The sequence below is a fragment of the Cynocephalus volans genome, chromosome 5, assembly GCF_027409185.1.
Source record: "Cynocephalus volans isolate mCynVol1 chromosome 5, mCynVol1.pri, whole genome shotgun sequence".
NCBI lineage: Eukaryota > Metazoa > Chordata > Mammalia > Dermoptera > Cynocephalidae > Cynocephalus > Cynocephalus volans.
Genome location: NC_084464.1, coordinates 48,040,358 through 48,159,019, shown reverse-complemented (window position 1 = coordinate 48,159,019; position 118,662 = coordinate 48,040,358). Strand labels below are relative to the sequence as shown.

The 118,662-nt window shown below is 44.8% G+C and overlaps 3 protein-coding genes and 1 non-coding gene across 12 annotated transcripts; 2 read left to right on the top strand and 2 right to left on the bottom strand.

Moving 5' to 3' along the window:
• Window positions 1-10,846: 10,846 nt before the first annotated feature.
• MTCH1 (mitochondrial carrier 1) lies at window positions 10,847-28,708 on the top strand. 2 transcript variants are annotated; one of them, XM_063096888.1, is made up of 12 exons: window positions 10,847-11,185; window positions 15,244-15,328; window positions 18,357-18,463; window positions 18,885-18,962; window positions 19,323-19,380; window positions 19,756-19,807; window positions 21,816-21,875; window positions 24,091-24,184; window positions 26,273-26,320; window positions 26,463-26,530; window positions 26,812-26,887; window positions 27,880-28,708. In XM_063096888.1, exons 1-12 carry the CDS (start codon window positions 10,865-10,867, stop codon window positions 27,949-27,951), a joined length of 1,119 nt encoding a protein of 372 aa, XP_062952958.1. In that variant the 5' UTR covers window positions 10,847-10,864; the 3' UTR covers window positions 27,952-28,708. The 2 variants fall into 2 exon arrangements, with proteins under 2 accessions (XP_062952958.1, XP_062952957.1); XM_063096887.1 differs by having other exon boundaries at window positions 24,091-24,235.
• A 4,953-nt stretch (window positions 28,709-33,661) lies between these two features.
• PI16 (peptidase inhibitor 16) lies at window positions 33,662-41,649 on the bottom strand. The gene is made up of 6 exons (XM_063097371.1): window positions 41,463-41,649; window positions 38,532-38,759; window positions 36,508-36,617; window positions 36,110-36,198; window positions 34,891-35,574; window positions 33,662-34,671 (listed from the first exon to the last, which is right to left on the bottom strand). Exons 1-6 carry the CDS (start codon window positions 41,637-41,639, stop codon window positions 34,550-34,552), a joined length of 1,410 nt encoding a protein of 469 aa, XP_062953441.1. The 5' UTR covers window positions 41,640-41,649; the 3' UTR covers window positions 33,662-34,549.
• Window positions 41,650-63,744: 22,095 nt separating this feature from the next.
• Window positions 63,745-113,755, bottom strand: C5H6orf89 (chromosome 5 C6orf89 homolog). Of its 8 annotated transcripts, none has more exons than XR_010023656.1 (9): window positions 113,674-113,754; window positions 97,151-97,358; window positions 96,461-96,674; window positions 77,514-77,668; window positions 77,246-77,385; window positions 75,764-75,893; window positions 72,107-72,230; window positions 67,878-69,031; window positions 63,745-67,625 (listed from the first exon to the last, which is right to left on the bottom strand). XR_010023656.1 is itself a non-coding variant. In XM_063097748.1 (9 exons), the coding sequence occupies exons 3-9, from the start codon at window positions 97,337-97,339 to the stop codon at window positions 68,937-68,939; spliced, it is 1,047 nt and encodes a 348-aa protein (XP_062953818.1). In that variant the 5' UTR covers window positions 97,340-97,358; window positions 101,413-101,503; window positions 113,674-113,755; the 3' UTR covers window positions 63,745-68,936. The 8 variants fall into 8 exon arrangements, 7 of the variants coding, with proteins under 7 accessions (XP_062953818.1, XP_062953816.1, XP_062953817.1 ...); XM_063097748.1 differs by adding an exon at window positions 101,413-101,503 and having other exon boundaries at window positions 63,745-69,031; window positions 113,674-113,755; XM_063097746.1 differs by having other exon boundaries at window positions 63,745-68,745; window positions 68,892-69,031.
• On the top strand, window positions 76,518-76,589 carry TRNAV-GAC (transfer RNA valine (anticodon GAC)). The gene has a single exon. It is a non-coding gene; the product is annotated as a tRNA-Val (tRNA).
• Window positions 113,756-118,662: the final 4,907 nt, after the last annotated feature.

Here is a 118,662-nt window from a genome sequence, read left to right as displayed (position 1 = left end):
CAAAGAAACAAATAAATATACACATATATAAATGTACATACATTCACATTTATCATAGTAATATTGTTTTATATATACATACATATACTTTATATATGTTTATATGCATGTGTATGTATATATGAAATAATCTTACCATTATCATACCCCAAGAGATATTTAACAATAATTTATCAATATAATTAAATATACAGAAAGCATTCGAAGTGCCAATACCTCATAAACGTCATCATTTAAAAAAAAAAAAGTCCTCCATCAATCTCCTTTTTAGCTTGTCCTAGTCATGAGCCATGTGTGTGTTTAGCTCCAGGACAAAAGATGCCAGCTTCTCCTATGTCATTGAAGGTGGTGGCTTGGAGGTGGCTGCCTGTCCATGTCCCAGAGTCCCAGCTCTTTCTCACTGGTTGAGCTCATTCTTGCTCCCTCCCACTTCACACTTAACTTCCCTTCCCCACTGCCTGCCCTGCTTCCTTTAGACTCGAGTGTTAACTCTTCAAGCAGCTGCCCCATTGTACAAGGTCAGATCCTGAATTCTGTATCACTCCTGCTTGTTCTGCTTCTCTATAATACCTTGGGCCAGTTACTAGACCTCACTTTCCTCTTCTGTGAAATGGGGATGATTATAGTGCCGACCAATGATTATAGTGGTTGTTATGAAGGTTAAATGGGATAATAATATGTATAAGGGCTTAGAGTAAGGCCTGGGACAGAGTAGCCACTGGGTGAATATTGTATTCTTAGTCCTGAGGGAAGCCCTCTGCTACGGCTCCTCCCTGCGCTGACCAATCTGTTCCCTTTGCCTAGAGTACCCTGTGAGTAGCCTGTCCACTTGCTCCAGGAAGCCTTTCTTGATATCCACTGCTGGAAATTCCTTTTCCTCCTCATAGACCTGCTGTTCCTCTCTGTGTAATTTTATCTATTCTTCCTCATTCATTAAGTCATGCATTCAGTTGACAAGTACCTCTTGAGCATCTACTATACGTTAACAATATGGTAGAGACTGTGGATTAAACACAGTCCCCTTGCTCCTTAGCTCAAAGCCTAATGAGGAAGAGGGGCCTGTTAACCACTAAAACATGAGATGACAAGTATTTTGAGCAAGGGAGTTACGAACACCCAAAGAGTCATCAGAAGGCTTCCTAAGAGAGGTGGCCTCGAAGGATAAAAGACGAGTTAACTCTCCAGGTGGACATGATGGGAAAGGCCTGCAAAGCAGAAGGAACAGCATGTGTGAAGGGCTGTGGTCCTGAGAGACCATGGCTAGCCTGGGAAGAGCAGGGGGTCTCCCACGGCAGGGTGTCCCGGGCCTAGGGAATGACGGAACATGCGGCTGAAGGGGCCCAGGAGCCTGGCCTTGGTGGGCTCTGCCAAGCTGAGGTGCTTGTGAGCTAAGCGGAGTGGGTACAGAGTTTTAAGCAAAGGAGCCCCTGATCCAATGGGCATGAACAGATCTCTCTCTGAGTGGGGGCAATGTCTCCATTTCGGGACTCTTGGGGTCCTTGGTATGGATAAGCCTCTTGCTTTTCTCTCCTCTTCTCTGCTTTCAAGCCCTAGGGAGGAAGGAAGAGCTTAGTTTTCTGCAGCCCAGACAGGGGGAAAGTGGGTAGTGGGGGCGGGGTGTGGATACCCCAGCAAGAATTGCAGGGCTGGGCAGAAAGCTCTACCCTGGGATGCAGAGGGGGCTTTGTGTGTAGATTGGGGACACCCAAATGTTAGCTTTGGGGTAATAAGGGGGCACATAGGAGCTGCTAAGGAGGAAGTGTCAGAATTTAGGACCTGGACGCTGCAAGTGTAGTGTGTGTGTGTGTGTGTGTGTGTGTGTGTGTGTGTGTGTGTGTGTGTGTGTGTGTGTGTGTGTGTGTGTGGTGTGTTGTGTGTGTAGGTGTGTAGGAAATCTCCAGGGGGGTGTGAGGGTATAGATTTTTCAGGGGAGAATGAGGACTCCTCAGAGGGGCACTTATTCCTAGGGATCCACAGCCTGGGAGGGGAGAGATTGGCACATTCCCAGGCATCCCCTTATTCCCAACCCCATTCCCAGCTTCAGCCAAATACATGGCACCTGCCAAGTGCTTAATGGCCTGTGACAGACAGGCCTGTCAGTGAGGGGTGACACAGCTCCAGGGAGGATGCAGGCAGCTGGCTGAAACCTGTTCCTGTGGCTGCTGCAGCCCTTGCCACCCCTCCCATCCCTGCCTGGCCCATCTCCTCCTGCCTGTCTCCCACCAGTCTTCGGGAGGCCCTGGTGGGGGCGCTGTCTGGGTAGCTCCGTAGTGGGCAGAGGTCACACCACCAGTGCCAGTGGGAGGGGTGGGTGAGCCTCCCTCAGAGACCATTCTCTCCTGTCCCCTTCCCCAAGCAGCCAGAGAGTTTTTCTGCTCTGTCCCTCTGCTGGAAATTCCACCATTTGCTGAGTTTTTTTTCTGGGAGGGCTTCATGCTGCTGGCCACCCCCTGCTGCAGGCGTGGTGTCCGGCAGCCCATCTGCCCTCCTGCCTTTTACCCTTTCCAGACACTTCCCTGTAATTTGGCTGCCCTACACCCCTGGCCCTTTGTGGCCTGGGTGTGCCTAAATTTTATTGTCAGTTTCAGGGATGTCATTACTCAGAGCTGGTTTAACCCTGTGAGGGATACAGGAAGACAAAATCAGCCTATCTCAATCCATGCTAGCCACGGCTAACCACCCAATGGAGGGTCTGCTCTGAGGGCCGCAAAGAAGGCTGCAAGCCCAGACAGCACATGTGTGTCATCTCTGACGTGGGTGGCTGGGGGACGTCAGTAAGGAACATAAGCAGCTCTTTCTTCTTGGGTGTGTGAACTATCTAGTTTCAGATTGGCATTCTCAGGGACTGGGCAAGGCTTGTGCCAGGCCCTGGCACTCACCCCACTATTCAGGAAGAATTCAAGGTCACCAGAGACAGATAGCAGGTGGGGCCCAGGGAGGCATCCTGGGAAGCAGGGAATGAAATAGCAGTAGAACTAAGCTGGCAGTGAATGTGCAGGCCGGCATGAACTAAGCCCCTGGGAGGCTGGGAGATGCGCAGAAGGAGAGATTGTGTTTCTAGAGGAGGAGGGGGGCCTGGCAGAGCCAGGGCCGGGGTCTGGGCAGGGAGGCACCAGAAGAGAGCCAGCAAGGTGAGGCCAGAGCCCAGCAGTGGTGCCAGGCCACACCTTTGGTGTCCCAAAACCCACTGAACACCCAGAGTGAGTGTGGGTACCCCAAGATGCCAAGTCTGGTTTCTCCGACTGGGGGAACTGTGGACATGCACGCACATTCTTCATCTCACCCCGAAGTTAACTGCTGGCACACACACACCCCCAAACTTGTTTTCAGAGATTAAACCAGGATTTGTGAACTCAGTGCCAACTAGAACCACACAGGTAACATAACTGGTTGCAGCAGGTGCGTTGTTAAGACCTGGATTACGGGGGGACAATCTGTGCCCTTCTCGTGGGGGCAGCTTTTATCCTGTTATGACCTGTCGTTGCCAAGAAAGGATGCACGCCTCTGGTGCCACATTTTCTTCTTTCTTTTCCTTAACAGAAATTAGAATTCAGGAGTTTTAAATGAAATACCCATATTTTAACTTAAAAATCTTGATGCTGCCAATGGGTTGCTAAATCCGCTTATACGATTGCCAAACTCCCATATCCCGCAAGGCCAACCCCGCTCACAGGGGCCAGTGTTTCATATTATCACTTTACAGCAGCATCAGTTCCTTCCCATCGTAATAGGAAATGAAGCTAATAGGAAATGGCTGTTGGCTCCAGAGTCCTACACTGTTTAATATCTGCTTCCTCAGCTCTGCCGAGAATCCCTCAAGCTGTGAAATAAGGCTTGTCACAGTGTTGTGCTGGGATCGATCATACCACCTTGTGAAAGTCAATTGTGCCCATCTCTTCCCAACTGCATGATCAGTGACATCATGTTAGCAGCTTGGAGTCAGCCACGGTGAGAGCATTTACACCACATGAATTGGTAAAAGCTATAAACCAGAACTTTTTCTCCTAGAGAGCCAGTTGTTAAATGCTTATGTATCAGTCAATTTCTGTTGCTTATAACAGAATACCAGAAACTGGGTAATTCGTAAAGAACAGAAGTTTGTTTGGTTTATGATTCTGGGACAGCTGCAACTGGTGTGGGCCTCAGGCTGCTTCTACTCATTGGGGAAAATGGCAGGCAGCCGGCAGGTGCAGGATCACATGGTGAGAGGAAGCAAGAGAGAGATAGGGAGGGGGGAGGTGCCAGGGTCTTTTAAACACCAGCTCTCATGGGAACTAACAGAGTGAGATCTCACTCACTACCCTCCCCGCTGCTGCCCAGGGCATTAATCATGAGGGATCTGCCCCCATGACCCAAGCCACTCCCAACATTGCTACATTGGGGATCAGATTTTGACATGAGCTTTGGGGGGAGAACACATCCAAACTCTATCAGCTTATCAGGACACCACAGCTTACAAGGATTCAGACTCTGCCGAGGAGTGGTGGGGAAGCAGTGGCAAAGGGAGCAGCTTCATATTTTTCGTTACATCAGAATCACATGAATGTGTGCAGTAGACCTTTTGACAGCTCCATCCCTTTAATATCCCTAAATGCCCACTAAGAGGACACAAGAATCTTAGTGTTCAAATATTTTTTCCTGAATTAAAGAATAACGTCCATATTGTAAAATGCCCAGATTTTAAGAGTACCATTTGATGAGCTTTTTACTGTTACATACACCAATGTGACCATCACCCCGATCAAGACGAAGACCTTTTTCTTCCCTCCAGAATGTTTCTCATTCCCTTTTCCAGTCAGTCGTCCACCACAGGCAGCCACTATTCTGACTTCTATCCTGACAGATTAATTTTGCCTGTTTTAGGACTTTATATAAATGGAACCACTCAGCACGTGCTCTTTTGCATCTGGATTATTTTACTGATAATGTTTTTGAGACTCACCACATCATTGCCCATATTAATATTTCATTCCTTTAAACAGTCTCCCATTGAATGAATATTCTTGATATGATTTTAATCCCGAAACACACCCCAATTCTAGGCAAGGGCCTATTAAAGTTTGATTTTTACTGATAGTTACAGGAAAAGAAAACTTCTTTCCACCTCTTTAGGACTTTGAATCACAAGAGATTTAGGTGGACTTGCCTTTTTCCACCAAGAGGAGAATAGGGCAGAACACAAATGAGGCATTTCTTCCTTTCTGACATGGGGGCACTGCTGGACTCACTGTGACATGCCTTGTCTCCCCAGAGTTTGAAAGCCCCCACTTCCTCTCTTTGTTCTTTTGGGAGGGGGTGTGGCTGGCTGGTACCAAAACCAAACCCTTGATCTTGGTGTTACAAGGCTGTGCTCTTACTAGCTGAGCTAACCGGCCAGCCCCACATCTTTGTTCCTGTAAGTTTCATCCTAAGGTCTTGGGGCCTATCAGTTCCAGAGTTGTCTTCCATGTCTCTCCCAGAAGGCTCAGCAGCTCCTTGTGCCAATACACTTCTGGTGACCTGCATGACATGCCAGATTCCTGAGATGATCACAGTTATAAAGTACCTTCTTTTAGCATAATAAGGATAAGAGGTGTTTTCTGAATTGAGTGGCTCTATCTCAGCATAGTTCTCTGCTCCTTAATTCAGAGTGTCCCCTTGGGCAGGAATTCCTGAGACTGTCACCACCTAGTGAGAAGCTCCTATTACTTTTTGTGTAGAAGTGGTCCCATTCCAGCAAGTTAGCCAACCTGCTTTGTGCAGAAATGGGTTGGATTGTGCAAATAAAGAAACCTACAAAGAAGAGAGCGATGGAAGGCTGGGAAAATATTTGAAGCAATCCATGGAGGGAATTCTCAGATCCCAAGATGAGGCTTTCCCCCTGGATGTTTTGGCAACACTTTAGCATTTTAGCCAGCATCTAGTGAGTGGTGGTTCTGCCACCCTGTCACATTCCTTATCCCAATTTTTATCACACATCTGAGGAAAAAGAGGCTCAGAGCAGCTCTCTGGGTCACACAGCTGTGAGCAGCAATGCCAGGATTCAGGGCCAGACACACCTTTAACTCCAATCCCCATGTTTCCTTCACCAGGTAAACTGTTTCTAGAGAAGTAGGCTACTGGGGAGCTCCCAAGGCCAGACATGGCTGCAGAGAGTGTAATCTCAAAGGGAGCGTGATAACCTTTTAAGAAAGGGGTATACCCACGGGAGGTATAAAGACATGGATGAGGAAGACTGGAGTGAAGCTGGTGGCATCAGGCTCTGGATCACATGTACATGGAACCCACTTGGGTGTCATTAATACATGTCGGCCACCAGATGTGCGTCACAGCTGCTGAAATATTGTTTTCCTCACAGATGTGCGTCCAGAAGGCCTTTGTGCCAGCAACACCCTTGAAGTGACTGACCTGGCCGGCAGCAGCAACAGCAGGAGGTCCAGGGTCATCGCTTTCCATGCCTGCTCATTTTCTGTCTTTGACCTCCATTCAAGAGTGTGGGGCATCAGACGCAGGAAGATCTGGTCTTGAATCCTGGCTCTGCCTCTTATTAGCTGTGTGACCCTGGGGAAGTTTCTTAACCTCTCTGGGTCTGTTTCCTCACCCATGGAAAGAGGATAATCATCATAGTCCTGGCCTCATATTGTAATTATAAAATGAGTTAATAATTATAAAGCCAGTAATAACAGTGTCTGGCACAGAACTGGACAACTGTGCAGGCATACCTCGCTCTTATCAGAGTGAATATAGGACAGCTGGTTGAATTTAGCTATTAAAACCTCTCAGTAGAATCCTATGGTGTTTTTTTTAGAGGGTGGGGAATTAGAGCAAGGACCTAAAGTTGGCTCCTTTTTGCAGCATGGCCTCTGGGTGGGGTTGATGTCTGGGTGTAGGACCCAAGGGATCCAGGACAGAAGGAAGGTCAGTGCTCCCCACCCCGGACAAGCAGGTGAGCAGACGCAGCAACCAGAATGTTCTCACCTAGAGCTAGTAAACAAGAAGCCTACATCCAAACAAGCCCATCTTCTCTGCACTGTGGTCATTTCTCCTCAAACCTAGTGCACCTCCCCAGGTGAGGCCTGAACTCTCATGGTGACCTTGACACCACCTCAGATTCCCTCCTGACTTGGTTAGTGCAATGTCAATCAACTTAGTTGCAAAGATGGGCACTTAGTGTTTCATATTCTCTTTTCGTTGCTACATAGTTTCCCACAGGATCCCAGGGACCTGGGATGGTCTATGCACTTGGCAATTCTCAGGGTCTACAAGAGTCTTATTTCTTTTTAATTTTCTACTGTTTGAGCCTACTGTTGGGCATAAGGTTTAAATTCTGTATGTGGGGCTACTACAAATAACTGTACAATTTTCAAAGTATTTTTTCTTATTCATTCACATTCTAGTAAATATTGGTTGGGTTCCTACCATGTGCCAGGAACTGTGCCAGGCTTGGTGTCCAGCTGTGAAGAGGACAATCCCTGCTGTCAAGGAGCTTACAGCCTACCATGGGAGACTGACAAGAAGACAGGCAGTGATGTGGTAAGTGCTGTAAGGGCAGTAGGCTGAGATAGGAGGTGCTCAGTTTCCCTGGGTTCAGGTTTCAGGACACACTTCTGGGTTTCAACCCACTCCCAAGGTCTCAGGCCCCTCTCCTAGGCCCACCCCTAGAGGAGAGTTACTGTTGCTTGTTGGACCTATTATTGGCACCAACTTGAGGAGATTGAGACCACACGGACAGACTTAAGCAAATCCAGTAGCTGAGCATGCTCAGTAAAAAGAATTTTATACCAGCTTATATGACCCCGGTGACCTAACATTAGAAGTGAGTTTATCCTTTGAATGACTTTCCACTAGGGGTGCTAAAGAGTTCAGGATATTCTTGAATATGTATGTGATAAGATTTGACCAATGAACATGCTTCAAAAAGAGACCAACTGAGCATGTGCAAGGCTATTACATAACAGGGAACTATCCCTTTAATTGAATATTCATTAGATATCATGAATATGTATTAGATAGCAAAACTATAAAAGCTGAATCTGGGCAGAATGTGGGGCAATTGTTCACTCTTTCAGGGGCCAGTCCTCACTCTGCCTGTTTAGTGTGTATTTATTTCTTTTTGTATCAAACTTACTTTCCCCAAGCGGCTGCTCACTCTCTTGAGCCACCCTGCACTCTGTACTGAACTTTATGTATTTCTTACTTTTGTATTAAACTTGGTGTGTGCCCTGCTCAGTCTCTGGAGCTATGCTGCACTTTCTCTCTGAGGTCTGTGTCTTTTATTTGTTACATTAAACCTGTTCTCCCTTTCTACTGTGACTCTGATCTTGAATTCTTTCCTGTGGTGGAGTCAAGAACCTGGTAAGAGGATGAGGTGGATTGGGGCTGACTGTTGGGCCTTCCAGACCTTCTCCTCCGGCATCAAGACTGCAGTGGGAGCACTAACCCAGCCCAGAGCTAACTGCTTCATAGCCCTAAAGATATACTGCCAGGCTGCTTAGTGGTGTGAATGCTGAGCAAGATTGTCTTTCATTCAATCATTTCAGAGAGTATACTTTTTATTTCTCGATGTTGTTTGATTCCTTTTCAAGTATACCTGCTCTTTTTTCACAATGTCCTATTCTTTTTTCTATTATTCCCTATTCTTTATCTTTGCCTTCATTTGAAAACTATTTTTTCACCTTAAAGTTTTTTTTTTTTTTAGATTGCTCTATTTTTCAAGTGCCTGAGAGTATTACTTTTCCTGTTTTGGACATTCACTCTCATGACGGAATGTGTCTTTGAGTGGTTTGTAATTTTTTAACTGTGAGAATTTTTTTGTTACTCTTTGTGTCCCTGTGAGCCCGGGGTTATAGAAATATAGCTACAGTGCAGTTTTACATTTGTTTCTGCTTGGTACTCTAGGAGTCTGGTTTAAGTGATCTATTTTTACTTTAATTTCTTTTCTTGGGGAAATATCACTTAGAAACAATTTACAGAACATTTACTACATGTATATCCCCATACGTGATGCTGTGGAAGAAACAAAATAATGCAGTATATAAAACAATGTAGCTGCTTTATGTGGAAACACAGTTTGAAAGGGCCAAATACACACAAAAAGTTAGGTGACCATGTAAGGCAGAGTAATAGGCCTAACGGTGGACAGTAAGTTCAGAAGGAAAAACAGACAGCTGGAGAAAAATGGGGAAGAAAAGCCCAAAGTAAAAAGGTTTGTATGAGGAAGTTTCAGAAGGAAGGTGAGGTAAACCAGTCCCCCTTCCCCACACCACTCCCAGCAAGTTGGAAACCTAGAACCTCTTCTGAGTGGAGAGTTAGTGTGGTGCCATGACCTTGACTTTAAGGTTCCTACTGTACTGAGAAGGCTAATTCAGAATCCAGGCTAACGGAAGTCATTGAAAGCGCTCCTGGGAGAGGGTAGGAGGTTTGATGAAAGTTGTGTTTGAAGGAGAAAATACAGTAGGTTTAAAGTGCTAGGAAAGCTTTGCAATGATTGACCTGGGCAAGCCTGGGTTAAGAAGGCCAAGGCAGGGGAGGGAGGACGGAGCCCTCAGAGCCCTGGAAGGAGTGAGGGAGATTGGCATGTTCTGAATGTGGAACGTGTATAGAGTGTTTGTTGTCAAGAGTGGCAAGGAGGGAGGTAGTTTTTAGGCGGTGAGCACCACGCTCAGCCAGTGAGCACCACGCTCAGCCAGTGAGCGAACCAGCCATCCATATATGGGATCCGAACCGGGGGCCTTGGTGTTATCAGCACCGCACTCTCCCGAGTGAGCCACGGGCCAGCCCTAGTTTTTAGGCAGTAAGGCAGGTAGGAAGTCAGAAAGAAAAGCGATCAGAAGGCAAATGTCTATTCTAAAGAACTTCCTCAAAATGAGTACAGGCAAAGGGACCAGGTTTCCCCACTGCCTGTCCCTGCGGACTATGATCCATTTAAACAGAAACTTTTTAGTGAGCACCCCCACAACTAGCAGAGCACCGTTTTAGGTGTGGTTGCAGCGGGTAGGACACGTTCCCAAACAGAAATAGGGAACTTGCTGTATTATCTTCCTCGCAGGGTTGTTGTGAGCATTATACCTGAGTTAACACGTGGAAAGCACTTTTAAAGTGCCCGGCACGTACTAAATGCGATTTAAGGGCTAATTATTTTTATTTGCTTTTAGTACCTAAGGATTAACTGTGGGCGCGTGCTCACATTGAAAAACTAAAACTCTCACGATGTAGTAAGGGAGATACTCAAATACTTTAGGAGCAAAACAAATTTTATAACCATGGGCTACATGGGAGGTGCGCGAAGGTCCACCAGCTGGGGCGAGTGACCATAGCTGCCGAGGGGGCGTCTGGACTTGGTCTGGTGAGGAGGGCATTCCTGGCAGAGGGGGCAGCAAAGGGCAAAGACGAGGCGGCTGGCGGCCGCGGCGGGGCTCGCCTGCAGCAGGAGGCCGGCTCGAGCACAGTCTCCCGCAGGCCGCGATGCCTGCGATCAGGGCCGCAAAGGGGCGGGCCCAGAACTGCGGAGGAAACTCCCGAAGTCGGGGAGGGGGCTTGGAAGCGCCTCAGACCATATTGGGGGCCCCTGGCTGCCAGATCCCCCGCGCCCCGCCCTTGCCGCTCTCCGGGGCTCCAGGGGAAGCGCCCAGGCCTGAGGCAACCTCCACAACTCCCGAGCCCGCAGCTCGGGTTGCCCGCGACCACTAACCCCTGGGCGACAGCCCAGCGTTCGTCCAGAGCCCAACCCGGCCGGGGGCACACTTCCGGCGCCTAACGTCCTCAGCGGCGCGCTCCCGCGATCCCCTGCGGCCTCCGATGGTGCGCCCCGGCCCCGCCCCCTGATGCGCACGAGGGGCGTGGCTCCTCGCGTCACGTGAGGGGAGTGATCTGGGCAGCCTACGCCATGGGGGCTTCAGACCCGGAAGTGGCGCCCTGGGCTCGCGGCGGTGCCGCGGGGATGGCGGGTGCGGGAGTGGGGGCGGGAGCTCGCGGCGGAGCGGCAGCGGGGGTCGAGGCTCGGGCTCGCGATCCGCCGCCCGCACACCGCGCACATCCACGCCACCCTCGGCCCGCTGCGCAGCCATCGGCTCGCAGGATGGACGGCGCGTCCGGGGGCCTGGGCTCCGGGGACAACACCCCGACCACCGAGGCACTTTTCGTGGCACTGGGCGCGGGCGTGACGGCACTCAGCCACCCGCTGCTCTACGTGAAGCTGCTCATCCAGGTGGGGGGCTCGGGGCCCCTGGGGAAATCGGGGGCTGATTTGAAGGGGACAGGCCGAGATCTGGAGGATTGGAGTAGGGGAATCAATGGCGACGGATTTGGGGAGAGGGGCGGGAACAGCAGGTTTGGAGGGGGCCGCAGGGGCAGGAGACGAGGAATGCGGCGAGGGATTTGGGAATTCAAGGGTACGGGTTTAGGGGTACAGAAGGGCCAAGGGGTCGGAGCAGCAGATTCGGGAGAGGGTGGGAGGAACTAGGGATTTGGGGGATGCAGCGGAGGGGGGCGATGGTATGCAGAGACGGGTTTGGGAGATGAAGGAATGGAGCAGTGGACTTGGGACAGAGAAGCAGCAGATTTGGGCTGAGAGAAGCAGCAGCAGAATTGGGAGAGGGGCGAGAAGTTTTGGTGAATGGGTGGGGAGGAGAGTTGCGGTGATCAAGGCAAAGTATTTAGAAGGTGAGAAACATATTTGGAGTTGAGTGCAACAGGGGCGCTGAATTTATAACGATGGATTTAAAAGTGGCTTTGGGGGACAAAGGAGTGGGCGTCAGGGCCAACAATTTAGGAAGGGAAGGAAGGGTGCCCGACTTGGGGGAGCGGGGAGGAGGGGACGGAGTTATTGTATTTACTGGTGACTGGATTTGGTGGGAGCGTGTGAAGGCAAAGCATTTAGCTGGGGAGAGCTATCGGTTTACAGGATATGGGGGCTTTGGATTTGATGGCGACGACAAATTTGGTGGGAGGAGAGGACGGAGTGACGCGTATTGGGGGAGGGGAACAGATTGGGCTACGCATTGGGGGAGGGGAGTGGCGGCAATATGTCTGGAGAGGGGATCGCGGAGGCTTTTAGGGGAAAGGGGATGATGCATTTGGCGGAGAAAATGTAAAGTTTAGCTTGTGTCTGAGGGGATGAGCTGAGGGGTATGGGAGTATTGGGATCGGGCAGAAGGGGCCGTTAGACTTAAGGTGGCAGGGATAGGTAGCGACTGGCAGAAATTGAGACCAAGGTAGGGATGTCTCTGGAATGGAGGGACGCATGGGCACTAGGCATACTTAGAGGGACCATCAATGAATGCAGGTGAAGTGGGCTGCTAGGGAGAGACTGAGCTGGAAGGGGTGGGGTGGAGGTGTGCTTCGGCAGAATCAGGTGGTCAGGTGGGCATAGCTGAGATGGTCGCAAATTTTATGGGTGTCACTCAGGCCTGGACTGATAGCTGAAGGTTGTAGGCTAGAATTGTCCAGGACAGTGGAGGGTGGGAGGTAACAATTGATGTGGAGACCCAACAGAGATTTGAGGTTTGATTTGAGGCAAGTAAGTGAGTGTCAGATTTTACCATCATTTTAATTGAACTGAGAGAATGTGAAATGGAATTGGAATGAGAGGTCAATGAGAATGGGAGTAATTGAAATCTGGGGGGTAATAGATTTTGGAGTGTGACCAGGAATATGTCAAGTAATGAGAAGAGTCAGTCAGAGGCATCAAGGTGCCTGAATAGAATCTAGCTGTGACTGAGATTTGGAAGTGGCTGATGGGGGAAGGTTGATACCAAAACCGGCATTTGGTTTTGATTTGGGAGTGAGGGTTGCTTTCTTTACAGGATTAGGATTGGGTTTACAGCAATAAAGATTGCGGGTTTGGAAGAGAAATTGGCTCTTTGGAACTGGTGTAACTGAGACAAGAAGTGAGGGTGCTGGGGGCTGATGGGGTGAGATTGGGTGAGACTGGGGTTTTAAGGTGGCAGGTGGGAGGGTCTGGAGCAGAGGATGCTGGAGCACAAGGAATGGGTGGGTTCAATGTGAGGGAAATGGGGATATGGCTTCATCATTTAGAGGATGGTGGATTTGGTTTACAGGTTTGAAAAGAAAATTGAAATAAGGGTGGTTTGGAAAGGGAATTGGAGAATGAGAGAGACCAAAAGGGGGGAAGAACAAGATGGTGGGTGGGTAAGGATGGGTGAGCTCAATTGGGGTGATAGAGGTAGCTTCTCCGATTTGAACCCATCTGGTGCTGAGTATAACATATTTTGGATGAGATCTTAATGGGTATAGCTTGGGAATCAGAATAATGTTTTGCAAAAAGGCAGATCACCATTTGGTGGAGGCAGGAGTAAAGTGACAGATTTGGGGGTTGTACAGATTAAGTAAATAAGAAGAATGCAGTGCTTTAGATTGGGGCATGTGGATGTTAGGTTTAGGAGTTAGAGAATGAAGATGATGGACTGGCCTTGCCAGTATCTGATATAGGGCCATGGTGTTGGCTGTGGTTAGGATTGGGCTAACAAATTTGGGGATGAAATTGGGTGAGCATGACTTGGAAACAAATAATTAAAACTTGGAGATGAGGGGAATGGGGGTGAGATTTAGCCAGGGTGCCTTTGATAATTTCAGTAGAAGTTAAGAAAATAGACTCGACAAATTTGGAAGCCATGGGGATCTGGGGTGAAGGGACACAGATTTAAGGGTGGAATTGATGGGACTCCTAAGTTGTAGTGACTAGGCTGGGTAAGACAGCAGAAGAGTAGTAGCTGGGACTTGGAGTTGAAGAGTATAAACGGAATAGTGCCTGTATTTAGGAGAACAAGATCAAAACAAACCTCAACTCAGAATTTTCAAGTTTCAACCTAGAAGGAAAAAGGTCTGGAAGGGGGTGTGGCTAACTGCCTGGATCAGCTGATTCCTCTCTTTTCTCCCTCAGCTCCCCTGAGCTAGTTTTTTTTTTTTTTTTTAAAGACAGTCCCCATCATAGAAGGATTTTTAAGTTTATAATTAGTAATCTGTCATGCATCTCAGAATCAAATCCACAAGGGACAGCCTGAACTTTCAACAACGCTTGCCTGACTAAGGCAAGGAAGAAAGGGAATTGAGCCAGAAAAGCACTAGAAGCATACCTGATCCACTTTACAAGGAAGAGCTTCCTAACCGGCTGTTTCTACCATGGCCGCAGTCTTCATGCTCTTCCACAGCCAAGAGCGGCTGCTCTGGTCCATCGGCCCAGCAGGCCTGCTTGGAGGGACAAGGCTGAGAGGGTCCTTCTCATTCCCCACCTAGGCACTGGTCTCCTGGACGCCTTGCTCCGGCCTGTAGCATAGCAAACGGCCTCACTCCTCAGCAGAGACCCCACCTCTTCCTGTGGATATGGACGGTGTGGTCCTTCACCCACCCATTGGTTTAACAGATACTTCAGTTATAATCAGCATCTGTACAGCAAGAATTATAGTAGCCCTGCAGAAATGAGGGGGGTCATTTTGTCACAGGGAAATGGGATGGTCGAGGTTAGAACACAGTTGAGGATATGTTTGAGGAGTAGCTGGGATTTGAGGTAACAGTTTGGTAAGCCTGGGAATGGGAGGCAGATTTGGAGGTGTCTGCAGTAGATTTGGTGAGAAATTTTGAGAGTGGGTTGAGCTTTGAAATGGGTGACTTAGAGCTGCACTGGCTGAAGTTTGGGACTGAGATTTGGGTATGACATGTTTGGGCGTTGCTGCGTTCAGAATTGATGTTGGAGTGAAGGTTTTCACCTGGACATGCGAATTAACTGAGATTTATTCTGAGATGAGGGTTGGGTTTGTGTACTTAAAAATGGGGGATTCTAGGGCCCGCCTGTGGCTCACTCGGGAGAGCGTGGTGCGGAGAACACCAAGGCCGCAGGTTCGGATCTCTATATAGGGATGGCCGGTTGGCTCACTTGGGAGAGCGTGGTGCTGACAACACCAAGTAAGGGGTTAAGATCCCCTTACCGGTCATCTTTAAAAAAAAAAAAATGGGGGGTTCTACACTGCAAATATCTGAGGTTTGAAGGTAAGAATGTTGGGGAATGAGTGTGACTTGGATTGTGGTCGGAGTTGTATCTGAGACTAGACATTTCTGTTCATTGGGAGATTATGTGATGCTGTTTATAGACACTGATGAGATTTCTGGTATGTTTTGATGGGAAAAACATTAACAGGAACAGCATTAGAATTTGTGGGAGAAGAGTTAGAGGCTTGGGAAAGAGGAGAAGCAGTGTGACTGTTTCACCAGTAGAATCTGACCTTCCTTTTGTTATTGTTAATTCTGAAGGTGGGTCATGAGCCGATGCCCCCCACCCTTGGGACCAATGTGCTGGGGAGGAAGGTCCTCTATCTGCCGAGCTTCTTCACCTACGGTGAGTGTGCTTCCCAGGCAGGAAAGCCCATACCGACAGAAAAGAGGCCCCAAGCGGGGAGCAGGCCCAGCTGGCACCCCCCCCCCGGAAACCACTTTGCAGTATGGCCCCCAGAGTCCAAGCTGGCATGGAGGAGGGGATCTAAGAGTGTGGCCAGAGGTGGCAGGGTGTCGGGGTGGGAACAGTGAACAATACAGCTTTGGTCCAGCTCTTTTGTCTGCAGCTGCCAGCTGCCACCCCAGCAGCAGGGGACAGATGGGTGCCCAAGAGAGAGTCCAGACTAGGACACTGGTCCTTGTCATCTGTGCCACCCCAGGTTGTGCCTGGAAGTGGGGGTGTGGTGATATTTCCTTTTGCTTTCTGAACAGTCCTGTCCTGTTACCAGCTTTTCTGCTTTCCTGCTACTCCAGCAGGAGACCTGTCAGGGCCCTCCTGGGTTCTTTTCTTTCATCCCCCTCGGTTGTCCCATTTCTCCTGTATTCCCAGGCAGTGGTGCTTGCTCACTCTGGCATCTCCATCCACTGTTAGAGACGACATGCAGTGAGCCGCAGCTTCACCTCCGACCAGCTGCGTGAGTGTGAGCAGGCCGCTCACCTGCTCTGGTCCTGCTGCACCCCTTGTCTGCAAAGTTAAGGTCAGCTGCTTCGTGCACAGGCCCTTCACACGAGTCCCCTGTCCTAGCAGCTCCTGTGCTGCTTATCCCCTGGCCCACAGATGCCAGCTGGCCAAGGCTTTTTCAAGCCCACCACTGCTGTCCCTCTCCCAGTCCCTACCCCAGATGCCCGTGATGGGGGCTTTCATAAATGTGTACTTTCTCTGCATGTTCTCAGCAGAGTCCATTCCAGGCTGATCCCCTCAGCTTAGCTGCACCTCTGCTCTTCTTACCTGTTTGGTCAGTCCAGAATGTTCTTTGAAAATCCTTCTCCCTGCTGAATATCTTGGGGTTTGCCTATATGTCACATTTTTTACTTCACACACTAACTGTTGACAGAATCATATATTTCTCTCCCAGTTTTGCCTCCATGTTGTTTGGCGCAGAGTCTAGGTCCAGGTAGAATGTGTCATTTTGTGGAGAAATACATTTGTGTTTGTTTTTGTTTAGAAATTGTCAGCGTGGGGGAGGGGGAAATCACAGAAGCAGGAAGGCATCCTCATCATGGACAGTGAAGCCCATATGCAAAGAAAATGCTGGATTCACACGCAGCCAGAGCGGAGGGCCGCCAGCCCCTGCATTGTGGGTTCTGTGTGTCCGGCTCCACGTACTGTGTTACGAGGGACTCGTGGTTAGAACCCAGTTCATCTCTATTCACGTCACACAGCCATTCCCAGGAGGACTCAGAGTAGAGGGGTCTTGACCCCCATCTTATTGCCTCTTGGAAAGATGAGCAGAGTTCTGAGGTGCCCCCCACACCTGGCCCTGTTTCTATAGATGTTGTAGTCAAGATGTTGTGAGCAGATGTCCACAGGGCACTTCTGGACACCATACCTGCTGTCAAGTTGTGGGGGAGGGGGTGGCTGTCTGGCTGTGTAGTAAGTACTATCTGGACAGTATCTACTCCTCCCCTTGTCATGGTGGAAGGCACCCCAGCTGTTGTGACATTCTCTTGTGTAAAGGAACGAACGCCCCGGAAGGTTTCCAGGTACTGCAGAAAGACCCTGGAGTGACAGAGCCCCTTGCCAGCCCAGGGGCCCTTTGGGCCTACACAGGCCTGTGTAGCCTTTTCTGCATACCTTTCTCTGCTCTCACTTGTTCATGCCTCATCTCTGAAATGGGGAGAAATAGAGGTCTTTACTCCCTTCCTTACTGGTAGGCAGATCGTTAGAAAGAGGTTTAGTGAGGCTTTGTCCTGACGAGCTCCCTTTTGCTGACTGTGATCTCCCTGCCCCCAAAACACACCTTCCTTCTCTGCCTGTTCACTCTGTGAAGTAGGGCACCTTGCCACTGGCCCAGCATCCCCCCGACCTCTACTCCTCTCCAGCCCACCCCACTCTCAGGAAACCACATATACAGGTAATGGGCTCTCAGCCCAGTGAAGGCTCATGCTAGCTGTGACATTGAATTGCTGGGCCAGAAGACGTGTTGCAGAGGAGAAAAGGGCATATTTGCTTGTTTCTGCCTCTGTGCGGTGCTAGAGAGCTAGAGTCCTGGGTCTGAAAGGGGAGCACACTGTCTGACAGAATGTTCTGCTAGCTTCCAGGTGTGAACATGGCTAAAAATGATGTAAGGGCTGACTGGTTAGCTCAGTTGGTTAGAGTGTGGTGTTAAAACACCAAGGTCAAGGGTTCAGAGTCCCATACCAATCTCCATACTGGCTAGCCACCTGAAAAAAAAGAAAAAGTATCCTTAAAAGGATAGACGCTAATGAAAAACACTGACTCACGCAGGTAGGGTCTAGCTTCCCTGATCGCTCAAGTTTTTTCTAGAGAACAGTTCATCAGTGCTTGTGTTTTAGTTACTTCTCCACAGGCTTGCTTTTTCTTTGATAAATGCCAGCAGGGGCCAGGTGGTGTCCTGGGTGCACAGTAACAGGGTGGGGACCGCCCTGGCCGTTGCGTGTTCGTGTTCGGGGACGTCCTTGAGCCTGTCTTCTGGGAGCCCTTCCCTTTCCTTTTTTCCTCTTTTAGGTTGCAAACTTCATCATTGCCTGGGGATACTCTCTCTTCCTTTTTTCCTTGTTGCTGAGAAAAACATATTTTGTAAGCAGCAGAATTGGTTTCTGGGTTGCAGCACTTAAGTTGCTGAGTTGAGAAACCATAGCTGAGTTTGCCAAGTAGAGTTTTCAAAGCTACAAAGAAGAAAATGTATGAACTTGTTTGTCAGAAACGTTTGAAGGTTTTACAAAACGAAACAGGCTAGAAGACATGGGAGTTGGGGCCTGCCTGCTTCTGGGTCCTGGACAGAGCTCCCTCCTGTCCCTGCAGTCAGCAGTTACTGGAGGGATGAGCTGCATCTGGTCTGGGCATGTGTGTGATCCAGGAGTGGATGCCACTGGGTGGGGTGTGACCCTGCACCTCTGCTTTCTTATAGCCAAGTACATTGTACAAGTGGATGGGAAGATAGGGCTGTTCCGAGGTCTGAGCCCCCGACTGATGTCCAACGCCCTCTCCACTGTGACCAGGGGCAGCATGAAGAAGGTGAGCCCGGTGCAAAGCCAAGAGTTGTTGCCCAAGGTGCCCCATGCTCCTGGCCACCCCCAGAGGCAGCGCATGGGCCCTGGTCCTTCTTTCCCCTTCCTGGACTAGTGAAGGCTCCCCCTAGCACTGTGGCCGGGCTCCAGATCCTGGTGGTCAAACCCTGAGTCTTGTGCTTGCAGGTGCTCCCACCCCACAGCTGTCTTGCTTTCCCACAGCTGGGACACTAGATGGTGGCTTTCTCCCCCACCCGCCCTGTCCCCTGCTAAGCTCCAGGCCTGAGGGTTACCTGAGGCAGGCCCAATTGGTGGACACTGCAGAGAAAATATTAGGAGCTGGTTCCTGCTATCTTTGCCCCTTAAGAGTTAGATTTAAGAGGCATCACTGTACTTTGCGCTTGGCCCTCCTTTGTTTTTTGTGTCAGGTTTTCCCTCCGGATGAGATTGAGCAGGTTTCCAACAAGGATGATATGAAGACTTCTCTGAAGAAAGTCGTGAAGGAGGTGGGTGTCTAGAGTTGGAGAAGGGAGGCCTATGGAGGGGAGCCTGCCTATGTCTCATCCCCATGTCGGGCAGGTCGTTGAGGAGCAACAGAGCTGGGTCCTTGTACATGCACAGGTGGGATGGTATGTGGAAGGGGCCCCAGCTTGGACACTGCAGGGAATCCCAGAAAACCTGGGACCCAGCCCCACTCCTAGGTGGAGGGGACTGGGGGGTGGCAACAAGTGGGACCATCCTTGGTAGCCTGACCCCACGTGAGTGCTATGGGGTCCTGGTTTTCCCTTGTAAGAATTTGTAGCTCCCTAAGAGTGCTGATTCCAGAGACGGGCGTGAGCAAGTTTCTGCTGTCTGTTCTCTTCCAGACCTCCTACGAGATGATGATGCAGTGTGTGTCCCGCATGCTGGCCCACCCCCTGCATGGTAAGCTGCCTGTGGAGATTGGGTCTAAGCCATGAGTCCAATGGGAAGGGTGGGCGGTGGGCCGACCCCTCATGGACTGTAGATAGGCAGTGGCTGAACGACTGGGAAGGGGTCACGGGATGGGGGTATTCCGCTGGAAGCCCACTGAGGAGAGATTGGCCAGGGGTCCTTTGCAAAGAGAGCTGGGACTCTTTCCAGGCAGGAGAATGGGGACACTGTGGTCATGGGGTGTGGCAGAGAATCCCAGAGGCCTTCTCCTCCCATGCGTTCTGACATAGGCCATGTACAGTGGCCACTCTGCACCAGGCACCTCACGGCTGGGGTGTTGTGGGCTTGGCCTGCCACATCACCTGTGTGTGTTTTCTTTTTCCTCAGTCATCTCAATGCGCTGCATGGTCCAGTTTGTGGGACGGGAGGCCAAGTACAGGTGGGTAATTTTTCTTAGGACTGGCAGGAGTGCACCTGTTACCCTTCAGATGTGTCAGGACAGGCCATGCTGGGTCAGTTGCTGCACCTTTTCTGACCTACTTCTGTGTGATAGCTTGACCTGCTGCCTGGCTTCAGAGGGGTGTGGCAGTGACTTCCAGTCTATGTCCAGGGCGTTCTCTCCTCTCCATTACTTATCGGGGGCTGCCTTACATGAGTCTAGGTGCCTTGCAGAGAGCCAGTGGGTTTAGAGTCTGCTTGGATTAGGAGTTCTGGCACCAGAGCCGATTCTGCCACTTAGGACTGAGCTGGGGTCCCCTCCTGGACCCCCCATGTTATGCCAGCTCTCGTAGAACCCAGCGTATAGCTCTTTTCATCCTCTACTAAGAAGCTATCCACTCTCGGGTCTTGGGGCTCATCCCTTTCATTTTATACCAGACACTACCTAGATCTGCGTGTGGCGCTGAGCTGAGTGCTGGGTGCATATGTGTTAATACAGTGTCTCGTGGCACTTGTGCCCTCCCTGCCCCTCTGAGGCTGAATGCAGGATGTTAGGCGAGTCCTGGGGGCATTTGGCAGGAGGACACGCCTGGGTTACCTTCCTCTCTGAGATTCTCATTTCCTGGGGTCAGTAGTTCCTACAGCTGTCCTGTGGGGCCACCACCCCAAGAAGCTCTGCTGCCGTGCTGTCTCATTTTGGGTTCGCTAGTGGGAAGGTGGCCCATTCCCCCAGACTGTATTGTGAGGTTGGTAGATGGGACCAGGAGGGAATAATCTGGCTCAGAACACCAGTGGGCTGAGCCAATGTTGTGAGAAGAGTCATGGGGCCTGTCAGGGCTGGGGCGCCCCAGGACAAGCACTGCCCAGGGCTTTGGCTCTCGCCATCTCCTCTCTACTAGGTTGCCCTTTCTACCTGGCCTTCGCATAGCTTCCATTCAGGACAGGCTGGTTGACATTTCTAGCCACAGGTCACGGATGTTATTGAGCCTCCATTGCATTTCACACCTAAGACACCACAGCCTGTCCTCTGATCTCTAACAGGCTGCAGTGGCCAGGCTACTAGTCCCCAGTTCCCTTCTGTGGAGGCCCAGATGCCTTTTCCGTGGCTGATTTCAGAGCCTCCTGCTGCAGGGCCCTGTGTTCATTCTCTGCCCTCTGGGAAAGTGATTTTCTCTGCTCCCCACCCCCTCGTGCTCTCACTCTGTCGACACAACCTTCTTCTGCCTGAAGGTTGTTTAGCCAGAGGAAAACACTAGGGCCAGGCAGGGGAAGGGCCCACCACTTCTACAGCAGTGGCTGAAACTGGGAGGTTCATTCCTAAGTTCCAGATCCCACAGAAAATGGTAGTAGAGAACTACTAGGTCTTCTCCTCCTGTGGGTTGTTGGGTGTCTTAGTCCATTTTGTATTGCTATAACAATACCTGAGACTGGATAATCTATAAAGAACAGAGATTTATTTGGCTCATGATTCTGGAGCCAGGGAAGTCCAAGTATGGTGGCAGCATCTGCTTGGCTTCTGGGGGACTTCTCATGCTGCATCATAACATAGTGGGAGGACAAAGGGGAAGCAGACATATGTGAAAGGGCCAAACACGAAGGGGGTCCTCACTTTACAACAACCTGCTCTCCCGGGCACTAATCCATTCCCATGGGAACTAACCTAGTCTCAGGGGAGCTACCATGAGAAGAGCACCAAACCACCCATGAGGGCAAAGCCCCCATGACCCAAACGCTTCCTATTAGACCCTTCCTCCCAGCATTGCCGCACTGGAGATCAAGTTCCAGCATGAATTGTGGCAGACACACACCACAGCATTGGGTTTCCCCATTCTCCACGAACTGTGTAAACTCCCCTCCACCCCAAACGAGAGCTTTTTTTCTTCTTCCCTTGGGGCCCCTCCTCTCCCCATCTAGGCTCGGATTGGCTGGATCTGAGCATGGCTGGTGGTCCTTGCTCCATAACGGGGTGGGCTTCTGCTAGGTGACTGGGTGTTTTGCCTTCTTCACAGCGGCGTGCTGAGCTCCATTGGGAAGATTTTCAAAGAGGAGGGGCTGCTGGGATTCTTCGTGTACGTGAGTTTATACATCCCATAACTGGCCATGGGGCATGGCTCTACTAACAGGAGTGTTCTCAACTTCAGGCCACAGCTGCTGGCCACAGACTAGCCACAGGGCTCTGCCCCAGCCTCAGTAGCTGCAGCCCAGCTCTGTAGAGCTCCATAGCTCCGAGCTACGAATCATCGGGACCAAAGCTGCTCGGCCCTTTTCAGGTCACGCCTCACATAAAAATGGTACTGTTTGTCCAGGACACTGGGGAGATGAACTGACCAGCCCTCACCGGGCCCCATCAATGCATACAGGGCATGGGGCTGGTCTTCATGAGGTGAGGCACTGTAAAGTCATCGGCTTCACTGCCAAAAAATGACTGCACCTCTGTCACTTGGACTAAGGTCTGAGTAACGGCAGCTCACGGACTGATGCCAGCCGATGGATTCTGTTTGACACAACATTTCTGACAAATTAGTTGTTAAACATTTGACATATTTCACACAAAAATTCATATTTCTGGCATCTCTTAAGAAGTCAGAAAATCTGGCCCATATGGGCCTGTGTTTCTGCAGAGCAGCTGTTGGGCTGGGGCCCCGGGGGCTGCTCCTTTGGTGGAGCACACAGTCTCCCGATGGCCATGGAGTCCCGCACTCTCTGTTGTTTCTCATCCAGCTGACTTTATCTGTGAAGAAAGCCCATGCTGAAAAGACTGTGTTCAGAAAGCATAAAGCACAGACAGAACCCAGAAGCCAGGCTTGACAAGTGTATTTTCTGTTTTGTCTTTTAAGGTCTAGACAATGACATACATGCTGTTATGTATATAGCATGCTAGATATTGGGCTCCATATTAACAAGTCTATATTGTGGTTTTCCAGTTTGCCAAGTGTTTTTATTTATAATCCTTTGTTTAACCAAGAAACTACTATGTTTAGGGGGTGTGTGTATGTGTACATACGTGTGTGTGTGTGTGTGTGTGTGTGTGGTTCTCAACAGGAGATGGTTTTACTACTCAGGGAACACTGGCAATGGCTGGAGACATCTTGTGGTTGTCAACTGGCATCTAGTGGGTAGAGGCCAGGGGTGCTGCTAAATATCTGGCAACAGAGAAGACAGCCCCACAGCAAAGAATTATCCAGCCCAAAATGTCAATAGTGCCAAGGCTGAGAAACCCTGACTTAGGTACACACATATACATATTCACATACATACATGTATGTGTTAAGTGCTCATGTGAATAAATATCTGTGCTTATACCTGGTATACATCTAGCACATCACCCCCTCTAGCATTCACACTGCAATCTGTGCTGTTGTGTGAATAGGATTCTCACACAGCAGATGCTTGCCCTTTGGGTTCTTTTTCTCCACATGATTTTGGGACAAGCGATACACACACGTTATAATACTCAGAAAGCACCAAAGGGTATGTGTGCATAGTCAGTCTGAACACAGACAGGCAACAGGATTAGAAATTACATTCACAAATGTTAATTGTATTAATATCCCCCATAACATAGGAGAGTCACATATATTATTTTGAACTTTTCAAATATTTTATAGTACCATTTTTAAAAATTCAAAAATAATAATTCTGCTTCCCCATCCAAGAGACTGCCATTCTTCTCCTGGAGAGCCTCCCAAGGCACTCCACTCCTAAACAAGAAGATAAACATTTAAAAAAAACACAAGTAGCACACAGGACCCACTGATCTCGGACTGGCTTTATGCCCTCAACTCTGTCTTAGGGAACTTTCCATCCAGCATATACAGCTGTTTATCCTAAAGGCCGTCAACTTAAGAGTCACACCTCCTTGCAAATGCTAGTAGCATGGAATGTCTTTGATGGAACATTCCAGGGGTGAAGAGGAGAGTGTTTTGTAAGAGTTGGTTAGGTAAAGAGGTCAGGAGAAAATGACCAACATTTAGGTGCTCTTTCATAATCTGCATTTGAAAATCCTAGATTTGGCAACATTTGTGTCTTGATCCCTGGCTTCTGTGGTTTGAAGACTGCTTGTGAGACCCTTGACTAATTTGTGGCATGTAACACCTCCCCGTGGGAAAAGGAATACTACCTTCTCCATGTGGATAGTGCTGGCCTGTGTGGCCCATCCAGGCTCCCTTCCTGAAGCTGTGCTGAAGTTATGAGCTTGGAACATCCCTGCCTGCTTCCTGAGTGTGGAGTCCCCAGGAACTGTTTGCTCCCTCCTCTACTCATCTTTGCTCACTTGTTTTTTAGTGGCTTAATCCCTCACCTCCTGGGCGATGTGGTTTTCTTATGGGGCTGTAACCTGCTGGCCCACTTCATCAATGCCTACCTGGTGGATGACAGCGTGAGTGACACCCCAGGGGGGCTGGGAAACGACCAGAATCCAGGTTCCCAGGTTGGTTGGAACAAGGACTTGTCCTTTTTTCCGTGTACTGCTGATGCCCAGGGTCTGGGGCAGACTTGAGGACTCTGGGATTCTGGGTACCAGGCCCTGAGGGCAAGAGGAGGGTCTCTGGTTGTCCCTGGAGTCAGCTTTGCCTTGGGGGAGAATGGCCTCAAGAGCTGAGATTCCAGATTGGTACCCAGACCTGGGAGGAATGTGTGGAATTCTTGTCCCTGGACAGCTTAGAAACAGATCCCAGCTTATCTGGGGCTGCTGTGAGGCAGTGACCCAACTAGTGCTCAGGAAACAGGAGATAAACCAGCTGATAATGATCGTCCTTTAACCTCTGCTTCATGTTTGAAGCTTTTCAGAACTCTTTTGTAAACATTATGACCTCTGATCCCAATGGCACCCTAGTTGTGAAGGTAACAGGGTAGGCAGGTATAATGCCCCATTTACAGATATGGAAATTGAGACCCAGAGATTAAATGGGCTCTCCGGAGTCACTGGGCTGGAACCAACAGGGCTGGGACTAGGTCTTCCCTGTACCAGGCTGAGTGTGCCTCCCTTCTTGAGTTTTTTTAGATGAGCTAGGAAGTGTCCAATCCAGACTCACCCCCTGTTTTAGCAGTGGTCTACACAGTCTGGTATACACAGACCTCTCAGCAGGACGGGTCAAGCACAAGAGGGCTTGGTCCTTCTACAAGGCACTTGAAGAAAAGTGTCTGAGCACCCGGTGCACTGATTGGTTCTGCCTGAACCAAGGTAAAAGTTAGGAAGCAGCAATGGTTGGGGATTTCTGATAGCAAGACATCCTCACAGCAGTGACTGCCAAGTCCAGGAGTGGAGGGGAGGTCCTTGGGGATCTGTTTGCTAGAATTACTTGGGTGGGGAGGGGGGCCATAGTCTACATGTTTGTGTGTCTGGGCCCCAGACTGCCAACTCTGGGGTTGGGGTGTGTCTGGTCACATGTCTGTGGTGAGGAATGCCCTGCCTCAAATGAGTCTTTGCTCACAGGGAGACTAACTGGCTGTTTGACTTGGGTAGATGAGTCTTAACTGGCCTTTCAAGCAAGTTAAAATGACTCTGTGGAGCCCCGCCCCCAAATGCAGTTACAAGAGCATGTGCTCGTGGCTCTGCCCTTTCTCTGGAGCTTCGTGGGTGGGTGGATAAGCTGCTGCTGTCACATACACAGCAAGGCTGGGGCAGCTGGGGTGTCTTGGTTAGGGGGGACACAGCTGACTGGTTTCTTTGGTCTAGGTGGGCAGCTGTTTGGCCAGGGGCTGCTGCACTTTAAGTCAGCGGCAACAGCAATCAACAGCTTCACTGAACATACTTTTAAGTGCTTTTCTGTGTGTGTCTTAAAGGCTAAGATGAGGCTACCAGGCCTGCCAAGGCAGCTCCAGCAGAGGGGTGAGCAGATCTCTGCCCAGAGCTCCAGGGCATCCACCTGGTGGGATGGCCATGCTACAGCAAGCTGAGGGATGGGAAGCCCCACCTTTCCTAGTCAGGGCCTGTTTCCTGGGCAAAGTAGAATTTCAGGAGTTGGGGTCTGAAGGGGGCAAAGCTTGGTGTGGTGGGGGTGGCAATAAACCCAGAGTTTCCCTTTGCCTTATGCCACAGGGCCAGGATTCTGTCTTGGGGTGTCAGGGCAGGTATCTGAATGTCCATTAAGAAGGCACTCATCGAGCACCAACTATGTGCCGAGCCCCAGATGTCAATCAGACAGGTGCAGGCTCAGCCCTGGGTGTTCACAGTCTTGTGGGGCTACAATAGGCCAGCAGTAAATGACCCCCCTTTCTGGTCTCTGTCACTTCTGTTCCTTCACGGGACTTCCTTCAGTCCAGTTACCCCACTTCTGCCTCCCAGGTTTTCTCTTGGCTCTGACTACGAGGCCACAGAAGCAGCTGGCAGGCTGTGAAAAGGAAGGCAGTGTGTAAGGCGTGCGTGTGAGGAGCTAAGCACAGGGGTGTGGAGGGCAAGGTGAAGGGGGCCACAGGTCTGAAGTCCGCATCCTGAAGGGACTGCTCTTCCTTTCTGTATCCTCAGTTCAGCCAGGCCCTGGCCATCCGGAGCTACACCAAGTTTGTGATGGGGGTAAGTCGAGCCAGCTGCCCTTTCCACTGCCCTGTGGACCTGGGTATGACTTAGGAGGCCAGCCCTGGTGGTAACTGGAGGTCTAGGCTGGGGGGTTGGGGGCAGGCTGGGTCACTGGCACTCAGGTCTGTCTGGGTTTCAGATTGCAGTGAGCATGCTGACCTACCCCTTCCTGCTGGTCGGTGATCTCATGGCTGTCAACAACTGCGGGTAGGTGTGCACCCTCCACCTGGCACTCTACCAAGGTGCAGGGGGACCCAGCTGAGCCCTGCCTGCTCTCTACCCACCTCCTGCCTTGTTTGTGTGTAGGTTCAGCCCACCAGGCACCCTGGCCTTCTCTGGGAGTCACCAAGCCCCTTTGGGGTGAACTTGTGGTTTCAGGATGTGGGCTGGTGGCATCTCCAATCCATTCCTTCCTGAGGGCTCCTTTACCTTGGCTGACCTGTCTCTCACTGTTCCCTGGGGCTAACACCCACTCTCCTTCTGGGCAGGCTGCAGGCTGGGCTCCCCCCTTACTCCCCAGTGTTCAAATCCTGGATTCACTGCTGGAAGTACCTGAGTGTGCAGGTAAGCGAGCACGCAGGGAGGAGGCTTTCCCATTCTTTGTCACATCCATCAGGTGACGGTTTTGTGGACTCTTCATTGCATGCAAAGAGTTTCATGGAATCTGCCGTTGTGAGGACGGTGGATAAAGAGAATATAGACACTTGGTTTAAGGCATTTTAATTAAATTTTCACCTTACGTTGTTCAAAATAGGTTTGAGATGGTTGTCTGATTTATTTAAAAATTATGTATCAGCAGAAGTCTCCTTTCCTTTAGGACAAGGATAAGGGAGCTCTAACTTTATCCTTCAAATAACATGAGCCAGAAATGGGAGGCCTAAGATTAGATCAGCTGAATTCCTGGATTTCTGGGGCGCCCAGTCCCAGCAGAGCCTGAGGTTGGAGCTGGGCCACGTGGGAAGCCTGGTGGGGGTGCCAGCCTTGAGTTCTCCTGTTCTGTGCCTAAGCCACCTCCTGATGGCTGGAGCTCTTGGGCCCAGCAGTCAAGGATCTAGGCTCCTGGCCAAGGGCAGATCCTTGCCTTTTCTTGGCCTCAGCTTGCCTTGTAGTAAAATGGGGTAGTGGCCTGGGGAGGAGCAAGAGCACTGCCTGGCCTCAAGGTAGAGAAGAGGATGGATGAGAGGGGATTGGGGAGGAAGAGACAGCCTCAGTTCTTCCCAGCAGCCCCATCTGTCTAGAGCATCACATCCTCCCCATGGGTGTTAGAAGAGTCCCAGACCACTTGGGCTAGAGGAGCAATAAGTCTCCTCTTTGGGAGTTCCCTGCTGAGTGTCCCTTAGGCATTGGACACCCCCAGGGCATGAAGTGAACCCCATTCTTCTACTTCAGCACAGGCAGGTTCTGACCTTACCCTCCAGGAATGTGAGCCTAGGCCCTACACCCCGACCCCAGGCCTCTGAGCTCCTGGACCCTTCTTAGCCTTGCACTGGGCTTCCTCTGGGGGTGAAGAAGCATGGCCTCCCCTGTCACTGGCCCTGCGCTTCCTTTCATTCCAGGGCCAGCTCTTCCGTGGCTCCAGCCTGCTTTTCCGCCGGGTGTCATCAGGATCGTGTTTTGCCCTGGAGTAATCTGAATCACCTATAAAAACGCTGTCTCAGCCTGGCCACCATGGGTGAGGCCTGATCATCTCTGGACAACTGCAAGATGACTCCAACCCAGCAACACCTAGATGTGCTCCAGCCCAGCTGGGCTTCAGTTTCCATATTTGCCATTGTCTGTCCAGATGTGGGGTCAGACAGGGGTGGAGCTCCACCCAGTGGATTGGGTCACCTGTTAGACCTGGGAAAGATAGGGTGGGGTTAGGAAATTGGGGAAGAATCCCCTTATTTCCCATATTTGCTGAGTCTGCCTTGTGCAGGGTGCCAGAGAACAGCTTGTGGAAGCCCAGGTTTGATGGGGAAAGGCCTGTGGGGTCAGATCTCACCCCCTCACACCTGTCCCTTCAGCCCACCTCTCATCCTGCAGCTCAGTTGGGAGCATCACTCTCCTGCTTTGTAAGTAGGGCGCTCCTTTCACCAGGCCACCGTCATTTCTAGGCCTGTGCTAGGAGGCTAATGCTGGATTCTGCCTTCATTTTTCTCAACACTACTTTTCTGATAGGAAGGCAGCACCTTCTTCTGAATGGGAAATCACGTGACTACTTAGAATACGTCCCCCCCATCTAATGATCATCTGTTTAATGGTGACACCTCAAGTGCAGGATCTGGTTACCTGTGCAGTTGTGAAAACCCAGAAGTTAGGCAGATCAGTGTCTCTAGTCCTACCCAGTTCATGGTAAGATTTGACCCTGTCTCCCTCAAATAAATGTATTGGTGGTGATTTGGAGTTTTGTGAGGAGTGTCTCATTTTTGTAAGTTAAAAAACTATCAGCAGAGACCCTCTCAGCCCTTCATGTTGGTGTGAGAAGGGGCTGCTCTGCCTGCAGGTGATCAGTGCCAAGGCCCATGGAGATCCGTCTCGGGGGAGACAGTGGATGAAGTGGAGATGCCAGTTCACAGAGCAATGACCAATGCATAGACCTCCTGCCAGGGGACAGTCCTTTCACAAAGCTTCCATCCAAACCGTAACTGTCATCTCAGCACCATTTGAAGATGACATATCTTCAGGCTTTACTCAGAGTCATCTGGTACAGTGGTCACATGGTTATAGCAGAAGGGGCAGATCTCCCTTCCAGTGTTTCTGCCCAACACTAGGGTCTGTAAAGGGACAAAACTTACAGATGTTTTGAGGTCTAGCTAGATTCCCAGAAGTGTTCTCTGCCCATGCTGTAGGGGACCTGGCCTGTGAGAGTTGGGGTCTGGTGACTTCGGTCATACTTCCTTCATAGTTACGAGCTAGGTCACCCCCCAGGGAAGGCCCCTAGGGTGCTTTTGCACAACTGGTTTTTCCCAATAGCCTAGCAGCAATTGACTCAAAGGTCGTTTTACTTTGCGTGTTCTGTTTCCCAAGAACGTGGAAGACTGACTGTGGGTGTTGAGCATAAATGACCATTGGTTGAGGCCACCAACGGTTTGTAGTCCACATTCCCTTCCCTTAGGAAACACCTCAGACAGCTAAAGTGGTGGGAAGGGGAGCACATGGTGGGTGGGCAGGCCAGGCCTTGGCAGCACCACTGCTGTACAGAAGGCAGGCCTTGGGTTCCTAGGCCCCTTGGTGGGGAATCCGCCTCATGGCCCATTACCTCTCTCCAGCCCAGCGTGGTTTCCTACAGTAGTGACCACTGTTCTTGGGTAACTTTTCTTCCTGTTGCTCCATCCTCAGATTCTACTTTTGCACTGATTACTTCCTATGGTTCCCCAGATTTGGGGCACTTGCCTCTCTGGAGCCTGAGCTAAGCTGGCCCTGAACAGCCCCTCTGACAGGCACATACTCCCAGATGTTTGGAGAGGCCACCTGGGGTAAAGAGCAAGGCCGTTGGTGGGCTTGGCCATCATTTGGGGAGGGCCAGTGCTGTCCTCAAGTAATATCCCGGGATTTCTGAGTTTGGGGAATCTCAACTTCATTTCCCAGGCTATCTTCCATACCGGAAGTGTCAAGAAAGTCCCTTTTGATCCTCTGTTCCGATTTTTAGTTGTTCAGAGTGCAGGTTTTCATCTAATAAAAAAGCAAGCTTTTAGATCAGTTAAATATTCCCTGTTTCCTGGAGCCTTAATATTTCAGGGTTGAGGCTCTGCCCATCTGCCCTTCTAGCACTTGGCATGTTCACTGTCAGTCCTGGAAACTAGAATGATGGGTCCTTATCTGAGAAAGGAGATTGGGTGGGATTGGGACAGGAGGGGAGCTGAGCTGCCAGCAAAAGGAGCTTACAGGAGTAAGCATGTCTTGGTGGGAAGCCAATCACCTTCTTCCCCTCCTGGGAACCTTATTCTGATAGGCAAAGCCGGGCCTCTGACATGCCTTTTGGACCCCCTTGTGATGAAGTTTGAGGTGGCAGCGGTGGCCTGTGCTAGGTCCCTCCTGCAGCCCTTGTCGCTGTACCAGTCCACAGTTGCCTGAGAGCTATGCAGCACAGTGCTGGAGGAGACCCCTTCCTACTCTGGTCCTTAAAGCCTCTGGAAGAGCCAGCCCCCTGCCCTCTGTTTGAACATGCCTCACGGTTTTGTGCCAATATGTCCCCTCCCTGCCCATCTCATCATCAACTGCTCGTTTGTCACAGCCTGGCCTGACTGTATGGATACCATGTCCTGTGTTGTTGTTTTCCAAAAAATAAACTTCCACAGAGGTCCCTACTCCTGGTCTTGGACAGGATTTCTCATGTGACAGGTTTTCTGAGGGCTGACCCAGTGCTCTTGCTTTGCAGGAGCAGGCAGAGCCCACCCCAAAACTAGGAAAGATGGGTTTGGATCTCCACAGCCCCCTCTGCCCAGAGGCTACCACCTCACATAGCTTAGGAAAACAGGCCCAAGAGAGGAGGGACCTCCCCAGGAAGGTTCAACATCTGAAGATCAATTAACATAATACACCCTCATCCTTAGATTAAAGAACAAAACTACATGATTATCTCAAGAGACACAGAAAAAGTATTTAACAAAATTCAGCACCCCTTCATGATAAAAACATTCAACAAACTAGGAAAAGAGAATTTCCTCAACCTGACAAATGGCATCTATGCAAAACCCACAATTAAGGTTTACTGAATGGTGAAAGTATTTTCCCCCTAAGATGAGGAACAAGACAAGAGGTACTCTCTCGCTACTTCTGCTCAACATTGTACTGGAGGGTCTAGCTAACAAAATTAGGTGAGAAAACGAAATAAAAGTTTTCCAGATTATAAAGGAAGAGGTAAAATATTTCTTTGCAGATCTTGAATTTAGGAAATCCTAAGGAATCCACTAAAAAAAAAAAACCCTCATAAATGAGTTCAGCGAGGTTGCAGAATAGATCAATATACAAAAATCAATTCTATTTCTATACATTGAACAAATAAAATTAATAAAACAATTTCATTTACAATAGCATCAAAAATAAAATATTTAGGGACAAATTTAACAGAATTACAAAACTTATACTCTAAAAACAGTAAAACGTTCAAATAAACAAGACTAAGTAAATGGAAAGACATCCCATGTTTATGGATCAGAAGACTTAACATTGTTAAGATGGCATATTACATAATTCCTATCAAAATCTCAGGTGACTTCTTGCAGAAATTTGACAAGCTGATCCTAAAATTCATATGGAAATTCAAGGGACCCAGAGTAGCCAAAATAATCTTGAAAAGGAAGAACAAAGCTGGAAGACTCACATCCTGACTTTAAAACTTACTGCACAGCTACGGTAATGAAGACAGTGTGGTACTGGCATAAGGACAGACATATGGATCATTGGAATAGAACTGAGAGTCCAGAAATAAACACTCACATTTATGGTCAAATGATTTTTGACAAGGGTACTGAGACAATTTGATGGGGAAAGAATAATCTTTTCAACAAAAGGTCTTGGAACAGTTGGATACTCCCATGTAAAAGAATGCAGTTGGACTCCTACTTCACATCATGTACAAAAATTAACTAAAAATGGATGAAAGATTTAAATATAAAAATTAAAACCATAAAACTTGGAAACATAGGTATAAATCTTTGTGACCTTGGATTAGGCAATGGTTTCTTGTATATGACATCAAAAGCACAAGGAGAAAAAATAGATTAATTGGATATCAAAATTTAAAACTTTAGTGTTTAAAAGAAAAATAGATAAATAAAGCTTTAGTGTTCAAAGGATGTCATTAAGAAAAACTTTAAAAACCCACAGAATAGGTGAAAATATTTGCAAATCAAATATCTGACAAGAAACTATCTAGAATATGGAAAGAACTACAACTCAATTATAAAAAGACAAATACAAAAGACTTGAAGTCATTTCTCAAAGAAGATACACAAATAGCCAATAAACACGTGGAAGAAGTGTGATGTCATTAGTCATCAGGGAAATGCAAATCAAAAGCCAAAAGATACTAGTTCACATCCACTAGGATGGCTATGATCAGACAGACAATAACAAGCATTGGCGAGGCTGTGAAGAATCTGAAACCCTCTTACATTGTTGTTGCAAATATAAAACGGTGCAGCCACTCTGGAAAATAGTCTGGTTGTTCCTCAAAAAGTTAAAAATAAAGTTACCACATGACCCAGCAGTCCACCCCAGGTATACACCCAAGAGAACTGAAAACTTATGTTTGCACAAAAACTAGTACATGAATGCTTACAGTAGCTAAAAATGGAAACAACCTGATGAATGGATAAAGAAAACGTATTTCATAGGATGGAATATTATTTGGCAATAAAAAGAATGAACTTCTGATCCATGCTACAACATAGATGAACCTTGAAAATATGCTAAGTGAAAGAAGCAATAATAAGAGGCCACATGTTATTTGTCAAGAATTTATATGGAACGTTAAGAATAGACAAATGCATGTAGATAGTGGTTGCTTAGAGGTGAGGGGTTGAAGGGAAATGGGTATGTAATTTCTTTGGGGAGTGATAAAAATGTTCTAAAATTAATTGTGGTGATGGTTACACAACACTGTGAATATACTAAAACCCGGAGTTTATATATTTGAAATGGGTGAATTTTACATATGTGAGTTATATCTTAATAGAAATGAAAAAAAAAAACAAAAAACATATAAAGAAAGAAAGAGGGAACCTCCTTGGTTCTATGTCAGCACCCAGCCCTGGCCCGACTTGGCCAGTGTCCTGTAACTGCTCACCCTCCTGCTCAGGCCTGGAGACAGTTGCCATGCCCATACACTCGTGCTTTTCCTGGCCCATGGCATTTTTGGACAATACTGCTCTGCTCTGCTCCGCTCCCCTGGGGGAGTGTCTGGCCTCTAGAACCCTTTCTCAGGTCTCCTCCAAGCACCAGGGGAGTTGGCAAAGTCCTGCCTGAAGTACATTTCCCACCTTGTGTCCCAGATGGGCCTGGGCAGCAGTACCCCTGTGCCCAGGGGTCGTATGCCACACCTTGATGCTGGGCCCTGAACTCACCTAGTCCCCACTGGTGACTCTTGGAGCTGGGAGAATCAGCTCAGTCCCCTTGGCCTTCCCTTGGCTCTTTCCCCTTCCTGTCAGCTACCTGTGATCTGGGTGGGGTAGAAGTTATAGGAAGAAAAGAAGCGTTCCCCGAAGAGGAGATACTAAATGGGACATTTGGGGGAGAGAGGTGTGAAAGAGAAGGAAGTGTTGCCACAGGCTGGCGAGGAGACAGGGGCTTCTGCAGGGCCTCCCTGATAGCCCTCCCTCGCCTCCTGCCCCTCACAGGCACTGAGACTCTAGGTTCTCTCAGACAGGCTTTTATTCAGGCGTCAGGGGTTGCTTCCCTTCCCAGGTCCCTGCCTCCCCACGCTTAGAACCCACTTGGATGGGGCTTGCCCTTCATCTGTCCTTACAATCCCCTCCCCAGCTACACAGGCACTCAGGAAGAGCCCGTAGGCAGACAGCACCAGGCCACGCAGGCAGGGAGCTCCCCAGAATCCCCAGCCCCACCCTCAGGACTCAGGTGGAAGAGACGGGAAGGGTCTGGGCCCAGTGCGCAGTCATCGGGCGGCCCCCTGGGCTTGCAGCCAGCCAGGCCTTGTGCCTCTGAGGTGCTGTGGATGAGGCACATGCCCTGCCACCTTTCCCTTCCAGTGGGCCTTCAGCCAGAAAGTGTCTTGTTTGGGGACTGGGGACAGTGTGGGGGAGATGGCAGGAGGACAGCTGACCTCTTCACCCTGGGAAGGCAGGAGGTACTTCTGGGGAAAGCCCTGGACTCAGATGACTTAAGGAAGAGGCCAGGGGACTGGGAGGGGCCAAAGGGTTCCTATGGAGCCCGAGATCCTTGGCCCCTGAGACAGCAGACCCATGGCCACAGGACAACTTGAGAATGGGCACATGTGGCCACAGGAATGCTGCTCAGAACAGTCTGCAGCTGGCTGAGGGGTGGGCCTCCCTAGATGCAGAGGCACTCCTGGGGTAGTACCAGGGGTTAGCCCTGTAGAAGCCTCCTGAGAGGACAAGAATGCTGGCCTGGAATCTGGCCAGAAGCTGGAGTGAAGGGGGACTGCTGGGCCACAGAGCAGGACCTGCCCTGGAAGCTGTGGCTTCTCAGTTGGAGGAAGACACTCCAGAAAGGGCATAAGGCCAGGGTTCCCTCACCAGGCCTTGCCTTTGAGGGGCGTCTCCTTCAGAAGATTCCAGCCAACACCAGGGCAGGCAGTAGTAGTAGTCCCAGGAGAGGACCCCACACCTGACCAGTGCCCGAGATCAGCTCCGGCTTGATGCCAGGCTTCTCAGGGCCCTCTGCACCTGTGAGAAGGGAGAGGCTTTGCCTCAGCCTGGAGACAGCTATGCCTGACTTCCCACCTACCCCACCATGCAAAGGGGGGGAGGGGGTGGGCAGCAGCCAGGGAGAAAGCTTCTACTCAGAGCGTGCATGCCCCACCGTGCCCATACCACCTATGCTGCGGGCAGGTGCTGACATTCTGGAACCAGGAAGGAAGGTAGGACAGATGCTACAGGCCTTACCTGGCAAGGAGGACTGCAGGGCCAGGGTACGCCCACCCATGGCATTAGCGGTGGCAGAGGTATTGGGGAAATTGGGCAGGGACTTGGAGGAGGTGTGCCCCATGTGGTCCAGTGTGGCCTGCAGCTCACCTGGCTTGTCCTGGGCTGGAAAAACTGAGGCCAGGACCTCACCGGAAGGAGGCAACTCGGCTTCAGCCTCAGCCTCAGCCTCCTCCTGAGCATGAAGTAGGGGCTCCCCGGCCCTTGTCAGGGACATCTCGGGGTGCAGAGATCTCTCTGGGCTCATGGAGGGCGCTCTTGTTTTGCTGGCCACTTTGTCAGTCGATTTTGGGATAGGAATATGGGTCGATTTGGGGAAGGTGACTGGCTCCTCATCCGAGGAGAGCAGGCTGTGAGTTGCCAAAATGGAAGGGACCTCAGCTGTTAAGGAAGGTGGAGCCTCTGTTGCCATGGAGGGGAGGTCTTTCCTCTCTAAAGAAGGGGGGGCCTCAGTTTCTACAGCTGGCGGAGCCTTGTTTGCCAGGGAGCCTGAGAGCTCTGTTATCAAGAGAGATGGCATCTCCGTTGCTAGGGAAGAGGGCGTACCCGTTTTCCTGGCGCCGGACGCTTCAGTTGCCAGGGAGGACGGGGCCTCAGTTACCGGGTCAGGCAAATCCTGAGGCTCTTCCGGGCCTCCGACGGGTTCTGATAAGACGGACAAGAACCGGCATTAGTGCTGCCGGCGGGACCCCACATCCCGCACCCCACCACAGCCGAGGCGAGACGACCAAACGTCCGCCCAGGGCACACACACACGTGCACACACCTCTCCAGCGGACGTGCCCCTCACCGTTAATAAACGTCACTTCTTGTAACTGACACAACTGCTCCTCCATCCACCTCCTTGTCCGAGTTTCTCCGCACTCGCACTTCTGCTTCTCAGGGGACGTCGCCACCCGGACTCCCGCTGGTCACACGCCCCCCGCACGCAGGCCCGCCCGCTCGGGTCCTCAGACCGCGTCCCCGCTCTGGCTCCGCCCGCCTAGCGCGGGCCTTGGGAGCCGCCGGACTCTCCTCCACCAACGTGGCTGAGCAGGGAGGCAAAGCGAGCCGCCGAGGGCCCCTAGTGGTCGCGCCCGCCCGGCCCCTCCCCTGGCCACCCACAGGGAACCCGGGAAGGCTCTAGACCACCGTGTCGGCACAGCACGCCCTCCCGCGCCACGCCCCATCCCAGACTCACCACAGAGCGAGTTCTCGCAGAGGTAGTCGGAGGGACATTGGGAGCACGGAGTCCCCTCCTGGTAGGGCCTCTGCCCCTTCACGTTCCCCCTACAGGGGTGGGAAGAGTGCTGGGAGGAAGGGATGGGTCCCTTCCAACACCTGTCCCCACCCCCATACACACGCCTCGTCTGGAGAGTGCCCCTAGGTCTGCTGCCTGCCCGCCGCTAACTTGCTGGGTGGACCTCTCTGGCCAGTGATAGCAGACCCCCACTGGTGCCCTCACAGATCCCTGCAGGGTATAGACCCCCAGATCGACACCTCCCCACACACTTCCGTAGGCTGTGCCCAACTCAGTCCTCCCCTTGGCTCTGCCCACTCCCACTCTTACCCCATTCTCAGGGCTCCCCCAGCACTTACGGGGGCTCGTAGTTGCACACCAGTAACTGGATGTTGGTCTCCTCAACGCCGTGGAGCTTCTCACAGAAGTGGGAACCACAGCCAATCCTCTCTGTCTTGGCCCAGACCACCTGAAGGAGGGCAAACCCAGCAGGTTAGCCCCATACTGAGTAGCATGGCCCCTCCCTGGTGTCCCTCTACATCAGCCTTCTATGGGTGAGGAGAGGAGACACGCTATAGCCTGTAAGATCCAAGTCCCTGAAGACATGCAACTTCAGGACAAAACTCTGAAGGTGGGGGGGTGCAGGGTGGGGGGTAGTTTGTCCGGAACAGTCTATTCTCCCCTGCCAAAACTCACACCACTTCATCAAGCCTCTTTTCCTCTCAATATCTTCCCTCAGTTCCAGGGCTCTCATATACCCTCCTGAATTTTTCCAGTGGGCTTTTCCTAGAGGCCCTTGAATGTTAAACAATTGACGTATCCAAAGGAATGAACCCCAAACGGTAGAATCTTAAACATCAGCAACCAGGGAAGTCCAAGGAACAAAAGGAGCCATTCTGGAAGCAGAACTTCCCCCAGATCACAAGTAAACAGGGACCTGCTCTGCCTGTTTCTAGGTGTGGGTCTACCTAGCTGCTAGAACAAGTTCTGACCTAAGTCTAAAACTTAATCAAACAACCGGAAAGGGGAAGGGGGAGGGAGGGGAAGGCGGAATTGGTAAAGGGCCATGAAAAACGATTGCATTGTATAATACCGAATATACTAATTATCCTGATTTGAGCATCACATATTGCACACAGACACTGATATTCAACTCGTACCCACAGATATGTACAATCAAACTATGTTACAAAAAAAAAAAATCAAACAACCTTTGTGCCCTGCTATGGGGTGAGAATAGCAGCCTCCTCTTGCTATTTCTAGGTACCATCTACCCAGGAGTCTCTGCTTAAATCAGCTGAAGCCCCTCACATATTATTGCTGGGCATCTCCCAGGCAGAAATGACCCCAGAGTGCATGTGCCCTCAGCCCCAGAGAAAGCTGGGGTGGAGCTGGGCAGACACACTTCTGCTGGGCACCGACAACAATCGCTGCAGGAGCATGTGTGTGTATGGGGCAGATGATGGTGGCAGGGTCCAGAGGGAAGTGGGAAAGGAGGGTGCTGGGCCCTCACAACTTCCTGACCTGGGTGGGTGCTGTTAGGATTTCCTTCCCTAAAGATTAAGACTAAAAATACCAAGCAAAAGAGGCACTGAAAAATGGAATTGGTGGACGTGGGTGGGAAGATGGTTGGCTTTTTAAAAATTGTCACGTTACTGTTTGTAACACAAATAAGCATTGAGAGGAGAAAAAAGAATTCAGTAACACGGATGCTGATTCCCCTACACACACATCTTATCTGCAAGCCCAAACTTTCAAAGTGCAGTAAGAACGCAAACGTAAGTAAAATGTGACTGTGAAAAGCAGGAAATGTTGTCAGAAGGCTCCCTGAAATCTTCCTTCAGTAACAACTTGCTCTTATTTTACACATAGTTTTCAAAAGCAACAGAAAAATCAAACAAAAGCGTCTATTTGCTTTATCGGTCCCTGGCAGATTAGAGGCAGCAAATTAGACACCATGATAAATGACAAAAGAGCGTCAGAGAAGAGACAGAGGTTAGGGGGCATTTGTTCCTGGGGCAAAGAGCCAGGGGCAGGACTGCTTAGAGCCCGGTACACTATTGCCTAGGACAGTAACCACAGTCCATGAAAATGGCTCTGTGACACCTAACTTATGTGTCTTCAGTATCAGGTGGCCGAGGGGGCGACCTAGGTTTTCAAGATTTTACAGACGCAGACTTCGTCAGAGACCTAGACAACACATTGACTGCTGCGGAAAGACGAGTTTTATAAAGGATCTAAGGTCCTTTATAAAAGAGGAGAGAGAGCACCCCAGGGACGCCCCAGCGGTGAAGGGAGATCCGGTGAAGGACTCCCCCGCCCCGGCCCCGCCCCCTGCACACGTGACGGCACCCAACACCTTCAGGCCCGCCCGACCTCGCACCTGCGTGTAGTGGCCGCACATCTGGCCTGGGTCGCAGGTGCCGGCGCTGAGGTTGTAGTGCTCCCGCTCGCGGTGCCACTGCTCCATGGCCAGCGGCACGTCCACGGCCTCGGCCTCGTCCTGGTTAGCGAACAGGTTCTCGCCGCGCCGCCCGCGATGCTTGTTGTGGCCCCACACGCACTGCTGCGCGTAGGCCTTGGCGAAGGCTGCCAGCTCCTCGTCCCATCTCTGCAGGGCAGGTGGTGGAGGGAGGAGAGGATGCCTTGGGCCCAGTGCAGGCGAGATCAGAGCAGAAAGTTGAGGGTGTCCTGATGGCCCCTGGATGCCGGAGACTCTCCTCCCTCCGTCCCCCCTCTTTAGCGGGGTGACTCTTGGCCATGACCTGGAACATGTCTCTGCTGCAGGTGGGCTTGTGTGGGGAGGTGGGAGGGTGCTACCCCAGTCCTTGCAGTTAGCCAAACTTGAGCCCGTTCACCAGCTGTGTGATTTGGGAGAGTTTCCCTAGCCTTTCTGAACTCTCATAGGACGTTGGGAAGATTGAATGCCACGTTTTGTGACAGTGTTGTTATTATCCTTCTATGTAAAATGTGGGTAGCAATGCCTCTGCCTACCTCCCAGGGCTGCTTGAACTGCGCTGAAGACCACAAGATGTCCAGGGAGATGTTGAAAGGCCAGGTTGTTTATTCAAACCATTTCCTATAAATCTGACTTGGAGGGATAGCACTGTCCTCTTCCCTTGGGACAGCCCAGCCTCCACGCCTTTACCCTCTCCAGGCTTCCCTCCCAAGTGCTACTCCTAAGTGCTCTCAATTCTTGTCAACTGACAGCCATTTTCCCCAAGAAAAGTGTCTCTGTGTAACATTTAATGTGATAACTCAATAGCTGTCAGATCCCAATGGCAATCAATGTTCTTCAGTGGGGACCTCAGGTGAGTTGGTGGGAAGGAGCATTTTAGGTTAGGGGGCCTCTGAGATTCTGTGTCCCTGGCTGGGAGGAAAGGCTGAGTGTGGATGGAAAGAGGAATTAACAAAGCTTCTGACCCAAAAGACTGAGGAAGGAGGCCTGGATCCCATTAAGCTTTGTCCTTGGCCTCTCCTGGAAATGGATGGCCTGGCAGCAACTCTTGCTCCACCCTCTGGGGGCCCAGCCAGCTGTGGGAGCCAGACGGTCCACAAAGAGCTAAGAGCTTGGGTGACCCTGAGGGGAGGGGGCTGGGTGGCCACACCCACTCCCTCCCCACTCCATGCTTTCAGGAGCAGCTGCCTGGAGTGGGGATGGGAGCACTGGGCTGGGATAGCCCCACTGCTGTGACCTCCAGCAAGTCCCTTTCCCTCTCTGGGCATTTTTTGTCCCAAATCACTGGCCCCTGAGGGTCTCTCAACTCTGGCAATAATGGGAGATTAGGAATGGGAAAGGGGCAGGGTGTTGGGGACCAGGATCAGTGTCTGGGATGACCTGCAAGACTCCAGGCTAGATTGTAAACTCCTTCGGGGTAGGGCAGTGATGTATCTCCAGTGTCTGGCACAGTGCTGGCACATAGTAGGTGCTCAACAGATGCTTGTTAACTATTGATGACTGAAACAGGGACCTGCTGAAAGCAGTCCCCCCTGCAGAGCACAGCTGTAGTTTCCATTCTGATCTACAAATAGGGAGACTGAGGCCCACCAATGAGTCCCAGGCCTCCATCAGGGAGCTGTTGGCAGAGCTGCGTCCAGGCTCCTGATTTGTTGTCTATGTTCCTGGTTGCCAATGGAGGTTCTGTGTGTATGTACAGAGCCCTTCCTAAATCTTTCTAACATGTCATCCTGTCTGACCCTCAAGGCAGGGATTTGCCAGGCTCCATATTTCCAGCAGGAAACAGAGGCCTTTGAAAGGAACGGGTGACTTAGCCAGATTGGACAGGGCCAAAGTTAGAGCTGAGGTCTCAGGGACCCAGGCTTGCTGCCGTGTTTCCTGGTTGCAACTATGGGGGTCACTGGACACTGACCGCCAACCTTCCAGGCCACCTGAGGGTGGCTGGTGGGGATAAGCTAGCCCAGCCCTCAGGGAGGGCAGGAGGGGAGTGAATTTCTCACTTTATCTCCTTTAATCCTGAGCATAGACATCTTGCCCCTAACCTTGCCATCAAATAGCTCTTTCTGCCTGATAGAGGACCCACCACCCTGAACCTGGCTCTGTTGTCTGTACGCACATACATGTATGTTTACTACATCTGCATCTTTCTTTCACCAGTATATAAATAGTGTTTTTTACATGTTTTCAAACTCCACATAAATATACCCTACTGTGTACATTTTTTTGAGATTTCATTTTCTTCCCATTCAATGTATCTGTGAGATTCAATCCATGTCGATATATATGAAAGTCTAATTATGACTCCATTTTACAGATGAGAAAGAGAGGCCCAGAAGGGTTACACGACTTGCCCCAAATCACAGGTCTTGTAGGTGATGGAGACAGAACTGAGCTATGAGATCCACAGCCCTCTCTGCTTCTGGTTCATGCTCTCAACCCCTCCTCAGTGCCTCCCTCCCGCCCCAGGAGCCGGACCCACCCCGCTGCCCTGCCTCCTCTCCTCTTCTCCTCGGAGGGCATCTGAAAGACTGTTTTCACAAAAGTATAAAGAGCTTCCTGTGCTCCCCCTCCCAGGGCTACGTGCCTTTTAGGAAGTGCTAGCAAGGGGTCATTGGAGTGAGAAGCCAGGGCTTCCAGGCTTGGCTGTAATGACCCTGAGCAAGTCCCTCTGAACCTTGGTTTCCTTATCTGTATAATGGGGCTGCTTATGGGGACCTGTGAGTTATTAATGTCGGGGACTCTGTCATTGATCAGAGAGTCTCTGAGATAGCTTCAAGGAATGGGGAGGAGGGACCAGTGGGGGCCCTGCCCAGCACCCCTTCCATCCCATCAGGTGAGTGCCCCAGCCACACTCACCATTTGCAGCATGTTCGAGGCTGGTGGGGACACCTGGGCGCGGTAGAGGTTGTGCAGCTCCACCATCTCACGTTTCTCATGATCCTTCAGGGCTCCAGCGGGGCTTGTGGTGGCCACCAGCAGTAGCAGCGGCAGCGGCAGCGGCAGCAGAGCCAGGAGACTGCAGGAGCTGTGCATGGTGGTCAGCCCTCCCTGCCTCTCCCATCCTGGGGTCTGGCAGCTGGATTTAAAGTCCTTCCCACACAAGCACCACCCTGGCTGGGGTGGGGCAGTAGGGGTTGTGTCTGGAAGTCCAGCCTGGCTCACACAATGTCTCAGGGAGGGCCGGGTGCCTTGGGTCCCGACCAGAGTTAAGTGCACTCCCCTTGGAGTCCTTGGCAAAAGCCTTCTTTCTCTCTGTAACGGGGGCTCAGGCCAAGAGCCATGTGAGTTCCACAGTCCCTCTGAGTTGTGAACAGATCCTCAAGGGGCGAAATCACCGTAACCTCTTCAGAGTGACGGCTAGTTGCAACCAGGCCACACCTGCTGGGTGCTGCGGACAGATAAGAGGAAGGAAACCACACATAGAGAGGATGGGGAAGATGAAGAAGATGGTGGCGTGAAAATGAGGAAGATATATTTGGTAAAAGCTTGAGCCAACCTAAGTCTGAATCCTGTTCTGCCCCTTGCTGTAGTTTTGTCAGCAGCTTTCTCAACTGAATCAGTGATGATGAGGGAGGAATAAATGAGAAATAGAGCTCCCAGACGGTATCTGGCTCATAGTAGGCCCTCAGTAACAGTAGATGAGCACCCACATGACATGGCCTTGGCTAGCTCCTAGGCAGGACCCTTGCTTATGGGAGGAGGGGCCAAGGTGTTTCCCACTCTAGCTGTATTCTGAAATAGGGCTTTTCACTATGGACAAAATTTGGCTTGAGTGTTCCTCTGGAAGTGGGATGCAGGGACCCCTCCTGCTCTGAATATGTAGAAATATGTTTCTGGTTTTGAAATCAAAAAGCAGAAAAGCAGAAGGGTGAGTGAGCTGCTGCAGCAGGAGCTCTAGGGAGGGTGTTAGGAGGGAAATAAGTTCAGCTACACGTTTGCATTGCAGTGACCATGCAGGGGCAGGACCGAGGCCTTGGCCTTCCTGAAGCAGGAAAATAGAACCAGTACTCTTGAGTTCAGCTGGGATCCTTGAAGACCGCACCCTCAGCAAGTAGGGACCTAGAAAAAGCCTACTCACTGGCTTTGGAAGATGGCAAGAAAACTTGTCCCTGCCCCGTGTCCAGGTAAAGATAAAAGTAAAAGCAAAAGTTGGATTCCAGGAAACAAACAAACAAACAAAATGCATTAGAACTAATAAATACAGCAAACTTGCAGGATACAAATCAGTTGTTTTAGTTGTTTCAGAAATCAGATGTTTCTGTTGTTTCTATACACTAACAATAAATAATCCAAAAAGGAAATTAAGGAAACAATTTCATTTACAATAGCAACAAAAAAGGATAAAATTCTTAGGAATAAACTTAACCAATGTCTGAGTGTCAGTTAACAGTATAATGTCCACCAAACTGAGATGGTATCCTAAGACCAAAGAACAAAGCAGGCAACTCTACATGGTTTACAGGGAGTTGTTTATTACTATTACTATTGACAGGTGGTGACTTACAGGGCATGACTGAGCAGAGTATTGATCCGAGTGCTGTACACTTGCTTCTCCGCTACCCCGGGAAGGAGGAGTTGAAGCTTGTAAGGGACTTAGGGACAAAAGCGGAGCTATGCCAAAGAGAGAAAGTCCGTGGAAGTAGATTTCCAGGTGCCCCATAGCCTCTTGTTGCTTATCTTCGGGGTTTTGGTGTCATTCCCCTTATCTTACACAAGCATAGCATTCTGTTATTTTCCCTTCCTCAGTAGCTAAGCAATCTGTGCATGGGAAAGATTTGTAACTATTGAAGCCAGAGTTTCAAAGGCCAGAAGGATGGAGTGAGCTCTGACCAGCATTCCTACAACCAGAGAGAGGCAGAAGACGTGTGTACTGAAAACTACAAAATGTTGCTTAAAGAAATTAAAGATACAAATAAATAAAAAGACAGCCCATGTTCATGGATTAGAGGATATTGTTAAGATGTCTATATTTCCCAAGGCAATCTACAGATTCAATTCAATCCCTAACAAAATCCCAATGATAACTTTTTTTGCAGAAATCGAAGAATCTATTCTTTCTTTCAGTCTCTGGCAGGTACAGGGATTGAACCCTGGATGTTGGTGTTATCAACACCACACTCTAACGAAAGAAAAATCCATCCTAGAATTCATATGGAACCTAAAGGGACCCCAAATAGTAAAAACAATCCTGAAAAAGAACAGAGTTGGAAACCTCACACTTTCTGATTTCAAAACTTACCTACAAATCTACAGTAATCAAATAGTATGGCACTGACAAAGACAGGCAGTTTTAGACCAATGGAATAGAAGAGAGAGCCCAGAAATAACCCCTCATGTATATGGTCAAATGATTTTTGACAAGAGTGCCAAGACAATTTAATGGGGGAAAGAATAGTCTTTTCAACAAGACTGGGGAAAACTGGATAACCACTTGCAAAAGAATGAAGTTGAACCCTGACTTTATACCATATACAAAAATTAACTCAAAATGAAACAAAGACTTGAACATAAAAACTAAAACTACAAAACTGTTAGATGAAAATACAGGAGCTTCATGGCATTGGATGTGGGAAAGACTTCTTAGGTATGACACCAAAAGCATGGGCAACAACAACAACAAAAAAAATAGGACCTCATTAAAATTAAAAACTTTCAGGAAGGGGAGGGGGAATAGTGAGAGATTGGCTAATGGACACAAAATTACAGCTAGGAAAAATAAGTTTTAGTGATGTACAGTAGTAGTGCTAGGCATCTATAATTAACTATAATTTATTGTATGTTCTCAAATGTCTGGAAGAGAGGAATTGAAGTGTTCTCATCAAAAAGAAATGATAAACGTTTGCAATGATGAATTTGCTAACTACCCTGAGTTGATCAATTGCATACATGTATTGAAATATAACTCTGTACCCTCTAAATATGTACAATCAATATGTTTCAATTAAAATTTTTTTAATTTAAAAAAACCTTTTACATCTCAAAGGACAAAATCAAAAAAATGAAAAGGCAAATCCACAGGATGGGAGAAAATATTTGGAAATCATGTATCCGATAAGGGATTAATATCTGGATATAAAGAACTCCTACAACTTAACAAAAGCAAACAACCTGATTAAAAAATGGACAAAGGACTTGAATAGACACTTCTCCAATGAAGATATATGCACGTGGCCAGTAAGCACATGAAAAAATGCTCAACACCACTAATCATTAGGGAAAGGAAAATCAAAACCACAATAAGGTACCTACCACTTCATACCCTTTAGGATTGCTATTATGGAAGGAAGGAAGGAAGGAAGGAAGGAAGGAGGGAAGGAAGGTAAAAGCAAAACGAAACAGAAAATAGCAAGTGTTGGCAAGGATGTGGAGAAATTGGAACCTTGTTTATTGCTGCTGGGAATGTAAAATGGTGTAGCCACTGTCTTAAGATAGTATGACAGTTCCTCAAAAGATTAAACACAGAATTACTATATGATCTTGAAATTCCACTTCTGGGTATATACCCAAAAGAATTGAAAGCAGGGACTCAAACGGATACTTATTTTTGCACTAATATTCATAGCAACATTATTTACAATAACCAAAAGGTGGAAATAACCCAAATGCCCATCAGCAAATAATAGATAAACAAATTGAGATATTACATACCATGGAATGTTATTTCATCTTAAGAAGGAAGGAAATTCTGACACACTGCACAATATGGATGAAACTTGAAGACATCATGCTAAGTGAAATAAGCCAGACACAACAGAGCAAATCTTGCATGATTCCACTTATATGCAGTACCTAGAGCAGGCAAATTAATAGAGACAGAGTAGAATGGTGCTTGCCTGAGACAGGCTGGTAGAGGGAATGAGGAGTTAGTGTTCAATGGGTGCGGAGTTGTGGACTGGGAAGATGAAAAGTTTTGGAGATGGATGGTGGTGACGGTTGGCAACAATGAAATGTACTTAATGCCACTGAACTGTGCACTTATAAGTGGTTAAGTTCATAAGTTTTATGATGTGTTTGTAGCGTGTGTCAGAATCTACCACATAGTATAGTTGTGAGCATTAAATGAGTCAGTACATGGATGGGGCTTGGGATAGTGCTTGGCACATAGTAAGTGCTCATATGAGCCAATATGAATGCACTCGTTGTTATTATTATTACAGGTAGAAGAGTTTAAATAGTCTTAAGTTGTAGTAGAGGAAAAAATACAGCAGCCTGGCCTGACTTTTCTCCTGGGGAGGAGACCCCTTGGCCTGGGGGAGCTCAGAGCTGGAAGGGGAGGACATACCCCCTCCGAGGGACAGGAGTGCTGGTGTGAGCAGTGCTGGGATGTGGATGGGGAGGCCTCCTGGCTGAGATGCAAGGTGCATTTGGCAGTAGGCAGAGAGCAAGGAGCCTGGTTTGCCTGAGAGGGGAGGGTGAGATGGGAACGAAGACTGGGAGACCAACTACCAGCGGAGTGGGGACCAAGGGCATGCAGCCAGAGTTCGCTCTGCATGTGCACATTCCTACATGGCTCATGGAGCTTTTCCCACTTGGATGCTCACACTTAAAGTAGGTCTGATAATCACCCCACACAAGAAAATTGATGCTCAGAGAGGTTTCCCCAATGTTGCCTAGGGAACATCTGAAACAGTGACAAAAAGCCAGGGACCTGCCACTAGGGAAAAAGGGAGGTATCACTCAAAATGTGGTCCACTGCCCAGGGTTGGTCCAGACACTAGTTACTGTTCCTCTGCTCGACAGGAGCAGAAAATGAGAGTGAGCGTATAGAAACTCTTACAGCAATTGGACAGTCATTTTCTGTCTGTTGAATCTCCGTTTTAAAAATTGGGGCTTGTATTTTGTATATCTGCTTTTCATTTCATTTTTCTAGCAATTTTTAAAAACTTTTTGTTTTGAAATAATTATAGACTCAAAGGAAGTCACAAAAATAGTACTTAGAGCCCCATGAACCCTTTACCCAGCTTCCTCCAGTGGTGACATCTTAAAAAACTATAGTACAATATCAAATCCAGGAAACTGACAACAGAAGTTAACGCTAACTGAATTACGGACCTCATTCACATTTCACGTGTGTGTGTAGTTCCATGCAATCTCATGTATGGATTCATGTAATCACTACCACAGTCAAGATACAGAACTGTTCCAACACCATAAAGCAACATCCCCACCACCACATCCCCTGGCAACCACTACTTCGTTCTCCATTGATACGGTTTTATCATTTCAAGACTGTTATGTAAATGGAATCATAGCATGTGACCTTTTGAAACTGGCTTTTTCACTAAGTACAAATGTCCTTGAGATCCATCCAGGTTGTTGTGTGTATCAATAGCTCAGTCCTTTATATTGCCAAATAGTATTCCATGGTATAGATGTACCACATTTTGTTTAAACACTCACTGGATTAAAGACATTTGGGTGGTTTCTAGTTTAGGGTTATTATGAATAAAGCTGGTATGAACATTTGTGCACTGATTTTTTGTGTGAACGTAAGTTTTCATTTCTCCGAGATACGTGCCCAAGAAGGCAATCACAGAGTCATGTGGCGAGTGCATATTTACTCACATAAAAACTGCCAAACTCTTTTTCAGTCGCAATGTATGGGAGATCTAGTTCCTTCATATCCTAGCCAGTATTTGTTGTCTCTATTTTCTATTTTTAGTCATTGTTATGGTTTGAAGTAACAATTTTGGGATAATCATTTACCCCAAAAGGATACATTCAAGTCTTAACTCCCAGTACTTGTGAATGTGACCTCATTTGGAAATAGGGTCTTTGCAGATATAATCAAGTTCAGATGACATCATACTAGATTAGGGTGGGCTCTAAATCCAGTGACTGGTGTCTTTATAAGAAGGTCGTGTGAAGACACAGAGACACACAGGGAAGGAGGCCATGTGAGGATGAGGCAGAGATTGGAGTGATATAGCCACAGGCCAAAAAACACCAAGGATTGCCAGCAGCCTCAAGAAGCTGGAAGAGCTTTCAGAGGGAGCATGTCACAGACAACACCTTGATTTCAGACTTCTGGCCTCCAGAACTATGAAAGAATAAATTTCTGTTTTTTTAAGCCACCCAGTTTGTGGTAATTTGTTATGGCAGCCCTAGGAAGCTGATACAGCATTCTAACAGATGTGCGGCTTTAATTTGCATTTCCTAATGAATAATGATATTAAATATCTTTTCATGTGCTTATTTGCCATCCATATATCCTCTTTGGTGGAGTGACTGTTCAAGCCTTTTGTCCATTTCTAATTGAATTTTTTTCTATTGAGTTTTGAGAGTTTTTTACATATTTTATTTTATTATCTTATTTTTTTCTTTACATATTTTAGATACAAGTCCTTGATGGATATGTGTTTAATCATTTTTTTCTTTGTTTTTTAAAAAATTTATTTATTATTATTATTATTATTTTTTTTTTTTTACATTCTAAGATGTTGTCGTGGAGCAGTTGGGGTGGAGGGGGAGTGAAGAAGGGGGAGGGGAACAAGGTGGAAGGATGAGGAAGGGGGGAGGGGGCATGGTGGAGACCCATGGTGCCCCCCTCATTCCAACAGAGGAGCCCAAGGGGCTTCCGGCAGTAGTTCAGTCATGGCTGGGCTGAATGTGGACCTCAGGGGGATGTCCTGAGGTCCTCGGCCCCTCACCCACCCCGGCTCAGGAGCCCGGGGCGCTTCCAATGGTCATCAGTGGACTGGATGCAGATGTTGGGTGTGTGGCCAAGGCCCTTGGCCCCCAACCCCCAGCCCAGTTCAGGAGCCTGGGGGCTTCTGGCAGGGGCTCGGGTATCACTGGGCTGGATGCAGACATGGGGGGGCATGGCTGAGACCTCCAGCCCTCTCTCCACTCCAGCCTGGGAGTCCAGGGATCTTCCCGTCCTTCACCTAGGTTTTATAGGTGTCCTTTGATGGTGTTAGACCTTTTCTGGTTAATATAAAAATTTTGTCTCTGATCTGTGGGTGTTTATTTTTTTCCTTCAGTTCTGTGTTGGATTATAAGCTACATCCACCACTTAAACTCTGCACTGGAACTAATTTATTGTCCTTTGCTTACTTCTAAAATGGGGGAACTTCCTGTGGGGACCAGCACTTGAGCTCTGTGGTTGAGCTAAATTGCTGCTTTGCTGCTGATTCCCTGGGAGGGCTTTTTGTGCAGCTGAGGTTTTAATTGTTGACCTTGTAAGCACTTCTGGGTCTTGTGAGATCTGGTACAGCTGGGTTGTGTGGAAACTCTGCTCTGGGCCTGAGTCTTTTCAGCAAACTGCACCCCCTGCAGTTCTATATTCCTGACCAGTCTCCACTGAGCGATCCTGTGCTGACTGGAGGGCAGATCAGCTGTCCATTGTGTGCCCCAATGATTCCCTGGTGGGCCCGTCTCCCCCTCCCTCCCATCCCCCTGCACTCTAAACACTTCCCATAAGACAGGCCATGTGCCAGTACCTTGCAATAACTCACCAGCCTCTGAGTGGCTCCTTTTTTAAGTTGTTATGGCTCCTCATTCCTACGTGGGTCCACGGGAACCCTGTTAGTGGTCTTGCTGGCCTGGGGGCCACCAAAGCTCTCTTCTCCCCTGCCACCTCCAAGCAATTTCATACAAAGAGCACAGCAGCAGCTTTTGCCAGCTCATGCTCCATGCACTCAGCAGCTCCTGCTTTGAAACGGCAGGGGCTTGAAATGGTTGTAGTCATCCTTTGTTTCTCTCATAGTGGCTTCTCCTGCCTTCATGAACTCTGAAGGTCTCTCCTCCTCTTCCCCTGAGCTCTAGAGGTCCCAGCTTGACAGTCATTGCTTTTTAATAGTTGTAAATTTGTTGATTGTGGGAGAGGGTGGCACTGGGAACTATCTATTCCACCATCTTGACTGAAAGTCCCTTAATCATTTATTTTATAAAACTGTTTGTGATAGACTGGAAATTTTACAAAAATAGACTGGTTTGTCATCACTGATGGTTTGAGAAGTCTAGTTCTGGCATCTTTTCTTCTTTCCTTAATGAAACGATAGCAATGTTGGGTCCTTTTCTTTTTCCAGATAATTTATCCTAAATAATTTCTTCAACTCACTTTGTATCTTTATAAGCACCACTTTCAATCTGCAGACCTTCCATAGAGTAGCTGTCCTGTAATTTACTCAGCCAGTTCCCAAGGTTAGGCATTAGGTTGTCAATCATTTCAGGGTCTTATAGACAACTCTGAATCACTCCCATTTGGACATAGGGCTTTTTCATACATTTTGATATTATTTTCTTACTTCCCGTTCTCACCAGTGTAGCTCAGTATGTTCTTTTTTTGAATTTAGGAGTCAAGGTCAAGCCAGATGGCTGGTTGGCCACATACTGTGTTTTCATAGAAACAAAAGGTCACGGGCACTGAATCCAAACCACCCAAGCAACCTGGCTTTCCTAGTCCCAGACTCTTGATGATACGACAAGGGTGGAGTTGATAAGAAATTCTACTCTAGGTCCATCACAGTGAACTTAAAACTGGTGGTAGCATCAGTGGGGAAAACGCAAAGATCATTTTAAAGGACACAAGGGCTTCAGACAACAATGCCCAAGATATATGGATGGAAGCTGTCTGTACAAAATGCTGAAAAATAGATGGTTCTGAACCAGGAGATCACAGAGAAGAAAATGCCAGCCCTCCGGTCCTCACCTCCATTCGGTTTGTGCCTCTTGCCCTGCACCCCAGGCAGCCCCCTCACCTGGAAACTGCCCTCCTGGCTTTTCAGACCTGTGCTTCTCAGGCAGCTGCACCCACCCGTCTCCTTCGCTTTCCCCTGTCTCCTGAGCTGGAGTATGGCCCCCGTCTGGTTTCTCTGCTCTTGCTTCCCCGCCCTTCTCCTCCTCCCTTGCTTTGTTGGAGGCCTGCAGCTTGCTGGGACCACCCAGGCTCCTTCTGCCCAGCCTTGTTGAGAAGGAATAATGAGGGGACAACTTAGGAATGACCCCACGCAAAGGCTAATCATTGCTGTCATTTTGGAGCTTGTGTCTGGGGGCCTGAAGGAGACTGGAAAGTTCTCCTGTTCCCCCAACAGTGACTTACACGTTCCCATTTGTGGAGTTGTCCCTGCCTTTGTCCTTCTGTGTTCTGAGCTACGACCTTGCCTCTCCTTACCTCCCCCACGCCAACCACCCCCAACACCTCCTTCCTAGCAGCCCTGCCTCACCTCCTTCCTCAAACTAAATGTGACACCTGTTCACGGAAACTCCATAAGCCCCTTCCAAGTTCCTTCTCCCTGAAGCAGTTTCAAGGATCCCTCTCCACACAGTCCTCCCCCTAAGGCAGTGGTGGCGTGTGTGTGCGTGGGTGAGAGAGGAATGTCCCCAGGGAAGTGAGCCATCTTAGAGAGGCCACCTGGCTCCTGTGGGCCATGAGGGCACATGCCTCTCTCGGCTGGAACCCATAGCATCTGTACTCTGGGGAAGCCCACCGTCGCTGCACAGTGACTTATCTTTGTGTTTCTGAGTCCTGTCCTCCCAGCAAGAAGGCAAGCTCCCCAGGACAGGGCCCAGGTCTTTTTCCTCTTGGGACTCGCAAAGGGGAGTCTCAAAGCCAGGGTGAGGTGGGCAGCATGGAAAGCTGGGGTGAGAAGCCCATGGGCGAGTAGAGCAATTCAACCTAGTTTAGGTATTTTTTAAAAATTAAAATAAAATAAATTCAAATGGTTTACTTCATTTAAAAATAAGAGTGATGGGTTAAAACTTGACTCAATAGGTAAGACTAATACATTAAAAGTATGCTTCCCTTCCCCCTGTGGTCAGGGAAGGAGAGGAAGAGGAGGAGACAGGGAGACTTGAGGGACAGACAGAGGGAGGTGAGGCTGAGAGGCTAGTGAGGAAGAGACAGATGGATGGACCGACAGGGAGGCAGGATGTGCCAGAGGAAGGGAGAGAGACAGCAGGTCAAGGGAGTTCAGAGGTGGAATCAAGTCAGACCCATCCAGGCTCTACCCCTGCCTGTCACTCCCTAGCTGGGCAAACCGTTTACCTCCTCAGACCTCACTTTGTTCATATGTAAAATCAAAGAGTTGCTGGGGTGACTCAATAAAATGAATGTCAAACAGCACCTGATAAATGGTAGCTGCTTTGAATAGGAGGAAAGAGGCAGGAGGTTCCCAGATGCCTCAGCACTTGGTCTGGGGCTCATGGCTTCTGCTATTGATGTGTCTCATGGGCTCTGGGGACAGGGCATCATCCTGCAGCTGGGGCCACAGGGGATCACCCCAAAGATGAGGGCAATCATAAGGAGGGCCAGGCTCTTTGCAGCTCGGTGGAGGCAGAGACTCACTCTCCCCCGTGAAATGCCAACTCAGCCAATGACCCAGGCCTTCAGCCAGGAGCCCCTTGGCCTCAGCAGGGCTGGGCACCTGGCTCAGACTTCCAGAGACTCGTGCGCCCCTGGACCATTGGCTTCTTGCCTGGTGCAGACAAATTCTGATCAAGTACAGCTGTCCCAGGCCTCGCTGGGACTCTAATGGGACACCCTCTTCCAAGGAGTGTGCAGCTGGGCTTGCTTCTACACTGGGATGGGAATACCTGTGGGAAGAGGCATGTGGTCAGAATGGCGGGGGGCTGTGGCTGGGCAAGCAGGAGAGACATCAAAGAGGTGTGTGCAAACAGCAGAAAGCCAGCCTGTGCCTGGCCTGGGGTTTGTGCCTGACCCTGTATCACAGCTGTCTGGAGGCCAGGTAACCATGGCAACAGGGACCAGAGAAGAGTGTCTGTCAGGACACACAGTGGTGACTGAGACAAGGGAACAGCTGAATGGTACATGTGGGACTGTGCTTACCAGGATGGAAGAGGGTCAGATGTTCCCACAGAGCCCCCTTCTGCCAGGCTCCCATGCAACAAACTCAAGCCATTTTGGTCTCCTGCCTCTCCTATACCCATCTCCATCACAGTGTCCTCATATCCAGCCCACCTTTAAAAATGTTTTTATTATGAAATACTCCAAGTACATAAAGGCATAGATAATATAATGAGCACACATTGTACTCATAGCCCTCAGCATCCCTTCTCTGATCCCGGACACACTCACCTTTCCAGATGTAACCACTGTCTGAATTTGGTGTTTGACATTTGCATGATTTCCGTTGTACTTTTACTAGACACTCCATATCCATACACAATATGTAATATTATTTTGGATGGCTTAAAGCATCAGCGCTGTTCATAGAATTCTCTGTGATGGCAGAAATGCTCTATATCTGCACCGTCCAATACGATAGCCACTAACTGCATGTGACTTTTGAGCACTTGAAATGTGGCTAGTGTGACTGAGGAGCTGTATTTTTCTTTTTTTAAGAGATGACCAGTAAGGGGATCTTAACCCTTGACTTGGTGTTGTCAGCACCATGCTGTCCCAAGTGAGCTAACCAGCCATCCCTATATAGGGATCCGAACCCGTGGCCTTGGTGTTATCAGCACCACACTCTCCCAAGTGAGCCACGGGCCGGCCCCTAGGAACTGCATTTTTAATTTTAGTTAATTTAAGTTTAAATACACACACATGGCTAATAGCTACCACATTGAATAGCACAGGTTAGATCCTTCTAAAACTTGTTTTGTCTTTTCTTTTCTTTTTACCACCCATTTGCTGATAGTGAGGCATGTAGATCCACACTGCTCATATTCCCTAATGTACAATATTCCATGCATAAAAATATGGCCATCTATTCATCCATTTTCCTACTGATGAACATTCGGGCTGTTTCAACTTCTTTTGCTAACAAAATGATGCTGCAGCACTTCTTGTGCATATCTCTGTCTGCGTTTCCTACCTTCTTCATTTCCATAGTGCACTGTGGTGGACAGTCCCATGCCCCACACCTGGGTTACTTGGTAGCCTCCGAGGTGCCCACCCAGCCCCAGTCTCTTCCCTCCACATACCCACGCCTCTCCTGGCACCCATCAGCCCAACCAGACAGCTGAAGATTCTCAAACACCACTTTCATCCCATGTCTGTCCTCTCTGTAACCCAGAATGGCTCCCGTTGCCTGTTGCATCTGATCTCAGCTTCTTGCTGCGCTCCAGGCCCCCACAATCTGGCCCTATCCTGTGACTCCCTGTGTTTTCTAACATCCTCTTTCTGCCTATGCTAGGTCCACCTCCTTCTGGTCCTCTGCACACATCATGCTGTTTCTATCTCTGTGTCTTCATTTTCATTGTGAAACACCCATCCCCTCATTCTGGAATGTCTTAGCTTCCTGCCCCTCCTTCACCTACTTAAATCCATTAGGATCTTTCAGGGACCAGCTCACGCCTGGCCTCCTCTGAGGTAACTTTTCATTCTACAGCATTCATTCAGTAAACACTCACGCAGAGCCTAGTGTGTGCGGGCCCAGGCTTGGTGCTGGGCTTACAGCAGAAGCCTGTCTTTATGGGGCTCAAGCCTGGCCCTCCCTGGCGACCCCAGTCTGCCCTACTTCCCAGCTCTCTGAGATTCCCTTGCAACTTAGCATGGATGAAGCTTTGGAATCCAGAGAGGTGTGTGGTTAGGTAGGAGTGACGGGGCAGGGGTGGCTGGCTTCCAGGAGTCCGGAAAAAGGGACCTGGCCCTCGCCTTACAGGATCACTGCCCAAGGCCCGGAGGTACAACTCACAAGAGATGGCTACATAAACAGGAATGTCCACGTAGAAACTTTCACTTCTCTCCTGGAGGCAGATCACATGGGAAGCCAGCTTCCATGGTCTGAATGTTTGTGCTCCCACAAATTCATATGTTGAAACCAAATCCCCAAGATGATGGCATTAGGAGGTGGGGATTTTGGAAGGTGATTAGGTCATGAGGGCAGAGTCCTTATGAATGGGATTAGTGCCCTTATAAGAGGGGCCTGAGGGAGCCTGTTTTCCCTTTCCATCATGTGAGGACAGAGCGAGAAGGCACCATCTATGAACCAGGAAACAGGCCCTCACCAGACACTGAATCTGCCAGCACCTTGATCTTGACTTCCCAGCCCCCAGAACTGTGAAAAATAAATTTCTGTTGTTTATATGAGGGTATTTCAAAAAGTTCATGAAAAAATAGAATTAAAAGATCATATGAATCTTTCCATGAACTTTTTGAAGTACCCTCAGTACCATAGTTTCCCAGTCTGTTATTTTGTTATAGCAGCCCAAACAGACAAGACACCAGCTTACTAGAAGGTTGCTTGGTGAGCAGGAAGGCAGAGAACAGTTATGCTTGCTCTAGAATCTGGGCTTGTTGGCGGCAATAAGGCACAATGGCCTGAGGCACCATCAAAACAACAGGAGCAGAACTGGCAAGGCCCAGTTGGCTTATGCCAACTACTTGAGGCACTATCTACCTATCAGCTAGGCACTGCCAGCCTCTGCCTATAAGGCCTACCCTTTTCTGGGCTTCTACTGGTGGCCACCCTCCCCTCTTCTGATGGGCACAGTCTTTAATGTTTCTCTGTGTGATATATTCATTCTGATTACAGTCAAGTCTGGGAAGCATTTCTTAACGTGACTTTGTATATCTCAGTCCTGATTCATTTTGTATTGTTTTATGGTTTAATTCTCGGAGAGCATCTTACTTCCCAATGTCTAGTTTTTAAAATGCACCTTATACTTGCCTCCATGTCTCCTCAACAAGATCATAAACCCTTAAGGGGGTCAGGACCATATTCCCTTTTGTAACCCCAGACCCAAAGCTGTACATCTAGACAAAAGCCCAACACATGCAGCCCTCAGTGCTTTGCCCAGCTCTAAACTTGAGATGCCTGGAGACTGACAGGGGTCAGGTGACAGGTGGGGGGGAATCCTGGGGGCCACAAGGTATCCTCGGGGCTAGGGCAGTTCTTTCTGAGGCTTCCTGAACATGCAGTTGGGGCTGCACATCCTTGAGAGTTTTGTCCTCAGCCAGGAAGGGATGTGTGTTGGTGGCAGGGTAATGTAGCTGCCTTCACCTGTGTAAGCTGCCTGGGGCCTCCATAGAACACTGAAGGCCCAGTGCCTAGGGAGAACTAGATATGGGTTCAACTCGAAAGAATGAGCTTTGTCCTCGTCTCTCAAGCCCAGGCTGGACAGAGGGTGAAGGAAAGCATTAAATGCTGGGAGTTAGCAAAGAGGATGAGGGCTGAGCTTGGTATAGGGCTGTGAGGAAATGGTGGCTACCCTTTGGGTGATTTTTACTGAGGATGGAACTGGGCTTAGGGGAGCCAAGGAGAGAACTATGCAGGGGGAAAGCAGCAGAAATAGACAGGACTCCCATAAACTTAAGAGCACTGGGTGGGGTCTTCTACTCCTGATTCAGCCACCAGTCATGGGCCTCAGCTTCCTCACCTTCTCATACAAAAGGAAGGGGTGGCCCAAGAATCTTTGGGGTCTGGTCCAGCCATTGGTGATTTCGAGGATGGCTCTTGAGGCTAGAGGAGGCCTGTTTGCAGAGGAGAGCAGAAGCTAACCCTGAGAGGGGAAACAGGCTGATGACAAGGGGACAGCACTCATGCATAGAGTGCCTTCTCTGTGCTGGGACAGAGCTGGCTGCCTCACACACAATTTAGGGATGAGAAAACCAAGGACCAGAGAGTCTGGCAGAACTCGCCAAAGTCACTCTCTTGATAAGCCAGTACTGGGATTTGTACCAAGGCCTCTGGCTCCCAAGTCTCCAGCCCTTTGGTGGGTGGGCTCCTGAGGGGCTAGGTGGCCCATGAGTGAATATGTGCCTGAGCAGCTGAAAAGAAAGCAGCTGGGATTATTGAGTTGGCTTTTAGATTAATGCTGTACTTTCTACACTTACTAGATTTTAACTAACTTGGTTTTTAGTACTTTTTCTTAGTGGAGGTGAAAAATAAGAATTTTTTTTTTTAAACATGAGACTATAAAAAACTGTAGGCAGTTAAGAAAATATTAGGTCCCAATTAGGATGGAGTAAAGAAAGGGAAAGTTGGCTCAAGGTCAGGAAAGGAAGGAGAGAGAGTATCAGTTGTTTAACTGGTGAGGAGACTCCTCAGTAGCAAAAGAGCAAAGATGGAGGTCTTGTGGTAAGTACTAAATAGGTTGTGTAAATCAATACTTTTTAATATGGTAAAATGCTAACATTAGTTAAATCTGAGTAGTGACTACAGATGCTGTTGGGAAAATAGAATAGTTTGGTCAGGGCCTTTGCCTCAGGTCCAGTTGGTTGTGATTCAGCATCCTTTGTAAGCAAATTGTGTGTGTGTGTGTGTGTGTGTGTGTGTGTGTGTGTGTGTGTGTGTGTGTGTGTGTGTGTGTGTGTGTGTGTGTGTGGAGTTAGTGTGCATGTGCGCCATTGTATCTTTTTAGTTTTGTTGCTATTCTTGTGTTCTTCAGAGAGAGAGAGAGAGAGAGAGAAGTTTTAGTGAAGCAGGCAGGTGGGTGTCTGCCTCAGGCGTCCACCCAGCGCAGCCATGTTTTCCAACCTATGGCTCCAAGGACCTTTTGGCCAGTTATCTAGCTCATAGACCTGCGTGTGAGGTGTCTGGTGACCCAGCCTGGCATGTGAAGGGTTTGTGACCCAGTCTGTGAATGGGCTTGAGGGGTCTGTGAGCTCTAGACTCAGCCCTAGCTTGGTAATAGGCGCAGTCGGTACAAGATTACCAGCAGGTAAAAGAGCCCCTGGCTCCACAGATACTGTTAGAACTGAGAATATATCCAGCTTATACAGAAGCAAACAAAAGGTCTGGTCAGAGTTGCCACAATAAACACAAGACATTTAAAAGAAATGGAATGAGGGGGGAGGGGGCAGTGTAAAAAAATTAAAAAGAAATGGAATTGTAGTTACGCAAACAGATGAAAGAAAAAAATGAAAGAAAGGAGCATGAGTGTGATTGAGGAAAATCAAATCTAGAAGAAAATGTAATCCAAGGAACAGAAAAAATTTCCTACAGCATTCTCGGCTATAGAAAAATTTAATTACAACATGAATTTAGGAAAGTAAGCACTCAAGGATAAAACAACGAAATGAGATTTAAAAAGAAAAAAAAGAAACAACAAGGGCCGGCTCACTCAGGAGAGTGCGGTGCTGATAACACCAAGGCCATGGGTTCGGATCCTATATAGGGATGGCCGGTTAGCTCACTGGCTGAGTGTAGTGCTGGCAACACCAAGTCAAGGGTTAAGATCCCCTTACCAGTCATCTTTAAAAAAATAAAAATAAAAAATATAAATAAATAAATAAATAAATAAATAAGAAAAGAAACAAACTGAGGCCAACTTTATGAAACTAACACATGAGAAATAGCAAGAAACAACAAATATGGCTGAAAAACAAACTGATATAGAGGGAAGGCTTGAGATAATCATGGTAAATGAGGAGGAAAAAAGAGAAGTATTAAAAAGAGAGACGACAATAGTTATAAAAGATTGAGATAATGAAACAAGAGAATATAGAATCTAAAACAGAGAACCCAACACACGGAAAAGAAAAAGTATTCATGAAGAAAATACAAGACATCTTTCCTAGAGTGAAGAATGGAATTGTAACTCAAAAGGGCACATTTTGTTCCAGGAAAAACCGTCAAAGAATAAGATAGTTAGCTCAGTTGGTTAGAGCATGGTGTTGTAACTCCAAGGTTAAGGGGTTTGGATCTTTGTACCAGCCAGCCACTGCTCCCCACCCCCCAAAAATAAGAAAGAATTTTTTAAAAGGAAGAAAAGAAAAAGCAAAGGGGATACCTCTAAAGGGGAACCTTGAGCTGACCTCAGTCTTTTCTCTAGCAGCAGTCAACGCTGGATGACCATGGAGAAATGTCTCTAAATTCTGAGCAGAAGAAAGTGTGATGCAAGAACATGTTACTCAGCCAAGGTATGTTCAAGTATAAAGACCACAGAAACATTCTCCAACACAGAAGATACAACATCCACGAGCCATCCTTGGATCATTCTTACTGATGAAATTCAGCCACTTAAGAGTTTAAAAACAACTCAGGAATGAAGAAGTGACAGCAAAGGTACTGGGGGTGAGCCACAATGAGTCCAAGTATACAGTGAAGGCTAACTGTGAGAATTAGGGCTTCAGAGCAGAAGGAAATGCATAGACTCTGGCAATGTCAATATAGGGATAATTAATACAAATTGAGAAATAGAGAAACAGATGAAGTGGGAGAAAGAGCAAGCTATTTCCTCATCCTCAGAGCCTTGAATCATGCCATATAAAAAGGAAACCTAAAGATAAAAATAAGGATAAAAAGAAACAAATGAAAAAAAAGACAAAAATAAATAAAAAGGAAACCTAAGTAAGAACAATTCGAGCTTATTAATGTTTCTCATAGTCATAACTTCAGTGAGACCTTTTAGGAACTAATATTTTTGCAGGGAAGAAATGCCTCCTTTAGTTTTATTTTCTTCTGTTAGATTCACATCAAATTAGATTTAGAACTTTTATTTTTTAAATAACATGATTAGTCCTGTTTTGATAAAAGCACTTCTATCTAGCCTTCTAGCTAGAAATATCCTAGAGGTGCCCTAGAATGCTGTTCACCTAATGTTAGCAGTTATCTCTGGGTGGAGGTTTTCATAAGATCACCCAAACTGTCTTTAATTGTTTACAGTAAGAATGTATGAGGGGTCTCCAAAAAGTTCATGGAAGGATTCATATTATCTTTTTATTCATTTTTTCCACAAATTTTTTGCAGTACCCTTGAATCATTTTTATAAAAATAATAGTCATTATTCTGAAAAAATACAATTGGTGAAATATCTGTGTTCAGCATGGTGTCTAGAGGCTTGTCAGTTTGATTTATTAAGGAAGACTAAAGGACATGTGTCATGTCAAAGGAATGTGCAGTAATAAAATGGAATTCAAACTAAGCAAAAAAGAACACATTGAAGTTCAAAAATAGTATCATGGGATAGGAATTGCAACTTCTAATTAAAAGAGCCTGGCTGCAACTTGATCTATAGATTCAATGCAATCCCAATCAAAATCTCAGCAAATTATTTTGTGGATGTCAACAAACTTGTTCTAAAGTTTCTATGGAAAGGCAGAAGACCCAGAATATCCAACTCAATATTGAAGAAGAATAAAGTTGGAGGATTGATGCAGGGGCTCAGGGGCGGCGGGCCCTGAAACTCCCAGTAACCCCTTTTATCCCCCCGCCACGGGATGAGCAAGAGAGGGAACCGGTAAGATTACTCCTGCCACCTTAGTGGCCAGGAGAGCCCGGGAGGAAGGTGAGTATGCTGCCCGCCTATTCAGCCCACAGAGAGACACTCAGACATGGCAGGGGTTCCGTCAAGCCGTTCCGTTTATTTTCACACAAGCACCTGCTTTTATAAGCATAAGGGGATTTCCTGACTTCAACCTATCATCTTAAAGGTCATGTGAACAAGCATCTTGCTCTAATGCTTTGCTATTGCAATCACGCAGTGAGCACGAGCGTGGAAATATCTTTCATCCAATAATTTTAAACTATGTCTTTCCTTGGTCACGCCCCGGTGGCTTCCGTTGGGCGCCATCCTTATCTCCCCTGTCCAGGCGAATGTTTTCTACAGATTACATATGCGTATGAGGGTGGGGTCATGGCTAGTTCTCTGCCCTGGGAGGAGGTGTGTGGCCTCAATGCCCCAACAGATTGACACTTCCTGACTTCAAGACTTACTATAAAGCTACATTAATAGAGACAGTGTGATATTGGCAAAAGAATAGATCAATGGAACACAATGGAGAGCCCAGAAATAGACCAACACAAATACCATTAACTGATGTTTGACACAGGAGCAAAGGTCACACAATGGGGCAAAGATAGCCTTTTCAATAATGGTGCTGAAACAAGTGAACATCAATATGCAAAAAAATGAATCTAGACATAGACCTTACACCCTTCACAAAAATTAACTCAGAATGGAAAATGCAAATGTGAAATGCAGAACTATAAAACTCATAGAAGATAACAGGAGAAAACCTCTAGACAACCTTGGGTATGGAGCTGACTTTTTAGATAAAACAACAAATGCATGATCCATGAAAAAAACAATTGATAAGATGGACTTCAATAAAATCAAAAACTTCTTTTCTGTGAAAGAATGTGTCGAGAAAATAAGAAGACAAGCCACAGACTGGGAGAAAATATTTGCAAAAGACCCATCTGATAAACGACTATTATGCGAAATACACAAAGAACTCTTAAATCTCAACAACAAGAAAACAAAATGGGCAAAAGACCTGAACAGACACCTCACCAAAGAAAATACACAGATGGCAAATAAGGATGTTCAACATCATATGTCATAAGAGAATTGTAAATTGCAACAATAAGATATCACTATACACTTGTTAGAATGGCCAAAATCCAAAATACCAACACCACCAAATGTTAGTGAGGATGTAGAGCAATACAAACTCTCATTCACTGCCTGTGGGATTGAAAAGTGGTACAGCCACTTGGAAAACAATTTGATGGTTTCATACAAAACTAAACATACTTTTACCATGTGATCCAGCAGTCACGCTCTTTGGTATTTACCCAAATGAACTGAAAACTTAGGTCCACACAAAAACCTGCATATGGATGTTTTTAGCAGCTTTATTCATAATTGCAAAAACCTGAAAGCATCCAACGTGTCCTTCAGTGGATGAATGGATGAATAAGTTCTGGTACATCCAGACAATGGAGGATTATTCAGCTCTTAAAAGAAATGAGCTACTGAGCCATTACATGTCTATTAATTTACATGTCTATTACTAGGTGAAAGAAGACAATTTGAAAAGGCTACATACTGTGTGATTCTAACTACATGACATCCTGGAAAAGGCAAACCTATGGAGACAGTAAAAAGATCAGTGGTTTCCAGGGATTAGAGGAGAGGGAGGGATGAATAGGTGGAGCAAAAGAAGATTTTTAAGGCAGTGAAAACTACTCTGTATGATACCGTAATGGTGGACAAGTTATTATACATGAGTCTATTAGAATGCACACTACCAAGAGTGAAGTGAACCTAACGTAAGCTATGGACTTTGGGTGATAACAATCTGTCATTGGAGGTTCATCAATTGTAACACATGTACCACTCTGGTGCAAGATAGTGGGCAGGCTGTGCCTGTGTGTGGGCACAGGGGGCGTTTGAGAACTCACTGTACTTTCCACTCAATTTTGCTGTAAGCCTAAAATTGCTCTAAAAAATAAAATTTATTAAAACAAACAAAACCCACCCAAAACAAAAACTCGCCTTGATGTTTCTAGGAATTACGATCCTCCAGTAGATGTGGGCATGGTAGGTGAGGAGGGAATGCAAAGGTGAGTGGAATGAGGCTGGAGGGACGGCTGGTACTGCTTCTCCTGTGAGCTGTGGGGAGCCACTGAGGAGCACGCAAGTGAGGTGACCAGACTTGTGCTTTAGAAAGATCATCATGGCAGCTGCATGGATGGCAAATTGGGATGGCGGGACATGCATAAACAAATTAGGCAATTACTGGCAGAATCTGAGTAAAAACTGCAAGGTTCTAAACTGAGACAGTGGCAGTGGGGCGGGATATACAGTAAGGGGTCACAACTCTCCAGAGCTCAGTCCTGCTCGGACCTCCTAGGCCACCACCAGTCATTTTGGACATGGTGAGTTAGAGGTGCTTTAGAGAGCTGGTGGAGGTGGCCTCCCAACACTGGGAATACAGGGCGGGCACTCAGGTGAGAGTTGCAGGCACACCGACTGGAGGTGATCTGTCCATGGTGGAGGGTGAAGCACAGAGTGGAGAACTCCCAGGGAGAGTGTGTGGAGAGAGAACAGAGGAGCCAAGGGCAGAACTGTAGGGGAAACCAGTGTTTCAGAGACAGGCAGAAGAAGATCCTACAGAGACTGAGTGGAAAGAAGAGGATCAGGAAGGGAAGCCATTGGAGGAAGGGATTTTTCCACAAGTCAGGGTCAAATGCTATAAAGGTCAAGAAAGAAGAGGCCTGAAGAAAGACTACTTTGTCACCTTTTAGCATGGAATCAAGCCCTGACCCTTTTTTTGGTTTGTTTTGGTTGAAGCACAATTTTCAGGCAGTTAAATGAAGAGAACTATGAAGTGGAATGATTTTTCAAGAACATATATTAGGAATGGAACAAACAAGAATGTACATTTTATAAAAAATATTTTAAAAATTAACTCTAGACTTCTCAACTTATAATCCAAATAACCCTTTAATAGGGTGTGACTTCCCATCAATAAGAGAACAGTTGAATAAATGATGGCATATCCACACCATGGAATATTAACCATTAAAAAGAATGGATTAGAGCTGTGCCAGCTGACCTGAATTCTGTGAGGTATTAAGAAAAGCAAGAGAAAAGTGCCTGTCACATGATCCCATTTTTGGTAAAGCAATGACAAAAACCTTATTCATGATTATAATTAGAGAGCATGGAGGAAATTATGGAAAGATACATGGCAGAGTATGGCTTAGTATATATACATTTACCTGATCAGGGAAAGTGGAGGGGTCACGAGGGGAAGAGGAGAAGGGTGCAGCAAGTAATAAAGGAAAATAAATCAGGACACTAAACAGTACATAAGAAATTGTCCTATCTATGCATTTATATACAACTGTGTGTAAATAAAAAATTACAAAAATATAAATATGAACACACAAAAGTGACTTAACTCAAATCCACATTAAGTTTATTGAGTGTTGAGTGGCTAATTACCTGGTGTCAGCTGGGGTGAGCCAGCAAAGGGGCCTGGGTTCCCCTACATGTGCCTGGCTGTCCTCCTGTGAGCACTAAGGAGGCCTGTGGGTGAGGCGCCATGTGAGGGCATCTGGGTCATGTGTAGCTGGCTGGTGAGAAGGAAAAAGGCATCCAGCATTTCATTTGAATTCTGGGCAAAGAGCATGGACAGGGGAGGATTTTAACATGAGGTTTGAGAATTCAGATCAGAAGGCATTGTGGGCAAAGAGTTGGAATGAGGATAAAGAGGCTGTGTATGCACGCACATACAATGCTGGGTGAGAATGTTAGAGAAGGCCACAGTCAGGCAGGGACAGGTGACCCTGGTGAGGCCCACAGAAGAGCCCCACAGGCCTGCTCACAAGCAGACTGTGGCTAGAAATCTCCTGGAGAGAAGACAAAACAAGAGAAAACTGGAAATTAAAGAATGACACCAGAATAGGAAAGTTCTTATCAACCAATATACACACTTTTAATTGCAAAAAGTAGAAACTTTCATTACACAAAACTTTAATTTACATACATTTTTTACATGGTGGGAGTCTTTACAATTTGCAGTATATTAAGTCACTGTCAACATTCTGCACTTGAACACGTTAATGGCTCAGACCATTTGGAGCACCTGCAGCTAGGACAAGTGTCTGCCTCCCTCTGCTCACTGGGACCAGCACACCCTCATTCCCTGAAGATGGACTGAGGCTGTCCCTGGCTCCTATCCCTGATGATGGCAGGGGAGAGGGTGCACACTGAATCTCTGGCTTGCCTGTGCCTCTCCAGTCTTCTCCTCCTCCATCCTGGGCATCTCTTACTGACCTTTCCATAGGAGGGAGGGAGAAAGGCAGGAGGAAAAGACCACAGCCAGCATTTTTCTGAGGGTGAAACTGGAAAAAAATGTGGAGGGAAAGTTGATTTTCTGGGAACGCCATGTGTCTGTCGGTTCCTGTCATCAATTCTCCTGGGTAAGTGAGAGTTTGGTTAGTGAAAGGGTCTAAAGTGCTCTGAGGGGCTGCAGTTGGAAGGACGGGACGCTGCCAAGCTGTGAGTACAGGTGGCTGCACAGGATGATTCCCCTGCCCCACCCAGCTGCTGTAATGAGGTAAATGAAGCCTGGCACAGAGCAGGCGTCCCAACTCCCATTTTCTGTTTGAAACTCAAAATTCAGCTGGGTTTCCTTTTCTGCACAGGTGCTTGCAGCCGTGGCTCATTCTTGGATTGATGGCTGTGGTCTGACTGACAGACACGCTAGGAGGTGGAACGGTCTCTGGTCCAGCCCTACCATGTCTCCACAGTTGCAGGCCTCCACTTACAGTTGTGTAACATTCCTTCTCTCCACTAGCCTGGAAACATCTGGACATCACGCAGTCTCCAGAGAGAGGACAATGACAGATGTATTTAACTCTAATGCTTAAATTATGCAGGGCAGGGAAACTAGACACTGAGGGACCTGGACCACAGACAAGCTGGCTGGAGGGCTTCTGAGCAAGGCCAGCACTTGAAGTCACACTGCGCCCAGGGCGGGCAGCCCTGGAAGCAAAGCACAAGAGGGAGAGCACCTGCCTGTCTCCCTGACATGCTTTTGTGGAAGCAGCTGTTGGGTGTCTGGAGGCTGGGGGTGAGGAGCCCAGGGACACACATGCTGATGCTGACATGGCACATTCTGAGCTTCCTATTTTTCATTTGTTATAGGGCTGTCTCCATAACTTCACTTTCCTAGCTCCAGGCCCTGACATGCATCAGCTCTGCACACATCCACAGATCTGAACATGGAGAGAATTTCAACCTAAAATACTGCTTACAGCATATCTGACACTCCCTTCCTTCAACAAATTTTAGTGGGTGACGGGTCACCAATGAAAGGTAATGAATGTGGAACCTATGTACTCAGGAGAGCTTTTCCTCCATTGCTAGGAGAGCTCAAAAGCCTAAAAGACCCCTCTGCTTAATAATTCTCAAACGGTAGACAAAATCGTCTCTCCATGCAACCAGACATGCAGCTTTCCCTCCTTCCCCATACCCTGGCCTTCTCCTGCTGGACAAGGAGAAAATGAGAAGCGACTGGGTAATGAGCAAACTCATTTCAGAACAAATTAAAATGATTGAGGCCATCACCTGCAGCTAAGAAAGTTGAGATTTTATTTTAAAAATACTGTTCCCATACTGAGACCTATGCTGAACTTTGGAAGGGAACAAAAAACGGAGAACTGAAAAACAAGTGATGTAAACTCCAAGGGGACCCACAACTGGAATTGGGCAGAGTCCCTCCTCTAGTCACACATCTGGAAACGTGGTGATAGGAAAATGGCTAGACACAGCTGTCTTCCAGCTACACTCACCCTTACAAAGAGTTTTCAAATGGAGAGGGGAAAAGTGAAAGGATTTTTATAAAAGTCATATGGTTAGAGTGTTTCTGCCTCCATTTTTGTCCAAAAGTTTTGAAAACAAACCCTGCAGAGTTCCTGGCTTGCTGAGCCTTGTCCCTAGGTTCTCCCATCCCGGTGGGGGCATTCCTGAGCAGATGAAATGCACAGCACTCCTCTTGGGCACCATACTGTTATGTAGCAGAAAAATAATGTGCTATGGAACCAACTACCTATCTACCTACCTACCAGCAGTTCCCTGTTCTAAGCCTTAGTTTCTTTACTTGTAAAATGAGGAATCTAACTCCTACTTTACAGGATTGGGTGAAGATTAAAGGAGATCATGTATATTGAAGCACTTTGTAAGTTGGAATGGACTGGACAGATGTTATTATTCCTTTCTCTCAGAAAATGGGCCCAAATCTGCCATTTTGTAGACTGTTTTGTATTTTACCAAATAAGAGGATACTTGTTTTTATGAACCACTATTATTTTACTCCCTCCATTCTCTAAAACAATCGTGAGTTGGGTGATGATAAGCTCTATCTCTGTTCATAACCCAGAAAATGTATGATATCTACTCGATACCTGACTGCTGGAGAGCTCAGGACATTTGGACATAACTGCTTCAAACTGGCACCAAAGAAGCCTGTCTCTCCTGGGAGCTGACTTCTGGGGATAATGCATCTCTATGGCATGAATCTACAAGAAAGTGAACCTAACCCACATATGGAAGTCATTGCCACGTCACCTCTTAGTAAATACTCAATAAACTTGTGAACAAGTCCTTCTTTATAGAGCCGTGTGGTTTTGTTCTTATTGTGGTGGTAGGGTTGGGAAGCTGGTTAGGTGGTCCTACCATGCCCCCCCAACCCTGTCTCCTTGTCTTGATGACCCTCTTCCCCACACCGGGTCATGCAGATGGACTTCTGCTACTTTCATCTAGAGGTTGAGAGCTAGATGGGTAGGGGAAATCTTGTGGTACCCTATACAAAGCCTCAGATAACTAGAAAGGGACTGGCTGGCAATTCCCAGTCATTCCTATAGGACTGGTCAGTAGTAGATTCTGTTGACCAGGATTACCTTGAGAAGAAGGTGAATTACTACTATGCATCCAGTAATTAAGAGCTGAAAACCCTCTTTGAAAAACTTCTCCCTTAACACAAGTCTAAATTCAAGTCTGAATTGAATAGATGTTAAGTAAAGTAAGGAGTATGTGCACAAGTCTCTACTTAGCCTCTGCTAAACCATTCTTTGTAGAACTACAGAACAACTCAGGGGCTTAGAAGACTTCCCAGGGGATATCTCAGAACACCAACATAAGCAAGGGCTTCTTAGTTTTCAAAGGTTTGAGCTGAAGTGGGTATTTTAGGACATTTAAGGTGTGAAGGGCAGAAGTGACATGGGGAAGGAACACAAGATAACACACAGAAATAAAACAAAGATCTCAATCATCAAAACAGTTTTTTTGTAACCAAGGAACCCTCTCTTCTGTTAACTCAAAGGATCTAATTTAAGAAAACTCTGAGGCCTCTAAAGAACTTGTTTAAATACAATCCTTCCCCATATGCGGCAGGGTAAGGACACTGCAGAAGGTTCTAAAAGTTTGCACAAAGCTGGCCCTTAGATGATCCCTCTGATTTAAAATCTCTTAAACCATAATTCCTTAGCAGCATGACTTTTATATGTACAAAAAGCTTTGTTTTTCTTGTATTAATCCACACAAGGGGTTGATTCTTTTAAGGAAAAATTCCCTCAAGGACCATTCATCCTAGTTTTTCATTGAAGTCCATGGTGGAGGCTCCGAGAATTTCCACCCTGAGTTCTGTGAACTCCGCTTGTCCTTTAGAAGCCCACAAACAAGCCATTCAAGCACTTGATGATCCCCGCTGCTGTTCATGAGATGCATAGAGAAACAGGGCCTAGGAGATGGGGTGCAGGGCTCCTCCAGGGATGAGGAGGACCCCAGTAAGAGTCACAGCCATCTTCCCTCACCATTGTCTGCCTCTGGTCCATAACTTTGACACAGACACCTACTGTATCCATTTGATTTCTGCAATTCAGAACCAGAAGCCACAGTGTGGTTAGTTTTCTCTTCAACTTGGCGATGGCATGGCCACTGGCCAGGTGTCTAAGAAGTGTCAATAAAGGAATAATAAAGGGAAAAATGGACAAGAAAAGAGTGTCCTTATTTACACCATTTGACTAATATATACCAAAAGCACTTAGGGGAAAACAATGAGCATAGTGAATCACCCAATCAGAAGAACATGGCTTTATATTACAAAACATAAAAATACCTCACCTTGTTTCCCAGTACAAAGAGAGAAATCATTTTAAGACAGAGGATCACATAGTCAGTTGCACGCCCAGCTGGCAAACACTTTGGGTCTGGAGTTCCTTTCCCAACCACAGTACAACACCACTTTGACACATCTGTAAAACATCTTTTCCGGAGAAAGTCAGGCCCTTAAGATCAAACCCAGGGAGGCACCCTCTCCCCAGGCCAGCAACTCAAATTCATTCCCCTCTGAGGACACTTGGTAAAGGCAATACAGACAACAGGAACAGTGCTGCTTCAGCAGTAAAGAGCTTCGGCCCAGCCAAAGGAGGTTCTGAGAGATCATCCAGACAGGCAAGGGAGAAGGCGAGGGTGTGGGTGGGGTGCATGAGAACCTGATACAATGGAGAAAAGTATCGCCTCAGGAGTTACCATTTCAAATTATAACCAGACTCCAGCCTGGCATATCTGAGACTCCAAGAGCCATGAACACTGGCAAAGAAGTATACTTCTTGAGTAAAATTCAAGGTTATTTGATCTTATTTCACTGGTTCTAGATTCCAATCTGCTTGGGAAACTACAATGATTTCTTTAATCAGCATATCTTTCCAAAAAAGTATAGGGTGACATGGCTAGGAAGACAGGGGATGAGCAGACCCATTGGATAAAAGATGGCTCTGACATCAGGACATGCTGGCCACCCTCTCTGCTGCCAGGAGTCAGCAGAGGGGACCATGCCCATGCAAGTGAAAGAAGGCACCACCCCTATTTCCTGCCTGAAGGACAGCCTCAAGGCCACAGTGTCCAAAGGCCTGGAAAAGCCCAGTCTCTCACAAATGGGTGCTGGCGAAGTCCTGACCAAGTAGCTGGGATAGAATTCTTCCTGAGCCATCTGCGAAAAGAACCAGGAGGGTGAGACCCTGGCCACTGCCTCCAGCACATAGCTAGCTAACATACACATGCAAAAGTCAGGTAACCAAGTAAGCAACCCCTGGAAAGCAGTTTCATCGTTTTTGTTTTTATTTCCCCCCTTTCAACCTGGTTTTCAGCTCTCAAAGCTTCTCCTGTATATAGTTCTGTTTCCTATAGTTCTGAGAGAGTGGTTCCATCGCAGATGACTAAAGGCTGAACGCCTCTGGCTATAATGTAGACCTTCCAGTGGGTTGCACCAGCATAGCCTTGAAGGGAAACAGCAACAGGAAAGCACATGAATGTTAGGGACTGGGCACACCTGTGGGCAAGTTCAAGGCAGGTCTGCCAGCGCTGGCCCTCAGGGTGTACCACAAAGACCAATCTTGATCTAAAGGTCTTTTAGTTCTTCCTAGCAGAACTGCCCTCTTTGTAACCTGACATCCAACAGGGGCCACTTTGAAACAAAACGTTTTATCACCACACCTCACCTGGGCAACTATGAATCACAATTCAGCAGGTTTACAAGGGCAGGACTTAGATGAGGCTGGTGTTGGGCATCAATTCTGACTGGTCTCAGCTTTTTCAGCAAAAAGATAGAAGACAGATCATCGTTTCTCCTGAGGGAGAGCAGGATCTACTATCCAATTTTCCTGAGGTTATCTATAATATAGTTTCACTACAGAATGTCCAGATTAACCTAAACTAGCATTTCCTAAATTGAGTTCTGCAAATAATAGTGCTCTATAAGATATTCCAAGGAAAATAAGTTCCACTGCCAAGTAAGTTTAAGAGACACTAGATTCCTCCAAAGCTTTTCAGAGTCTTTGGTACACTAATGCGTACTATGGAGGGACAAGACAGGTATTTCCCAAAGTCGACTGATTCAAGAGCCCTATTTGCCAAGGGCCTTTCCAAGGGGCTCCTGTTCCCACCCCTGGGGTCGTGAGTGACTTGAAGAATCATTAGGAAACCCTGAACTATATCATTTGAGTAGTCTAGGAAGGTAAACTTTAACACTTCAATAATCTCCTGATGATGCAGAATGTCATTGTGCCTATAGTTAACAATACTGTTTTGTAAACTTCAAAATTTGTTAACAGGGTAGATCTCATGTTAAGTATTTTTACCACAATAAAATAAAATTTAAAAACAAACAAAAAGTCTGTTGATGAAAAATCTCGATATGATGGACCCTACCATCTTTAAACTGAGAGCACTGAACAGAATTTAACCTCTACTTGGTGACTCAGAGAAGGTCACAATGAGCAGTGACTGTCCTGTACAGTGGCTGCAGATAGTATGCCTGACCTCTATATCATTCCTGAGAACGCCTCTAATCAAAAGTTTTCTGGTGATCTGTAAACGCTTTCCCCTCCATCTCCACAGGACAAGGCATATTTTGTCAAAAATCACAGAACTTGCTTGTGTCATCCTTCTTCTGCCTTTTTTTTTTTTTTTTGGCAGCAGCCAGCCAGTACGGGAATCCGAACTCTTGACCTTGGTGTTTACAACACCATGCTCTAACCAGCCAGCCCACTTGTGCCATTCTTAAGGGTCCCTAAGGTACTGGAATCTGTCCTACTAACACTGAATTATTCTCCACTGTCAGGGTCTGTCTTCCTGTCCTCATTTTTAACTGAGGCAGCTGCAGCCATCGTTTCTATTTCTGCCACTGCTTCTCCCACCCTCCCTACCCCCACTTTTCTCCCAGACCTGCTCTCCTCTTCCTCTTCTCTTCATTCTCCCACCCCTTCTCTGTGTTCCTGTCATGTGGCTGGCCTTTTATAGACATTGCCCACCACCAGGCTCCTTTCCTTCTGGTCAGCAAACCTGCCAGTCACAGCACTCCAGGTATCATGCTCTGGATTTTAGGCTATTCTGGACTACCTGCACCAGCATTTGATGCTCAGAGATTCCTTGACTGACACTTTCAGACACCTATTTTATTCTTTTTCCCTAAAATCTATCATTGGCATTCTAGATGCTGGCAGGAGCCAGAAATCCAGGATTTGAATAAATAAGGTGTTTCTGTACTTGACTAAACTGTTAGGCGTTTGTAGAACAGAAGACAGGAACTTGCACAAGCACAATACTTCACACCCGAACATACCATACAGATTTTGCAATAATCATTCTTCAAGGGACACTCCACTACAGGAAAATAGGTTCAGAACAATTTCTAAACAAGAATCCTCTTTTTTTGTAGGGGCTTCCTAAGGGCCAGGCCAGATGTGCTCCATTAATAGTTAATACTTAATTTGTCATTATTTTTATTCTTCATTTCTAAATTGAAATAAAAGTTATGTAACTTGGATTAAAGCTTGGCATAGTTTGCAATCCACTCCTTATCCCAAGTGAGGTGAGAGGTTTCTGGGGACTCAGGACTCTTCCAAACATGTAAAATAAAAGAAATCCATTGGAAAACCAGTCTGAGCACTGCCAGGCACTCCAGGCTTCACCCAGGTCTTGGTAGCAGGAAAAACAAGGAGGTCAATGGTGACACTTGCTGATTTACTTGCTTCTGCCAAGAAAACTCTGCTGTCAAACTGATTGCTAGTGACAGCATTTGATTCAAACCTGTTTCTTTGGAACAGATTTTGAGGCTATAAGGCACAGGACAAGTCATAGTTGGGAAAACATGCTGATAGAGTCAAGGGTAAGTCAGCAATGTAAGGCTGTGACTTGGCTGTAGGACCCACACACAGAAGGAAACATTTTCTTGTATGACCATTACAAACTGCTTTGTATTGTTTTATTTGCAAAATGGGTATATAAGGGGTTTCCTCTAATCTTGAATTGTCCCTCCCCTGGCTTGACTGTGTGCAAGCAGACACTCAAAATTTGACGCTTTGCCTGACTGACAATGGGGCTTTAGGATAGTCGCCTCTCCTCTTTGGGTCTCAACCTCCCCATCTGTAAAATGAGGGATTGGTCTAAATCTTTTCCAGAATATTTTCAAACTTGAAGTTGCTATGACCAACAGACACATGCATTCTAAATGGTGTATATACAAGACATTTCTCTCTGCTACAGTTTCTCATTGTTGTTCCATTTCCAAGCATAAATATTGACCCTCTTGATAAAAGAACACTATTTTTGACATTATTTAATAGAAACTTTGTGAAAGCAGTATTTGATTCTTAGACTATTTTTTGAGTTAAAAACTAAAAAATGGGCTGGCTGGTTAGTTGGTTAGAACACAGTGTTGTTAACACCAAGGTCAAGGGTTCAGATCCCCACATGGGCCAGCTGCCAAAAAAAATCAAACCAAACCAACCAACAACAAAAAAAACCCTAAAAAATTTCCGCAACTGAACCTGCCCTCTAGGGGCCCTACGTACCAATATCCCCTGGCTCTACTGGCATGGCCACAGACTGACAGTGTCTTCGGCACTGGAAGGGAGGGATGAGATGCAGCATGGCCTCACCACTGCCAATGGTAAACAGGTCATGCACCTTATGCATCTGGAGGAAAGAATAAAGGCAGGACAAAGAAGGAAAAGAAAACACAATCAAACCTGGAGGAATTAGGACACAAAAATCCTTAAACATATGCCTCTGAGTTTCCTAACAGCTTAAGCAAAGAGGAAATAACAAAATTCACAATTACAAGGGCCAGCCCGTGGCTCACTTGGGAGAGTGTGGTGCTGATAACACCAAGGCCACGGGTTTGGATCCCTATATAGGGATGGCTGGTTAGCTCACTTGGGAGAGCATGGTGCTGACAACACCAAGTCAAGGATTAAGATCCCCTTACTAGGGCCGACCCTGTGGCTCACTCGGGAGAGTGCAGCGCTGGGAGCGCAGTGGTGCTCCCGTCGCGGGTTTGGATCCTATATAGGGATGGCCGGTGCGCTCACTGGCTGAGCGTGGTGCAGGCGACACCAAGCCAAGGGTTACGATCCCCTTACCGGTCACAAAAAAAAAAAAAAAAAAAAAAGATCCCCTTATTGGTCATCTTTAAAAAAAAAAAAAAAAAATTCACAATTACATCCAAAAGACAAAAACAAACGAGTTTCTCCTGAGCATGGCATCTCCTGATACTGAGCCCAGGGTAGAATCTCTTCTAAGGTTTCTTCTGAAGAGACACTGTGTCATTTAGTGGGCAACATCCTCAACAATAGCCCTAAAGCAGATCCTGCCTGAGCTTCATAATTTGCAACTATTTCTAGCCACAGCTTCAAAGTAGGCCAAAGGTAAAATACCCAATCACAATTTAACAAAAGTGGTTCTAGCGGAAGCCAACACATGGTAGTCAAAGTACACAGTCTTCTAAGGATCTGGTTTGACCCAGACTTTTTAGATAAATAGATGGTCTGCATATCCTTTGAGCACTCTTCCATGGAATATTGTTTCTTACTACCAGGTTTCTTTTTTTTTTAAAAAAGATGACCGGTAAGGGGATCTTAACCCTTGACTTGGTGTTGTCAGCACCACGCTCTCCCAAGTGAGCCACGGGCGGGCCCAATTTTTTTTTTTTTTTGTGACCACTAAGGGGATCATAACCCTTGGCTTGGTGTCGCCCGCACCATGCTTAGCCAGTGAGCGCACTGGCCATCCCTATATAGGATCTGAACCTGTGGCTTCGGCGCTCAGCGCCGCTGCAGCTCCCAGCACCACACTCTCCCAAGTGAGCCACGGGGTCGGCCCAGGTTTCTGGTAAGAACTGCACAGCAGCAAGTTCAAGTTTACACTATCTTGTAGGACCCTGGTGAGTACATATGCCATGCTACTCATTATGAACTAATTACAGTAAGACTGGCCTCTGATTTTGGAAACTAAAGAGACAACCAACATATGCACCTGCACGGGTAACTACTGCACTTCTGAGGGCATAATACTGCCAGTAATAGGCATTAAATGGAACCTGCTGCTGAGTGCCAGGCAAGGAACTATGAACCCTGGGGATGGGGCTGGGACAGGGCAGGAATAAGGATAAAGGGACAGGTGCATCTTGCTTGGGCTTTTCTCCCTAGCTAGGGCCTTGCCTCCCCTTCCCTCCCCTACTCCTAGCTTCTGCCCTTCAGAGAAACCCCTTCTATGCTCATATAAAGCAGGGGTCAGAAGTCTGACTCCCTGGGCCATATCCTGGTTTTCTCTGCACCCCTTGGGGCCTCCAGGGCCTTGTCTTTTGGCCCTGTCTTCTCCTGTTTCCAACCCTGTTCCCTCTGCTGCTCCCATAGGCCCTGGGCATGATTCTGTTTCCATGGCAACACTACAGCCATTTCACCAGCTACTGTGGTGACAGAAAGGAGGCCTGGTGTCAAGCTGGCTTCAGTTGGCTGGTACTAACACCCACAGCACCTCTGACAACTGTAGTCTTGAAAACAATCCCAGAAGACCAAAAGCAAATAGATGAACCTCTCTTTCACAAAGGTGTGAGAGGGGGCGGGATCATGTTCCTCTACACCCAGGATGGAAAGAAACGGACAACAGAAGGGTGTGGGCCAGCCCGAGGCAACACTGTGGAGCAGGTAAAGTGGGCTTTGGAGCCACTCTCCTCTTCCCTGTGCCAATTAACAACCAGGTCTCTGCTTCTTATCTTCTCTCCCAAGGCTGCCTGTGGATACTGGATCCATAGGCACATGACTTTACCAGGGCCCAGGGCCCAGGGCCCAGGGATTAGGGATGTGGACAACAGGGTGGGGTAACAAGGCTGTAGAGAAAGGAGAGCTTGGGCCAGGGTAGGGAAACAGATGCTCTAAGAAACCAGACTCCAGGATTTTTGCCTATTTGAGCCACTCCCCTTCCAAAACATCCTCAAGAACCACAAGATGATTTTGATAAGTGTTTGAGTAACTTAGTATTTATTCCTTTGGCTAGGATCCTTGTGTTAAGCAGGCTGGTGAAATTAACTTCAGTATTTGAGTGGGAAAACCAAGATAAAAATAAAGGCCCCCGCCCAGAGTTATATCATAATTATGAAGATGAAATCATATGAGAGCCCTGAGTTCCAGCTGGGGACAGCAGGATAACTTTCTTGAAAATTGGAGGCAAGAGCCCAGCACCTCCACCCTGCTGCTGGCAGACAGAAGTTCTTACTTCTAGACAAAACGATTGTTTTCATAGGCCTTTAAATTCCATTAACACAATTCAGCAAATTTGGAGCCAAACAATATTATCAAGAGGTTGAAGCCACAACCCAGAGTTGGTGGGGGTGGGGTGGGGGTGGGTGGGTCACAGCTTGGAAAATTTAATTTTTTACAAAGGAAAATTCATCCTTTTAATTCTTCCAAACCAATCCAGGCTCAAAAAGCCTCCTCAGGAATGAGACTCAACAAAGGAGCAATTTAGAGAAAAGTAAACAGACACAAACACAGAACACCTTCTTCTGGTCCACTGGCCCCCAGAGAGATCAATTTAGGTTCTGAACACTAGGCCCAGGACCAAGGTAGGAAACAAATGGGGCAGAGTGGGCCTTTCCAACCCAACTGGGCTGCCTGCCTTCAGCATGTGACTATCAAATCCTCCCCAGACTCCCAAGCTTTTTGCCTTTCTAGTTCTTTACCTTAAGTCTCTTATTTGTTTATTTCTGGGGAAAAACAACCTGGGGGTGGGGGATGGGGGAGTCCTCCTATTAACTTGCTGTGTTCTTGGGCAAATCACTTAATCTCTTTGGGGCTCACTTTCCTTATCCACAAAATGAAGAAGCTGGACTATTCATTTACATACTATCCATTTATAGCTTGCCTTTATAATTTGAGGTGGGGAAGTAAGACTAACTGCACACTCAAGTCCCTTCAAATTGTAGGATTCTTCGTCCTTTAATATAGAAAAATAGCTTGCCCCAGGTGTTAAGGACAGGAAACTGATTTGGAAGGCAACTAGACTTTCTGGAAATATGCCTTCATAACAGGATAGGCCACTGCAGGTCTCCTGGCTAGCAACAGGTGGATGTTCCCTCAATTCACCCCCTAGGTCAATATGCGGGGATCTGACATCAGTTCAGGTCCCAGAAAAGGAAAATTCTAGATCCAAGTTCTCTTAAAATTTCCTACCTTACTCCCCACAACAGGTTCTGGGTGAAAAAGGAAGCACTTTTTTAAGGAGGCATCTTTTGGAAATGGCAGGTGGGTAAAAACAGGAAAAAGCTCACGTAAAATTTGTGATCTGTTCAGAGGTCTTCTCCTGTAAAAGTTTGAAACAAAAGTCATTATACTGGGCAAGCCAGCCTATCTCCATGACTAACAGAGAGCTGAGCAAGGGTGGGGAAACTGTGGGTGGTGGGTAAAGAAGGAAAAATATCAGCATAATATCTTAAGTACCAGGTCCATGAACAGCAGTCAAGCCAAATCAATGAATTATAACATGTACATGCACACGCATAAACTCTACAGCCATGATTTTTTCATGTGGGTGGAGTGTTTATAAAGTCCAGCTAAAACAACATATAGAGGAAGGAAAGAAACAATCTATTCATTCTATCTTGGAAAAGAGACTGAAGTAACAGCAGGCCAGGTGGGGGAAGGGAAGAAGAGAGAAAGAGGGAGGAGGAGGGGAAAAAGTGCATGACCCTTCTTCTGAGGCACAGTGGAAGGCAGTGGGAAGCTTGATCAGCTTGTTAAATTGGGCATTCTATCATGCAAATAAATGGCAAATTTTTTAAAAAGGTGGAAGCATTAAGAAATAATCCAACAAAAAGCCTGAAAAGGCAATTTTTAAATTCTCTTTTGAGGGTCGGCTAGTGGCTCACTCGGAAGAGTGTGGTGCTGATAACACCAAGGCCATGGGTTCAGATCCCTATATAGGGATGGCCGGTTAGCTCAATGGTTGAGCGTGGTGCTGACAACACCAAGCCAAGGGTTAAGATCCCCTTACCGGTCATCTTTTAATAAATAAATAAATTCTCTTTTGGAATGGTTCTAAGATGGAAAGTGGCTTTCCTTTTCTTGCTGGAGAGTAACATTAACCCCAAGGAATGGACCATGTCTTCTGTAGGATGCACAAAAAAAAAGCAAAGACAAACCTGGGTTTAAATCCTGGCTGGGTGACTTTGGGCAAGTTAATTAACCTCTCTGATATCCACTTTTCTGATCTAAAAAATGGCAATGATAATTCCTACTTCCCAGAGCTATTATGAGCATCACCAAAGAGCAAAAGACACTAAGGACCAAGGCACGCTGCCTGGCACAAACAAGTGCTAGGAAATACAGTTCTCTTCTCTTCTGCCCTCAGTGCTCAGGACCCATCTCACATGAATGTAAATGCTAAATACATATTTAGAAATAAATTAGGATTATGTTAGGTAATCTCGGTGTCCCTCCATAGTGGAGCCCCTCCTTTTGACACCCCTTTTCCATTCATCTCCTTTACCTCTCATCACTGGTTTACCAGTGAGCTCCTATCATTCGACATGAATATATTATGAAGTGTTTACCAGTGCTAGGCATGTGGTGGGGTCTCAGTGGTAGCTATTACTCTTTGGACATCTGGTCTGCCCCTTTCCTACACACAAGCTAAATGCTCCTTTCCACACTCACCATGGATAGGGGAATGGGAACCACCGTTCAGGAAAGCAGCGCCACCACTTGGTGAAAAACCCTTCAGTAAAGCCTTCTGTCACCTCAGGATACTGGCACAAAAAATGCTGAATCTCCTCAGACAACAGGGGCTGTCCCGTCTTGGCAAGGCAGAAAACAAAGAAAAACAAAACAACACAACACAGAGTTACTTATCAGAAAATTTGTAGAACTTGATCTAGCCTTTAATGGGTAATCAACCAATGAGAGAATTGGGCTTCTTGCTTACCTTAATCACTAGAGGATGGACTCTATCAAATTTCTTTGGGGCATCTTCCAGGAGAACTACCTTGAGGGGTAACTTCTGGGCACAGCCAGTGCAGTTGGCAGGGATGGCCTCTGACTCATTTTGCTCACAGTCGTTTGTCCACCAGGGGTCAAAGTCTGGGAGAGGAAAGGATATGGGAAAAGCAGTCAGAGGAAGAGCACAGCTGGTTAAATTCAGTAGCTCCAGCAATGAAAGTAGAAAAGAAAGATAATTTTTATTTTTTATTTATTTATTGTTTTAAAAGATGACCAGTAAGGAGATCTTAACCCTTGACTTGGTGTTGTCAGCACCACACTCTCCCAAGTGAGCCACGGGCCGGGCCTAAGAAAGATAATTTTTAAAAGCTAATAACGATAAGCACTGGTGACCTCTGAAAAGGTCCATATAAAATGAGTAGGCTCTGAGGAGGAAGTAGATGGCCCAGGGGACAAGGGTGGGAGGAATATGCCCTAAGGCATGCCTTCTTGCACACTCTGGGCATGTGCCTAGATTCTTGGTTCACAAGTATAAATGGGGGCCAGGAGCCTCTGGGAAGGAAGTGAAAAGAGTGCAGAAGAGAGAAAGGATAGAGTGGAGAGACAGGACTTTTCAGGGGCCATCTCTGGAGTAAAGTGAATTGCATCTGCCCAGCTCCGAAGGGGGTGGGACTAGTAACCACAGGTTGGTCAGAAATGGAAGAACCCCACTCAGACCCTGATGTGAGTGCTAGCCAGCTGGCTCCCCGACACCTTTGCCTGAGTTGGCTCCTTCTTTGAAGGGATCCTCTGTCTCTACACAGCCTTTCTCAGTTTCTCTCTTTACCTTCTCTCTGACACTATCCCATTTGTAATGTTATTGCATGATTCCTTTTTTACTTTCTGTTCCATTCCAGGTTTCATCTGTGTTCTCCGAGAGATGTTTGTTTTAAACTCTAATGTGAATCCAAAATGTTTCACAAGATGGTTCTGATTAAAACCCAGTAGAAACCAAATCAGGAGAGAATATAGAACAGAAGATGACAACCAAATGTGGCTGAAATGAAGTCAATTCTTTAATCAATAAACTCACTTGGAAACTAATTCTTTCTCAACCACAAAACATTTTCTGTAGTCACAGTAAGCACTTTATCTTGTTTTCTTTAAGGCAGTAGTGGTGGGGCCTAGGAAATCCTCATCAGGGAAAGACTGCGTTCACTCCCCGCCCATCTCTGGAGCATCCTCCAACTCTTCAGATGGCACCTGTGTTTCCTGGAGGCAGCTGCCACCTTCTCAGCCAGTCTCTGCCTGCAGGCAGATTATTAACCAGAAGATTACTGCTGCACCCCTCTCCTGGGAGGGGGTCTCTCCTCTCAAAGGGCTCATCATGAGTCTCCCGGGGCAGCTGAAAACCTTTTAGTGCCACCTGTTTCAATAGCACACTGGGGCTGCAAAGTTGCACATTTTATTTCTTCTGGAATATTTTCAAATGTTCCTTATTAGGATCAAATAGGACGAATTCTTGCCCAAACATAAGAACTCCAGGTAATGGACATACAATGAGGCATAATCATAACAACATGATGCAATTACACAGCATTTCAGTTTCTAAAGCACTTGGGAGGGATAGAGAAGAGGAAAGGAGGCGGATGTACTAAGTGCCAGGCCCTGTGCTAGTCATTTTCGCACACTGTGTCATTTAATTTTCACAATACAGCTACTGAGGAGGCATCACTACTCTCATTTTACAGATGAACAAACTGAAAGTTAGAAGTGATAGGAAGTTCCCAAGGTGCCAGAGGAATGGGAAAAGTACAGGGGATGCTGGGGGGGGGGGGGCATGAAAGATGGGAGAGAATAGTTGCTGCAGAGGAAGACTGTGATGAGGGCTTCCAGGGCTTGAAGCACATCTGACTCTACTGAGAGCAAAACCAGCAACCATCAGAGGCTTTTGAGCAGGAATTTCCTGATGTTCTAGGAAGATTATTTGGGGTTGTGATTAGGATGTCCTAGAAGAGAGAGGCTGGGAAGAGAAAGACGTGGTTATATTTTGGTTTTGCCCTTTTGCAGAGAGAGGGGGGTTGCACTGTGATAAGAAGTGATATATAATGAGAGTCTAAACTGAGGCAGTGGGCTTGGAAAGAAAGGGGTGGATTTCAGAAGCAGTGATGATGAAATCCATAGATCCAAGCAGCATTACTATCAGTGTTTGCATGTGGTAGCACTGCCCAAGAGCACCTCAACTTAGGGAGCACAAACACGGAAGACATCGGATATCCACAGACTTACTATGACATTTTTCTGAAGCAATGTGTTGTATTCCAACAGAATCAGTTAATCATGACAATTTTCTCAAGAGGTGAGAGCAAAGTGTCAGGAGAACCCTCTTCTAATTTGCACAAAAGTGCTTCACCAGCTAGTTGCAAGCAGCTCTGATCTTAACAGTAAGGAAAGATTATTTTAACTAACTTATTTAATTTTAATTTTATTCTGAGCTTTAGATATTGTTGGGATTTCCAGGTGGAGATGCCTTGAAAGCAGATGGAGGAAGAAGACCCAGTGACGGAAAATCAAGAAAGAAAAAGAAAGCAAGAATAGGACAGTATCTTGAAAACTAAGAAAAACCTGGGTGGTATTCCCCAAAAGTCTAAGAAACACAAGTGGAAATATGTTAGTGCTAAAAAGAGAATTAGATAAGGTGACAGAATACAAGATACAGATATCTAGATACATAAAAATCAATAGCTTTCTTACTCTACAAGCCATAATCAGTTAAAAACTGAAATGGAAAATAATCTCATTCATAAAAACTAGCATTAAACTTAACAAAGGCAAAACTATAAAATTTTACTGAAGGACATAAAATAAGGCCTTAATAAACAAAGAAATTTACGATACTATGACTCTGGATGGGAAGATGAAATATAAAGAGCTCAAGTCTCCCCAAACCATATATATAAATTTAATACAACTTGGACAGAATCACATCAGGGTTTTTTATTTTGGTAAAGGTACGGGTAGGGTGGAGCTGTGACAATTGTATTCTAAAGTTCGGCTAGAAGAGTAAATGTGTGGAATAGCCAACAGGCAATAATCCACACCTGGCCAAATTAAATATAGAAATATTTCAGGGCCAGAAGGCTTCCTGGGTAATACCAATGAGTTACAAACTAAGGTCACTGCTGAAAATCTATGGAACACACTCCCATCAGGCACAGGAAATTATAGAATATATTAAGAGCCTTATGTGAAAGACACTGGGCAAATGATGAGTCTGAGGACCCTCATAAGCATTTTTGACTGCTCATGGGCTACGAAAAGGCTCAAGGCTGTCTCATGCTGGGCATGAGGGCAGGGTGGAGGGAAAGCGCATTATTGTGCTTTATCTAGGTAGACAATATATTTTTAAAAAACAGCTTTACTGAGATAAAACTCACATCATAAAATATGCCCATTTAAAATGTATAATTCACTGAGTTTTAGTATATTTGTGGTTACACAACCATTACCACTACTTTAATTTTTTTTTTTTTTTTTTAAAGATGACCAGTAAGGAGATCTTAACCCTTGACTTGGTGTTGTCAGCACCACGCTCTCCCAGTGAGCTAACTGGCCATCCCTATATAGGGATGCGAACCTGTGGCCTTGGTGTTATTAGCACCACACTCTCCCGAGTGAGCCATGGGCCAGCCCTACCACTATTTAATTCTAAAACATTTTTATCACCCCAGAAAGAAACCTTGTACCCATTAGCAGTCACTCCCCATTCCAACCACTCTCTCCTCAGCTCTAAGCATCCACCAATCTATTTTTAGTCTCTGAGTTTGCCTGTTCTGATATTTCACATAAATGGAATCATACAATATATGACCTTTTGAGTCTGGCTTATTTCATTCAGCATGTTTTCAAGGATCATCCCTGTTGCAGCATGTATTAGTACTTCATTTTTTTTATTGCTTAGTAATATTCGATTGTATGAATATATCACTTTTGTAAACATTCATCAGTTGATGAAAATTTGGGTTGTTTCTTCTTTGGGGCTATTATGAATCATCCTATAAACATCTGTGTATAAGTTTTTTGTGGATGCATGTTTTCAGGTCTCTTAAGCACATATCTAGGAGAGGAATTACTGGGTCATACGGTAACTCTATGTTCAACTTTTTTGAGAAACTGTTAAACTGTTTTCCAAAGCAGCTGCACTATTTTACATTCCAATCAACAATGGATGAGGGTTCCAATTTCTCCATGTCCTTGCCAACACTTGGTATCCTCTGTCTTTTTGTGTGTGTGTGTACTGTGTGTGTCTTTTTTGTGACCGGTAAGGGGATCGCAACCCTTGGCGTGGTGTCGCCTGCACCGCGCTCAGCCAGTGAGCGCACCGGCCATTCCTATATAGGATCCGAACCAGCGGCGGGAGCGCCACTGCGCTCCCAAGCGCCGCACTCTACCAGTGAGCCACAGGGCTGGCCCTCCTCTGTCTTTTTAATTATAGCCATTCAAATGGGTATGAAGTGACATCTCATTGTGGTTTTGTTTTCTTTTTTTACATGAAAAAGATACGATCATTTTATTAATTTAACATTTTGGTAACTGGGAAATTAATCATAAGATGAAAGTCTGTCTTCCAAATGAATGACTCCATTAAAACATTTAATAATCTTCATCTCATTGAAATATATTCCACTGTTAAAAATCTTCTGAATAATTAAACTGTTATAATGGTTGCAAAACTAGATACTTTCTATTATTTTTCTAAATGGATATAGTAAATGTTGTAGTTTTAAGTACATAAATGTCTAACTCTAATCAAGAAATGATTTTCCAGAATCCAAAGTCAGCTTTCTTAACAAAGGTAATCAAATTATAGATATACTATTTTTGGTAATAAGATGTAGTTACTTTTCAGAGATGTGTTAATATTCAGTCTAAAGTAATAAATTATTAATATAGTACAAAACTAAATCCTTTCATATTTAAAAACTATTAATTTTTTTTAACTTCTCAATATACATTGTAGTAGATTTCTGTGTCCTTTAACAATTCCTCTTTCTCCCCCCCTCTCCTGCAACTACATCATATCTACTCACTTAACAAGTTCAAGAAATTGTTGTGATTGTTGTATTTTCTTCCCCCACCCCCACCATTTACTTGTTTGTATATTTATTTATTTATTTCTAGCTCCCACAAATAAGTAAGAACATGTGGTATTTATCTTTCTGCACCTGACTTGTTTCACTTGATATAATTTTCTCTAAGTCCATCCATGTTGTTATGATAGTAGTATTTCATTATTTTTTATAGCAGAGTAGTATTCCATTGTGTAGATATACCACATTTTCCATATCCACTCATCTGATGATGGACATTTGGGCTGGTTCCAACTCTTGGCTATTGTAAATAGTGCTGCAATAAACAGGTATCCCTTTGGCATGATGATTTCCATTCCTCTAGATATATTCCCAGCAGTGGAATAGCTAGGTCGTATGGTAGATCTATATGTAATTGCTTGAGGAACCTCCATACCACTTTCCATAAAGCCTGCACCATTTTGCAGTCCCACCAACAGTGTATGAGAGTTCCTTTTTCTCCTCAACCTCGCCAGCATTTATCAGTCTCAGTCTTTTGGATATTAGCCATCCTAACTGGAGTGAGATGGTATCTCAAAGTGGTTTTGATTTTCATTTCCCGAATGCTGAGTGATGTTGAGCATTTTTTCATGTGTCTGTTGGCCATTTGTATATCTTCCTTTGAAAAATGTCTATTCAGCTCCTTTGCCCATTTTTTAATTGGGTTATTTGTTTTTTTGCTGTAAAGTTGTTTGAGTTCCTTTTATATTCTGGATATTATCCTTTGTCAGATGTATATTTTACAAATATTTTCTCCCACTCTGTTGGTTGTCTTTTCACTCTGTTCATTGTTTCTTTTGCTGTGCAGAAGCTTTTTAGTCTGATATAATCCCATTTGTTTATTTTTCCTTTGGTTGCCTGTGCTTTTGTGGTCATATTCATGAAGTCTGTACCCACTCCTACTTCCTGGAGCGTTTCCTCTGTTTTCTTTAAGGAGTTTTATTGTTTCAGGATGTATATTTAATTCTTTAATCCATTTTGAGTTGATTTTGGTATATGGTGAGAGGTACGGGTCTAGTTTCATTCTCCTACATATGAATATCCAGTTTTCCCAGCACCATTTGCTGAAGAGGCAGTCTCTTTCCCAGTGTATAGACTTGGTGCCTTTGTCTGAGCTCAGATGGCAGTAGGTATATGGGTTGATTTCTGGGTTCTCTATTCTATTCCATTGATCCGTGTGCCTGTTTTTATGCCAGTGCCATGCTGTTTTGGTTATTATAGCTTTGTAGTATAAAGTCAGCTGGTGTTATGCCTCCAGCTTTATTTTTTTTTTGCTCAGGATTGCTTTGGCTATTCATGGTCTTTTGTTATTCCATATAAATGTCTGGATAGTTTTTTCCATTTCTGAGAAAAATGTCATTGGAATTTTGATGGGCATTACGTTGAATCTGTAGATCACTTTGGGTAATATGGACATTTTCACAATGTTAATTCTTCTGATCCAAGAGCATGGATATCTTTCCATCTTCTTGTGTCCTCTTTAATTTCTCTCAACAGTGGTTTGTGGTTCTCTTCATAGAGATTTTTCACATCCTTGTTTAACTTTATTCCTAAGTATTTTTTTTTTTTGGTAGCTATTGTAAATGGGCTAGCTTTCTTGATTTCTTTTTCTGCATGTTCACTGTTAGAGTATAGAAATGCTACTGATTTGTGTGTGTTGATTTTGTATCCTGCAGCTTTGCTGAAATAATTTATCAACTCTAGGTGTTTTTTTGTATAGGCTTTAGGCTGTTCAATATTATAGGATCATATCATCATATCACCCCCTGCAAACAGGAACAGTTTGACTTTATCTTTTCCAATCTCTATGCCCTTTATTTACACCTCTTCTCTGTTTGTTCTGGCTAGTACTTCCAACACTACATTGAATAGGAGTGGTGAGAGTGGGCATCCTTGTCTAGTTCCTGTTCTTAAGGGAAAAGCTTTCAGGATGATATTGGCAGTGGGCTTACCATATATGGCTTTGTGTTGAGATACTTTCCATCTATGCCTAACTTGTAGTGTATCTTTATCATGAACAAATGTTGAATTTTGTAAAATGCTTCTTCAGCATCTATAGAGATGATCATATGGTTTTTGTCTTTGATTTTACTGATGTGATGTATCACATTTGTTGATTTGCGTATGTAGAGCCAACCTTGCATCCCTGGGATGAATCCCACTTGATCACTGTGTATAATTTTGTGTATGTGCTGCTGTATTCTCTTAGCTAGTATTTTATTGAGGATTTTTGCATCTATATTCATCAAGGATATTAGCCTGTAATTTTCTTTTTTGTGGTATCTTTGCCTGGTTTTGGTGTCAGGGTGATGTTTGCTTCATAGGATGAGTTTGGGAGAATGGTCTCTGTTTCAATCTTTTGGAATAATTTGTAGAAAGTTGGTATCAATTCCTCTTTAGAGGTTTGGTAGAACTCTGCAGTGAACCTGTCCAGTCCTGGGCTTTTCTTTTTTGGGAGACTTCTGATAACAGGTTCAATCTCTTTTATTGTTATTGGTCTGTGCAGATTTTCCATATCTTCTTGGCTCAGTTTTGGTAGTTTGTATGTGTCCATAAATCTATCCATTTCCTCCAGATTTTCAAATTTGTTGGCATATAGTTGCTTATAGTAGTCTCTAATGATTCCTTGTATTTCTGAGGTATCAGTTGTAATATAACCTTTTTCATTTCTAATTTTTGTTATTTGGGTCTTCCCTCTTCTTTTCTTAGTTAGCCTTGCTAAAGGTTTGTCAATTTTATTTATCTTTTCAAAAAACCAACTTTTTGTTTCATTGATCTTTTGTATCATTTTTTGGGTTTCTATTTCATTTAGTTCTTCTCGGATCTTAATTATTTCTTTCTGTCTACTAACTGGGTTTGGATTGTTCTTGTTTTTCTAGTTCTTTAAGGTGAAGTGTTAGGTTGTTTACTTGCCATCTTTCATTCTTCTGAAGTAAGCATTTAATGCGATAAATTTCCCCCTTAGTACTGCTTTTGCAGTATCCCACAGGTTTTGGTATGATGTGTCATTATTTTCACTAGTTTCAAGAAATTTTTGATTTCCTGTTTTATTTCTTCTTGGACTCATATGTCATTAAGTAGAATGTTGTTTAATTTCCATGTGTTCGAATAGTTTCCAGAGTTTTGTTTGTTACTGATTTTTAATTTTAGTCCATTGTGATCTGAAAAAATACATGGAATAATTCCAATCTTTTTGAATTTGCTTAGACTTGATTTGTGACCTAACATGTGGTCTGTCCTAGATAATGTTCCATGTGCTGATGAGAATGAATTTTCTGAGGTTGTTGGATGGAATGTTCTGTAGATATCTGCCAAGTCCAATTGGTCTAAAGTATTGCTTAGATCTTGTGTTTCTCTATTGATTTTTTGCCTAGACGATCTGTCCAATGTTGAGAGTGGGGTGTTCAGGTCCCCCACTATTATGGTATTATTGTCTATCTCATTCTTTAGGTCTAACAGTGTTTGCTTTATAAATCTGGCTGCTCCAACATTGGGTGCATATATATTTATGATTGTTATGTCTTCTTGATGGATAGATCCTTTTATCATTATATAGTGGTCTTCTTTATCTCTTTTTATGATTTTTGGTTTGAAGCCTATTTTATCTGATATAAGAATAGCTACTCCAGCTTATTTTTCATTTCTATTTGCATGGTATATTTTTTTCCATCCTTTCACTCTTAGTCTATGTGTGTCTTTACAGGTGAGGTGAGTCTCTTGAAGGTAGCATATTGCTGGGTCCATCTTTTTAGTCCAGTCAGTCTGTGTCTTTTGAGTGGGGAATTTAATCTTTTTACATTTAGAGTTATTATTGAAAGGTGTTGATTTACTCCTAGCATTTTACTGATTTTTTTGTTTAGATGTCTTAAGCATCTTTTCTTCCCTTCTTTCTGATTTTCTTTTTGTCTTCTGTGTTTGTTGGTTTCTTGGGGTAGTAGATAAACTATTTTTTCTCTTTACTGTTAGAATTTTTGTTTTACTGGTTGGTTCTGTTCTTTCTCGAGTATTCATGACAGTGACAGTTGTTTTTCAGGTACAAAATCCAGTATTCCCTTGAGAATTTCTTGTAAGGCTGGTCGTGTGGTAGTGAACTCCTGCAGTTTTTGTTTGTCTAAGAAATATACTATTTGTCCCTCATTTTGGAAGGATAGCCTTGCTGGGTAAAGTATTCTTCGCTGGCAATTTTTGTCCTTTAGTATTTTGAATATATCATCCCATTCTTTTCTGGCTTTTAGGGTTTCTGATGAAAAGTCTGATGTTATTCTGATTGGTGCTCCCTTATAGGTGACTTGCCACTTCTCTCTTGCAGCTTTAAAGATTCTTTCTTTGTCTTTGAGTTTTGCCAGTTTGACTATAAAATGTCTTGGAGAGGACCTTTTTTGGTTGAACATGTTTATGGATCTTTGGGCCTCCTGAATCTGAAGATCTGTGACTTTCTCTATTACCTGGAAAGTTTTCTGCTATTACTTCATTGAATATGTTTTCAATCCATTTCCTTTTTCCTCCCCTTCTGGAATACCCATGATTCGGACATTTGAGCATTTAAGGTTGTCTGTTATCTCTCTTAGATTTTCTTCAATTTTTTAAATTCTTTTTTCTTTTTTTTTGGTCTGCCTGTGTTAATTCAAACAGCCTGTCTTCAAGTTCAGAAATTCTCTCTTCTGCTTGTTCTAGTTCTGCTTGTTCTAGCCTGTTAGACTGTCTGTTGTGCTTTTTATTTCACTGAATGAATCCTTCAGCTCCACGAGCTCTGTTACATTCTTTTTCAGGGCACTGATTTCTTTGTACATTTCTTCTTTCAGGTCCTGTATATTTTTTCTCCTTTCATTGTGTTTTCTGAGTTTTCTTGTATCTCATTTAGTGTCCTTAGTACTGTTGCTCGAAACTCCGTGTCAGTCATTTCAAGGACTTCCTGTTCTACAAGATTTAGAGCTTGAGAGTTATTATTTTCCTTTGGTGGTGTCATACTTTCTTTTCATATTTCTGGTATCTTGCCTTTGTTGTTTAGTCATTGTCGCAGGGGGTATCACGGTCCACTAGTTCCACCCTGATGTCTGGCCTGCATCCTGAAGGGACTGCCAATTCGGGGCAGCAGGGACTGGCCTGGGCTGGGGTCCCATGGCACCTGCCTGTTCCAGTGCGGCTGACTTGGAGCGTGTGGGCTCGGTGGCTCTTGGGCCTCTCTGGGCAGCGAGGACTGGCCCAGGCTGGGGGTCTTGTGGTGCCTGCCTGTTCCAGCACAGCTGACTTGGGGTGTGTGGGCCCAGCAGCTCTCAGGCCTTTCTGAGTAGCGGCAACTGGCTTGGGCTAGGGTCCCATGGCTCCTGCCTGTTCCGGTGTGGCCGACTCGGGGCATGTGGGCCTAGCGGCTCCTCATCGTGGTTTTGATTTGCATTTCCCTGATAGTTAATGATGCTGAGCATCTTTTCATGTGCCTATTGGTCATCTATATATCCCTTTTGGAGAAATATCTATTAAAATCCTTTGCCCATTTTTAATTGGGTTGTCTTTTATTGAATTTTTTAAGTTGTAAACAATAAATTCTTAAAAAAAAAAATAATGAGGAACTTGCTTTACCAGAAATTAAAGCATTCTATAAAGCTACTATAATTAAAATAGTATAGTCAATCCTTATTATTCAGATTCCTATTTGTGAATTCACCTACTCCCTAAAATGTATTTGTAACCCCAAGACCAATACTTGCAGTCATCTGCAGAGCAGTCAATCAAAGCTGAGGTGGAGCAAGGTAACGTCCTGCCTTTTTGTTTCGCTTCTCATACTGTAAACAAGTATCCTTCTTGTTATCTATTTAGCGCCATGTTTTTGGTGTTTTTGTGCTTTTGTTGGTGATTTTGCTGTTTAAAATGGCCCTGAGGGGAGGTTGTGCATGTGTAGAGTCAGGGGGTATATGAGAACTCTCTGTACTTTCCCAGCTCAATTTTGCTGTGAACCCAAAACTATTCTAAAAAACAAAGTCTATTAATTAAAAAAACAAGTCCCCAAGCACAGTGCTAAAGTGCTGTCTAGTGTTCCTAAGTGCAAGAAGGCTGTGATGTGCCTTACATAGAAAATATGTGTTAGATAAACTTTGTTCAGGCATGAGTTATATGTACTGTTGACTGTGAATTTAAAGTTAATGAATGAACAATATAACATAAGGTGTTTTTAAACTTAAGTACACATAAAACAAAGTTGTATATTGATTAATTGATGAAAATGTCATGGTGGAGGCTCAGAGGACCCTAACTCTGTATTTACACTAAGGACAATGATTCAATATTCACTAATTCATATTCTCAGGGACTTTATAGAACATAACTACCACAAATAATGAGTATCAATTATATGTTCTTATAGAGGAAGCTGCAAATACTTCCTCTATATAGAGTAAATACATACATATACATGTGTGTATACACACACACACACACACACACACACACACACACAGACAAGAAGCTTAATAAAACAGGGGGAAAAAATGTGGAAACAGATCCAGTATGTATATGAGAGTATTTAACTTATGATAAAAGTAGATTTTAATTCAATGAGGAAAGGATGGATTCAGTAAGTCATACTGGGACAAGTCACCAACTATTTGAAAGAAAAAGTTTAATCTCTGCCTTTCATTATAGACTGAAATAAATTCTAGATTAACTAAAGGTATAAATAGAAAAAACAAAATTTAAAAAATAACTAGAGGAAAATATAGGAGACTATTTTATCATCTTGGGAGCAAGAAAGACTTTTAAGCAAGACACACCCCAAGATGCCATAAAGAAAAAATAGATTTGTTGAGTATTTGCATACAAGAGGCAAAGAATTAATTTAGCTAATATATAATGAGCTTCTATTAGGTAAGAAAAAATTTTAAATGGGAAAAGAGTAAACAAGTACTTCACAGAAAAATAAATATAAATGGCCTATAAAACATCCAGCTCCACTAATAATCAAAGAAATTCAACTTGAAATGAGGTACTATTACACAGTTTTCTAACTGGCAAAATATTGACACCATCCAGTGTTGATGATCAACATATGCTGTTAATATAAGTATAAGCTGGCATAAGTTTACGAAGACAATTTAGTAGTATTTATCAAAATTTAAAATGCACATTCCTATTGACCCAGGTATTCTACTTCCAAGAATATATCTTATAGAAATAATAGTACATGTATATAAAGATATGTGTAGATGAATGCCCCAGGTACATTTTTTGTAACAGCAAAAAAACCCACAAAAAACCCACAAAAAACCCTGGAAACTGGTTAAGTTATGGAATATTCATAGAATGGCATAATACAAAATCCCCAAAAATGTGTATTCTGGGTTGAAGAGTGTCCCCACCTCAAAATTCATGTCCTTCTAGGAACCTCAGAATGTGGCTTTATTTGGAAATAGGGTCTTTGTGGATATAATAAGTTGAGGTCATACTGAAGTAGAACAGACCCTAAATCTAATTTGAATAGTGTCTTTATAGAAAGAGGAGAAAACACACAATGACACACACACAGAAGGAAGATGGCCATGTGAAGATGTAGGCAGAGATTGGAGTTATGCTACCATAAGCCAAGGAATGCTGAGGATTGCTGGTAATCACCAGAAGCTGGAAAAGGCAAGGAAGGATTCTTCCCTAGAGCCTTTGAGAGGGAGCACGGCCCTACCGACGCCTTGATTTTAGACTTCTGGCCTCCAGAGCTGGGAGAGAATGAGTTTCTGTTGTTTTAAGCCACCCAGCCTGTGGTACTTTATTTTGACAGCCTGAAAAGCTAATATAACATGTCTAGCCAAAAATATGTACAAGAGATCTTTTTGTTTGTGTGAACCAAAAAGTATTTCATATATTATTTTATATTAAATATATCTATCTGTATAGACGAGGACAAATTCAGAAGGATGTATAACAAATTATTACTAGTAGTTGCTTGGGTAAGGGAGTCAGATGGATAAAGGTGAAAATTTTTACTTTGTTACAAGTATTTTTAAAAGGCAAAATCTTACACCTCTTTATTATCTTTGTATGTATGTATTTTATGTATTTTGCAAGTAAAAATGTCTTTGGAGTTATGAAAACTTAAACCAAGAGTATCAACTTTGAAGTGCAAAGTCATCTCAGAAGGCATGCCACGAAAGGCACCTGACAGGAGCAAAGTCACAGTGGCCAGGCTGGTGGCCAGGAGAGAAAGAAGGCAAAGAGCGAGGAAAATGGATTACTGGAATGGGGCAGCCTATACCATCCAAATGAATCTGGGGAGCCCAGACTTCAAGATGAAGAGCTTCCACTGATTTCTCTGTAGTCTTGAGATTACCAAGATGGATAAAGAACGTGCTTATAGGTGGTGTGAAGGACAGAGAAAGGGATAGGCAGTGAAATCTAGGCAGATAGATTGTGTGTGGTATGGTATGGGGCAGGCTCCTCCTCTTCTTCCCACAGAACCCCCAACAACAGAGGGAGATGGGGCCAGACTCTAGCTTGGCCTCCATCTAGCTGAAAAGGTTTTGTCTGATGTGTTCTCTATATAACTGGCTGGAGCCACCATGCCACAAAGTGAGCAAAATATCCTACAAAACAGCTAACAGCACACAGCCAGACTATTCCATACCACCCCACTTCACAACATTTCTTCAACTACCTAATATGCTGCATCTCACTTCTTTTCAGCCCTCCTCTGTTTCTATCAACTCTTACTGCTGCACCAGAACAGAAAGGCCAGTAGAAGTTACACAGCAACTTCCTATCTTAAATTTAATTTCCAAGGCTTCTTTACTCCAGATATCCTCTTATACCAGCTATTTTATATTGGAAAAAAAGGTTTGGCAGAGAAGAGAAACTCTACATATAAGAGTTCAATAAAACTCATGACCTGTATTCCAAATTCTCACCATGATTTGGAATCATTTCACTGTTTGAGATATCAAAAAACAGTCTCTCAGACAAAACATAGCCTTGAGGTCAAGAAGCAGAAACTGTAACCTACCACTCTTCTCTACAAGTTGGGCAATCTACAGAAAAGTGGGTGGGCCAGTATCTGACCTGACAGGAGACTTCCTGGTGCCTGAGAGTTTTTTCAAAGAAAACTCATTTAAGCTGGCTCCATAACATACCCTGGAATTCTGAGTGGGGAGAGTCCTCCTACACAAATCATTAAACAGGCAAAAAACAACAAAAAAGATTTTAATGGATACAAAGCTATGCTATGTACCCCAACTAAATCAATGTACAGTATGTGCATTATATACAACACACTGTGCCCCACAAATATGTACAAATAAACATTAAACATTTTTTAAAGAATTTAAAAATTAAAATAAGGTTTCTGTGCAGACAAAAAACTCCCTTTGCAAGAAAGAAAGGCACAAAGCGAATACCAGTCCACAAAAGCAGAGAGTTTGTCTGTTTTGTTCACTGCTCTGTTGAGAACAGTGCCTGGCATACAGCAAGATCTCAATAAACATTCACTGAATGAAAGAAAGAAACAGAGAGAGAAAGAAACCAACCAACCCTGACTTTTTAGAAGCTTTAACAATAGGATTAAGTCCATGAGGAGAAAAATCAAATGAGCAGTCTGGATTCACATAAATCTCAAAATAAAGATTAAATAAATATAACCTCATGATTTCTTATATTAGAAATGTATCCAAGAAAAGCCAGCAAAGCCCACGACAAAGTTCCCATAACTCCCACTGGTGTGTGCTCTGTATTTAATCAGGCTACTCTCCAGAAGCTTGTTTTGCACAGCACCTCTTCTAGTGCCCTGGACATGAGACAGGAGTGAAGCCTTGATGGTGAAGGCGGCCTTTGCCAGGTCCCCTTCATGGGTAGCAGCATGCCCAGGGCCATTTTCATATACCATAGGGATGGAAGGAGCCCAAGAAATCACTTTTCCAATAGCCTTGCCTCCAGGAAGGAATGCATTTAGACTGTTCCAAACCACAGAGTCTATCTATTTTCATGATTTCTCACGTGTACAAAAATTTGTCTCTAAATGTGAGACTTTAGATAAGTTGTCATCTTATACATCAGTTTCCTCATCTCTGAAACGGACATTAAAAACTGTAACTACTTTATATGATTGTCAAAATAAATATAAAGTACATGGCACAGTGCCTGCTATATAGTAAGTGCTTGACAGAGCTGTTATCACAGAAAGTGACCTTTTTTTGAAAATAAAAGAGTAAGGCACTCTTTGAGGTCTAAGCATTTCATCTTTTGGCACTGGCCTGGACTCATTAAGTCTGAAGAGGTCCTTAGTTCTAAGTCAATGAATCATCTGCTATTCTCAAAACTCCTTAATGTTGCTGGATCCACTTTACCTTTCCCTTGAAGGCCTATGGATGCATAAAGCTCCAATTGTGCAGTACAGAGATATACCTTCTCACTATATGTAAGGACTATCCCAGGCCTCCTTGGTGTAAATGGGTGTTTTAATTTAATATTGGCCAGAAAACGCCCAAAGTAAACAAAATAATTGGGCCTAAGATGCTAGAACCTGGCTCGGGTGAGGGCAGAGATGGCAGGCAGTAGGTGTAGTATAATGGACAGAAGGCTAGAATTAAGAAACAAGTGTTAGCTGGGTAGCACTTTTAGCTGCGTAGCAAGTTCCTTCACCTCTCCTGGCCTCAATTTCCTCTTTTATATAATGGGAGTAAATACTAGATTATTACTAGTATATTCTCTAAAGTTCTTTTTTAGCTCTAAGATTCAGTGATTTTATGGAAATTGTGAAAGCCAAGAGAATGGCTGGCAAGAGCAAAGTGGATATAAAGACATGTGGCCAGGAGAGAAAAAAAAAAAGAACTAAGAATGTGAATGTGAAGGGAAAACAATGGGTTAAAAAGAGAAAGAAGTAAGTCAAACATTATCCATAAGGTCGCACAATGGGAGGATGAGCTGGGCTGAAAGCCTAGGAAAAGACTAGTTCAGGAAAATTCTAAAGGGCGAATAGCTTAGAAGACCATTTATCATTGGGATTGCAGTACCAGCCAGAAAGAACCTTGTTTCTTGAGGGACTAGGGAGCTGAAAGAAATATTATCTGATGACCTCAGGGAGAGAAAGTGTGTAAAACTTCAAAATCAAAGTTAAAGCTAGACTCTTTACATATATTGCCTAGCTACAAACTGCACAGATTAGAAGTTAAGAGTTCAGACTCTGAAGACAGGCTACCTGAGTTCAAATCTTAGCTCCAGGATTTACTAGCTTTAGGACCTTGGGCAAATGACCTAACCTTACTGTGCCTCAGTGTCTCCATTTGTAAAATGGGCACAAAACCTGACCCTACCTCATAGGGATTTTACAAATATTAAATGAGCCAATATATGAAAAGCCCTTTGAACAAGGTCTGGCACCTGGTAAATACTAAAGTGTCAGCTTACTATTTTCTGTTGCAAAGTGGGATGTTTATATGACTCACTGCAAAGTCAATTAATTCTCCTCATCCAGAGGATTCAGGGGCAAGATTTCCTACCCAAGGCTGAAACCTAGAAAAAGAACCCTATTTCTTTGCCTTTTGTTCCCTGGGTGGGGTTAGGAGGAAACCTCCCACTGTTGGTGGTGGTGTCTTTAGTACATCACCAAGGCTCCATATGTCCTCCATCAAGAGTGCCAGATGACCCTGGGGGCATCAGACAGGCCAGCACTTAAGGAAGCAACATGCTCATGGGGTTTCCTTTGGGGAATTTGCCACACCTTTCTTCCGCTGCATTTACTTTAAGGATACTGCTAAATAATCCTAACTTGAAGGCAGTTGTTTTTTGGCACCAGGGCATTAAGAATGATATAGTTTTACTTTTCTCACTCTCTTGTGGGCTCAGAGGTTCCCACTTGTTGTACCTAATTCTTCTATTTACCCTTCATATTATTATGCATTCTTAACTTTCCCTCTAAATGCTATGCAAAATGCTGTTAGTTTTACATGGCTACAGTTTCTCAGAATTATCACACATAGGAAAATACGGTGCATAAATATCCATATTTACGAGTAAAAACAGCACTTTAATAGAATCAACATTAAAAAGCTAAAACCCACACCCTTCTAATGCTCTCTCTGACTGAGCTCCACAGACTCATTTTATTTCCATCTGCAAGGCAAAATACGAGGGTACTTCAAAAAGTTCATAGAAAAAAAGAATTCAAAGATAACATGAATCTTTCCATGAATTTTTTTTTTTTTTTAAAAGATGACCGGTAAGGGGATCTTAACCCTTGACTTGGTGTTGTCAGCACCACTCTCCCCCAAGTGAGCCATGGGCTGGCTGGCCCTCCATGAATTTTTTGAAGACCGCTTGTATTAATGTGAAGTAGACCAAATAATCTGACTTGCTGACAAAACACTAATATTTCCTGAATTGTTAATCTATGATTTAGAGAAAGGCAATCCTTGTCCACTGACTATCCCTTATTTCTTAACTCAGTAGTCTATGGAGATTTACTTTACAGCACAGGGGAAAGAAAGCAAATGCCATCAACCAGGTCCTATTTACTTCATGTCATGTGCCAAAGACCAGATGTTGCCCTCAGGGAGGCTGCGAGGGGAAGACAGTCAGGGAAAGAGACTGATGGGTCTGAGGAAGCAGCGTAGGCTGGCCCAACTGACAAGCTTTTCTGGCTCTTTCCCAGATGCTCTGGACCTTTCTGATAGGAACTGGAAATTTCATTTTTTTTAAGCTCTGTTGATGACATTTCAAAAATGACCTTCCCAATAAATACAAGGAAGTTATATATGGAATTTAAAAACTAAATATATGAGCTGCTGATTAAAAAAAAAAAAAAAAAAAAAAACCTCACAAGGCTGAGTTCTTGTCTTAAAATGTTCCCTTCCTTTGATTTTGATATAATTTTGGAAATCTTTCCATGACTTCCTCAAATGTACAAAAATAGCTTTCAAAGGAGACCCAATCCAATGGATGATTTTTAAGAATAATGTTATGGTTATAAAGTTTAGCTTAAACTAGTAAATTGTTTCTGATACAATACTGAAAACATATTCCCTAAAAGTTATGCTGGGTCCTAAAGGTTTCAAAACATGTTTACACAAAAAGTTCTATAGTCCGTTTATGATATTAATGTACATATTCCTCCATACAAATAAGATAACACCATCCCCCAAAAATCCCAAAATAACATCCATCTATTCTTTCTCAAAAAGTAAACTTCAAGTCTTACCACGTTACACTGTCTCGAAAAGGAAACCCCGTAAATGGACTAAGAATTCCTACGTTGCCGTGGATGCACTGTTACTAAGTTTACATGTTTCTTAAATTCACTTACTGGCAAGATTAATACACTTTTGAGCACTAAATTAAGTGAACTGTGACACAGAGAAAAACTAAATTGAAAGACTGGGATAAATCTAGACAAAACCTAGCCAAATAGGCCAATTAAGGATGGTTAGAGGATCTGGTTAAAAGCAAACTGGACTCAGTATTAAATATCCATTACGGGTAGGTATCACAGGAGAGAAAAGGATAGAATAAGATATAGTCAAATCTTTCTTATAAGCAAACACACTCAGCCCCACCATGTGTGTTCTGGAATTAGGGTTTATTGCTTTTCAGCCTTTTGGCTAAGATCACGTGGAATTAGGGTTTGAATTTGGTTCTACCAGATGTGTTTCTCTGGCAAGTTTCTTAATTTCTCTGAGCCTCAGTTTCCCAGTCTGCAAAATGGGAATAATAAAACCCATTCCACAGAGTTTTAATGGGGACTGAGTTCAATGAGACAATATAGGGAAGGTGTCTCTCATTATCAATACATGTCATTTCCTTTCCTGGCATATACTGTCAAGAAAACTGTATCTTGTAAGTAGTAAACACAGCATTCTACCTGGAAAGAGTCTGTCTTCATCACCCCCACGCAGAGGAACCCCCTTATTTTCTGGCATATACTTCTTGGTAATGGGCAAGGACATCAGCCGAATGTGATGAATGAGTGAGCGCCAGGTGTGAGCTCCAGAAAGCACAGGTTCAGGTGCTAATGGGCTAAAAGGCTGAATCACAAAGTAGGCAGTGAGCAAGATTAATCCCAGGGTTACGAGGACCTACAAAGAGAGACAGGAAAGGGATTAATAATTGTCCCAGCAAACAAAATACCTAAATATCAAGAAAAAACGGGCTTCTTCTGCTATTTCCAATGTACCTTAAGAACTAGTCCATTTTCATAAGCCATGTACATTCACTTCTGAAAGCATTTAAAGTTTGAGAACTATGAGGACTGCATGGCTCATCAAGTTTTTATTATACAAACAGGGGCTATGTCCACCATTAAACAACACACACAAATACAGTTCAATTATAAATACACACACACAAAGAATTATAAATACATAGCTTTTGTCTAGGACATTTAACATCATGGTCAAATTATCTAGTAATACATGGTAACAAGGGTAAAGGCCAATTTATTCACAGAATAACCAAGTCTCGATGGTGGAGTCAGTCAACAATAATATTTGGGAAGAATGTTGAAGAGTATGTGCTCTGTCTAAGCCATTTCCAAGTCAGAACACATTTTTACCTTATATACAGCTATAAGGAGAGGATACTGGGGTGGCCCCCTCTGAGGTTCATTCTTTTCCAACAGCTGTCTGATAAATTTTTCAATGGCCTTCTCTGACATGCCACACTGATGGCCTGTCTGTCTCACCAAATCAACAGTCTCTGAAAGTTTGTCATAAATGCTGAGTTCATTGGCAGCAAGATCCATGTCTTCCAATACAAAATCCCTGAAGGAAAGAAAATAAATGTAAAAAGAAAGATGGTTTCTTTAAAGTACTTCCTCCTCACAGCTACTTCTTTTAGAATAGTGTTTCTTGACCATTTGTGGGGAAAGACCAGTTCTGTGTTTTTCCTAATCCGATGCAGACCAATACTTTTGTAGAACACAAGGAATATGTTGAGACAATGTCAAATTGCTATACAAATTGTAAAATGTTACTTAATTGTGGGCTATGAACAGTTTACAGACCAGCACTACTTCCCAAACACTTTGAGGAGCGCTGGTCTAGAGCACAACAAATCCCTAATGGGATTCAAGCATTAAAGACATCCAAAAAGATTTCTGAAACCAGTCACAGGAGATCTGTTATTGGCAATTTACCACAAGAAAAAGAAACGGAATATGGACAGTGTTGTTGATCAATTATTTCTTCCCAATTACATCACATAAATGTTTTAGCAACACAGAAGGAGGAACTGATCCTTGAAGGTGAGATTTACGGCTAGGTACATGCTGATAAGTATTGTTCTTGGCAGAGCAAAGGACTTCAGACAAGACAAAAACCACGGCCTGGGAGCTCTTCAGATTTTGCAAGCTTACAGTCCTCATGCTTTTCCACAAACACAATTTTAAACAATAAAGGACATTTTGTTTGTATTTTATATACTTAAAAGACCTAAAATCTATGACTAATTTCAGAATTCAATTTGTGTTCTCATAGTTATTTCAAAGCCAGATTGTTTCACAGTGACCACAGAATAAAAGGTATAAAGTGGCAAAGTACAGTTCTCTCTGTTTAACTTGTAAAACGAAATATGTAGTTCTTCTAAAAAAGTGCTTGTGTTACAGAACAATAATATTTTTCTTCATTTATGGGAGGAAGAACAGTGCTTAGGGTTTACGTGCTCTTCTAGCAGGCTTTTTTTTTTTTTAAAACACAGAGGGTCTTCTTATTTCACATACTTCATTCCCAAAGTGATTCCAACCTCAAAAAGCACTGACATGGTACATGTCTGTTCTTTCAGTAAGGAGATGCTGCCACTTGTAGGGTGGAGGACAACAGTCATGTCACTAGACTGACAAAAATATTCTAAATTATGGTGCTGGTTGTACAACTTTGTGAATATACTAAAAGCCACCGAATTGTATATGTTAGCTGGATGAATTCTATGGCATATAATAAAGATGTTTTTAAAATGTATATTTATAGAAATTGAACTTACCCCTGTTGTGGCATTTATTATACTACACTGTTCCGTCCCTCCCACTGCCCAGACTCTAGACTGTAAGTTCTAAGAGAGCAGGAAATATCTTACATATCCTTACAATGGTACAGCATTTGGCATATAACATGCATTTGCATAAATCTATTGATAAAGATAAACTGGCAAAGAGGGGTAAACTCATAAAAGGATTCTTTCAGAAATCCATCTATAAAAGGTTCTTTCTGATAGAGACTCTCTTAATGCATGTGCTTAACCACTGCAAACTACTTGTAACTACTTGTTAGTATATATAAAGCAGAACAATCATTTCAGGTTGTCCAGTTCAAATGTCTTAATTTCCATGTAGGGGAATAACTTATCCAAGACCACCCAGTCACTTGTCACCTGAGCCTCATCTGGACCTCACACTCTTTTCACTAAGCCATTCTTGATTAGCAGGCAGGAGGAGGGATTGAAAAGCACTAAGAACTATACTAACAAAAACAAACAACAAACAGAAATTAAGATGTAGCGTCTTCAATTAAAAATAAGTCAGAGGCTGGCTGGTTACCTCAGTTGGTCACAGCACAGTGTTACAACACCAAGGTCAAGGGTTTGGATCCCCATACCCACCAGCTTCCCCCCCACCCCCCAAAATGTCAGGAGTAGATGATCTTTGGGACATAAGATTACGGCTGACTGTTATTTTCTTTGTGCTTTTTCATATTTTCCAAACTTTTCCTGGATTAATTTTGTAATCACAAATCCCACAGCTACTCTCAAGGACCATCACTGAGCACAAACAAGTCAGAAGCGTGCAGTGATAGATGGCCATGGCACCCCAGGGAGGAAGTAAGGCATGATTTGCCACACATGTTGAGAATGACTTTTTGTTTCTCCATAGAGTTGTATTTGAATGTTACAGCTGAAAAAATAGAAGCAGCACTGGATTGAGAGAGAAGAGGCCCGAGTTTTCATCTAAGCTTTGCCAATCACTAGTGAAATGATTTTGGCTAAGTCACTTGGTCCATTTCCTCATCCAAAAAATAAGAGGATTGAAGGTCTTTAAAGTCTTCTCTAGCTCTAAAATTTTAGTCTATGAACACTTCAGGAAGGAGAAAAACTCAATTCATTAGAAACTAAAGACATGTCCAATTGCATTCCTATATTACCATTGCCTGTTCCTACCTTATATGCCTGGCACTGTGCTAAGCACTCTAGAAACATTATCTCAGTGAATCACCACTGGGGTCCCACAACATAGGTGTAATTAATCCCATTTCGCAGATGTTCTCAGATTTCACCAAAGCTCAGAAAGGTTTCATAACTCGCCAGGATGTGAACCCAAGTGTGCCTGACTTCAGGGTTGGTGCTTTATACATGCCGTCCCCCTAACCAAGTATTTTCCTATTCTGAGCTGGCAGTTCCAAAACCACAACACGTATCCTGGGATTATCACAACTGAGTGGCTGAGAACTGGAAAGAGATTGACTACAATGATTCCTGCAAAAGAGAGTAAAGTGATAGCTTATTACAACATTTTTCACATCTTGGTTTTGTTACCAGTGATTCCAGATATAACATTTTCCTGTTTAAATTAACAAAGACATTCTAAGAAAGCAAGCAAGAATAATGTTCATTTAAATACTACAATAAGTTATCCAACAATACCCAGTCAAAATCCATTAAAACTTAGTAGAGGAGGGCCGGCCCGTGGCTCACTCGGTAGAGTGCGGTGCTGATAGCACCAAGGCCACGGGTTCAGATCCTATATAGGGATGGCCGGTTTGCTCACTGGCTGAGCGTGGTGCTGACAACACCAAGCCAAGGGTTGAGATCCCCTTACCGGTCATCTTTAAAAAAAAAAAAAAAAAAAAAAAAAACTTAGTAGAGGAACAGAAAGGAAAGGACCTAGAAAGGATTCTAGAAAAAATTCCAGTAAAAAATTGTAAAGTGTGTGTGTTGGGGACATATGCAGGTATCTCTGAGGCAGAAGAGAATGTCACATTGGTATGCCCTTTGGAGAACCGAGGACAACAGTGCAGGCAAGGCTAAAAGAAGGATCAACCATTATTTTTTTTTTTTTTTTTTGGCATCTGGTCTGTATGGGAATCCAAACTCCTGACCTTGGTGTTATCAGCACCATACTCTAATCCATTATCATTCTTTTTTTTAAAAAAGATGACCGGTAAGGGGATCTCAACCCTTGACTTGGTGTTGTCAGCACCACATTCTCCAAAGTGAGCTAACTGGCCATCCCTATATAGGGACCCGAACCCGTGGCCTTGGTGTTATCAGCACCACACTCTCCCTAGTGAGCCACGGGCGGCCCTAACCTATTATCGTTCTGATGACTGTTTTGCAACCTTTGTAAACCTCTGCCTGCCCCTTTTGACGCATATAAAAATGTTATTAAACTTCCAATTTATATTGCAAATAACAACAGGGCTTTTTTCGGTAATTCAAGTATACACTGTTGCGACACTGAATATATTTTTGCAAGCTGTACACCCTTCTTTCCAGAGATTATGACACATTTCCCAAGTTATCAGAAAGGTATTTACTTGTACTTCGGTGACATTTCTAAGAGCACCTAGGGATCTTGAAAATAAGTCCTCCTTTTGGCTTTGGTTAGATCAGTGTTTCTAAAATGGTGGAAATTCTGCCCCCCAGGGGACATTTGGAATGTCTGGAGACATTTTTGATTGTCACACAAAGGGATACTACTGGTATCTAGTTGGATATGACATTAAACAACAAAAAATCCTGTCCCTTAAAAAAAAAAAAAATCAAACACAAAGTCAAGCGTGTGGAAATTGAATGAAATCAGCTGATGCTTGATGGCGATCCATTTACCTTCAAAAAGAAGGTCCAACTCTGGCAGAAGTGAGCTTTGCCACAGAGGGAAGTTCAGAAGAGAGAGCTTGACTCTAACAGTGGCTTAGACCTGCAAAAGCACAGGCAGGATCACTAATGGAGTTATAAAAATCAAGGTATCATACACCGACCTGGGCATATTGAATTGCCAGAACTTAGTGGGGCCCAGACACAGAAGTTTTCAAACATCTTCCCTGCTGATTAAAGGCACACCCCCAATTAAGAGACACTGCTTTAGAACAGTGGTTTTCAACTAGGGGTGATTCTGATCCTCAGAGAACATTTGGTCACATCTGAACACATTTTTGATTGTCAAAACTGGAGAAGTACTACAAGCATCTAGTGGGTAAACACTAAACATCCTATAATATACAGTACAGCCCCCTACAACAAAGAACTGTCCCACTCAAAATGTTAAAAGTGCTGTGGTTGAGAAACCTCGCTTTCAAGAGAGGCCTGTGGTATGAGGTAAGCCAGAAGCAGTTTCACTTCTGAAGAAGTATTTTCAGGAATAGGAGGAAGCAACTGACAGGTGTGATGGATGTTCTCCACAATCCCTTCTGGGTCTCAATCTATAATGAAACAGGGCAGGGGCATATCTGATAGAGCTTAACAATAATTTTTTTTTTTTAAAGCAGAAAATAGGTTATGAGAAGAGGTCAAAATAAATGTAAACGTCTCCTTTACACTGTTTAATAGAGAATTCCTCTATTGATATAAATATGTCCTAAACACAGATGTGACATTACCCTGGAGGTTCTGTTTTCTGAACAGTTATGCCAGCTAGGCAACTCCAAAATGCAATACGAATTCATCTAGTTAAAACACGAAAGGGGAAACACTATAGTTCAGAAAGTTTCAAAAGCCCATTTAAATAAGTCCCAATCTTCAACAGTAGAAATAGTCAGAGTAATATTAAATTTTATTTTTCCCCTACTTGATTCTTTAGTATTATGCCAGCTATGTAGTATGGTACCCATTCTTTAGTATATGAATATATTCCATTCTATTTTATCCAGTGATTTACACTAAAGAGGATATGTTCTACTAAAGGGAAAAAAAATGTGTTCCTTGGGTTGTAATAAAAACCATGGAGGGCGGTTGGGGCGGGCCGTGCGCGAGGGCCAGGTGAGGAAGGTGCCGGCAGCGGGTACGTGCGGGAGGCCGCTGCACTGGGGCGCGAGGGCCGACTTGGGTCCCAGAGGGGCAGGGGCCTCAAAGGCACAGACTGTGGTGGACCCCGAGGCTCACCCGGCTGGGCCTGAGTCACGGTTCAGCCGGCCCAGAGCGGAGCGAGGGCTGCGAGGCCTCAGCCCGGCAGTGTGGTGCCTGGCTGTGCTGTGACAGGTGTAGGGCTGCTGTGTGTTTGGGACGGAAACTCTGGCTCTGTGGTAGAGAACGGCCTTGAACTCTCAATGAGGGGTATGGAGGTGACACGATCTTTTGGAACTGCTCGACAGAACCCCTGCCGCGTCTGAGTGTCCTTTAACCGGGCTGTTTGGGGCCGGCGGCTGTACTCACCTCTCTTCACCACTCTCTTCCCCCATCTCCTCCCAAAGGGGCCAGGAGGGAAAGAAGAATCCGGGCCATTGGCTCGCCCACCAAAAGGAACGAGGCTAGGACTGTTCGGGTCGGTCGGCGGCAGACCAGACAGAGTGGTGCCCCATGTGACCAGTTTTTTAAAACTCCTAGGTGAAAGGTGAGCAAGTGAGGCCCCCAGCTGCTTGGTCCTGAAAGAAGGTCGACCAAGGGTGATCAACCAACAAGGTGTCCCCTGCAACCACGGTAGTCCCGTGAAGTAATCCGCCTGCATGTCAGGGTTTCTGGTTTCTCCACCCAGTCTCCCCACAGCCCTCCGCTCCCCGCACCCAGTCCTTCTGGCCTCCACCCAGACTCCGAGAGGTGGCCCGACATTCTAGAGATTCCGAGATCCAAAATCACGACCTCAGAGTTACAAAGGTGTGCTCTAACTGACTGAGTTAACTGGCCAGCCCACGATTGTGACACCAAAGAACTTTACCAGATGTGTTCCCTGGACTTTGGACTTCCCAGCCTCTGAAACTGTAAGCAGGACGGAAAAGGCAGGCGGCGGGAGGACCCGACAGAGTACGATGCTCAGCACACACCACACACCCTGCGGTACCACCCCGTGACCCAGCAGCCCCGCAGAGTCCAAGCTGACCAGAGAGGTGGCTCCCCAGAGAGGCCCAAGACCCGAGGCAACCACACACGCAAGGCACTGTGGCCAACTGAGTAGTCACTGAGGTAGCCATACCAAGTGGACAACCACAGCAACATCTTAGTCAATAGTGTCAAACCTGTGGACTGTGAAACCCCCTGCCACAATGAATAAACATCAAAGAAAAGATACCAGAAATATGAAAAATCAAGAAAGTACACCACCAAAAGATAATAAATCTCAAGCTCTAGATCCTATAGAACAAGAAGCCCTTGAAATGACTGACAAGGAATTACGAGTGATAATTCTAAGGAAACTGAATGAGATACAAGAAAACTCAGCTAGACATCATGACAAAACAAGGAAAAGTATACAGGACCTGAAAGAGGAAATGTACAAGGAAATCAATGCCCTGAAAAAAAATGGAGCAGAACTTGCCGAACTGAAGAAGTTATTTAGTGAAATAAAAAACACAACGGAGAGTTTAACCAGCAGGCTTGTGGAAGTTGAAGAGAGAACCTCTGAACTTGAAGATGTGCTGTTTGAAATAACACAAGCAGACAAAAAAAATAAATAAAAAAGAATCAAAGGCATTGAAGAAAATCTGAGAGAGATATCAGACAACCTTAAGCGCTCAAATATCCAAGTCATGGGTATTCCAGAAGGGGAGGAAAAAGGAGATTGCATTGAAAACATATTCAACAAAATAGTGGCAGAAATCTTCCCAAGTATAGGAAAAATCACAGATCTTCAGATCCAGGAAGCTCAATGATCTCCAAACGTATTCAACCCAAAAAGGTCTTCTCCAAGACATGTTATAGTCAAATTGGCAAAACACAGAGACAAAGAGAGAATCTTAAAAGCAGCAAGAGAGAAGCGTCAAATCACCTATAAGGGACCCCAATCAGGCTAACATCAGACTTTTCATCACAAACCCTAAAAGCCAGAAAGGAATGGGATGATATATTCAAAACACTAAAAGACAGAGATTGTCAGCCAAGGATACTCTACCCTGCAAGGCTATCCTTCCGAAATGAAGGGCAAATAGTATATTTCTCAAACAAACAAAAACTGTGGGAGTTCACCACCACACGACCACCCTTACAAGAAATTCTCAAGGGAGTACTGGGTTTGGTTCCTGAAAAATAACTACCACTGCCATAAAAACCCAAGAAAAATCTAAACCCACTAGTATAATAAAAATGGCATTCATGAAGAGAAAACAAACAAACAAAAAGGCTATCTACAACCTAAGGAACCAACAAACACAGAAAACAAACAGTAAATCAGAAAGCAAGGAACAAAAGAAACCTAAGACAACCAAACAACCAATAAAATGCTAGGAATAAATCAACACCTTTCAATAACAACTCTTAATGTAAAAGGCTTAAATTCCCCAATTAAAAGACACAGACTGGCTGACTGGATCAAAAAGCAGGACCCAACTATATGCTGCCTACAAGAGACCCACCTCACCCATAAAGATTCACACAGACTAAGAGTGAAAGGATGAAAAAAGATTTACCATGCAAACAGAAAAGAAAAACGAGCTGGAGTAGCTATTCTTATATCTGACAAAATAGACTTTAAACTAAAAACCATAAAAAGAGACAATGAGGGACACTACTTAATGATAAAACGACTGATGCATCAAGAAGACATAACAATCATAAATATGTACGCACCCAATGTTGGAGCAGCCAGATTTATAAAACAAACTCTGTTAGACCTAAAGAAGGAAATAGACACTAATACCATAATAGCAGGGGACCTGAACACCCCACTGTCAATATTAGACAGATCATCTAGGCAAAGAATCAGTAGAGAAACACAAGATCTAAACAAGACTCTAGACCAATTGGAATTGGCAGATATCTACAGAACATTCCACCCAACAACCTCAGAATATTCATTCTTCTCATCAGCACATGGATCATTCTCCAGGATAGATCACATATTAGGTCACAAATCAAGTCTCAATAAATTCAAAACAATTGGAATTATCCCATGTATCTTCTCAGACCACAATGGATTAAAACTAGAAATTAATAACAAACGAAACTCTGGAAACTATACAAACACATGGAAATTAAACAGCATTCTACTTAATGACATATGGGTCCAAGAAGAAATCAAGCAGGAAATCAAAAAATTTATTGAAACTAATGAAAATAATTATACATCATATCAAAACCTGTGGATACTGCAAAAGCAGTATTAAGGGGAAAATTTATTGCATTAAATGCTCACCTCAGAAGAATGGAAAGATGGCAACGGACAACCTAACATTTCACCTTAAAGATCTAGAAAAACAAGAACAATCCAAACCTAAAGTTAGCAGACAGAAAGAAATCATTAAGATCAGAGCAGAACTTAATGAAATTGAAACCCAAAAAACAATACAAATGATCAATGAATCAAAAAGTTGGTTTTTTGAAAAGATAAATAAAATTGACAAATGATTAGCATGGCTAACCAAGAAAAGGAGAGAGAAGATTCAAATAACAAAAATTAGAAATGAAAAAGGTGATATTACAACTGATTCATCTGAAATACAAGGAATCATTCAAGACTACTATAAACAACTATATGCCAACAGGCTTGAAAATCTGGAGGAAATGGATAAATTTCTGGACACACACAAGCTCCCAAAACTGAGCCATGAAGAAGTAGAAAATCTGAACAGACCAATAACAATAAAGGAGATTGAAGCTGTTATCAGAAAGCTCCCAACAAAGAAAAGCCCAGGACCAGATGGATTCACAGCAGAATTTTACCAAACATTCAAAGAGGAATTGACACCGATTCTTTATAAACTATTCCAAAAGATTGAAACAGCGCAAATCTCCCAAACTCATTCTATGAAGCAAACATCATCCTGATACCAAAACCAGGTAAAGATATAACCAAAAAAGAAAACTACAGGCCGATATCCTTGATGAATATAGATGCAAAAATCCTCAATAAAATACTAGCAAACAGAATACAGCAACACATACGTAAAATTATTCACCACGATCAAGTGGGATTCATCCCAGGATGACAGGTTGGTTGAACATACGTAAATCAATAAATGTGATACACCATATTAATAAAATCAAACACAAGAACCATATGATCATCTCCATAGATGCTGAAAAAGCATTTGATAAAATTCAACACTCATTCATGACAAAGACCCTCTATAATTTAGGTATAGACGGAAAGTATCTCAACATAATTAAAGCCATATATGATAAACCCACTGCCAATATCATCCTGAATGGGAAAAAGCTGAAAGATTTTCCTTTAAGAACAGGAACTAGACAAGGATGCCCACTCTCACCACTCCTATTCAACATAGTGTTGGAAGTACTAGCCAGAGCAATCAGAGAAGAGAAGGAAATAAAGGGCATCCAGATTGGAAAAGATGAAGTCAAACTGTCCCTGTCTGCAGATGACATGATCCTATATATTGAACAGCCTAAAGCCTCTACAAAAAACTCGTGGAGGTGATAAATGATTTCAGCACAGTAGCAGGATACAGAATCAACACACAAAAATCAGTAGCATTTCTATTCTCCAATAGTGAACATGCAGAAAGAGAAATCAAGAGGGCCGGCCCGTGGCTCACTTGGGAGAGTGTGGTGCTGATAACACCAAGGCCCCGGGTTCGGATCCCATATACCGATGGCCGGTTCGCTCACTGGCTGAGCGTGGTGCTGACAGAAAGAGAAATCAAGAAAGCCTGCCCATTTACAACAGCCACCAAAAAAATAAAATACTTAGGAATTGAGTTAACCAAGGATGTGAAAAATCTCTATAATGAGAACTACAAACCACTGCTGAGAGAAATTAGAGAGGATACAAGAAGATGGAAAGATATCCCATGCTCTTGGATTGGAAGAATCAACATAGTGAAAATGTCCATACTACCCAAAGTGATATACAAATTTAATGCAATCCCCATCAAAATTCCAATGACATTTTTCTCAGAAATGGAAAGAACTATCCAGACATTTATATGGAATAACAAAAGACCACGCATAGCCAAAGCAACGCTGAGCAAAAAAAATAAAGCTGGAGGCATAACACTACCTGACTTTAAACTATACTACAAAGCTATAATAACCAAAACAGTATGGTACTGGCATAAAAACAGACACACTGATCAATGGAATAGAATAGAGAATCCAGAAATCAACCCACACACCTACAGCTATCTGATCTTTGACAAAGGCACCAAGCCTATACACTGGGGAAGAGACTGCCTCTTTAGCAAATGGTGCTGGGAGAACTGGATATCAATATGCAGGAGAATGAAACTAGACCCATACCTTTCACCATACACTAAAGTCAACTCAAAATGGATTAAAGAATTAAATATACACCCTGAAACAATAAAACTTCTTAAGGAAAACATAGGAGAGACACTTCAGGAAATAGGACTGGACACAGACTTCATGAATACGACCCCCAAAGCACAGGTAACCAAAGGAAAAATAAACAAATGGGATTGTATCAAACTAAAGAGCTTCTGCACAGCAAAAGAAACAATTAACAGAGTTAAAAGGCAACCAACAGAGTGGGAGAAAATATTTGCAAAATATACATCTGACAAAGGATTAATATCCAGAATACACAAGGAACACAAACTTTACAAGAAAAAAGCAAGCAACCCAATTAAAAAATGGGCAAAAGAGCTAAGTAGGCATTTCTCTAAGGAAGATATACAAATGGCCAACAGACATATGAAAAAATGCTCAACATCACTCAGCATCTGGGAAATGCAAATCAAAACCACACTGAGATACCATCTCACCCCAGTTAGGATGGCTAAAATCCAAAAGACTCTGAACGATAAATGCTGGCGAGGTTGCGGAGAAAAAGGAACTCTCATACATTGTTGGTGGGACTTCAAAATGGTGCAGCCTCTATGGAAAATGGTTTGGAGGTTCCTCAAACAATTGCAGATAGATCTACCATACGACCCAGCTATCCCACTGCTGGGAATATACCCAGAGGAATGGAAATCATCAAGTCGAAGGTATACCTGTTCCCCAATGTTCATCGCAGCACTCTTCACAATAGCCAAGAGTTGGAACCAGCCCAAATGTCCATCATCGGATGAGTGGATACGGAAAATGTGGTATATCTACACAATGGAATACTACTCAGCTATAAAAACGAATGAAATACTGCCATTTGCAACAACATGGTTGGACCTTGAGAGAATTATATTAAGTGAAACAAGTCAGGCACAGAAAGAGAAATACCACATGTTCTCACTTATTGGTGGGAGCCAAAAATAAATAAATAAATTCACACACACACACACACACACAAAAATACCGTGGGGGGGGGAGGAAGAAGATATAACAACGACAATTCCTTGAAGTTGATATGACAAGCAAACAGAAAGAACATTGTTGGGTGGGAGGGGGGAGAGGGAGGAGGGAGGGAAGTTTCGGTAATGGGCCACAGTAATCAACCACAATGTATATCGACAAAATAAAATTAAGAAAAAAAAACAAACAAACAAGCAAACGAAAAATAAAAAGAAAAAGAAAAACCTCGGAGAAAAAATAAACATCATATTAAAAGGAAAAATAACTGACAAAACATTAAAATGATTAATATGATTTAAAAGAGCAATAATTTAAAACTGCAATAAATGCTTAAAATTCACAACCAAGGTACACTGGGTGGGAATGTAAATTGGTACACCCACCATGGAAAACAGTATGGAAGTTCATTAAAAATTAAAAATAGAACTACCATATGATATAGCAATCCCACCTCTGGGTTTATTTCCAAAGGAAATGAAATATGAATGTCAAGAGATATATACACTCCCGTGTTCACTGCAGCATTATTCACAATAGTAAATACATGGAAGCAATCTAAATGTCCACTGATGGATTAATGGATAAAGAAAATCAGGTATACACACACAATGGAATATTATTCACCCTTAAGAAAGGAAATTCTGTCATTTGCAACAACATGGATGAATCTGGAAGATATTATAGTAAGTAAAATAAGCCAGACACAGAATGACAAATACTACACAATACCACTTACATGAGTTAATCTAAAATAGTTAAACTCATAGAAGCAGAAAGTGGAATTGTGGTTGCCGGGGGCTGGTGGCAGGGGGAAACCGAGAGCACAAAGTCAAAGAGTACAAAGTTTTGTTTATACAAGATGAATAAGCCCTACAGATCTGCTATATGGCATAGAGTCCATAGTTAACAGTACTGTATTATACACTTAAAAATATCCTAAGAGGGTAGATCTTATGTTTAGTGTTCTTATCACTAATAATAATAATGATGATGATGATGTAAAGGAAACTTTTAGAGGTGATGATAGTTTGATGGCATAGATTTTGGTGATGGTTTCATGGGTTTATACTTAGCTCCAAACTCATCAACTTGTATACATTAAATATGTACAGTTTTTGTATGTCGATTATACCGCAATAAATTAGTTTAAAATTTTAAAAAATTTACGATCAAGGGAATTTCTATTTTTTTTTTGCATTTTATCATCACTTGAATCTAATGGTCCTCTTTCTGGACATCTCTGCCCAGTGAGACTTGAAGAGATTAGTACTTTCTTCACTTTCTGAAAATATGTCCCCTTCTAGTTCAGAGAGAAAATAGCCACGACACAGACACATCCTCAATTCTATATTTTTCTTCCAACGTTTTATTTTGAAAAATTTCAAACTTCTAGAAAAACCAAAATAATACAATGAACAACTGTATATCCTTCATTTAGATTCACCAGTTGTTAACATTTGGCCATATTTACTTTCTCTCTGTTTTTCAACAGAACCATTTGAAAGTTAGTTGCAACAGATCATAAAATCACTTCTAAATATTTCAGCATATATACCCTAAGAATAAGAAGATTATTCTACACGACCATTGACATTATTATCATACACATTAAAACTGATAATTCCCTAATATTACCCAATATTCAGTCCATAGTTGAATTTTCCTTTAAAAAAAGACTATATAGCCTTTTAAAAATACAGGATCCCACCAATGATCACACATTGCATTTGGCTGTCATGTCTCTTTGATCTACTTAAATCTAGACCAAATCTCTGTGTTTTTTGGTCTTTTATGACACTGACATATTTGAAGCAGAAGTCTCCACATTTTAAACTTACCTCGACCTGTTTTCATCCTCACCTTTTCCAATTTCTACTATTAAAAAAAATAATCCTTCCCCTCTAGATTTCCAGTACCAGTATTCTCTCTTTCTCTCCCTCTCTTCAGAGACAAGCACCTTGAGGGCAAAAAAACATGGTAAAATTCACTCACTTTCTTGTTTTTCAGGTCTCCATTTGTTTATCAATCTGTTGAAATCATATTTCTGCCCCTCACTCCACCGATACTGCTCTAAGGTCACCTACTGGCTTTCTTTCTTTCTTTCTTTTTCTTTCTTTTCCAAAAGATGACCGGTAAGGGGTTCTTAACCCTTGACTTGGTGTTGTCAGCACCACACTCTCTAAGAGAGCTAACTGGCCATCCCTATACAGGGATCCAAACCCATGGCCTTGGTATTATCAGCACCACACTCTACCAAGTGAGCCACAGGCTGGCCCTCACCAATGGCTTTCTAAATGCCAAATCCAAAGGATGTTTTCCAGTTAGAACCTTATCTGACTTCTCTGCGGCAGCTGCCATTGCTTCCCATTATGTGCTCTCAGACCTTGGCATATTCTCTTGTTCTCTTCCTGGATGCTGGTATTCACCACAGCTGTCTGTGACCTTCTCATTCACTCCATGGCTTTAATGCTATTAGTGATTCCCAAATTTCTTCTCCAGTCTCAAACTCTCTCCAGAGTTCAAGACCCGTCTAACTACCTACCAGACACCCTGACCCAAATTTCCCATAGTTCTCTAAATGTAATGTGTCCATAACTGAACTTACTATTTTTCCCCTTCAACCCATTCCTCCTACTATATGCCCTTTCTTAATGAAAACACTAGTCCTCCAAATTTAAAAACTTCCTTTTACCTCATTCCCACCAATGAAACTCTCAATAAATCTTCTTGATTCAACCTCCTGTATAATTCTCATATTCATCACCTTCTCTCTAGGTCTACCTTTATGGCACAGTCAAGGCCCACAAAATCTCTCCTATGAACCATCACAAAGTTACAGTTAATCTCTATACTTTCAGTCCTCCTCCTCTCTAATCCATACTCTTTACCCTGTCCACAAGCTATTTTTCTGAACCACAAATTGGCTCACGTTAAACACCTTCCAAGACTCCCCATCCTCTGCTGGGGCACAGTTTAGTACAGTGGTCAGAACAGAGGCACTAAAGTTGGAAAAAGCTGGATGAAAATTCTAGATTTTGCCACCTACTATGTGACCATGAGACCCTACTTATTCTAAGCCTCAGAGTTCTCATTTATAAAATAGGGATAATTATGTCTACCCCACAATGTTATTTGGAGAATTACAAAATGATGTACGTAAAACATTGTTCCAATGTCCAGACAAATTGAATACTTAATAACAATTGTTATAAGATAAAGTCCAAATTACTTAGCATGGCCCTTCATGTTCCGGTCACTGACTATCTGTCCAGTCCCATTTCCCATTAATCCTTCCTCACATTTTACACTGTCATAGTTTCACATCTTTTTGCCTTCATATACACAATTTCCTGTGCCTAAAAAGCCTAGCCTCCAGTGCTTTGTCCAGTAAGTGAACTCTGACTTCAACCTTGATTTTTGCCCTTTGAACCCTATACAACTCTATCACTTTGTATTACATATGTCTATCTCCCACACTGAATCATGAATGTTTTGAAAGTAGAGATAAATGGAGAAAATAACACAAAAATCCAAGAACAGACATGGAAACTCACCGCAGACATGGAACCTGATCAATATTGAACATATTTATAGAAAGGACCTAAAGTGACCATTCACGGTTTATTCATTTTACTTTTTATTAATTTAAAAAAATACATCAGCCAGATGAGGATTGAGGTGAGGAGGTCAGAAACCTGGCACTTGGACATTCTTTTTCATGCTGTACAGTACCTGTGAAAGTACAGGGATTCAAGTCAGGTCTCGAAAAACGTTTCAGTCCAAGGCAGAAAAGGCCTGACAGGGCAAACAGGGCCTCTTTCTGGTATGCATGCTGGGCTATGTAACCTTCAGTCAAAACTTCAATGTAGCCAAGTTGAATTTAGTTGTTTGTGTTTGCTTGTTTGTTTTTAAAGGCATGTTATTCCTTAGAGGGAAATTGTGACAACTCAAATTCAAATAAACGAATTTATTAAAAGACGCCCGTAGAAGATTCCACCATGGGAACTACAACTGAGCAATCAGAAAAGTCAGAATACTAAGTATCTGGAGTAGACTCTATTATAAGGTGATTGATAACACCATAAATGAAACATATTCGCTATTACCAAGGCTATGCGGGGCTCTTAGATCAGAAAAAGTGTGTTCTGCAGGGTTAACGGTCTTAAAATACTACGGAACAAGTGGCAGAAGAATTTCTTTGCACTAAAAGACGATTACAACTAGTTCATTTACTCATGTCAATAAACTAAGTCATATTATTCCTTTCTGAAATCCGAGATGCCAGGTTTATCACACACTAAGTCCACACTTCTTTTAAAAAGTATTTTCCCCTAACAATTATTAGAAAAAGATGTTTCGGAGAGGGGCAGGAAATCTACTCTCAATTAAAAAAAGAAATCCGTCAAAAGGGCACTGCAATCCGGACTTTGCCAGCACCTCTGTTTGAGACACTGCTGTGACGCCTGCAAAAAAGTTCAAGCAGGGGCGACCTCGTTTCGCCCTCCCCGGCGGAGCCAAAATAAGACAGATGTCTTAAGGGAGTCGACCCAGAAGAGTTGCCGGGGGATGCTGTCAGTCGGCAAAATGCGAGAGGTTCAGAAAAGGGATAAGCGCAAGGTAAAGGATGGCTGTAGAGGCCAGGGAGGGTTTGAGCGAGGATGTCACAGACGGACGCGGTGGCGAGGCTGTCTCGGGACGGGCTCCCCCTCCCGACCTCGGGCCCCAGTCACTCACATGCGGGGCCCGCGCCCCCTCGGGCTCCTCCCGCCTCGGGGACAGCCGTCGCCGGGCGAGGAGGATGGGCCGATAATTTCCCGCTTCCGGGAGCGCGACCCGGAAGCAACTTCCTCGCCTCAGGCAAGACCGCGCGCTCTCGGATAGCTCCGCCTTCCCGCCTCGCACTTCCGCCAAAAACAGAGCGCACGACGACGCGGCGCTCGGGGGAACTCTCGCGATATCTGGAGAGGCCTGGTTCCTACTCCCTCTCGTGGTTCTCTTGCGCTGTGGCTATTCATTCTTATGTAGTCCTCGCCAGAATCTACCTGCTCTATCTGGGCCAAACGACCTCATAGCTGAACTGATTCATTCAAGCATTTATTGAGTCCCCTACTGCGTGCCAGGCAGTGTATTAGGCATAAGGGATGGGACTGGGAGGGATACGTAAATGAAAAGCAGCTCCTTCCCTCTGGAAACTCCTAGTCGGAGAGGAAAAACAAGCAAATAAATTTATACTGTGCCCACTCATTTTTATTGAGAGCTTACTCTGTGCCAGACATTAATAAGCGCTTTACGTTCATGAAACCGCTTCCCCAACCCTACGAAATAAATAGCCCCACAACATTTATCCTCATACAAACAAAATTGAGTTTTATGGAGAAGTTAACTTGCTTGAGATTACACAGATGAAGAGTGGTCAGGTCAGCATTTGAACCCAGACTCCTTGTCCTGCCCTGTCGGTATTGCCAAAGCTCTTAACTGCTTTCTACGAGAGATCTGCAAATAAAATATTACGGGGTTCAGACTACTGCTACAAAAGCAGTATGATAGTGATGCTGCGATAGGTAAACCAAATGAAACAATAAAAAGACTAAAAACAGCCACACATCTCGTATATGGACACTTAATTTATGACAAAGAGGTGCAACAAAGGAATGAGGATAAAGCTTTAAATAAATGGTGCTGGGTAAACTGTATATCCATGCAGAAAAAATGAAACTTGACTCCTACCTCACACCATACACCAAAATAAATTCTAGGTGCATTGTAGATCTATAGGAGTAAAACAAGACAAAACTTTAGAGCTGCCCTGTCCAATATCATCACCATGCAAGTGACTTGAGCACCTGAAATGTGGCTCAGTCAGAATTGGGATGTTTGTAAGAAAGCAAATTGATACATTTGGACTACATTAAAATTAGAAACTTCTGGGCCGAGCCAGTGGCACACTCGGGAGAGTGTGGCGCTGGGAGCGCAGCAACGCTCCTGCCGCGGGTTTGGATCCTATATAGGACTGGCGGGTGCACTCACTGGCTGAGTGCCAGTCACGAAAAAGACAAAAAAAACAAAAAAAAAATTAGAAACTTCTAATCAAAAGACATGATTAAGGGAATAAAAAGACAAGCTATACAGTGAGAGAAACCAAGAAAGAGCTTCTGTCCAGGATATATAAAGAACAACACAAATAAGAAAAGAAGGACAACCAAATAGAAAAATGGGAAGAAGATCTGAACTCAAAAAGAAATATCACAGAGAATATCTAAATGGCATATACACATATGAAAAAAGTGTTCAACTTCATTAATCATTGGTTGTTAGTGAAATGACTACTGAGATATCATTACACAGGCTTCAGAATTCCTTAAGTGAGAAAGACTGATAATACTAACTGTTGGCTAGGAAGCAGAGCAACAGCAACGCTCAGAGGCTGCTGGTGGGCATGTAAATTGCCACAACCACTTTGGAAAACAGTCTGGTGTTAACCACTAAATTATACACTTTAACTATGACACAGCAATTTTACTTGTAGGTATATACTTAAAAAATTTCACACACAAGTCCACCAAGATACATATGAAAATATTCATAGCAGCAGCATAATTTGCAAGGGCCACAATCTGGACACATCCCAAATGCCCATTAACAATAGAATATATAATAGGATATATAAATATACTATAGCATGTTTGTGCAACAGAATACTACACAGAACAGAAAAATGAAAAAATGGCCATTACATACCACAGCATGGATATCTCTCACAAATATTATGGTAAGCAAAAGAAGCCAGACACAAAAAATACATACTTTCTGATTCTGTTTACATAAAATTCAAAGCCAATCCATGATACTAGAAGGCAGAAAGGGGTTACCTTTGGGGAAGTAGGAAGGGATAATGATTAGTAGAAGGTTTTTGAGGAGTTGGAAACATTTTATTTCTTGATTTGATTTGATTGGACTCCTCCTGACTTCTGACTAACTCTTATTTTCTGGATCTCACCTCAGGTTCCAGGGGAAACCTCATACTGCCAGAAGCTGCCCTGGGGTAACAGAGCTCAGGAAGCACCGTGAACTTCTTTATTACATCCCTCCTTCCACTCTCCTGTAGCTATGAGTTTAACTGTCCATCTCTCCCAGAATGTGAGTTTCTTTAGGGCAGGGCACTGTGTGTGACTCATCTCTGTCTCCTCAGTGTCTAGTGGCTGGTAGGTGCTCCAGAAAAAGATCTAGGAAAAGGAAGGGCTTGGCAGTTATCTCACTTGGCTAGAGCGTGGTGCTGATAACACCAAGGTCAAGGGTTCGAATCCTCATACTGACCAGCCGCCAAAAAAAAAAAGTTAGGGAGAAGGTGAACTTGGAGATGGCTTGTAAGTATTCAGCCATTGGAGCCTGGGAATGAATATTTCAAGCAAAGGCATAGGAGTGAGAAGATTCAGAAGGAGGGAAGACATGAGCATGTTCAAGAAAGCTGGAAATGCTGATCTGGTTGAGGCCAAGGCTACCTATAGAAGGAAAAAGAAATCTATAAAGATCATTTGACGTAGCCAGGAAGAATTTGAATGCTAGGACTTTAATCTGTGGGCAATGGGAAACCACTGAAGGATTTTGAGCAGGGGTGTGACATGATCAGTGCTCTGATAGGGGCATATATATCTGGTGGGAGAATGAATGCTAGATTGAAAGAGGAAAAGTTAACGTTTGAAAGTTCAAGGGGAAAAACTATTTTGATGGTCTAGGTAAAAGGAATGGAAGAACGAGAACCCACTCAAGAAATATTTCTGAGGTATAATAGACTCAAAATGCTGCCAGGAGTGGTGGCAGGGGAAAGGTTTGGGTTTCAGCCCACATTAAATCCTGGTGGGCCCTGGAGCTGGTTGCTTTCTCCTGTTGCTTACCCTCCACTGAAAAATCTGGCCATTGAGAGACTCAGAAAAGATCATGGATGTGAAAGTATGCAGTAAACCGTAATGTGTGTGGGGACGTAGATGAGAGAGCATGACGAGTCAGAGCTATGTCTGGAGACTAGGGTGAGTGGGGCACAGAGGAAGAACCGGTTTGGGGAAGAGGAAGGGAAGGGAGAAATGATGGGTACATTTCTTTAGTGTTGGCCTCTACTGAGATTTAGAAAAGCCCATGACAAGGTTCCCAGGTTCTTACAGAATCCTGTGTAACAGAATTGCTTGTGAGTTTGTGCCTTTGTTCTGAGCAGCCACTGGAGGCTCCCTCTGCTCAGGGTCTAGTGCAGAACAGGCCCTATGTGAATATTGAACTGAACTACGACATAGTCACTAACATGGGTTCTTAATCTGCCTGGAGAGATGAGAATCTGACACAAGCAGTTAAACAACAGCGGAATGCAGCACAGAATTAGAGATCAAGAAAAGAGGAGAGGAGAGAGGTTTTCTGAAGGAGCTGGGACAAAGCCATGGGCGAGGCTTGGGAAGCACTGCAAGGGAAGATAACAGCCTGGGCAAAAGCCTAGAGCTGGGAATGTTGGTGGCACATTTAGGGCATGGATAAAATAGTACGAAATCAGGAGAGGTCAGTGAAGGGCCAATGCTGAAGGGCCTTCAAGCCTAAGTCAAGTGGTTCTGATTTTATTTAAATAGGGAAAAGGAAACCCTTCAACATTTCTGGGCAAAGAAGTGACACAAGACATTTCAGAAGGAAGGCTTTGACTGCTGTGGGTGTATAGGATGGATTAGTGGGGTAAAGCCAAAAGGCAAACCCAGCAAGGGGGCTTCTGAAATAACGCTGGTGTTACAGCAGTGGGAATGGGAAGGAAGGGATACAATTTGGTGATATCCGGAAAAAAAGTATTGACAGGTTTTGGTGATGAGTCCCTTAAAGGGAGCAGATGGAAAGGAAATGATCCTCAGGTTTCCAGCCTGAAAAATGATATTTCTGTAAAAATTTATAATTTTATTTTTAATAAAGCACACTTATTCAGAAGATACATTAAACTTAGATACAGAATAAACGAAGTTAAATACAAGCTACTCTGACTTTAATGTGAACTATCAGTTATGACTTGAAAAAGGAATCCAGGCCTCTTTGTCTTCCTTTAGTCACTGACACCCAATGTTCTCTTGGGGACAAAAAGGACAACAACAAAAGCCTCTTGAGGAAGGACTTTAGAATGAGACAGCAAAACACTGTCTTATTCTTGTGCAAAACCCCAGTGCATCCTCACTGTGCCCTAAGCTTTCCAAGATACACAGTAAGGAACTACATAAGATCCACAGAAAGGCAACTCAAATAACAAACAAAACAGACCAATGATGAAGACTTTTCCATCCAGCTCAAGGGTCACAGGGTGGGCATGAACTGAGACTGCAGGGGATGTAAAATTAATTATACTTTACATTAGCACAGCACTCATTAGTTTAAAGTGTACTTCCCTGTCCATTATTCATTCAACGAAAGCTGAGTACCCTGAGCTGAGTACTATGCAAGGAAGGCACAAAGATGAAGGAGGCTCAGTTCCTTTCTCAAGTTCACTGTCTAGTTTTTCTTTACAACCTTATACATCCTTATTTCCACTTGACAATTAAGGACACGAGGGTTTAGGGTTTAGGGCCGGCCCGTGGCTCACTCGGGAGAGTGCGGTGCTGATAACACCAAGGCCATGGGTTTGGATCCTATATAGGGATGGCCGATTTGCTCAATGGCTGAGCGTGGTGCTGACAATACCAAGCCAAGGGTTAAGATCCCCTTACCGGTCAT

Coding starts and splice junctions, on each gene's coding strand:
- MTCH1 (XM_063096887.1), top strand. CDS start 10,865: ATGGGGGCTTCAGACCCGGAAGTGGCGCCCTGGGCTCGCGGCGGTGCC. Junction 18,963..19,322: donor TGAAGAAAGTCGTGAAGGAG/GTGGGTGTCTAG, acceptor GTTCTCTTCCAG/ACCTCCTACGAGATGATGAT. Junction 24,236..26,272: donor ACCAGAATCCAGGTTCCCAG/GTTGGTTGGAAC, acceptor CTGTATCCTCAG/TTCAGCCAGGCCCTGGCCAT.
- PI16 (XM_063097371.1), bottom strand. CDS start 41,639: ATGCACAGCTCCTGCAGTCTCCTGGCTCTGCTGCCGCTGCCGCTGCCG. Junction 36,618..38,531: donor TGTGCGGCCACTACACGCAG/GTGCGAGGTCGG, acceptor GCCCTCCTTCAG/GTGGTCTGGGCCAAGACAGA. Junction 35,575..36,109: donor CTGCGAGAACTCGCTCTGTG/GTGAGTCTGGGA, acceptor CCGTCTTATCAG/AACCCGTCGGAGGCCCGGAA.
- C5H6orf89 (XM_063097745.1), bottom strand. Junction 77,669..96,460: donor TGAAGACAGACTCTTTCCAG/GTAGAATGCTGT, acceptor TTCCTCTCCCAG/ACTTTGACCCCTGGTGGACA. Junction 77,386..77,513: donor TCCATCCTCTAGTGATTAAG/GTAAGCAAGAAG, acceptor TGCCTTGCCAAG/ACGGGACAGCCCCTGTTGTC.